The sequence below is a fragment of the Coenobita brevimanus genome, chromosome 49 (assembly GCF_032717465.1).
Source record: "Coenobita brevimanus isolate Jiangsu-jjx chromosome 49, ASM3271746v2, whole genome shotgun sequence".
Taxonomy (NCBI): domain Eukaryota; kingdom Metazoa; phylum Arthropoda; class Malacostraca; order Decapoda; family Coenobitidae; genus Coenobita; species Coenobita brevimanus.
Genome location: NC_137002.1, coordinates 8836605 through 8980783, shown reverse-complemented (window position 1 = coordinate 8980783; position 144179 = coordinate 8836605). Strand labels below are relative to the sequence as shown.

General features: G+C 41.8%; 1 protein-coding gene, 1 long non-coding RNA gene and 1 other non-coding gene across 3 annotated transcripts; 2 read left to right on the top strand and 1 right to left on the bottom strand.

Moving 5' to 3' along the window:
- Nucleotides 1-27941: 27941 nt before the first annotated feature.
- Nucleotides 27942-28756, bottom strand: LOC145399508 (uncharacterized). The gene has a single exon (XM_080272110.1). The coding sequence runs from the start codon at nt 28754-28756 to the stop codon at nt 28034-28036; it is 723 nt and encodes a 240-aa protein (XP_080128236.1). The 3' UTR covers nt 27942-28033.
- A 6936-nt stretch (nt 28757-35692) lies between these two features.
- LOC145399574 (5S ribosomal RNA) lies at nt 35693-35810 on the top strand. The gene has a single exon (XR_013897325.1). It is a non-coding gene; the product is annotated as a 5S ribosomal RNA (ribosomal RNA).
- Nucleotides 35811-55595: 19785 nt separating this feature from the next.
- On the top strand, nt 55596-126788 carry LOC145399527 (uncharacterized). Its single transcript, XR_013897311.1, has 3 exons — nt 55596-55654; nt 80188-80318; nt 126694-126788. It is a non-coding gene; the product is annotated as an uncharacterized LOC145399527 (long non-coding RNA).
- Nucleotides 126789-144179: the final 17391 nt, after the last annotated feature.

Sequence of the window (144179 nt, the reverse complement as noted above, 5' to 3'; positions counted from 1 at the left end):
GTTGGACCTGACATTTAAGATGAGAGTGACCAGCCTCACTCATCCATGAGTGCCATTACGTGAGCAATAAACCCCAACCACCCCTTGGATATAAACCTTCACCGGCTCAATCCGATTGGAGCGCCGTAATTGCCCACTAAACCACCAGGCGCCATAATTTGGTTTATGGTTACCACCCAGCGTACTAAATGGTTTCCTGGTGTACAGGAAACCATTCGGTTTGTCACTTTGTGCTGAGTCACCCACAGGCAGAAGGAAGAGGAAAGAATGAAGGACAGAAAGACAAAAATGGGAGTGAAAAGTCACCCTTAGGCAGAAGGACGTGGAAAGAATGAAGTAAAGACAGAAGAGGAAGGAAGGAATGGAGGGAGGAGAGGAAAGGGCAGACACCCGAGAGCAACACTACATCGAATGAGTGGATGGTGAGCGCCTCCACCTACCATTGGTTATAGCGCAACCTCACCACATTCACTCCACAAAGAGAGCAATATTCCAGCTGAGAGTGCATAGGACTTGTAAATCATAGTTAATTGCCCATAAGTGAAGAAATTACGGATCCTGTACAATAATGCAAGTTTGTTTGAGGCGGTTTTTGCCAGTGATGTGCCATGACAGGTCCAACTAAGGGTGTTGTTTAGTGAAACACCAAGAGTCTCAATACTTACTGGGTCAGGAATATTGGTTGTACTGAAGGCAATAGAGGAATAAGGCAATATGCGTCTATTAATAAACTGGATAGACCTGGTTTTCCTAGCAATAAATAAAACTATTATTTTGTCACTATTCAGTGATCTTGGATAAGTCTTGATTTTATTATTATTATTATTATTAATATAATAATAATAATAATAATAATAAAATCAAGACTTATCCAAGATCACTGAATAGTGACAAAATAATAGTTTTATTTATTGCTTAATAATAATAATAATAATAATAATAATAAAATCAAGACTTATCCAAGATCACTGAATAGTGACAAAATAATAGTTTTATTTATTGCTAGGAAAACCAGGTCTATCCAGTTTATTAATAGACGCATATTGCCTTATTCCTCTATTGCCTTCAGTACAACCAATATTCCTGACCCAGTAAGTATTGAGACTCTTGGTGTTTCACTAAACAGCACCCTTAGTTGGACCTGTCATGGCACATCACTGGCAAAAACCGCCTCACAGAAACTTGCATTATTGTACAGGATCCGTAACTTCTTCACTTATGGGCAATTAACTATGATTTACAAGACATATGCAGTGTCAGTTGGAATATTGCTCTTCTTTGTGGAGTGAATGTGGTGAGGTGGCACTATAACCAATGGACAAAATTCGGAACAGAGCTGTGAGAATTTGTACTAACCCAGCAATTACAAATGAACTACCTCCCCTACAATTAAGAAGGAATGTTACCTCCCTTGCATTATTTTTCGTATTCATTTACAGCAAATACTCAAACGAAGTTGCATCCATTGTTCCACCACCCCATGCCTTCCCCTGTGCTACACAGACATCTGGCAGCGCTCATGATTGGTCTATCACACTGCCATCTTGCAGAACTTCCGCCTATCAGAATTTTAGTCCCCGAATTGCTTCTTTTTGGAACTCGCTTCCCCAGATTAGTTTCCCCAAAACTTGAACCTACAGCAGCTCAAGTCTAACTGTTACAATTTTTTAATGAGTGGAGGTCACCTGTAATGTGGTGTATGCAAATTTTATATTTTTTCCCTTCTGTTCGTCTTCTCTAATAATAATAATAAAAATAATAATAATAATAATAATAATAAAAATAATAATAATAATTGTAATAATAATAATAAAATATGTGCATGGGTTGAAGAGTAAAGCCAGAGGGTTTGAACAAGTATTTCATTATGATGTGGATTTTGTATGTTTCATTTTTAAATAACCGAGTCTGGGGCCCCTACGTTCCTGGTGGGGCAACATAGTACTGTATGTAAGGTACTGTAGATCTGTATTTCATGCCACTGACACCATTTTATAAATGATTTGTTTTATCATGTTCTTGTTATGGCCAGATGATTGTGCTCCGTTCAGGATAAACTTAATGTACTGGAAGTTTAGATATGTTGCCTGATAATGCTGCGTTCACTCACTGTATTGGGCCTCTCTTAAGCTGAATGAAAATTTCTGGAGTCAACAAGAATACACTGATAAACCAAGTGTAATTAAAGCTATTACAGTTTGTCTGCGACATACCTATTTGCATTTTACTTCGGGCAACGTTCTATGATATTACTGTGCTCAGGAGGAGCACAGGACAATAATTTGTTAATAAGTTGCCTAACATTTGGATCGAAGATTTAGAACTTCGTTTCTACTGCAGCCAACGAAGGACAGCTTTATTCAGCACCTGGAAACCCAATGCAGCAATAGGGTTAAAGATATCCAGATTAGTGGTATGAAGATGTTTGTAATATAATGTCTTTGAACCTTCTCATCCCGAGGACGTATTGCATTTTTCATTCTTGGTGTTCCCAGGCGATTATGTTAAGCCTAGGAGAACCCCTGTTAGTGAAGGGGTCGATAAATGTTGTCAGACCCCTCCAATCTGAACAGGCCTTCCTGAGATTAATGAAATCTTCCTGAGACATCAAGAATGCGTCCTCGGGTTGATGGAGGTACTACTGTGTCTTTGTGAGGTCGGTGTGTGGTGGTGTAGTGGGAACGCCCCAGCCCAAGGGACAGCTGTGCTACATGCGTGGGTTACATGTTCGAGAAGTTGCTGGGGATATTTCCATCATGTAAAGCCAGTAAAGGGAACAACTCTTAACTCTTCTGCACTACGATACTTTATTCTCTTCTTACCCTAACTTGGCCTAAAATTACCATCTCTCTTATTATGAATGTTGAGTGGTAACAGTAGATTAACTCTAGAATATGATGGTGGTCACAAAGATGTGTTATGGAATGAATGTAGAGCCGTAGCATTATTTTTTCCTGCCACTCCGGTGTGTGAAACGAGCTACAAAAGTACAAAAATCTGGGCCAAGTGACCGTAAGTAGGGTGTAGTCTGCCCCTTTACAAACGTAGGAATCCCAGGCTAGGCTACAGTAATGCGAAAAATTCACAGGCAGGAGACCAACCCACGCCCCTGGTAGCATTACATAATGGTAAAACCTCAAGCCATCCTTTGGAGATTTGAATCCGTGCTAGCATGGGAAGGCCGTCACTCCGACTGATATATTCTGCTCCTTAACCTCCAAACGTCATTGTTTTTAATTGTAATAACTGTGTGACCTTGATGCAGCAATAGGTAGATAAGTGTATCCTTAGGTATTGCACTGTTGAAAACAGAAATGTTCCTTCAGTACCATGACATCTATTGTATTGTATTCTTACTGTCCCAAAACGAGCACAGTCTGTATAGGATTTTTTAAATTTACGGGTTAGAAATAGTTTTCCATAATCTCTCGTTACGAGAGGTTTTGCCTGAGCCGAATAAAATCGTCTGGCTGTGGTAAGCATAAACTCTGAAACATGTCGTCGTACTGAATGTAATTCTATAATACACTTCTGATTTCTTCCGTCCTTGGCCAGAGCGTGTTATACCTTACTGCATCTATACATGAGGTGCTTTCTTAAGCCTTGTAATTAGCACGGTATGTTCTTTATTGATGGGGTACATGAATGGCTGTTTATAACGTGAGCACATAACATTACAACTCTAGTCAGTTTTCATGAGTATTTGGCAAGGATGAGTTTCATTCCTCCGCCACCTGTCCCATTTACAGTTTCACAGTTAACTTAAAAACGAGTGAACAGATAAATGTAACTGTGGGAATTTTTCTTACATATAGAAGATGTTGGTATGTGAACATTAATTTTATATTAGGGGAAAAAATTACCTGTATATGTATAAAATTTGTGATGTTATTAATGTACCAACTGCCATATCTGTATAGTAATCCTCGAGTCTCTATTAATTGTGATTTTGACTTCTCAGATACAGTAATGCATTATGTGTGAATAAACCAAGTTGTATTGGAGCAAATGTATTTTGGTATATTTGATATTTCGTTTCTTTCCCCACACTTACTCATTGCAAGCAGAGAAGCTTAGCTCGCAGCATTATTGATTAAACATCAATCTGCTGTATTGTCTGATGCTGCATCCTGTGAGAGACGAGTTTAGCATGCGTTGCAGTAATGATCTTTCCTCAAATCATACGCTTCCTCTTATGGTCAGGACAACACTGACTTGTGCCTTAATGCCACCCAGGTATGAACGAAATGAGCGACTGAGCTTGTCACGTGCGGATGTTGTGGACGACTGGCACTTGAAATTAATGTTATTTACAAATTTTAGTAAGGAGAGATGTCAGTGAGGCAGACATGCAGGTTGTATGTGCTGACTGGGAAGTGGAAACTAAGCTTGAGCTCAAAACAACCCTTTGATGCTCACACTTTGAAAACACAGCCAGAATATCACCCATCCATCTGTACCAGAAATCTTGGGATCTTTATATATCTCTCAAGACAACCAGAGGAAAGGGAGAGGAAGCAGCCAGGAGCCAAGACGACAAGCAGAGGGAAAGTAGCCAACTCTCTACACGGGCGCAAAGGAAAACGATCATAGAAGGTTGGAGCACAGGAAAAAGTTTTAAGAGTGAATGCAAATCAAAGATTTCTCATGACACACTCGTACACCCACTTGATCAAGATAATCTCTTATTTTGCCTTTGGGTCCTCACGACTCCTTAAAAATTAATCACGACCCCGCGCCCAAGTCTTCCACCCACCCCCTCCCCATTAACAACCACTGCTTTAGATGTCTCCAGAGAGAGAGAAAAAAATATATATGGATGGATTTGATGTCACAGAAATCTACGAGTATGTCAGGCATTTACTAAATTATTTAACATTTCACTAAACTCGGATGTAGTCGTGGGTGAATGGAAGATTACAAACATTGTTCCGGTTTTAAGACGACGAACAAATCAGTTGCACAGAATTTGAGTCCGATAAGCTTAACAGTATAAAAGAAGAACTGCTGGAGTGTTACCTGTCTGTCTGCCTATCAATACCCATATGTCTTAATCCCACAAGGGTTGGCGACGGCAAAATCACCTCCACGTAGCCTTGTCCTCTGTGATCAGGCTGTCCTCTCTCCATCCAGTAATACTCTCATGTGTTTTCCACTTCGTGATCAGCCTCCTTTTCTCCTAGACTTCCACCTGTATCACTCTCTCTCTCTCTCTCTCTCTCTCTCTCTCTCTCTCTCTCTCCAGACACCATCGAGGTCAGACGTGCATTGGCGCGCTCTGATTCATCTAAAGCCCCGGACACACTTGTCCCCGAACATGTGATCGCCACGAGGAAACGAACCTCAGGGGCCATCCAACGTTCAGACTCGAATACTACAGCAGCTCAAACCCGGTGCTCCAACTCGTCGATCACATGTTTCGGGCAAGTATGGCCTCGCCCTAATACCTACGTGTATCTAGAACTGAGTCAAGCTCGGTACTAAGAAAAAATAAAGATGATTTAAAACTGTAGAGCAAGTAAAAGCGAAAAAATGAAGTCTAAAGAAAGTGTTTATCATATAATCAGAGATCTAAGGAATTCGCTGATACTGGCAGACAGACGGCGCCGGGTGGCTCGCGTCACAGAATAAGTAGCAGGAAGATGCCAGACTGATGGTTAAAATTATCTTTCTGTAAGATGCCGCACATTCGAAAAGTGATTCTAAAGTCCCGTCCACACGAGCGGGCAATGCCCGCGGGCACAAGCGAGCAGTTTGCCTGTTGACAGGCTCACCGCTTGTGCCCGCGGGCAAATGCGTAAATTGCCCGTGGCAATTTACGCATTTGCCCGCGGGTACAAGCGGTGAGCCCGTCGACAGGCAAACTGCTCGCTTGTGACCGCGGGCATTGCCCGCTCGTGTGGACGGGGCTTTAGTATGAGGAAGGGTAACAGTGGAAAACAAAATGTTTACCACACAGACCTGGTGGAACTGGATACATTTAATAAATTAGCAGAGAGAGTGAGTAAACTGGAGGAAAATTTCAAACTGGAACTGGATGAAATGAGAATGGAACTTTATCTACAGAAAGATAAAAATGAGAAATTAGTAAAAGAAACAAAAAAGACGCAACAACATGTGAGCTAACAGCTGAGGTTGACAGTCCGAGTACAAAAAAAAATAAATAAATAAATAAATAAAATTAGCAAAGTGGGAAATACAGTAGCAACCCATGAGAGAGCTTTGGAGTACAATAATGACAAAGACACAACTGGTTCACAGGTAGTCTGAATGAACATAGCAGAGACACTGATGAGAATATAACTCAAGCAAATGAATTTATGAGAAATTACACAGAGGAAGTACAAAATACATGGGCAAAAGCAGCGAAAGCAACGTGAGAGTTAGAAAGCAAGGGTGAGGCAAGAAATATGACATGCGAAGTGAAAGCATAAGAAACAACCCAAGGCTGATACAGGAAACAGCAGGAATTACCAAATCTAAAGTAGTAACTGGTAAAGATAAGGAAGATACAGGGAACAGGATCACTAGAGACAATAAGGAGATGGAAAATATAATGAACATATTGAAAGTAGTATCAGAGGGAATATGTGAGAAAGATATAGAATTTAAAAGGCTGGGGAAATACTGCATGAGAGAAATAAGCCAAGGCCCCTCAAATTAACCTTCCAAAGTGTGAGCGCTGTAGAAAATGTAATGAAAAAAGCTAAAAAAAAATCAGAAATCAGAGGAATTCAAAGATGTACCATATGGATAAAAAGATGCCTAACTCAGGAGAAATGGGGATTGCTAAAGGAAAAGAGGGAAAGAAGCAAGAAGAACGATGCAAGATCTGATGAAGTGAGAAGTAATTCTTTTTAAAAAGTTATAGGGTTACAAGTAAGAAAATGGCACATAAAGAGCAGGACTAAAAAAAAAAAAAAAAAAAAAAAAATGGGTTAGTAGGCTCAACCAATGTCAAATATGTGAACAATATGACTAAGATGATGTGCTCAAATGTGGATGGAATGGTATCCAAATTATTAGAGATAAAAGACTATGCCAAAGAGAAGAAACCCCATATGATTTGTCTAACAGAAACAAAATTAATCCCAAAGATATCCGACGACTCCTTAAATTTTAAAGAATTCAGTATTTGGAGGAGAGGCAGAAACTTAAAAAAAAAAAAAAGGAGTGATGATATCAATAAAGAGAAGACTCCATGTCAGAGATAGAACTAGACATACCCTCACAAGCAGAATTAATTGCAGTAGAGATTAGCACATATGAAGGGAAAACAACTGTGGCAAATTTGTATATGTCACCCAAGACAAACACATGGGACAGATGTGAATATGAAGACCTGGCTAAAAGTACAATACAGACTTTAACAACCCTACTAAACAGCATGGAAGAGAAATCTGAAAGAATTATGCTAACGGGAAATTTCAACACAGATATACATTGGAATATTCTAGATGTAACAAGCTATGAAGGCTGCTGGGATCAAAAGCTCCTGGATATTATACATGAGTTTTTCTCCTAACGCAACATGTAAAGGAAAACACCAGAAAAAGAGGACAAGAAGATGCCTCACTATTAGATCTCATACTTACTAAGCAAGAAAATGAAATTGCAAAAGTGACCATGTAGTATGAGATTACAATTTCAGGTTAGCATATGATATAGTCGAAGATAATGTGAATTGCAAAAAGAGGCTAAACTACAAAATAGGCAACTATAATGATCTAAAGAAGCACTTTATAGGAACAGATTGGGAAAAGGAGCTAAAAGGACAAGATATAAATATTATGTATAAAAAAAATCTGTGAATTTTAGGCAACAGCAGTGCAAAACTATATCCCACAGCACAAACAGACAGAAATAAGGATAAAGAAATGGTTTAATACTGATTGTAAAAAAGCAAACGAGATATGAGATTTGCTGTGAACCAGATAGGCTACAAGCATGTAACAACTACAAGCAGGTAAGAAATGATTATACAAGGATAAGAGAAACTCAAAGGCAATTCGAAGAAGACATTATAAATAAGAGTACTAATCAACCAAAGCTGTTATACAGCTACATACGAAGCAAAACTAAAGTCAAGAATAAAATACAGTCCATCGTGGATGAGGGGAAAATCTATACATATCAATGAAGAAGATATTTGTGAAGCACTAAACAAAGGTTTCCAATCAGTTTTTATGAAAGAAGGTAGATTTGAGAGACATGAAAATGAAAAACCACGCCAATACACATTAACAAATATACGCATATCGGAACAAGAGGTCCATGAAGAGATGAATAAATTATACAAAGGAAAAGCTAATGGTCCGGACGAGAATTCATGTTGGAAACTGCAGGAATGTGCAGAAGAGCTAAGCAGTCCAATACATGTAATATTCAGGGAATCCTCAAGACAAAGTAATTTTTTTTTTATATGTCCAACTCTAGGCATAGGCTCCACAGCCTGCTCCCAGAGCCCAGTAGTCCTCCTACATACCATACACCTCTACATGTCACCACTTCGGAAGAGAGGCGGCCTGCAGTCCTGATGGACCCAGGTTCGAATCCCGGATGGGGCAGGGAACAGTTTAAGGATTTGAATTTCATTAAAAAAAAAAAAAAAAAAAAAAAAGCAGACTTTCCTGATCTACCAGATGACCCGCCCACATGTAAAAATACCCCCGCTAATACCAATACACCAGTCCTGTATGAGACAGCCCTAGCATGTATTCAGTATGGACGGTGGGTGTTAGTGCCGAAGTGGTGACATGTGGAAGAGTAGGAGGACTACTGGGCGTTGGGATAGGGAGTGTTCAGGGAGACGTGGAAGAGTTGTGTGGATGGATGAGATGGATGGCATTGTTGGGTTAGCAGGGTGGGTGGAATTCGTGAGTGGAGAGGGTGAGTGTTTGGGGTCGGTGAGAAAGATAGGTTGTTGGGATGTGTGGACTGAGTCGCCAAGGTGGGTGGGCACCGCTGGTAGCCAGGGTGGCTGAGACGATTGCATGGTCAGGATGATATAAGTAGGTTGTTGGGTTGGGTGACTGGATGGGTTCAGGGTGGAGAAGTGAATGAGTGAATGTGTTGAGTGGCATTGTTGGGTGAGCTTCGTGTATGGCATTCATGGGTTAACATGGTGGATGACAGGGATCGGTGGGCTGGGTGGGTGGCCGGGATGAGGTTGGTGGGTTGTGTTGGATGGGTAGAGTGGGTAGGTGGATAAGTAGGTGGGTGCATACGTGGCTGTCCTGATGACAAGGCAGAAGAGGGACTTATGTGGCCATATAACTTTTAACTGTTACTTGGATTTTAGTCTATCGCTTAGAACACGTTGGATAAATATTTGGAAGCCAAACTCTATAAATTACGGTGATTGTACTGTAATCTGCTAGAACTTCGATCTGATAACTTCTCATGGAACTGAAGATGGATCTATGCACTTGATAATACACTTAATAGTAAGATAAATGAAAGTAACATTACATATGGCAAGACGTGAGTGAGCGAAGCTTCATATCTCCGATCCATCAGCCTAACAAATCAGTGTTTTGGTGGGGGTAAGGAGGGGGAGTTGGGGGGGGTAGACGTGTGCGATTAACCTGACCTCTAGTGGCAGATCACCCTGTATCACGAATTTCTGTCCGGAGGTGTACATGCCTACATTATGCACCCATGTACGTACTTACATATGCACTTATGTAAATACATACAGTATAAGCATACTTACGTACACACCTATGCACGTACTTACGGACGCACCTATGCACATACTTAAGTGTTCATGTATGTGCTTACCTATATACATACGTATGCATGTATGTACCGTGCTTACATAAGTACCTACATATGTACATACTTATGCAAGTATTCACGTATGTACGTACATATTTGAATACTTACATGTTTACGTTCCTACTCAACCTTGAGATACATTTGTCCTTATATAAGTACGTGATTACGTGTGTAAATGCATGTTTGTGGACAGAGGAAGGGATAGGCGGAGGGGGAAGAGAGGGAAAAGAGGGGAGGGTGTGGTCTGTTTAAATTCAGCCACATGATAGATCAGTGGCTGCTGATTAGTCGAGCAAATTTCCCCCACCAGGTTCCCTGCTTGCTGCAGAAGAGACTTTGGAGGATGCCAAACACAGTTCGGGAATAGCCCTTGAGGGGTGGTCATTGGCTCCTGTGCGAAGTCGTGGGGCACTGTCGCCCAGCGGCCGATAATGAATCCGGGATCTGGCTGTTTTGCAAATGAAAAGAATGGCAGGCTAACCTATTCTTGTGTTACCTGGTGCAAGCGATTCAAGATTTATATTTTCAAATTACTGGAAAATATGTGCACCTTGACAATCGTTCCTATTCATATTCATTCACTATTTTTAAGTACACTTTAATAATAACAGGTAAACGTCTTGAAAGTTTACAAAATGTGGGACCGACCATAACCTTATTGAATCATGTTTTGACAGGGACTCGACCTAACAATTAGGGATTCGTGAAAGTGATTCACGACGAACTATGTCCTAATACTGAGCACTAGCTGTGTTGCATGATAAGCATTCTTTCTCACATCCACTCACGTAAAGCAGTCATTCCCAAACTGTGGGCCACAGCACACTAGTGTGCCACCGTTATCCTTAGTGTGTTGCAAAAATTTGCTGAAGATTTAGATCTGTGCAGTGATACTATTGTAAATTGTCATTTCTCCTCATCTAGGGTGACAGTTTATGAATGACTGTCACTCTAATTAATGTGAGCAACTTCATATTGGACTGCTGGTGGATCTTCTTCACTCAACGCCAGGAAGGGCAGCTTCCTTATGAAGATATATCGGTCCATTTAAGCAGCACAGAAAGTTTGTTAATTGTAAGTACAGTCTTAGAAACTGTAAAAGAAAGATTGTCAAGTTGCTGACATAACTCCAAATTGTGGCTGTCATTTGTGGAACACATAAAGCGTAAATTATGGATGGTTTCCTTATGTGCCTGTTCAAAGTGCTCCCTGTTGTAGTATGCAGTATAATCACCTTTAATACACACAATTTTCTACAGATCCCAGTTTGAAAATAGGAGTTAGATAAACCTTGGCCCTCTTTGTTTTAACCCTTCGTGACTGAACTTTTCCAAATTACACGGGAGGCTGACGGGGTCCCACTAGACCCCAAAACTTTCAGATGGATCTCAGCCATATGCATAAAGCTACATCATTTACAGTTTGTGCATATGTTGGCCAGGACACGGCACATGGAGCCAATCCACCAGAGTCCATTTTGCTTTTTGTTTGTTTGTTTTGTTTTGTTTTATTGTTTTATTCTAAGAAAATTTACATTTATCAGATATTAACGAAAGTTTCAGTATGGATGCACTGAACCTACACTTATTTGAATGTTTGACTGTCAGTAGTCATGGGATAGGTTCATTACCTAATAACAGGCTCTGGTATAAACTATGATATAAAATCATAAAGTAATCGTTATAATGTTCAAATTATATACAATTTTTTTTAGTATCACACAAATATAAAGAAAACCTACTTTTTATCATGGGAAAACAACTAAATGATAATACCTTTCTCACAAATACAAATGTGCCTTCTACAATGTTAATACTGTATTGATAATACAGCAGAATGTTACTGTCAGATTGTTCAGTCACTTCATATTCATCAGCGTCAGATAATTCACTGCCTGGATCAGTATCTTCAACAAAATTCGGGCTGGTCATTATCTGCTGACAAATTTCTGCCATAAACATTGATTTTAGTAGTGACATTGTCTTTATAGGTCAAAAATTTGAAAGAGAAAAAAAAAGTCACATGGAAGGCGAGGTGGGGTCCCAGCAGACCCCACAAACATTTTTCACAGTCACCTCTATGTGCTGCAAGCTTTTTGGTCCAAAAATTATGTGCATATACAATAACCATTTACAATAAAAGTCAGGGACGGGCAGGTCAGAAAAATGAACAATGACTTAATTGCATCATTTTAAAGACACGCCGGGGTTCACAGGAACCCCTCTCTGTTAACGAAGGGTTAAGCGATGCATTACCCTGGTACATGTTGGATTACTGCTACGACCAGGGAAACATGCATTACCATATTTGCAGTATTGTTGCTACCGCCAGATGATAACATCACTCATACTGAAATGGCTCAAAGCAACCTCCAATAACCCCATCACCACAGTAATGTTATGTTTTCATTACAACAGAGGCGGCAGAACAGGAGGGGCAGGAGGGGCGCCAGCCCCCCCAGGTTTCAACATGGGGGGCAGAAGTATCTCTCAGCCCCCCGATACTGGGGTAGGTGGCGTGGTAAAAAGTAGGTAGCCTCAGAAATATAGGAAATGGTTTTATGTAAACTTCAGCTTGTAACTTCAGTTGTAAACACAGCTTACCGTGATTTACAGTTTCTCACAACACTGTATATATTTGACAAAGAGAAATGGTCGTTTTAAATATCGCGGGAATATGCTCGACCTGCCCTCTGGCGGTTTGGAGGTTTTCACTTGCGCTTACTTGTGTTCACCAATATGAAGGAAATGTTTTCACCTGAAGCACCTGGTCTAAGGCCACTTTGTGTAATAAGATGGAGAGTGCGCGCAGGCTCTATTGAATCTATCCTGGCGAATTATGAAGCTTTGACCAATGCTTTGGCTGAAATAAATAGTCACAGCCATGACGACTATGGTAGAAAGGCAAGGGGAATCCTGTTCCAGCTTGAGAAGTTTCAGGCTTCTGGGGGGCTTAAACTGTCTCACTTAGTGCTCTGCAACTACAGGGAAAGGATACCACAGTGGAACAAGCACTATCTGCAAATCAGTTGTAGCTAAACATACTTGCAACGACTACACTCAGATGAAAAATTCCAAGAATTCTTTGAGAAGGTAGTGAAAATCTTTGAAGTCTTCACAGAACAACCGAGTCTTCCTCGCTTCAAACGTGTTCCACGCAAATTCCAGACCCCAGATGACTCTTTTAAGAGGATCTATAATGAAGTCACTGACTTAATGGATCAGGAGCTCTCATATCGATTTGATCAGACATCACTGAAAATTCCTAAAGAAGTCGAGAGTTGCTTACTGCAGCAAACTGGGATGAAGGATCACCATACAATGAAACTGTGGAATTATGTAAGAGAAATATGGATGGGAGGAAATTGGAAAGACAGTTCAACATGTACACAGAACTTGTACAGGATGCAAAAAAAAAAAAAAAAAAAAAAAAAAAAAAAAAAAACAGCTGCAATTCTTGAAGAAGGTTACAAATGTGGATGTCATGAAAGCTTCTCCAGTCCATGTTTTCAAAAGTGGCCAAACTGATGAAACTGTTCATGACCGTACCAGTCACAACAGCAACAGCTGAAAGGTCATTTTCTTCCTTACGCAGGGTGAAGACATACCTTAGGTCAACAGTGACTCAGAAAAGATTGAATAATGTCGTGCTTCTACATTGCCATGAAGCTAGGACAGTGGTGTCTGTAACCAAAGCTTCTGTCGCTGCTAATGAGACACGTAAAAAGGTTTTTGCCAAATACATATAAATCCAGGCTTATGCAAAAGTATGAGATGTTGACTTTATTGAATGTTGCATGAGGCCTGTACGTTGATGTAGCTGCTTACGATTTACGACCTCCTACTTACGTTGTGGCTTACAGTATATCTAGCGGTATGTGCGTGCATAAGCATACCCGTTAGAAAGTTGGGTTGTACAAGCCAGGATGTCTTTTTGTGCCCTGGCAAAGTGTTTTGTTTATATGGTTTGTTTGGTTCGATATTTGCCGAAATACACTTAAATAGATAGACAAGTGTGTTTTCTTTCCCATCAATCTCGCCACTCGCTCGTTATATTTGTAATATTGTATCATATTTTTCATTTTAACCTATAGGAAAACTTGTCTGTTGGTGATTATATGCAAATTGACATACAGTCACTGAAATTTATGTTCATAGTATTCAACTTTGATATTACATTGAATATTTTTACAAAACTCTAGAAAACGCAACCTTCTGAACTTCATAATTCATTAACTTAAATGCACCTGATGCACCATACGGGGCTAATTCTTGGAAAAAGCTTGAAAAAAAAAAAAAAAAAAAAAGGAGCCCCTGCCCCCCCCACCCCTAAAATAGACTTCGCCATTCCAGGGCTCGTCCCTTTAGCCCCACCAGGTTTCATTTGCTTCCGCCGTCTCTGTAATGACACCTGCATTAACTATCAGCAGGGTACTGTTTTACTCAGTGTGTGTGTGTGTGTGTGTGTGTGTGTGTGTGTGTGTGTGTGTGTGTGTGTGTGTGTGTGTGTGTGTGTGTGTGTGTGGACAAAACTCAGTTTTAATCCAGTTTTCACCAAACTAGGTAGAAGAGTTGAGTTAGTGGATTGACCTGTTGTTTATAAGAACATCAGAGGTCAAGGTCATGAGACAAGCTCAGTTTAGTTTTTATCTGCTAGAGACCATTTTTTGGAGATGGGTTCAAGACAAGGCAAGGATGGCAAGATTTTTTTCTGAGAATCAGTCATAGGCAGTGGTCACAGGGTAAGATCAGCATTAACTGTTCTGATCTTATTTAAACCAAACTTGGTGGAAATTTTGAGGGTAAAGCCAGGACAAAGATATTTGATTTTAAGAACACTCTCAGTAGTCAAGGTCACACTGCAAGGTCAGCATAAACAACTGTGAGCCTGTTTAGATCAAACTCAGTAGAATGGTTGAGGGTACGCTCCATTTTGACAATGCTCAGTTAACAATGAAAATCAAAGGTCAAAGACACATAACTTGGTCAGCTGAAAATGTTTTTTATCTATTTTTGACAAAACTTTATGGAAAGGTTGAGAGTTTGATTTGTCTGTGTTTGAAGAAGAACAAAATAACTAAAACAGCTTTAATCTGATTTGGTACAAACACATTTGGAGTTGAGGGTCAGTTAAGAAGTTGACCTAATTTCTTAGGGAAAATAACGTCAAAAGTCAACTCAGGCACTTATGATCTAATTCGGAACAAAATTAGTGGATGGATTATGTCAGGCAAGAGTGAAGTAACTGATTCTTTAGAGCAATCACATTATGGTTAAGATCACAGGGAAAGGTCAGATGAATGCCCCTTAAACGAACGCGGTGGACTGTCCGAGTCGGTAGAGAGGTTGTCTGCTGATCCAATGGAGGCGGGTTCGAATCCCGGCTGGGTCAAGGAACATGTAAAAACACCCCGCTAACCCCAATACACCAGACGTATGTGAGATGGACCTAGCATGTATACAGTATGGAAAGTGGGTGTACGTGTCGAATTGGTGACATGGGGATGTGTAGAGTATTACTATTGGCTGAATTTTATCTTTTCTCCCAGTGAAAATGCATTCTAAGCTGCTTTATAAATTCATCTTAGGATGCATTTTTCACTGGCAGAAAAAACTATTTCTTGTTAAATGAAATCAAACATTTTTTTTTACAAAATTACAGTGCCTGCAATTCCTACGTATTTACTGTATTATATGTCAAACACCCGAGTGGCAAGTGAGGGGCGGCGGTCAGGTGTATACAGGCTACAGCTGTATGCACAACTGAGCAAGGGAGTCTTCATATTTCTACTGTACAACACTTCCTGCCAAATCATCAGTTCACCAATAAATGCTGAAGATTTACTTCTGTAGTTTATTTTTCACGTTTTATGAATAAAATAATGAATAATATTTAACAGAATGGACTTGCCAAGATAGTGTATCATACTGCAAGCTCGTGGGTGGTTATTGAGTCGGTTTATGAAGTGGAAAATCGTACCGGAACCACACATTTTCGGCCAATGAAGAGCATACCTATTTTTCAATGGATTTATTCGTTTTACTTTTCATGAAAGCTTCCTTGGGCTTGAGTTCCAGAGACTTTCTATAAAATCGTGGAATTTCCTACATTAAATTATGTTATCGGTGTTTTCACCATTTTCAAGTCCATTGCAGTTTTCCTGCTTCTGTTTCAAGGTGAGCACAATGTGCTGAAGATTAGTTTGCACTTTAGGCTTTACAGAGTGTACAAATCACTATCACGACATGACAGCACAACAGAGAGAGTGCTTGTTCACTGACTGTGCAGCTGGTGATTTGTGGAGGTATGGAGGAAAAGGAGCCAACCTCAACTGGAATTAGGCTACCCTTACTTCATATCACCCGACTTACCCAGTCTCACGTGACACATGACTATCCAGTGCAGGGATGGGCATTCAAATTGGCACACAGTGTTATATTTTTATTCATATATTTGCCAGTCCGTAATTTTCCTGGCTGCCTGAAAATCCCGGTTGTCTGGATACCAGATAACTGGAATTGTACTATATAGAGAGAGAGAGACAGACAGATAGACAAGCAGACAGAGAGACAGGCAGAGAGGAGTTGTTGGAAGAAGTTCAAGGAGCTGTTGCCTCTCCTGACAATGAGGGGGCTCTCACTCTGTGCTAAGGAATCTTTGTAAACGACGTGTTAGGAGTGTGATGCTGTATGGTAGTGAGACCTGGGCAGTAAAAGAAGAGGATATCCATAGGCTCAAGTGTGCATAAATGGCAATGATAAGGTGGATCTGGAGTGCATTCTTGTATGTGAGGCCTGGGAGGGCTAGGTTTACAATGAAGATGTGAAAAGGAAGGATGGGACTGGAGTATATTGGTGTTGTGATGAGGAGGGGTAGATTGCGATGATATGGGCATGTGGAGAGAATGGGAGATGACAGTTGGGTGCAGAAAGTGAGAAGTGTGAACGTTGGGAATAGGGATCCGAGAGACAGACCCCAAAAGACCTGGGATGAGGTCAATCTCAGGGATATGGGACTGAATAGGGAGGCTGCCAGAGATCGAACAGCATGGAGAGTCACCATTAGGTAACCAAGGCCAACGTATGCCGGCGTGTTGGAGCCTTTATAAATGGAGCAAAACAAAACGCACACACACACACACACAAGATCACAAGAGACAAAAAGGAGATGGCAAATGTAATGAGCTTACTGAAAGAAGTATCAGAGGAAATCTGTAGTAAAGACATAGAGGAACACAAAAGGTTAGGTAAATACGAGAAAAGCAAGACAAGACCTCTAAAGGTGACTTTCCAGAGTGTAAACACTGTGGAAGAGATACTAAAAAATGCAAAGAATCTTATGGAAAAAGAGTTTAAAAATGTATGGATAAAAAGATGCCTAACACAAGAGGAACTGGAATTACTGAAAGAGAAAAGGGAGGAAGCAAAAACAAAAAATGAGGGAAGATCAGAAGAAGAAATTTTTTTACAAAGTAATAGGATTGCAGGTACGAAAGTGGTACACAAACAGGATGGAAGAAAAAGGAGGAAGATAGTAGAACCATGTCATGACAAATATATAAACAAGATGATAAAGTTGATGTACTCAAATGTGGATGGAATGGTATCTAAATTACTAGAGATGAATGATTATGTCAGAGAAAATGAACCACAAATAATATGCCTAACTGAAACAAAATTAACACCAAGGATATCCAATGACATACTAAACTTAGAGGAATACAATATATGGAGAAGAGACAGAAATTTAAAAAAAGGAGGAGGAATTATAATATTAACTAAGAAAAATCTAAAAGTCAAGGAAATAAAACTAGATATACCATCACAAGTAGAACTGATTGCAGTAGAGATCGACACGTCTGAAGGTAAAGTACTTGTAGCCAATTTGTACATGCCACCCAGATCAAACACATGGGGAAGAGACGAATATGAGGACCTGGCAGAGAGTACAATTCAGAGCATAAGATCATTACTACATAAAATGGAAGAGAAATAGGAAAGAATTATACTAACTGGGGACTTCAATACAAATATAAATTGGAATACTCTAGATATAAAAAGCCAAGAAAGCTGTTGGGACCAAAAGCTCCTGGATCTTGTACAAGAGTTTTTCTTAACGCAACATGTGAGGGAAACCACCAGAAAAAGAGGACTTGATGTACCTTCACTGCTAGATCTAATACTTACTAGGCAAGAAAATGATATTGGCAGTTTAATATATCACCCTCCACTCGGCAAAAGCGATCATGCAGTACTAAATTATAACTTCAGGATAGCATATGACATAGTAAACAGCAATGACAGTTACAAAAAGAGCCTAAACTATAAAAAGGGAAATTATCAAGACCTAAAGAAGTACTTCTTAGAAGTTGATTGGGAAAAGGAGCTTAGAGGACAAGATTTAAATGCTGTATATAAAAAATTTTGTGAATTTTATGAAATAGGAGTCCAGAAGTACATCCCACAGCACAAAGAAACAGATAAGAAAATACAGAAATAGTTCAATACAGAATGTAAAAAATCAAAAGAAAGAAGAGATTTGTTGTGGAATAGATACAGAAGACACAATAGTGAAAGGGCGTATAATAATTACAAACAGGCAAGAAATGACTATACAAGAATAAGGGGGGAAGCCCAAAAACAGTTTGAGGAGGATATAATAAATAAAAGTAGTGATCAACCAAAGCTGATTTACAGCTATATCAGAAGCAAAACCAAAGTAAAAGATATAATACAATCCATTACGGACGAGGGAATCACTTCTCCACAAGAGAAAGATATTTGTGAAGCACTAAATAAGAATTTCCAATTAGTTTTTACAGAAGAAAAAAATTTTGAGAGGGACTATGTGGAACACGCATGTCCACACATACTACCAGATATACAAATAGCAGAAAAAGTAATACAGGAGGAGTTAAGTAGATTAGACAGAGGAAAAGCAAGTGGTCCTGATGAAATTTCATGTTGGGTATTACGAGAATGTGCAAAGGAGTTAAGTAAACCATTATTTTTAATTTTCAAGAGATCCTTGAGTCAAGGTAAACTACCTGATATTTGGAAAAAAGCAAATATTGTCCCCTTATTCAAGAAAGGAAATAGACAAAATCCACTCAACTACCGACCAGTATCACTGACCAGTGTTGTAAGCAAGGTATTAGAAAAATTGATAAGAAAAGCTTGGGTAAATCATCTAGAAGAACACAGTATGATAACAGAAAGACAGTTTGGTTTCAGAAAAAGGAAAATCATGTGTTACTAATCTGTTCAGCTACTATGACAGAGTAACAAACACAATACAGGAAAGGGAAGGATGGGTGGACAGTATCTATTTAGATTTCAAGAAAGCTTTTGACACAGTACCACACCAAAGACTTTTATGGAAACTGTACCATCAAGGAGGAATTCGAGGCAAACTGTTTTGTTGGATGCAAGACTTTCTCATAAAAAGAGAAATGAGGACAGTACTAAGAGGAAACTACTCATCATGGAAAGAAGTGACTAGTGGAGTACCATAGGGTTCAGTGCTGGCACCAATCATGTTTTTAGTGTATATAAATGATATAAACAGTAACACTGGAAATGAGAGCTATCTGAATATGTTTGCAGATGATGCAAAAATACAAAGGAGAATTACTAACACAGACTCTTGTAAAGAGCTACAAGAAGAATTAAATAAACTTCATGAATGGAGTAGTACATGGCAAATGGAATTCAATGTGGACAAGTGTCATGTGATCAAGTTTGGTAAAAGTGGAAAAAGACCTGATTGGGATTATAAGTTAGGAAATAAAACCCTATACACATCAGAAAGAGAGAAAGACCTAGGTGTGATTATCAATAACAGACTATCTCCGGCTGACCACATCAGCGAGAAGGTACGGAACATGTATACACTGCTTCCAAATATGAGAATAGCATTCACATACATAAATGAAGACATGCTAAGAAGGATAATAACATCATTCATTAGACCAACCCTGGAATATGCATCAGTAGTCTGGAGTCCTCATCTCAAAAAGCATATAGACAAGATTGAAAAAGTTCAAAGGGCCGCTACAAGATGGATATCAAGCTTAAGGGACCTAAGCTACGAAGAAAGACTAAATAAACTGAATCTACCAACACTACAGGAGAGAAGGAAAAGAGGTGACATGATAATGCTATATAAGTGCATATCAGGAAAGGAGAAAATAGACATAAATGATTACTTAACATATGGAGAAGCATCAGCAAGAGGACACTGCAAAAAACTGCATAAGAAGAGAGGTGATAAAGACGTAAGGAAATTCAGTTTCCCAAACAGAGCAATTGATCAATGGAATGCACTACCGAATGAAATAGTGTGTGCCAAAACAATTCACAAATTTAAGGATATGTACGATAAATATGGTTTAAGACACGGGACAGTACGAGCTTGACTCATTCCTGTAAAGATACAATTAGGTAAGGTAAGAACACACACACACACACACACACACACACACACATACACACACACACACGACTCTATACGATAGGGTTATGTCAAGTAAAAACCTAACATATAACGAATTATCGAACAGTGAGGCCTATATAGCATGGGTTAAATGGGGATAAGGTGGACACCCTTAACCACAAACCTACAAACCTAAAAATGAAAAATCACACACACAAAAACACACACACACACACACACACACACAAAACCTAAAACGAAAACAAAAAAAAATCCACCCACCTGAAGTTTGTCCTATGCCGGTACAAGGATAGATATAAATGAGCCTAGATGCCGCATGACACTACTTTCGATGCGTCTGCGCGGCGGCCATCTTGTAACGGTCAAGGCAGACGATGTCGTGTTACTGACAATGGTCAAACCTGACCACTACTTACCTAGAAATGCAGAAGCGCTGTGTTGTTTTTGGGTGTAGAAAGCGTCGGAATATATTTATGTTGTAACCGATAGCACGAGCGGCTCAACTGTCTGGTTATGCAAACGTCCCTCAGCTGTTTCCCTATCCTCGGAAAAGAGGAGGGTGAGTTGCAGAAGGGAAATTTAAGCCTGCAGTCCACCGAGTTCACGTTTCAGCTGAACCAGGAACCACAACCATTACTACCACAACAACAGCCACCACCATAACAACCTCCAGCACAACCACCACCACCACCACCACAACAACAACCACCACCACCACCACAACAACAACAACCACCACCACATCCACCACCACCACCACAACAGCAACAACAACCATCACCATCACCACAACTATTACCACATAAACCACCACCATCACAACAGTAACCATCACCACAACAACCACCATCAAAACAACAGCCACCACCACCACAACAACCACCACCACCACAGCAACAACCACAACAATAACCACAACCACAACAACCAACACAACAACCATCACAGCAACAACAGCCAACACAACAACCACCACCACCACAACAACAACAACAGCAACAACCACAACTACCACCACAACAACCACAACTACCACCACAACCACAAAAACCATCACCTCGACAACCACCACCACCACCATTACAACAGCAACAACAGCCAACACCACAACAACAACAGCAACAACAACCACAACCATCATCACAACCACCACCACAACATCCACCACCACCACAACAGCATCAATCACAACAACCACCATCATCACCACCACCACCAAAACAGCAACAACAATCAAAATCACCACAACAACAGCCTCAATAATAATATCATCACAACCACCACCACCACAACAAACACGACAACCACCGCCACCAACACAACCACCATCACCAACACAATAACCATCACCACCACAACAACAATAACCATCATCACCACCACCACCACCACAGCAACAACCACCACTACCACTACACTAACCACCATCATCACTACCGCAACAATAACCACCATCACCACCACCACAACAATAAAGACCATCACCACCTCCACCACAACAACATTCATTTTCAGTCTGAATTCACTCTAAAACAAGCACCACTATTACATGCTTGACCGCTCCAAGGTGGCGGCCGCAGAGTCGCATAGCCGCTGTACTGGAGAATGGGCGATGCGACATCTAGTCTTATTTATATCAATGGGTATAAGTGACATCACCAAGAGTCCCTCCTCCCCAAGACTAGGGGACAGTTGGAGGGCCTGGACGATCCCTCCACATAAAAAGGTATCATTTCACTCAATATCTTACATTGCACTATTTGTTAAGCACTTGCAGTGTTATCTTGCGACAGCAATGGTGTTTCAGTGACCTTTCATGCACAAAATAGAACGACAGACAATAAGAACACTGAATGCCAACACTGGACAGCCATTTTGGCTCTGACAGCACAGCTGACTACTATCAGTTTGCGTGTGTCACTATGGCCACATACTCTTGGAGGTGGCCATTGAAAATATCGTTCTAGTGAAATCGCTACCAATTGTTTTACGTTATTCCAAAAGGGGGTATTGCTTTTGAATAATCATCCTGGCAATTTATTACACAACGAATAGTCGTACAACAAGACCAGACTGTAATGTTCCATGTTTACACTGCTGTAATGGATGAATGAATACCATTAACCCTGAGAGGTAGTAGTAGTAGTTCCCTAGGCAGTCTGGCCGAACAGCCCCGAGTCCCTAAGGAAGGCCACAGCCGAGATCGGGCTTTCCCACAGAGCTCTCTAGGAGTGTAGGTTGTGCTGGTGCAGGTAATTGTGTGCAGTGCAGTCTTCCATAATGTGCTTAATAGTATGGGGTGCTGTGTTGCATCCTAGACAGGCGTCAGCAACGGAGTCATCCAGCCTCTTTTGATAACTCAAGAGGGCTGGATGATGCCCACATCTTAGCCTGGCCCTATCCTCACGAGGGAGATAGGATTCAGAAGAGTGCCCGTGCATGCAGCTGTGTGTTGTCTTTAAGTGACTGAGTGGAGCGGTTTGTTTGAGGGTATGGAGTCTATTGCTGCAATGGCAACATGTGGTTGTGTAGTGTTGCTGTTGGAGACTGTGATGCAGTTTAGTGTTTTGTAGAGTTTGCTGGTGTTTGTTTTGTGATCAAGTGTTTGGAGATAATTATTCCACTTAGTGTTTGCTGTTCTGATATTTTATTGTTTATCTGAGTGTTGAGTTCTTGTATTTGTTGTACGGTGTTTTGTGTATGGGGTGTTGGGGAGTGTCGTAGTGTGAAATGTTGACTGATATGAGGCCTTGAATTTCTGGTGTGAAGTTGGGGATGTGTCTTTTTTCTGCACTTTGAATAATTGTATTGAAAGTGTGCACAGCGGTGTTGATGTCTGTGATGGATATACTGTTTAATGTTTCACAGTGTTGTTCTGTTTAAGTTGAGAAGGCCTCCCGGTTGTGCCTGTGGCCAGCTGGGGTGATTCTGGTTTTGGTAGTGATGATGACTGGGAGGTGGTCAGAGCCAAGGCCCAAGGGTTTTGACCAGTCTCCAGGATGTTGTGGGGGCGAGGTTGGGGAGCAAAAGGTGATATCTAGGGATGATAGAAGGACGAGGGCTTAGTGTGGGATATGGGTATGTTGAGGGAGATTACTGAGTATGAAAAGATATCTGTTTGGGACAGTAGTACCAGCCCTCTATCTGTGTCAGGGTTTTTGACATCCCAGGCCAATGCCTTGGCACTGAAATCACCACCCAGGATGATGTTGGGTATGGTATTGATGTGGTGTATTTGACTGGCGATTGTTATGTGTGACTTGTTACCAGTGTGTACTTTAATTGATTGTACGTCTGTTGTGGTGTCATGGTGGGGAAGTGACTTTGTGTTTACACTGGTATCTGAAAAGTTGATGGATTGGTGTACCAGAGTGACGAGGCCACCAACTCAGCTGTCGGCCAGGATGTAGGGGTTTTTTCTGTTCTGCGTAGTTTTGTTTCTTGTAAGAAGACAATGTGTATGTTTTGTTGTTTGATGAATTGTGTGAGTTCTTGTTTTTTTGGTGTTTATGCCATCCATGTTTATTTGAAGAATGTTTACGTTGTGTGTACGATGTGTGTTGGGTGCTGCAGCACGGGGGGAAGGTGGGGGGTGCGTCGAGGGGAAAGGGTAGGAAAAGGTTGTGATGGAGATAAAGTTTGGTGAATTAGATTGGGGTGAAATGGGAATGTTGGGGGATTAGAAGGTGTGGGAAGGATCGATGGGTTAGGCTGAGATGTGGAGGAAGAAGGAGTGGGGTTGGTGGGGGGATTAGTGGGTGGAGGGAATGAGCAAGGTCAGGTGTTTGTGTAATGTTTTCTGGATGCAAGTGTTGTGCGGGTGTAATGGGTCCAGTTCTTGCAGGAACTGCACTGAACTGACCCCTTTGTCCGTCGGCTCGAAGTAATAGGTCTTGAGCATGTTGGACATGTGTATTTGTTTGTGGGTCCTGGATTGCTCTCAATGTAACCGGCTAGAAGTCTTCGAGAAATGGCCACTGGAGAGTCATTTCTCGGTTAGAAAAAACAGTGTTGTTGTATGTGTTGTACCGAAGATGTGGTACTTGCCCAAGCGACCGAAGCCACTCCCAGGTTCTCGAGCCCTGTGGGCCTGGGGGAGGGGGTTGCGGTGGTTTGGCCCCCATGCTGTCCTCCACCTCTGCTCCGACAGCCTCTGGGGGGTAGACCCACGGCAATGATGCCACCACTTCAGGTCTACCTTGAAAGGTATACTGCAGAGGTCTGTGCGTGAATAACCACACTGCAGTGCTGTGGTATCCCACATTGTGGTGCAGTTGCAGGATACTGCATAAAAATCCTTGCAGATGCAGAGCATTTGCAGCTCCATTCTCTGCAGTATGTGTGGAATTTGTATAGTTAGAATGAAAAAGTGCTCAGTCATGCAAAGAATGTGATCAGAGAAAACATATTTCATAGCCGTATTGCAATAAAATCATTTATACAAACCTTTTCTTGACTAGGTTTCTCCTTTCTATATCATACTCTTCTTAAGAAACATGTAAAATAGTGCTGTGTATACAGTGTCTGCTTGCTCCCGATTATCTAATGTCCAGCGGTCTAGTATGAGGATATATAACTGTAGTGCAAATTGTGGGATTCTATTTTGCTGGTGCAGTGTGGGTGTGGTCTGTCCTGCGGGTGTAGTGCAGGTGCTGACATTGTCTTGTGGGTGTGGGTCCAACACAGCCAAAATTCTGCAGCTGTGGTGAGGGTGCAGTTCGAATACTGCGGTTGTGGTGCATGTACAGATCCAAATACTGGAAACATGCAGAGCTCTGGTATACAGTCAGGCCTCAGTATACAAAAGTTTGTTATGCAATGTCAATAAAATTATGAACTAAAAGTCACACCCAGTTTCACAATTACAATGGTGAAATTCACTTGCATGAAAACTGCGATGGTTGCATATGACAGTCCCATGCAGACACAGTAATGCACACAAGCAGACAGTCAGATATTTGTTTACACTGGCAGAACCTCCATCTTAGGCCTCTTTATATGCAGCCTCCATGCCAACCCTTGGAAGACCCCATCTCACCCGTCCTTTCGCACACATATCCCACAGCTGTGATGATCTCATGTGTGTTCACTGCATTACATGACTTTTTCATCAGAAAAACACCAATGCTATCACCAAATAACAGTGCAAGTGCACAAGAAATACTGCTGTGTGCAATATTAAGTGGAAAGATAAATTATTGTGTGAAATACAGAAACTTGTGACTTGGAAATCATGTCTGGTGCTACCCCCAGTGGAAAGCATGGTGCTACCATCACTGCCAAGGGCAAGCCTAAAAGGGTAAGGCCTGGCCTTACCTTAATGGAAAATTGGACATTGTTAAATGCTATAAGGAGGGACAGGGACAAGCAAGGTTGCCATGGCTCTAAACCCACTGTAGGTCAGTGGCGTCCACTGACACCATTCAGTACCATTGCCATTGGCGTCAATACAGCATGCATCAGAAAAAAGTTCGAAATATTTTGGGGTGGGAACGATGGCTTCTGTCATGTTTACATGAACCCTCTCAATCATCCCAAGCACTCAGCCTGTCAGTAAACCATGCACTTGAGATATAACATGCATTCAGCATGTCAGTACCACAATATCACTCACTTCACCCACATCTGGACATATGTCCTTTTCTCTCGAAACAATCCAGAAACAGAAACACACCTCTCTATTCCCATGCATAGTATACTATCCAGACTATACAATACACCCTCAATAAAGCATAATAACTGGTACCAGACCCTTGACATTAAAGCCGAACACCATGATGTTCAGTAATTTCCCAGGCATCGTGGCTTTCACTGAACAAAGATTGTTAAACATACAGCGTCATTCAGCTGTACAGTAGTACACAATAACATACACCTAGGTCTAAATGGCCCTCTTTCTCAATAAATGCTCTACTTATGGCTCCTCTCACAATGCCTGTCACCTAGACACTGATACGGTGTTCTGCGGGATATGGAGGAGCACGTGTGTGTGTGTGTGTGTGTGTGTGTGTGTGTGTGTGTGTGTGTGTGTGTGTATAAGGATGACACACTGGTCAGTGTTTCCCAGGCATCCATTCTTTTACTGAACAAAATCTGGTAACATAATGTTCGGCCAGTTCATCGTTAAAACCGAAGTTTGTTAAAAGAGGGGTTGGTATATCGAGAATTTACTGTATTTACAACTACTGTATATGCTTCCATAAATAAAAAGCATTTGGTGCAACACAATCTTTGTGATGACTAGTACAGAACTTCCCTTGTTAAAAAAAAAATAAAAAAAAAACAATTTATTAACAGTGATTGTCACTCTGATGAAACTCTCCTACATTTAATTAATCCAGCTAACACCTTCATGTGAGAGAACCAGTGAACATTTCATTCTAATTCGGTGTCAAAATCCTAATCTGTTCCACTCACTTAATACAAAAAATAAATAAATAAATAATAATGACAAGGATTTACCATTACACTTATTAAAAATATTATTGCCTCTTTACTTCTCAGAGAATGGCAAAAAAAAGACTTGCAGTGATTTCCAATGAATCTTTGCAATCTCTTAACAGCAAACACAAGACCATCCAAACAATTATCTTAACTCAGTGATCATTCACATGTCATCATGCTATACAACTTCTGTTCTGTTGGCTGCACCAACACACAAGGGAAGAACAATGTCTCCTTGTCAGTTTTCAGCTGACCAAGAAAAGAGATAAAGGTTGGATAGAGAGATGGCTGCTCACCCACCTAATACTCTCTACTCGGTAGCACTCACTTTATCAATGGTGAACTTAGTGTACCAAAAATCTTTTGCTTCCCATCCTATTTGTATGAACAGTACATCATAAATGAGCTCAAAGTGACTGGCACAGACCATGCTCTATAGCCAGGGCAATACTGTTACATCTACAATGCTCACACTGCATGAAAGCACTGTACATCTTAGTAGTTATGGGAGACAGTTCCCCATTATGGTGATCCTCCATCAAGAACCAAATCTTTATCATCTACACTACCACAGCATTTATGTATCAATTCATATTGCAGGTATGAGAAAGCTCATGTTATCTGAGTTATAACCAGGATGATGGCTCATTTATTTCTCTAGTAAATACAGACATGACATGAAAGTATACAACACTTAATAATGCGATGCGAATTAGGCAATACACAATGTGATTTGCCATAGTACTGTACCCACTTGCAGGTCTACCTGTATTACCAGTAATATCAGAAGAATGATAGTTCTCTTTCCAAAATATCCACATGATAAGTATCCTTATGAGGATCTGTTTGTTTTGACATGAACTCATAATGACAGGGAATGGTCCCAGGACAGTGACACAACCTTCAACAAAATATTTGTAAGCCTCAGGGATCTCGTATACATTGCATTCCTTCCAGTGAAAACTTTACTTCCACTGTTTATAAAATCATAAACATCACCATATGTTAGTTCTGTATGGTACTGTACATTGTTGACTGCAATGTGAATGTACAAGACATTTGTTTTCCAAGGTCAGTACCCCTTAAATTATTATTTATGTGACGTCTGGCATAATTTCTTATATCAACAGCTGTGGTTGATATGCCTACATGCCATCAGAGAGCAGACATAAGTAGAGTGTAACATTTTCATGTGGGTGATTACTCCGATCTGCTGTTTGTCTGCTCTCCAAGCCAACCTGATGATCATCTGCAGTGTCCACTTAAAATACAGATGTTAAACAGCAACATAATGTGCAAACCCTCTATAGGCCTGGCTGTGTGCTGCTTAGTTAGAAACACCGTGCCACATTCATCACTTGAAGCTGTTACTCTTAGCCTCTGAATGAATGAGTAGATGTCTGGTGAGGTTGCTTTTGTGGTTAAACTGCTTACCACAATCATTGCAGCTGAACTCCTTCACCCCTGAATGTATTACTAATAAGTGTCTTCTGAGATCACTTTTAAAACTGAACTGTTTACCACATTCATCACACTTGAACTTCTTCAATCCTGAATGACTCAGTAAATGCTTTGTGAGGTAACCTTTAGCATGGAACAGTTTACCACATTCTTCACAACAAAACTTTTTCACTTCTGAATGAATCAATAGGTGATCGCTAAGGTGACTTTTCATTCCAAACAGTTTACCACATTCATCACAACTAAACTTTTTCACACCTGAATGACTCAGTTGATGCCGGGTGAGCGTACTTTTTTGAGCAAACCATTTACCACATTCAGTACACTCAAATTTTTTCATTCCTGAATGAATCAGTATGTGCTGAGTGAGGTTACTTTTCTTCCCAAATAGCTTCCCACACTCATCACACTCAAACTCCTTCAGTCTGGAATGAACTACTGTATGCTCATTAAGCTGGCTCTTAAAATTAAAGAGTTTACCACACTCTATACATTTCAACTTTTTTACTTCAGGTGAGAATGCATCTCTGTCTTGGACAATCCCATCACTGGTGTACATTTCTTCATTCACCTCACACTCTAGCTTCACACCTGGTTCTTGCTTAACCTCCTCCATTTTTGCTTCACTCACCTCACATTCTAACTTCATTTCTGGTACTTTCTTAACCTCCATTACATCATCCCTCCCAGCTCTCTTAATGCCTTCCAAACTCAGCCAACTCTCCACTCTGCTCGACTCTATTATTTGCATTTCTGTCTGCCATCAGTATGATCACTGACTCACATCAGTATTTTGTACAAAATTTTCTCAGTACTTTGAACAACAACTGCCAGTGCAGAGTACTGAATCATAATTGTCAACATATGCAGCATTAGTGTCAACACATAGCATATATCAATATACAGGTCATTACAACTAAACAGTAACTGTTGATGTACACACACCTGCTACTGAACCATAAATATAACTACACGTGTCACTACTACAAAGTCAAAAACTACTAACAGAGACAGAAATTGCCAGTGTTTCTCAGTTAAAGAGCTATCCTCTAGTTTCTACCCAATATTTATTAACAACAGTCATTGTAAAGAATACCTAAAGAGTTAAATGATCCAGGTTCCAATTTCACGACACCACATACTGTACTTATATATATTACACTGAAGGAGACTCTCAAAGAGTATAACCCACAAATTGTTGACCAAAGTACCTCTTGTAGGATATAGGATACTCAGACAACACCAGGTGTGACTTCATCCTGGCAACCTGAAGTATGTATTATTCAAGCAGCTCCATGGTGACCACACTGTTGTATCAGCTTCACCATCTTCATTTCCACCATGGACCTGGAACAAGAATGGCCATTAAACCAGTATCCATGTAAACTTGGTAACTCATTCACATAAGCACTTGAGGCAAATGTTGCAGGGCATCTTAGCCTCCCTTACTCTTTGATTCTATCTTTGAGATTCCCGCCTTGCAGGAATCCAGGCTGCAATTCTCCCCCCTCCAAGTATCTCAAGACAGGAATGATCGACTTGCTCCAGCCATAAGTGTTATGGCCTTCCCCTTGGTCCCCTTCACCCAGGACTGACTTTTGGACATTACCCTGTCAGCACAATCAACCTCAGGGAAGTACATCACATGTCTAGATAACTGAAGTTGGTGCCCTTGTATTATGTTGGTAATGGGCCTGAAGTGGGTCTCACAGAATGATTGCTCATTATGCAGTATCTCATGATACTGTGAAAATCATTTCAGTGTTGTATAACAGACAGTGTAAGACTGTGAACAAAACCTCTTCATGCATTAGATAAGTGGTGTGTGTGTGTGTGTGTGTGTATTTACCTATTTGTATTTACCTATTTGTAGTATACAGGAATTGAGCAATGCTCGTGTTGTCCTGTCTCCATATCCACATTTATCAAGTCTACCTTTACACACATGAATGTTTTTCTCATGCACCACCTCTTTGTCTAAGTCGTTCCAAATATTTAAGAATATACCTAATTGTGGTATACACGGAATGTACTATGCTCGTGGGTTTCCGTCGCTGTTTCTCAATAAGTCGAATTTAACTTTAAACTCGTTTATGTTTTTAGACTGGATGATCTCTTTGTCCAGGCTATTCCATAAGTCTATACTTCTGTAAGGAAAGCTATATTTCTTGATATCCTTCAAGCAGCTTGACTTTTTCAATTTCATTCCATGTCCTCTTGTTGCTCTCTTATCCCATACAAACAGATCTTCTTTGTCAATTTTATCTACTCCCACCATGGTCCTGAACACCGCAATCATGTCTCCCCTCTTTCTCCTTTCCTCTAATGAAGGCAAATCCAGTTTTTCCAGCCTCTCTCTGTATGACAGGTCTGTCAGACTGGGGACCATCTTGGTTGCTGTTCTTTGTATTCTCTCAATCAATGTGTGTGTGTGTGTGTGTGTGTGTGTGTGTGTGTGTGGGTGGGTGTGGGTGTGGGAATGAGTCAAGCTCGTACTGTCCCATGTATTAAACCATTTTTATCATACATATCCATATTTTTATGAATAGTTTTGGCACACACTATTTCATTTGGTAGTGTATTCCACTTATCAATTGCCCTGTTTGGGAAACTGAATTTTTTTTACGTCTTTATTGCCTCTCTTTTCACGTAGTTTTTTGCAGTGTCCTCTTGCTGATGCTTCCCCATTGGTTATGTACTCATTTATGTCTATTTTCTCATTCCCTGAGATGCATTTATGTAGCATAATCATGTCTCCTCTTTTCCTTCTCTCCTGTAGTGTTGGTAGATTCAGTTTTTCTAGTCTTTCTTCATAGCTTAGATCCCTAAAGCTTGGTACCTATCTTGTAACTGCCCTTTGTCCTTTTTCAATCTTATCTATGTGTTTTTTTAGATGAGAATTCCAGACTTCTGATGCATACTCCAGGGTTGGTCTGATGAATGGTGTTATTACCTTTCTCAGCATGTCTTCACTTATATATGTGAATGCCATTATCATATTAGCAAGCAAATATATACATGTTCCGTACCTTCTCACAGATGTGGTCAGCCAGAGATAGTCTGTTACTGATAATCACTCCTAGGCCCTTCTCCCTTTCTGATATGTGTAAGTTTGATCTTCCGAACTTATAATCCCAATCTGGTCTTTTCTCACTTTTACCAAACTTAATTACAGTATTTCCTTGTATTTTAATGCATTTTACATCAACACCTTGTTTTTCGCGCAAGAAAAAAGTTTCCAAGCTGTTTCACACTTTGCGAGTTTCCCTGCACTTTGACGCTCCAAGCCGGCAGACAACGTGTACCTGTGTTCATTTGTTGATGACCATCTTGCGACTGCCGATACAGTAGCCCATGTCACCTAGTAACTAGCCCATCCGCCCTCAACACACCCGCACCTGCCACTCAAGCCAGTCTTCACTTTATTTCTGGTAAGGATTTTTGGTGCTGCAGCTATTTATAACATTTTTAAAGTCTTTTCAGGTACATGTTTATTGTGTTATGCTGTCTTAGCACTAGTATACACTCTTCATTTAATTCTGGGTAGGTCCTGTTTGGTGTTACAGTACTTCCTGATAGGGTTGGTACATGTCCCACCAGAATGCTCCTCTATTTTTCCCACTGATTCTTAACTTCACACTTCGACATTTCATGTTCCATGAGGTTTTGGTGGAACATCCAACCTGCGAAAAATGAGGAAATACTGTTCACAACACTTGTCCACATTAGATTCCATTTGCCATTTATTGCTTCATTCATGAAGCTTATTTAATTCTTCTTGTAGCTCTTTGCAAGAATCTGTGTTAGTAATTTTCCTTTGTATTTTTGCATCATTCGCAAACATACTGAGACAGCTTCCATTTCCAGTGTTTCTGTCTGTGTCATTTATGTATACTAAAAACATAATTTGTGCCAGCACTGAGCCCTTTGGAACTCCGCTAGTCACTTCCCTTCATGATGAGTAATTTCCCCTTAGTACAGTTCTCATTTCCCTTTTTCTGAGAAAATCCTGCATCCAACAGTACAGATTGCCTCAGATACCCCCTTGATGGTACAGTTTCCATAAAAGTCTTTGGTGCAGTACTGTGTCAAATGCTTTCTTGGAATCTAAACAGATACTCTCCACCCATCCTTCTCTTCTCTGTAATGTTCCTGCAACTCTATCATAGAAGCTTATAGATTAGTAACACATGATTTTCCCTTTCTAAAACCAAACTGCGATCCTGTTATCATCCTGTGTTCTAGATGATTTACCCAAACTTTTCTTATCAGCTTTTCTAGTATCTTGCAACACTGGTCAGTGATACTAGTTGGTGGCTGAGTGGATTCTGTCTAGTCCCTTTCTTGAACAGGGGAACAATGTTTGCTGTCTTCCAAATGTCAGGTAGTTTACCTTGACCTAAGGATTCCTTGAATATTAAATTCAGTGGTCTGATTAACTCTTCTGCACATTCATGTAGCACCCAACCTGAAATTTTGTCAGGACCATTTGCTTTTCCTTTGTCTAATTTACTTAACTCTTCCTGTACTTCTTATTCTGATATTTGTATATCTGGTAATATGTGTGGGCATGCATGTTCCATATCATCTCTTTCAAAATTTTCTTTTGTAAAAACTGATTGGAAGTTTTTCTTGTGCTTCACAAACATCTTTTTCTTGTATACAGATAATCCACTCATCCATAATGGACTGTATTTTATCTTTAACTTTGGTTTTGCTTCGGATGTAGCTGTAAAATAGCTTAGGTCGATCACTACTTTTATTTATAATGTCTTCCTCAAACAGTCTCTAAGTCTCCCTCCTTATCTTTGTATAATCATTTCTTGTCTGTTTATGGTTGTTATATGTTCTCTCATTATTGTGTCTTCTGTATCTATTCCACAGCAAGTCTCTTTCTTTTCTCTTGATTTTTCACATTCTGTATTAAACCATTTCTTTATTTTCATTTCTATTTTTTTGGCTGTGTAATTAATAATTTATCCTCATTCAAGTGGTACATGTCACGAATCCCGGAAAGAAAGTATCAGGAAAAAAAGTAACAGTAAAAAACGTAAGGGAAAGAGCTAATCTAACCTAACCTAACCTAATCTAACCTAACCTAACCTGACCTAATCTAACCTAACCTAACCTGACCTAATCTAACCTGACCTAACCTAGGAAAAGTTGTTACTTTTTGACTGTTACTTTTTTTCCTGATACTTTCTTTCCGATTCCCTTATAACACAGGTTCAATGGGGTTATTTTTCAGTACATGGGCAACCACACACCATATGTATTTTAATCAGTTTCTAACTTACATTTTTTTTTTAGTTGTCACCAGCACCATATTTGGAACCCATGATCACTCACTTTGTAGTTACAGTATTTCACTTCACTGTACTTCATCTACTGCTACTCCAACAACATATTACTATCTAATCACTGACACTGCACAGTAATAAATATGATGGCTGGATGAAGATAAAGTGCTGCAAATGACTCAAAGCATGGTTCCGTACAAATATATTGTTGGCCATCTTGGAACTGAAAATGATTGTAAATTTGTGTTGGCATTTGTTGTGAATTTGTAGGAACTGCTGCAATGGGGGACTTTCAGAATGCTGAGTCATTCCAAACTCGGTGCTACACTAGTCTCTTGCTGGCTGCCATGCTTGTAATAGCCATGGATTATTGTACTCCATTGTCTGACTGTGAGATATAGTGATGACATATGCCATTGAAATTACTATAATATTACTCAGAAGAATCATAACCACTAAGAATGATCTTTATTTTCAGAATTTTATGATCTATGATCATAGACTTGATACCGAAGTGTCAGGCTGTCACAACTACATCTTGCATAAATTATATTTGATTTGCTGGACACTGTAACCGGTCTCTCATATATATATATATATATACTGTATATATATATATATATATATATATATATATATATGGTCTGGTTAGTACTTGGATGGGTAACCGCCTGGGAACACCAGATGCTGTTGGCATCCCTACGTGTCAAGTGGGGTTGGTGGAGGATTAGTGCCCCTCCCTGTAAAACAATTAACTCTAAGCCCTTGACCACCCTGTTTGGGATACATGGCGTCTGGCAATGGATGGATGGATGGATATATATATATATATTAAGGCCTGCCTATTACTCATTATTAACATCAACTTTCATACTGACAGTCCTCCTACTATCTGAAATTTAATAGTTTGTAAATTTAAGCATTTAACATATTGCCACGAGACTCGCGCATGTGCATTAACCCCTCCCGCCCAAGTGGCATGTATACATGATGACCTGGGGACATCCGGGTGACATGTATACATGATCTAGTGTACTGTAGTATTATTGTTATTGTATTATTATTATTATTGTGATTACTGCATCATATTACAAGAGCATATTACAGTATACTCTAATTTTTATATTATAGGTTTAGCTGAGATTTTATGGTTTAAATAATGGTGATTTTTAAGAAAAACACCAGCTGGTGGTTTGGGTTGTGAAAACAACCCCCGGACATGATGGGTTAAAGGGACAGTCCTGAATAGGAAAACAGCCCATGCTCAATGTTTACCAAAGACCAGTGCTTGTTTCATCAGTCCAGTGTTAATGTTTGAGAATGAACTATATTGAATTAAAGGGATTAAGTATGATAGCTCAAATTAAGAGGCTGCCGAATCAAACCAGGGACTACTTATCAGCCTTCATTATGATCAATATCTTATCCTAGCAACGTCAAGATTCAAAAGTCGCTCACTGTAAAGAGGGGGAGAGAGAGAGAGAGAGAGAGAGAGAGAGAGAGAGAGAGAGAGAGAGAGAGAGACTTTTTCTATCAGGTGATGTACAAAGGGAATTAATGGCTTGCACTGATGCACCAGAAAGAAAAAAAATGCCTAGTTACTTTTATTACTAGTGTTATTACTTTGCCACTAGGCTACCCTTTGATTTGTATTTATGACAAAATTACATTACATGGCTGAGTTTTAAATGTATAATACCATGCATTTAATAGACATCTCAGCAAAAAGTTACCACCTTAATGTTTATTTAAAACATGAAAACTGAAGAAACAAAATGTATGTATATTTTCATATCGACAGTCTGCATCATATAACGTACAAGAGGATATTAATGTGTAATACAGATAAAGTGGCATCAAGTGTCCAATGCCATTTAGAGTCATGTATGTTCCTTCAGTTTTTGGAAGGGATGGTAAAATAAATCATAAAACATGTACCAAATGATCAGGTAAGCCGCTGAGCCTCTCAACAAGAATGTGATGTCAGAAGCCTAACATTTTCAGTCCGCTGATATAGAGTTTTATTCTTGCTGCCAAACGATTTTACCATTTAGAATACTCATACTGAAGGGTGTTAATGAAGCTGTATCATCATCCAGTTCAGTCTCCCCTAAGCTGAACAAAGTCGTCAGAATAAAGGATAAAATGATTTACGTCGTCAGAGTAAAGGAAGTAGTTTAATCACCCTCATGTAGCAGCACACACACTAGGCTAACTTGTAACTGTCTACTTGTTTTTTCCTCGTTGTATAAATCAAGGCCATACCACGTTGAGTACACCGCTTCCCGTCCGATCAGCGAAGTTAAGCAACGTTGGGTCTGGTTAGTACTTGGATGGGTGACCGCCTGGGAACACCAGATGCTGTTGGCATAACTCCCTACGTGTTAAGTGGGGTTGGTGGAGGATTAGTGCCCCTCCCTGTAAAACAATTAACTCTAAGCCCTTGACCACCCTGTTTGGGATACATGGCGTCTGGCAATGAATGAATGAATGAATAAATCAAGGTACATCATACGAATCATGCAAATATTGGACTTAAAAACCTTGATTGACACAATGGTCTAGTAAATGAACAGCATGTACAGCCGCTTTCACCGATATCTAGCGAAAAGTGAGCTATGTTTTATCCCAGCATGAGGACGGTCGCCTATGACTTATGGAAACAGATGTCAAGTGGCAGTATCTCACAAATGTTATATATCAGAAAACTAAGGCTATGACAAAAACTTCAAGAAAGCGCTAATCTTACTCAAAAAGACAATATGAATGTAGATATGAAAGCCAATTGCTCTGAACCAATCAGTAACACAATGAAATGACTGTGTATATAGGATTGCCAGATGGAAGCCCAATGTACATGTATGAAAAATAGCCAGTCAAAAGTATTCGTTCATGGGTGTGATATTTTTTATCAACGAGTATTTTAGTGATTTTAATGGTCTATAGTGTTGCTAACTCTTGTACTGTAAGTTTATCCAGACAAATAGTGTAGTCACAATAGTTATGTTACTTTTTCGGGTCTAGGACCAAGTCTTGGCTCACCAGCTAGCTAGCAGATGACACCTGAAAGTTCCTCATTGTGTAAGCAAAAATGGCACTATATATAGAGTATATAAAAAAAAAAATCTTACCATATGGGACTGTAGTGATCATACAAGTGAAGATGGCTGCCATATATCAAACAATGGCGCTAGGATCTTAAGATTGCATAAGCGAGTGATCAATTATCAAGCAACTATATATCAAGGTTTGCTTGTATGAGCACTGCATCACAGGGATGATGCTCTCCTTGACCTACATAAATTGCATTACAAATAGCTGTGTAAACTTGTAGGGCAGTACATTTGTAGATTTTGCCATTTTTCATATAAATTACATCATAAAAAGGACAGCCAAAGCATTTGCCCACAAATGCATATCACCTGCCATCGCTAAAAAATTAGTTAATTAAAACTTCATTCCAACAGGAAATTTAGTAATACCATGACACTGTCGTCCACAACTATCCATCCATCCATCATCCAATCCTACGTTGCATCATGAGGAGCATAGGAGCCCGGGGCTAGGCAGTTGGTCCTGACATTTAAAATTAGAGTGACCAGCCTCACTCATTCCTGAGTGGCACTACATAAGTAATAAACCCCAACCACCCCTTGGATATAAACAGACATTCACTGGCTCAATCCAATTGGAGTGCAATAATTACCCATTAAACCACAAGGCGCCAAAATTTGGTTATATGGTTAATTACAGTAAATATAAATGATGGTGACTCAGCAATTCAAGCTGTTTTCTCACAGACCTATGTTCTCAAGGGAAATCATTTTAGTACCAGATGCATCTCAGGCAATTAACATTTGATTTTCAATAAAAAAAATATTGGAGAACAAACAAAATACAGCAAACTGTCAATTATCCATCATCACAACAGCCGGCCCAATGCAATATCCGGTGCTTTTTGCTCAGCTCTATTAAAGCAACATCCAGCAGAATTATGAAATATCCAGCACCAAAACAAAAAGCAACCGGCGATTAGATATGCATCTGGCAGCAGCATCTGGCTCAGGTGCGGTAGCAACTGGTGCCTGGGCAAACCCCACAATGTGCCAGCCAATCCGAATGCAATGTGGAAGCAGCCAACCCAGAATGCTGAGCCTATTGTCACTCTCTCATTCTCTCCCGTGGATCTCGTACAGTGAAGACGTATCAGTATATATGTACTCGGCTCTTGTGCCAATGCGGTGGCAAAACCCAAGTGCAATGACTTACTCTGTGGCCTCCCATGCCTCGCTTGTTGTTGTTGCAAAGTTTGTGGCCTCTCGGTGCATCGTGTCCTAGTGATCTGTTGTGATTCTGAAATTACTGTAAACATAATTACTGTCACTAGACCACACAGGACTAAGTGCACTGTACAGTACTACATGGTGTACAATTTTACCCTCCACCGATGCCAACACTAGGTGAGTACGTAGCACAGTACACTGTGTACAGTACAGTCCCAGATCTCCAATATCTAGCTAACCCGGATTATCAACCAGGATAATTTACGGACTGGCAAATATATACAGTAAATAGAAATATAAGTGTGTACCACTTAGAATGCCCACCACTGCACAACTTAGTAACACGTTACATGAGACTAGGTGAACTTGGGCGATGTGAAGTGAAGGTATTTCCAGTCAAGGTCATTTCCTAGTTACTCCTCTTCTCAACCCTCCTCCCCTTTATTTCCCCACCTCTCAATCATTCATCCTCCATACCTCCACAAATCACCAATCTACTTACTGTCACCAGTCAGTAAACAAGCACTATTGTTGTTGTATTGTGAGAGTGATTTGTACATTCCGTGATTCCTCAAGTGCAAACTAATCGCAAGTGCATGGTGTTCACATTGGAACAGCAGCACGACATATGCAAAAGACATGAAAAAGGTGAAGATAGTAAGACACTGATAACATAATTTAATGTAGGAAATTCCATGCATTAGATATCAAGTCTCAGGGACACAAGCTCAAGGAATTTTTCATGAGAAGAAAGATAAATATCTATCTATCTATCTATTGCCAGACACCTCAATCCCGTTTGGGGTGGCCACAAACAAATCGCCTCCAAGTCGCCCTGTCCCCCGCCATTTCACTGCCCTGCTCCCAACTCACACCTCCCTCTCTCATATACCTCTTCACCCCATCCCTCCATCTCATCCTCGGCCTCCCCCTCCCTCTTCCCCCCTCCACCTCACTCACATACACTTTCTTCGTCAGTCTTTCACCCTCCATCCTCTCCACATGGCCAAACCACCTCAGTGTGTTCCTCATAATGCTTCCTATCACATCCACATCCACACCACAACGCTCCTTTATATCCTCATTCGTCAGCCTGTCTCTCCACGTGACTCCACAGGCTCCTCTTAAATAACTCATTTCCACTGCTCTCACTCTTGACTTGTGTCCTTCCAACAATGTCCAAGCTTCACTTCCGTACGTTAGAGTTGGTATCACAATACTGTCATGTAGTAACTTTTTCACTTCCATGCTCACTTCCCTGTTTCTTATCACTGCTTTCAAAGAACCAGCAACCTTTCTTCCCTGCTGTACCCTTTCAAGCACTTCACCCTCCAAACCTCCATCCTTACTCATCACACTACCCAAGTACTTAAACGTACTCACATTTTCCAATTCCTCACCATCCAACCTCGCTGTACATTCACTACCTTCACCTCTCTCAAAGACCATCACTTTACTCTTCCCTACATTCACCTTTAGATTCCGTTTCTTACACACTCTCCCAAACTCATCCACCAAGCCTTGCAGCTCCCCTTCGTCTTCACTCAACAACACAGTATCATCTGCAAACAACAGTACAGGGAGTTTCCAAACACTATCCTCTCTCACCAGGGCCACTCCAACATCCACTACCCTACCTTGTACCTCTTTTATTACCCCATCCATGTACAGATTGAACAAGCATATGACAGGGTGGATAGACAAGGATTGTGGAAAGTGTTAAGAATATATGGAGTAGATGGGAAGTTGTTGAATGCTGTGAAGAGTATGTACGATGGTGCGAAGGCTGCAGTGCGTGTGGATGGTGAACTAAGTGAATTTTTCTGTTTGAAAGTTGGTTTGAAACAGGGATGTGTCATGTCTCCAAAGATAAATAAATCTACTGAAAAAAGGCATGCTCTTCATCGGTGGAAAATTGTGGCATCCGTATGGTTTTCTACGTGATGAACTGACTACCAACGAGCTTGCCATATCATACAGTATCTTGGCATGTCCATTTTGTTAAATATTATTAATAAAAACATGGAAAAAAAAACTGTCCATCTATCTATCTATTGCCAGACACTTCAATCCCGTAAGGGGTGACCACAAACAAACCGCCTCCATGTCACCCTGTCCAATGCCATTTCACTGCCTTGCTCCCAGCTAACACCCCCTCTCTCATATACCTCTCCACTCCATCCCTCCATCTCATCCTCAGCCTCCCCCTTCCTCTCCCCCCTTTCCACATCTCTCGCATTGTCTACACTCTCCTCATTAGTCTCTTGCTCTCCATCCTCTCCACATGGCCAAACCACCTCAATGTATTTCTCCTAATGCTTTCTATCTCATCCACATCCACACCACAACGCTCCTTAATTTCCTCATTCTTCAGTCTGTAACTCCACATGCTTCCCTCAATTAACTCATTTCCACTGCTCTCACTCTTGACTTATGTCCTTCCAACAAGGTCCAAACGTCACCTCCATACATTAGAGTTGGTATCACAATACTGTCATGCAGCGACTTTTTTACATCCATGCTCACTTCCCTGTTCCATATCACTGCTTTCAAAGAACCAGCAACAATTCTTCCCTGTTTTACCCTTTCAAGCACTTCACCCAGCTTTAAACTTCCATCCTTAATCATCACGCTACCCAAGTGCTTAAACACACTCACAAAAGAAATAAATCTTGGGCATTCATTGGTGAACTGATGATTTGGAAAGTACAGTAGTGTTGTACAGTAGAATTATCACAACTCCCTAGATCACAGTTGTGTATACTGCCACAGCCAGCCAATTTATTCTTCATCTGGCCACTGTCACTCCACCACTCTCTTACCACTCAGCTGGTTTGCAAATGATGCAATAAATACATAAAAATTGCAAGTGCAGTAATTTTACCCAACAAAGCAAACCTTCAGTTCTATCAGCTAGATTTTATCTTCCCTCTCAATGCAAGTGCATTCTAAGATGATATAGAAATACCATTCAGGTTAGCAAAATAGTGCTCGGAGATTAAATTAAAATGCTTCACATTCCGTCAAATCTACGATACAAGCAGTATGAAGTACAAGTTAGGTTTGCTGATGTCTGCAGTGGCGTCTTACAGAGTGCAATAGTTCAATTCGGACCCAGAACTCATTTGTCCCCAAATCATTCAGGTTAGGTTTTGGTTGAATCATGGTGGGTTTTGTCAGGCTAAGTTGTGTTAGGATGTCAGGTCATATTAGGTTGGGTTAGTTGGGATGAACAATTGTTGATAAAATGACATATGGAGCTGAACCAACCTAACAGTCTGCCATGGTTTGCATATAAAACTAGTGGCTTTATGGTTGATATCTTCAAAATGACACATTTCTGCAACTTTTTTAAGCTACCACAGTGACAAGTACAGTGGGCTCGCACAGTGCGCGAGAGATTGGGAGGTCCTGGTCCTCGTTCACTGTGAAATCGCGTACTGAGAATACATAATCTTATGGGAAAAATAACATATGGGCGGTACTGCCTCATACCTGGACATTTTTTTGCCCTTAGAGACATAATAAAGGCCAAATTTTTCAAACATTTTACTACAGATATTGCTACACTAACAAAAAAATGGGCAGTCAACTTAACAACAGTAGACAACAGGTCTGATGGACTTAAATAACAGGGGTTCTGAGGTGCGGCAACACACCTAGAGTGCCCCCACTGCCACCCCGACCGCACCACGCTTGTTTAACTGTTGCCAATGTTGTATTATTCCAGGCTTTGACAAAGAAATTTACAGCCTGTCGAATGTTACATTTCTTCCAGAATGCAGCAACAGTCATTATGGTGGGGGTTGCAGGTATGCTAGGTGAAGCAGGTGAGTCAGGTGGGGCTGTGGAGGTGGAGGGGGAGGTGGCTGCTGAGTCAGGTGGGGCAGTGGAGGAGGAGGGGACGGCAGTGGGCGAGTCAGGGGAGGTGGTGAGGGAAAGATCCTCCCTCTCCTCCTCGCTACTGCTCACATTTTCAGCAATTTCCTTCATCTCTTCTTGCTTGTTTGTTTCATTTCTCATCTTGTTATGGACGTATTGGCAGTATAACAACTTGGTATTTGCGAAATAAACGTCATTATTATAGGAACTGGGTATCTATTCTAACTTAGTGTTATTGTCAAAAAAGTTATTGTCGAAGTTGTTATTTGAGATCTTACTGTAGACTTCTCTTGAGCACCTTCTCCACGAGCCTCTAGGTCACTATTGGCGCAATGTGTGTGTTTGGGGGGGGTCGCGTACTAATGGAAAATGGCATTTTTGAGCCACTCCTTGCCTCTACCTCGCATTCTGTGAGGTAAACTCGCGCATTCAAGGTTTTTGGTTATGATTTTTGGTCACTCGCACACAATGCGATTCGTGCACTCTGAGCTCACTCAGTAGGCAAGCCCACTGTACATTACAGTTTATTGAGAACAAAATATACTAAATTTTATGCATTGGGTCTCTCCTGCAGTTTCACCCACATTTTACCTATCAGCTTATAAAGGGGAGGGGGTTGGTGACAGCCAATACCCTCTTTGGGCACACAGGTATACGTAGCGAGTGATAAGAAGGGTGGGTAGTGAACCGAATTGCAAGTGCAGTAAGGGAATATATAACTGATTATGTGTGTGTGGATGAGAGAATGAGAAGGTATGTAATGGATGCAAGGGCATACAGAGGCTGGGGGAGTGGACTTTTAGTGGTGGAGAAAGTCAAGGTACAGTACTGTCTCCAATTTTGTGAGAATTTGGTCGACAAAAACCCTCCCAAAATTGAAATTTTGCAAGGCTCGAACCACAGAATACATGTACAGTATTAAAGGCAAATTGGTCAGCACCTCCCCCGCGTAGGCACATTTCCCCAACCTTTGTCGTGACTTTATCCCTTCGTTTTACAGTGATAAAATACACACATATAAATAGATATTTTTTAATAAGAACAGTAATCATTATAAATAAAAATGCAACAAGTAAACCTGCATTTAATACCATGATTTGAAACCTGGCTGGACTTGTGGGGAGGGTGGCGGGGGGCTGAGAATTGGGTGAGGCTACTGTGGCCCTGTGGGGTCGCCATCGTCACTCTCACTGTCCCTGCTGTTGAAGGAAAGCTTCCTGATGTGCATCTGCCTCTCTCATAAATCCCTCTAAGTCACAACCCTCCTCAGAGCCATCATGATCGAAAGGGTGACTGCTTGACGGGCCAGAAATGCTGGGGTCACTGGATGCTGGGGCAGGGCTGGCAGGGTTGCTGGTCGATGGGGCAGACTCGTTTGGGGTTCTCATAAATTTAGTGATGAGAGACTGCTTCCTCCTGTTCACCCCATCTCTGTGTAGATCGGCATGGAAGCGAAGGGCCCTGTCAACAATGTGGGATGCTTCCTCAGCCCTAAAGCAGTCACATTCGTTGTTTATAATTGCTTCTTTGAGCTGGTCAGTGATGGCAAGGAGATCAGCCAGATTATGCATTGTGAGGGTCTGTGTAGGTTTTGGGTGAGATTGCTCTTGCTGCTGGCTAGCAAATTCATCTTCCTCATCGATCCTGAGCATGGTGGTCATGGCATTTTCTTGCTCCTCTTGCACAATCTCCCTCATTTCCTCAGCTGTGACTTCCTGGCATCCAGCAACTACCTGTGCTGCCACCAACACTGTCCTTTCAGCCTCTGCCACCTGCTGAACCCTGCTACCTGGCTGTTTAGGATAAAGGTGAGGTACCGGACAGCACCAGGCATGATTGATTGTAGCCTCGTTTATTTCTTCCCATGAAGCTACAACGAAACTGAAGGCTTTCTTGATGTTGAATTGATGCCAGAACCGCCTCATCGTCATCATCTCTGGGACAATGGAGCCAACTTCCAGGGCTGGGGCACGGTCAGGCAGTTCTTCCTGTGGCATGGGGTCATCTATGTCCAAATTCCCATGTTCATCCACTGCCTCGATCATCCTGAGTTACTCGTTTGTCTCTGTTTCTTCTCTGAGGTAACTGAACAGTTCGGTGTGGTAGAAATTTTCATCGTTGGCAATGATCTGATCAAGTGGCTGGACAAGAAAGGTGGTGTTGGGGGGCAAGAAAATTACTTTAACATCAGGACACACATCAGCCAGGTAGTGTGGGTGACAGGGAGCACTATCCATTATAAGGCACACTTTAAATGGAAGGTCCAGCTGGCAGCACTTGAGGCAAGCGTTGGACACAAAACGTTTAAGCAGCCAATCCTTGAGAATGCTAGAAGTCATCCACCCATTGTTTGAATGGTACCAACAGAAACTAGGGAATCTGTCCATGCACCTACCATTGCTCAAGCACCGAGGATGTCTTGCTGTGTGGACACTCACAGGCTTCATCTTACAGCTGCCTCAAAAGTTTAGGGTCAACATGACTGTAAAACATGCCTTGTCCAGCTTCCTTCCTCTTGCTTGTTTCTGGTGCTTGGCAATGTAGGTCAATCATGGCATGGATTTCCAATTCATGCCTGTCTCGTCCAAGTTGAAAATCTGGTCCTTTGTGTACTTTCATCCTCTATTATCCCCCTCAAATTGTTGGGAAAAGAATTGGCTGCTACATTGTTGGATGAATAGAAGGAGAGGACAGGAGGAAGTAGTCCATACAAATATAGAAAGGTTGCATGAGGAATGAAAAAAGACAGAATATAAGAAAGAAGTGGAGAAGCAATTGGGTAAATAAGATTTACAACAATGGGGGAAGTGGAAGGAGTGTGCAAAATATTTACAGAAGAAATTTGTGCAGCATGTGAGGTGGTGTGGAGGGTGAAGAGAATGCAAATCGGGGTGCAAAGAACAGCATGGAGGAATGGTGAGATGAGGCAAGCTTTGGCACAAAAGAAGAAAGAATATAGTGAGTGGATAGGAAGCTGAGGCATGAACGAAGCTGAGAGACAGAAGAGAGAGTTACATGTAGACAGGAAGAGAGAGGCGAAAAGATTAGTAAGAGAGAGTAAGATGAGAGTGGATGAGGAATTTGGAAGGAGTTTGAATGTAAAGTGGAGGAAATGTATTTCTTTTGGAAGGAATTAGAGTGTAAAGTGGAGGGAATGTAAGAAAATGTTCTGGAAGTAGGTGAAGAGAGTCAGACAGGGTGATGAAGAAGTTAGTCAGGAAGTGAAAGATAAAAATGGTAGACTGCTAGTGCAGTTGGGAGAGCAGATGGAGAGAACACTTTAAGGAATTTTTAAACATAATGAAAGCAATGCGAGTATAAGTGGCTGGGGAATGGCTGGGAGAAGGAGGGATGTGAGAAGGGGGGGAGAAATCAGTAGGATAGAAGTAGTAGAAGCAATGAAGAAAGTCAAATGGCAAAAGCCCAAGGAATGATGCAGTGTGTGGTGAAATGCTGATGCATGGGGGAGAGATAGCGGTAGAATGGAAATGGAAGATGTGCAGATTGGCCTGGGAGGAAGGTAGAGACCTGGAGGATTGGAAGTCAGGTATAATTATTCTCCTGTACAATGGAAAAGGGGAAAAAGAGGTGTGTGGTAGTTATAGGGACATTTGTCTTCTTATGTAACAGCAAAAGAATATGGTAGGATACTGACTGACTACTACTTCCTGTCCTTCCCTTCTTCTATTTCTCCATTTCATTTGGACTTTGATTCTAACCACCACCAGGTGGTGGTCAGAAAGTCCACTCCCCCAACCTTTATATACTCTTGCATCCATTACACACCTTCTCATCCTTTCATCTACACACACATAATTAATCACTGCCTTCCGTTCATTCAGTTCACCAACCACCCTTCTCGTCAATCGCCGCGTATACCTATAGATCCTCTTGTGCCTGAAGAGGGTACTGGCTATCACCAACCCCCTCCCGGCACAAATGTCCACTAAAGCACTGCCACTCTCATCCATCTCTGCAGGCACACCCCACTCATCAACTACTCCATCCACCTTCACATTCCCTACTTTTCCATTCATATCTCCAGTCAAAAACAATCTCTCGTTCCTTTCAAACTTTTCCATGCACACTTCCACATTTGTCCTGAACTCTTTTCTCACTATGCTTGCACGATCTTGCATTGGTGCATACACACACACAATCGCCCACATTTGTAGTCCGACTTTCAATCTTTTCCACACAATACTTGAGCCAACTGATCCATACTCCCTTATACTCTCCTTTCATCTGTTATGCACAACAATACACACTCCTTCTTGTGCCCTCTCATTCTCACCTACTCCGGTGCATATACCCCATCCATACTCCCATTCTCTCACACTCTCACCTCCCCATTTAGTTGCAATTAATCCACATACATCCACTTCCTCAAGCACCTGAACAATCTCTCTTTCTTTCACCTCATCATTTGCACCTCTTACATCCCATGTAGCTATCCGTACCATGTCCATTATTCGGTCCTTAGTCGTCACCTTTAGGTCAGTCGTGGTCCGAGGCTTCTTGTTCGTATTTTTGGTTAGATGTTTTCCGAGGAGGGGCATTAACCCTCCGCCAGCCCACTTGTTGTCACGTAGGGAACACATGTTGGTTGGTTATAAGGTTACCACCCAGCGTTGTAAATGCTTTCCTGGTTTACAGGAAATCATTTGGCTTGCCACTCAGTGTAGACCTACCCTAAAAACAGGTTGTATTGATCATATATTCATCCTTGGGTCTTTGGTGGAAAAGTTTCCAGGGAAGGGATACAAGTTGTAGGGAGAATGCATATGACAGAGTGGACAGACAAGAAATATGGAAAATATTAAGAACTATGTATATGGAGTAAAAGGGAAGCTGCATATATAAGGTGCTAAGGCTGCAGTGCTTGTGGATAGTGAACTAACCTACCGGTAATTTTTCTATCTGAATGCTGGATTGAAACAGGGATGTGTCATATTACCATGGTTGTTCAGTCTATATATGGATGGGGTTATAAAAAAGATACAAGGTAGGGCAGTGGATGTTGGAGTGGCCCTAATGAGAGAGGGCAGCATTTGGAAACTTCCTGTTCTATTGTTTGCAGATGATACTATATTAGGTGAAGATGAAGGGGAACTGCAAGGTTTGGTGAATGAGTCTGGAAGAGTGTGCAAGAAATGGAGTCTAAAGGTCAATGTAGGGAAGAGTGAAGATGTGGTCTTCGAGAGAAATGAAGTCACTGAATGCACAGTGAGGCTGGATGATGAGGAAATGGAAAATGTAAGTGCATATATGTACTATACTTGGGTAGTGTGGTGAGTAAGGATAGATGTTTGACAGGTGAAGTACTTGAAAGGGTACAACAGGGAAGAAAGGTTGCTGATTCTTTGAAAGCAGTCATAAGAAATAGAAATTGAGCATGGAAGTTTAAAAGTCTCTGCATGATAGTACACTCTATCTATCTATCTACTGCCAGACGCCTCAATCCTGTTTGGGGTGGCCACAAACAAATCGCCTCCAAGTCGCCCTGTCCCCAGCCATTTCACTGCCCTGCTCCCAACTCACACCCCCCTCTCTCATATACCTCTCCACCCCATCCCTCCATCTCATCCTCGGCCTCCCCCTCCCTCTTCCCCCCTCCACCTCACTCACATACACTCTCTTCGTCAGTCTTTCACCCTCCATCCTCTCCACATGGCCAAACTACCTCAGTGTGTTCCTCATAACGCTTCCTATCACATCCACATCCACACCACAACGCTCCTTTATATCCTCATTCGTCAGCCTGTCTCTCCACGTGACTCCACAGGCTCCTCTTAAATAACTCATTTCCACTGCTCTCACTCTTGACTTGTGTCCTTCCAACAATGTCCAAGCTTCACTTCCGTACGTTAGAGTTGGTATCACAATACTGTCATGTAGTAACTTTTTCACTTCCATGCTCACTTCCCTGTTTCTTATCACTGCTTTCAAGGAACCAGCAACCTTTCTTCCCTGCTGTACCCTTTCAAGCACTTCACCCTCCAAACCTCCATCCTTACTCATCACACTACCCAAATACTTAAACGTACTCAATCCTCGTAAATCACGGCAATTTGGGTCCGGACCACTGCCGTGATTTACGAATTCCGTGATTTATGAATAATAACTTTTGTGAAAAATTAATTTGGGTCTAGACTTTGGCCAACACGCCCCCACAACACCCCACCTACACCTATCTAGGCACCATCAAACGCAAACATACAAATTTAGAAATATTCAGTGCATGTATTAAATAGAAATAAGCCATGTTAAGGGATCTCACCTTAATCCTATGACAAAATTGCTTACGTGAATGGAGTGGGGTGATGTTGGGAAGAACTTAGAACCTCTCAGCACTTGTTCTTCCCAAACTCTTTCACCAGCTTTGAAAACTTCTCTCTCCTCTCAACACGACGAATGAGCTCCAAATGTTGACTGTACAACAAATGCGGCAGCTTCTTGATGCCATACTGCTTAGAGCGCTTCATCAGGGGGTCGGGAGGGGCCATGGCAGGTAGGAGGCGGAGGGAAATTGCACAAAAAAGGCAGGTAACTCTCGTACTCCATGGCGACGGTCTGTAGTGTGCGGACTGGTGGGACAAGAACAACAACAACATGGCGGCATTAGCATGCACACTTGCCACCAGGGATGCATGGTGATTGGTTATTGGGTTGCAATTTTCAGTTTGAATGCCGAGATTTACAGTTCTCCTCGGAAAAGGCCCACTTGGGTGCCTAGATCCACGATTTTCATGACTTAACAGTGATTTAAGGTTGCCAGCAGTCTGAAGGCCACCTAGCCGTGATTTACGAATCCGTGATTTATGAACACGCGATTTACGAGGATTGAGTGTACTGTGATACGAACTCTAATATTCGAAAGTGAAGCTTGGACCCTATTGAAAGGACACAAGTCAAGAGTAAGAGCAGTGGAAATGAGTTATCTTAAAGGAACATGTGGAGTTACAAGGAGAGACAGACTGACAAATAAGGAAGTGAAGATGCATTGTGGTGTGTATGTGGATGTGATAGAAAGCATAAGGAGAAATATACCGAAGTAGTTTGGTCACGTGGACAAGATGGAGAGCAACAGACTAACAAGGACAGCGTATGTGAGAGAGGTGGAGGGGAAAGAGGGGAGATGGAGGGGGAGGTCAAGGATGAGGTGGAGGGATGTGAGTGGAGAGATACTGTATATGAGAGAGGGGGGTGTGAGCTGGGAGGAGGGCAGTAAAATGGCAGGGGACAGGACAACATGGAGGCGATTTGTTTGTGTCCACCCCTTACAGGATTGAGGTGTCTGGCAATAAATGAATAGATAGATAGTTAAATAGAACCCATAATGGAAGAATGGACACCTGAGTCAAAATGCTGGATTCAAACTCTGGTACTAACAGGCCTGCAGCAATACTGACCACCGTGGCGGTACATATTACCGTACTGGATGATTGATTGATTGTAGAGGTAGGCTATACAGAGTACTTATACAACAAAAGGGTGGGTCTATTATTAGTTTACCCACATCATCGTCATCATCATCCGGACCTCCTTTCCCACTTTAGGGCAGAGTGGAGAGTAGCAACGTCCAGACAGTCCAAGTTTGCCCAATCCAATGGGGCATGTTTCCATTCACTCATCATTCAAGCCCCTGGAATCCTGGCTGTATCTGATAATGTCAAAAAACTTTCACCACATTCTGTAGCTTCACATAAATGTATCCAACAGAGTCAATCCGAATGCTATCATGTTAAAAAAGGAGCCAAATCCCTGATCATGCATTTCTTCTCACAACATTCATCCAACCAGCTCGATCTCTTGTCAGTCCCCTAGCCTCACCGACTTCCATGCCTCTCTTCCTCACACACTCATCCACCATATCCCTCCACCTTCTCCTTGGCCTACCTCGCCTCCTTCCTCCTTCAAATTCACTCAGTTATACCTTTTTCACCACTGTTTTTATCCATTCTCTCCACATGACCGTACCATCTCAGAACACTCTCTTTGATTCTGGTGTCCACAGACTTCCTCACTCAAGTTCTTTCACAAATCAATTTATTTCATAATCTATCCACTCTCTGTGCTCCACATAGCCTACAATCCTCAGCAGTTCCATCTCCCATCTCCACTGCCCTCACTCTTGATTTTTCATATTCATGCCACACCATAGTCTCACACCCAAATATTAAAGTTGGCACTAACACTCCTTCATGTAAGCCTCACACTGCTGCAACACTCAGGCCTCCGTTTCTCATCAAGGCCTTCACTGCACCAGCTACTTTCCTTCCTTGTGTCACTCTATTTTCCACTTCTTTTGCACATTTTCCTTTCATTTCTATCGCTGTACCCAGTTATTTGAACTCTCTCACCAATTCCAGTCTCCCTCCATTCACTGTAACAACACACTGGGGTCTGGGAGTCACCTTCTCTCTTGATTACCATCACTTTACTCTTTTCTGCATTAACTCACAAGGCACAATGCTCACATATATCGGCAAAACTCTGCACTAGTCCATCAAGTTCTTGTTCGGTATTTGCAAGTAGTACTGCATCGTCAGCATACAACAACTTTGAGATATTCCATCCATCACCATTCATTACCAACACCATCCCTCTCTCCATTACTAGTGTTTTTACTTCTCGCATCACCCCATCCATGTATAAATACTGAACAACCATGAGGACATCACACAACTTTGTCGCATGCCCAAACTGATTGTGAACCACTCACTTAGATGCCCATTTACCCTTAAACATGCCTCACTACCATCGTAAAAACTCGACAGCACCTAGCAGCTTATCATCTACACCTTATATGCGCAAAACCTTTCACAATCCTTCTCTGTCTACTTTGTTGTATGATTTTTCCAGAACCATAAATGCCATAAACACCTTATAGCCCTTCTCACAAGCTCTCTCCACTATCTGTCTCAATGCAAATATATGATCCACACATCTTCTGCCACTCATAATGCCACACTGTTCATCACTCATTAGGACTTCTGATATCTCTCTTACTTTCTCTAGCCATAATAATTCTTCCATATACCTTCCCTACCACACTCAATAAACTTCTATCTATCTATCTATCTATAGCCCGACGCCCTAATCCCGCAAAGGGTGGCCGCAGACAAAACGCCTCCAAGTCACTCTGTCACCCACCATTTGACTCCCCTCCCCCCAACTCTCCCTCCCCTCCCTCATATACCTCTCAACTCCATCCCTCCACCTCATCCTCGGTCTACCCCTCCCTCTCCCTCCCTCCACTTCACCTACATACACCCTCTTAGTCAGTCTTTCATTCTCCATTCTCTCCACATGTCCAAACCACCTCAGTGTATTTCTCCTAATCTTTTCAACCACATCCACATCTACCCCACAACGTTCCTTCACTTCTTCATTCGTCAACCTGTCCCTCCACGTCACTCCACATGCTCCTCTCAAGTAACTCATTTCCACTGCTCTCACTCTTGACTTGTTCCCCTCTTGCAAGGTCCACGCCTCGCTTCCATATGTCAGGGTAGGGATCACAATACCATCATGCAGTGACTTCTTAACTTCCATACTCACCTCCCTATTTCTCATCACTGCTTTCAGTGTACCAACAACCTTTCTTCCCTGCTGTACCCTTTCACGTACTTCATCCCCCAAAGTTCCATCCTTACTCATCACACTACCCAAGTACTTGAATGCACTCACATTCTCCATATCCTCACCATCCAACCTCACTGCACACTCTGTGACTTCATTCCTCTCAAACACCATAACTTTACTTTTGTTTACATTAACTTTCAGCTTCCTCCTCCTACACACTGTCCCAAATTCATTCACCAAACCTTGCAACTCCCATTCATCTTCACTCAACAATACTGTATCATCAGCAAACAGCAACACCGGAAGCTTCCAAATCTCACCCTCATTCATTAGGGCCACCCCCACATCCACTGCCCTACCTTGCACCTCCTTTACAACCCCATCCATATATATATTAAACAGCCATGGAGACATCACACACCCCTGTTTCAGTCCCACATTGAGATCAAAGAACTCACTCAGCTCACCATCCACTCGCACCGTAGCCCTAGCTCCCTCGTACATACTCTTCACAGCACTCAACAATTTCCCCTCCACTCCATATATTCTTAATACCTTCCACATACCTTGCCTATCTATTCTGTCATAAGCTTTCTCCAAGTCCATGAAGGCAGCATACACTTTCCTTCCCTTCTCTAGATACTTCTCCACTAAACATCTTAGAACAAATATCTGATCTACACATCCTTTTCCCTTCCTAAATCCCCCTTGTTCTTCTCCAACTAGCTCCTCTGTCATATGCCTAACCCTATCAATGAGTATTCTACCACATATTTTACCAGTCACACTAAGAAGGCAAATACCCCTATGGTTACCACATACTTCTCTCTCCCCTTTTCCTTTGTATAAAGGAACAATTATACCTGATTTCCAGTCCTCTGGAGCCCTTCCCTCTTCCCAAGCCAATCTACACAACTTCCATATCCACTCCACAACAATCTCACCCCCATACCTAAGCATTTCACCACACACTCCATCAATTCCTGGGGCCTTTCCCAGCTTAATCTTCTTCATCGCTTCCACTACTTCCGACCTACTGATCTCTTCCTCCCTCCTCTCATCTCTTCTTCTCCCAGCCATTCCCCAACCACTTATACTCACACTGCTCTCACTCTCTACATTCAACAAATCCTCAAAGTGCTCCTTCCATCTCCTCAATTTCTCTCTCTTCTCCAGCAACAATCTATTATTCCTATCTTTCACTCCCCTACTATTTCCCCTTTCACACTGCCTTACTTTCTTTACCTCCTTCCAAAACAATTTCTTACTCTCCCTCCATTTCACACTCAGATTCCTCCCAAACTCTTCATCCACTTTCTTCTTACTCTCCTTCACCAGTCTCTTAACCTCCCTTCTCCTGCTCACATATACCTCTCTCTTCTCTCTCTCATCTTCTCCCCTACCTCTACTCGCCAACCATTCACCATATGCCTTCTTCTTTTGTTCCACAGCTCGTTTCACCTCATCATTCCACCATGCTGTCCCTTGCACACCCTTGCATCTCCTCCTCACTCCACAAACTGCCTCACACGCTGCGCTTATCTCTTCCGTGAATATCTTACATACGTCTTCCACCCCTTCCATCTGCTCTAGCTCATACCTTCCCAATCTTTCTTCCACTATGCTCTTATACTCTGTCATTTTCTCACTATCTTGCAATTTCTCCACTCTTCTCACAGGAGCTGCTTCCTCCTGTCTTCCCCTTTGTCTCCTCAACCACTTTCTTTGCAGCTCTACCTTGGCCATCACTAAGTGATGGTCCGAGACTCCATTCCCCCACCCTCTCCACACCTTTGCATCCAACACTTGTCTTCTCATTCGCTCATCCACACACACGTAGTCTATCATTGCCTTTCGTTCAACAAGTTCACTATCCATCCTCCTCATTACTCTCCATGTATACCGGTGGATCATCTTATGACAAAAGTAGGTGTTGGCTATTGCCAACCCCTTACCAGCACAGATGTCCACCAAAGCACTACCATTCCCATCTGCTTCAGCTGGCACACCCCACTGACCAATCACTCCATCCACTCGTACATTCCCAACTTTGCCATTCATGTCTCCAATCAACAGCACTCTCTCGCTCCTCTCAAACTTGTCCATACATGCTTCTACTCTCGCCCAAAACTCATCTTTCACTCTTGCCACTCGATCCTCTGTTGGAGCATACACACATACAATCGCCCATGCTTGTATACCTACTTTCATCCTCACCCATACAATCCTTGCACCCACTGTTCCATACTCTCTTATATTCTCCTTCCACTTCTTGCTTATCATCAGACATACTCCCTCTCTTGCCCTCTCATTCTCACTGACTCCCGCACATATACCTACACCGTATTCCCATTCTCTCAATAAACTTATGTCACGATAATTCTTGTACTCACTTCACTTACCTTTATTTTTGTACACGGGTATATGAGGGAGGGGGGGGTGAGTTGGGGGGAGGGGAGTCAAATGGTGGGTGACAGAGTGACCTGGAGGCGTTTTGTCTGCGGCCACCCTTTGCGGGATTAGGGCGTCGGGCTATAGATAGATAAACAATCACTGCCTTTTTCCACTCTGCTGGCACAGTTTCACTTATCCATGCCTTCTTACATATCTCCAACAAGCACTTCATTCCGCACTCTTCACTACACTTAATCATCTCGGCATACGGTACATCATTTTTCAGCCGCTTCACAGCACTCTTCACCTGTGAGAGTGCCACATTTCCTGGCACTGCATTCCTTCTCTGCACACCCCTCAAACATATTTACAGCATCTCTGCTCTCTCTATTCCCATTCATTGGGCTTTCAAAATACTGTCCATCTGAACCTTATTTCATCCCCATGGGTTAATAATCTACCACTTACATCCTTCACACTTTTGCATTTTTTCCGATGTCACTTCTACATTTCCACACCTCTTTCCAAAATAACTTCCTATTTTCAGAGTAATTTGCATTCGTTTTTCTTCCTAGATCATCATTTACTGCCATCCTTTTCCTCTTCACTAGTCTCTTTATGTGCTTCTTGCTCTCAGAACCCCTGTTCTGTAACCACTCACTTCTTCCTCTTTCCTCCACTGCTCTCTTAACCTCTTCATCCCACCATGCCAAAGCTTTCTTCTTTGTTGTTACTCTTACCACACCACACACATCTTTAGCATTCCTAACTAAGCAATCCCAATATGCATTCCACAGGCAGTCCTGATCCGTTTCACTCCAATTCACTGATTCCAACTCCTCCCCTACTTTGGTCCTGTATTCATCTTCTATTTCTTTGATCCTCAGCATCTCGACTTTCAGTATTTCCCCCTGACTGTCCCTCTCTCTCCTGGTCCACTTCACCCCTCTCAGATTGATCTTGCATACCATATTCATATGATCTGACAGACCTCCACATCGTCCTCTCACGGCCCACGTACCAGCAGGCAGCAACCATTCCCAGCATCGACCTCTCTACGAGTTCGTAATACGTATCCCAACAAATGTTATACATGGGAAACTTTGACTTACGGGTTGTGATAAAATCCTGAATGATCACAGTCTAGGGGCTATCATCTTCGCAACAGCCACTAGCTGAAACAACTTGATTTTACACTACAGTCGAGGGCTTCATCAATCACCATGGCAACAGCTACAGCTGAGACGCCAAAACGCATCACCGAGGCTACTTTTCCGCCATCAACCACACCCCAGTTTTCTAAATACTTAAAGTTCCGAATGTCTAATCTGTATTTTGTATAACATAAGAAAAGCCTACAATATATTAATGTGGAGTACCTTATCTTTAGACATTAATCATTGTAATTTAAACCCATATATTTAGTATAAATAACTTGTTTTTTTTCGAAAGCAGCAAGATGTCGACTATAATGCTTCACTGTATTGGTGACTTGTCAGGCGTTATTAGTATTTGGAGAGAAATGTCACAGTCGCTGGTTCGGTAGTTTATGATGAAGTACGTACCATCTTGTTATAAAAAACTGATACCACGAATGTCCATCAGGAATTGTATGTAACTGCATTGGCTGAAGAAGGTGTGTGGCAAGACCCACCAGCCCCCACCTTCTTTTGTTGTATTAGCGCTCTGTACCTTTTACAACAATAAATATTAAGCGGACATGGCTTTCACTGATCCTTACAAGCTTGAGTGCATTTAGAACATTTCAGTAGAATACAGTTTTCGCTGATAATCAACGCTTCATATTTAGCTATATATTTAATGTTGGGTAGTGGATAATAATAAATAAAAAAAGAAAAGGAAGGCATCGACGCTTGTAAACGTTGTTATTGCCCGTCACTCGTCTGATCCTTTCCTATCGTAATGTTTACAACGTCAACTTCATTTCCAGCGACGGTGGCGTCAGTAAGGGCCACTGGGCGCGTGGTGGATGGCCTGACAGTGTTTAAGGTTCAGGATACATTAAAGTCTACGTTGTGGTACGGCATCTGTTTGGTAATCATTATGGTAAGCATACGGATTAGCTTAAGCCGCAAAAATAGGATACAGATCCACTTCCTTTTCTCCCCGATTGTTTTTCTGTATTATATAATTTTTATGACGGTAAATGACTGCTTATTGCAGTTTTTGTATTGTCAGCTTTTATCAGCGTTCGTTTCCAAAGCAGATAAACGTAATGTTTTGGTAAATGTTTACAGAACCATAACACTTGATTCTGAAGAAATTGCGTGAATCAGTTTGTTTGTCAGCTTTAATCTGTGTTGATTCTCCCGCAATAAAAAAATATGCTGTATATTGTGGGGTCTCTAGTGTGGTGTTAAGCCTTTGGAAACATTAACCCCAACCTAGCTTTTATTTGTTAATGGTGAAAATAAGCAGAAACAACTGAATTTCAAGCCATTCTAGATATTAACCTACCCATTTTAAGCATGAACCTGACATGAAGTGCCATTCGAGCCAAACCAAGACCAGTTTTCAATCTTACTCCTCATTGTCAACATGGTCAAACTTATTTCATATTTGAAAACCTGCAACAGACCTGCTTCTAGCCCTCTGATTTTCTGAATGAGAACCATAATTATCTGTTGTCATACATCATAAGTTTATAACAGATCAGTGGTTGCAGTACTCCAAGCATGTACAATCATAGGTCAGCAAAGCTAACTGAGTTGTGGATGCATTGCAACATGTACCGTACTGAGCTGTGGGCGAGACATCTTTCCTTCTTCTGTAAAAAATCCCTTGTTCGATCCCACCCAGAATATGCTTCTGTGATGTGGTGCCCAAAGCAGAAGACTCGAAGAGGGACATAGATGCCCTGGAGCAAGTCCAGTGCCATGCCACATGGTTAGGGCAAGGTCTGTCACACCTCTCATACTCTGAACTGAACACCTGGACAGTCTCCAACTACCTACCCTTGAATTCTGGTGCCAGCAAGCAGACCTCATTGAAACCATAATTACAGTATCTCATTGAGTCCATAATTTAGTAAAGGTCATTAGGTACCCAGTGAGGGTAATGAGACCCTTTACCAAGATTGTAACGTTCTTCCTCCGAAGATGAGTCACTAAGCAGATACTTGTGTGTATAGGTTTGAAACCATAGTTTTAATATGAAAATTTGTACTAGTAGGTGTCTTGCTTATACTCCATTCTTGGGCCAGTCTTGCTTTGAAGGTATTGACAGTTTCTTGGCATAATTTATTCAATGATTGAGTGACTTGCAGTATAAAATTCAGTGTGTAGTATTGGTCCCACAACGATTTTTTCATCCAACCTGGATGTTTCCAATGGTTTTTGGTGTGATTTGTTTGAATTTAACCTTTATTTCTATTGGAAATCAATAGTTTCTGAGATGTGACCCATTTTTTTTGTCATTACAGAAACTACCAGTTTCTGACAGAAATTTAAGTCAAAATCATCAATAATCACACCAAAAACCATTGGAAACACCCGTGTTGGATGTCGTTTCAATACTGAAGCTCTGGAAAGAGCGCAGGCTTTGAAGTAAAATAATCCTAATCTAACCAACCTTACCTAACCTAACCTAACCAACCTAACCTAACCTAACCTAAATCCCCCCTAACAAGTTCTAACTAATCTTACTGTGGGGATGGTGGGTCAGACTCCACTGGCGGCACACCCAGAGATGCTTTTCTTATCGCAACTGAAGTCATATGTGACAGTGAGGACACTCCACTGACTTGGAAGGACACCATCCCTATGCAGAAAATTGACGGAAGCCGCAGGTTCTCGGTAAAAATCCTTGAAAATCTCCCAAGGTTTCAGAGCACACCCAGTACACGGGAGAGACATGGCAGGACTGACTTTTGAATCTGGCAGAGTGCAGGAAAATTTGCTCATTGGCGGAATGAAATTAAATGTGATTAGTTGATGAAGAGGGAGAGAGAGCTGTGATTGGCTTTCATAAGTCATGTGATTCCAACGCTGTCAAATCAGTGTAAAACTTCATAAAATGCATATATACTGGTTCAAAATGTATATAAAAAATTGACAACAATGGAAGAGGGACTGATGCTGCTACTGTTTGGTGAACATGGCTGCACGGCAGCATGGTTTGGGCTCTTGCTGTGCTGAAGGAAAAAATCAGTACGGTAATCTTGTAAACCGTTCATTTCCGAGAGCAACAACACATCCTGGTGAGTACAGCAAAATGAGGTGCATAGGCTGATAGGTAGAATAAGTTCAAGTTTTCTGTGGGACCAGTACTATAGTTTGAGCTAAAATTCTTCTTTGGCCCAGGCTGATGTCAAACCTGCAACTTTAGGTCATGTCCTCTTGTGCTAGTGCTGCATGATGGTTGGAACATTGCATTTCCACCTAGATTACACTCCCTATTATAATTGACCTTTTCGGTACCCCTCTTGATCTTATTTGTTTGAGTGAGGTCCACTCACTGGCACCAGAATTCAAAGGTAGGTAGTTGGAGACTGTCCAGGTGCTCAGTGTGAGAGGTGTGACAGACCTTGCACTAACCTTATGGCATGGTGCTGGGCTTGCTCCAGGGCATCTTTGTCCCTCCTCTGCTTTGGGCACCAAATCATAGAAGCATACAGGCAGCCCTCCACATTCACAGATTCAACTTTCACAGGTCTCACAGATTCATTCATTGCCCCTCTGTGGAGCCAAGATTCTATTTGCGGCTGCAAAGTGTAGCAGTGCAGACGCTTGTGGGTCATTTCGAGCCAAACCAGGCCTGCACCAAACCACCGCATTCCCATGCGGTGGTTTGGTTGTAAGAAGTTGGGGTAAATATGTAGGAGATGTGCTCCGTAGTGGGAGTCTGCAGAAGTCACCAGGTACATAGTTACCCTCACTTAATACACCCATACCCAGTCAAAATTTATTTGTTATTACACCTTTTTATACAGGGTACAATTGGTCTGTAACTATTTGTGATATATTATGCTGCTTTCAGGTCCCATATATAGTTTATTAGGTACAGTATGTGTACACTTGCTCACAGGGAGTGATTTGTGGTTGTACTGTAGAGGCATTTACAGGAGGGCACACCAAACATTCACGGAATTTCCACCTTCGCGGGGGTCTGTGTCCCCTCACCCCCAAGAATGTGGGGGGCCGCCTGTATTCTAGGTGGGTTCGAACAAGGATTTTTGCAGGAGGAGGAAAGATGTGCTGTCTATTGCTGAGTATATGTGTTTCAATGCACACTGTTAGCTGACCTATGACTGTACATGCTTGGAGTACTGTGACTGGTAGTCTGTTATGACTCCCAGGTCCTTCTCCTCTGTAACCTGGAGTGTGTGTGATGTGCCATTGTCCCTAGTCATTCTGTAGAAATGGCCTGGGTTACCTGGGCCCAGATGCATGACATCACATTTTTGTGAGTGGAAGAGCATTTGCTTGTTACTTGTCCAGAACTGAAGCTGTTCATTGTCTGCTTGAAGATTGCTTTGGTTTTCATCAGGTTGTTGTAGTACTTGATATATCTTGGTGTTTTCAGCAGACATTGATACAAAGTTGTCTAAAAGCTCTTTCACATCACTGACAAACGCGGTGAAGAGTAATGGTTCCAGGACAACTCTACAAAACACCGCATCTGACATTATTCCATTCTGATAACTCAGTGTTGACCATCAGGCATTGTTTTCTACCAGCGATAAAGCTTCTAATCCAGGAGAGAGTTTTGCCCGTAATTCTGTCTATCTATCTGTCTATTGCCAGACACCTCAATCCTGTTTGGGGTGGCCACAAACAAATCGCCTCCACGTTGCCCTGTCCCCCGCCATTTCACTGCCCTGCTCCCAACTCACACCCCCCTCTCTAATATACCTCTCCACTCCATCCCTCCATCTCATCCTCGGCCTCCCCCTCCCTCTTCCCCCCGCCACCTCACTCACATACACTCTCTTCGTCAGTCTCTCACCCTTCATCCTCTCCACATGGCCAAACCACCTCAGTGTGTTCCTCATAACGCTTCCTATCACATTCACATCCATACCACAATGCTCCTTTATATCCTCAATCGTCAGCCTGTCTCTCCATGTGACTCCACAGGCTCCTCTTAAATAACTCATTTCCACTGCTCTCACTCTTGACTTGTGTCCTTCCAACAACGTCCAAGCTTCACTTCCATACGTTAGAGTTGGTATCACAATACTGTCATGTAGTAACTTTTTCACTTCCATGCTCACTTCCCTGTTTCTTATCACTGCTTTCAAAGAGCCAGCAACCTTTCTTCCCTGCTGTACCCTTTCAAGCACTTCACCCTCCAAACCTCCATCCTTACTCATCACACTACTCAAGTACTTAAACGTACTCACATTTTTCAATTTTTCACCATCCAACCTCGCTGTACAGTCACTGACTTCACCTCTCTCAAAGACCATCACTTTACTCTTCCCGTAATTCCAAGGGTTGATAATTGTGCCGAAAGTCATTTGTGGGGGACTGTGCCAAATGCCATGGCATAATCAAGAAAAATTATATCTACTGGTAGTTTGTGACTTAATGTCTCAGTCTAAGTGTCCATTTTCTTGAGAAGATTGGTGACTATCGACTTTCCAGAAGTGAATGTGTGCTTTTATTTCACAGGAGAGAGTATTGGTTCTAAGGTGTTCCATTATGTCCTCAAAGAGAAGGCATTCCTTCTCTTTGCAAATCATAATGTACCAGCAAAAACAAAAGCATACTGCCTGCGACCATAATGTGCCACCAAGGAACAAAACTCATTTTTATTGGACGAAACGTTAGCAAACCCCCAGCACTTGCACACATTAGACCCCACAATATCTTGCTTATTTTTAATTTGCCGAAGAAACATCACAAAAGAAAGTTGACTTTAAACTGTGCAATGAATTGATTCACATTAATATTCTTAGGAATCTGGTGTTTTGGTTTGTAAACATTATCCCATGTTTGACATAATGCAACAGAAGGGCCTTACCAATTCAATTGTGATTACTCAGGTTTGTCTTCTGTAGTTTTCTAACTTTTCATGGTGGTAAATGGTTGTTTTCTGTTGACTTTTTCCCCTTTTTATCATATGTTCCTTATGCTTCACCAAAGTTTGTAATGGTGGACTTACTAAACCAGTGATTATTATGACGTTGACATGATACTTCCAAATTTCCTATTGGCATGAAGTGTTCACAGAATTCTTTGTTATTCTTTATAATTTGCATACATAGTGGGTTTTTTTAATGTTTTTTAATATGTTCATAAATAGGTGGTTCCATTATTGTGCTTCAAACTGTGTAGCTATGGTATATGTTAGTTTTTATGGAATATGAAGTGACTTGATTTAATCCCCAAGTGCTATTTTGCTAACCTGTATCATATTTTAATAGATGTGTCATGTGATGTATATAAAGATTTGTTTCATGATCACACCTATCAGTACCGTTGCCATCACATGGTTGTGTGATGATTGTCAAACAACTGTGTTGTACTGAATGCTCTTAATGCGTGATACTGCCTTGGCTCAGATTCTACGTACTGCACATAGTTTGTGGTAGGTGGTGTTGACCATCATCCACTCACTTGATCTAGTGCTGCCTACTTCTTCCTTAGCCTTTATCATTCTTTTTCTGTGCCTGCCCTCCTCACTTCCTATTAACCCATCTGTCACTTCTTATTGCTTTTCTTTCCTTTACAGGTGGCTTTACATTGAGTGACAAGCCAAATGGTTTCCTGTAAGCCAAGAAACCATTTACAGTTCTGGGTGGTAACATATAACCAAACCATATGTGCTCCCTGTGTGTCAGCAAGTGGGTTGGTGGAGGGTTAGTGCCCCACTCGTTTCGTTTCGTTTCATTTTTAAACGCTCCAACATGCTTGCATGCGTCGGCCTTGGTCACCTAATGGCAGCTCTCCATGCTGCACGATCCATTGCAGCCTCCCTGCTCAGTCCCTTAACCCTGAGGTCACACTTAATGACCTCGTCCCATGTCTTTCTCGGTCTACCCTTCATAACCCCACCCCCAATATTAACACTTCTCACCTTCCTTACCCAATTATCATCCCCCATCCTCTCCACATGTCCAAACCATCTCAATCTACCTCTCCTCATCACAACACCAATACACTCCAGTCCCATCCTACCTCTCAACTCTTCCATTGTAAACCCAACCCCCCCAGACCTTGGACGCAGGGATGCACTACACATCCACCTAATCATTGTCATTTCTGTACATCTGAGCCAACAAATATCCTCCTCCTTCACTGCCCAGGTCTCACTACCATACAGCATTACACTCCTAACACATGCTGCATACAAAGACCCCTTAGCACGTAGGGAGAGTCCTCTCAATGTCAGGAGAGGCAAGAGCTCCCTGAACTTCTTCCAACTACTTCTCACCCTAGCCACAGAGCTAGCTCCAGCCCCACCTCCATCACACAACATGTCTCCCAAATAACAAAACTCTTCCACACACTCAAGAGATTCGCCAGCAAGTTCAATCCTTTCACATCTGACAATCTCCACCTGCTCTCCCCCGACACGGTGTACACATGAAATCAGCATTATCTCGCATTCTACCTCTGATACCACTACATCTCTTATTCACCCATTTATCACACACACCGCACAACATAGAATTACTTCCCATGCCCTTGTGGCAAACTGCACATGGCCACTCTCCCTCGTCTTTGACAGTACCACCACCAACCCTAGATATCATCACTTTTATTTTATCTGCATTTACCCTTAAGCCCTTGTGCCCCATACCATCTCTCCACTTCCTAAACCTTTCCTCTGCCTCCCTTCCGCTCTCTGCAGTCAACACCAAATCATCAGCATACAACAACTCCCACGGGAGTCCGTTTCTAAAGTCATGTGAAAGGGCTTCAGGTACTGTACCATGATAAACAACATGGGACTCAAAACTGACCCCTGATGCACACCAGCATTCACGGAAAACTCATCACTCAAATCTCCATTCACTCTTACCTGGGTGTGAGCACCCACATCCATAGCCATAACCACCCTAACCAGCCACTCCTCCAAGCCGAGCTTTCTCATTGCCCACTTCACCACCTCTCTAGGGACTCTGTCAAAGGCCTTTTCCAAATCAACAAAAACAAAATAAAGATCCTTCTCCTACTGATATATTTTTCCTGAAGCTGTCGAACAATGAATATGGCATCAGTGGACCCCCTACCTGGCATAAACCCAAACTGCATCTCATCAATATTCACTCTTTCTCTAATCATACCTTCCAAAACTCTCTCCATTACCTTCATTATCTGATCTACAAGCTAGAATTTCCTCTTTCCAGGGCATCATCCTTCCCTTTATACACATTTACAATTACACTCTTCAGCCAATCATCTGGGACAACACACTCATAAATAATCCTATTTATCAGGTCAGTAACTAACCTCACCCCTGTCTCACCTGAGGCCTTCATCATTTCGGCAGTCAACCCAGACACACCTGCTGCCTTCCCCACCTTCATCCTGCCTGTTGCCTCACTCACAGTAGCAGCATCAATCAAAGGCCAAGGGGCAGACACTGGATCTGCTGGCTCCAAACCTTCCCTGTCCCAGTCAAACTCCTCATTCAACGACCAGTTATAATGCTCTCTCCATGCATCTTTAATATCCTCACTGTTCACCACTACCCTTCCTTCATCATTCTTCACACACTGCTCACCTATAATATCCCGATTATCCCTCTTCACCTGACTTGCCACCCTAAATATCGTATTTTTCCTTTCCCCATGATTTAGGTTATCAAGTCTCTGTGACTCAGACTTTGCCCTGTATACCTCTTTTCTAGCCCTATGCTTGGCAGCCAAATATTCCTCTTTGCTGCTACCACGCTTCTTCCATTCCCAGAAAAGCCTTCTTTTCTCCTTACTGCAGGTTCTACACCCAGTAAAACAAATAACTCAAAGTCAAATGGTCACCCCTTATGGGATTATGGCATCTGGCAATAGATAGATAGATAGATAGATAGACATTTTAGTTTGCACGCTGTGAGATAGGTTATAATCAGGGGGGGGTCCTGGGGCCCCCCAGTTAGGGTTCAAAGCCTTCAGTTAGGCTTCTGCTACTGTTTATGGTTTTTAAATTGCGTACAATTGAGTTTGTTTAGTGTTGACATTATGTCCAATCAGCAGGATTGGCAGTAAACTTGCTGTCGGGGGTGTTCAGGCAGTTTTCTTAAATTTTGCAAAGTATAAGTAGATGTATTTTGTTTTTCACCCAATATTTTTTAGTTGAAATAAAATGTTAATCATCTGAGATATATCTAATACTGTACTATAATTATTTTCCATAAGAACGTGGCTTTGTAAGAAAACAACTGTAATCGCTGCATTGTTGTCATCGTGTTTTACTGCCAAAGCTTACTTGAATCTTGGTTAAGTTAGGTTAGGATAAACTGTTAGGGTAGGTTAGGGTAGGTTCAAATGTAAAGCTAGGAAGAGGTACTAAAAGGCAACTAGGACGTGTGTTGGAAGACTCTTCTGTTAAACTTGATGCAGTTGATACAGCTGAAGGATCATAGCTAAAAACAGTAGGGAAAGAAATTTAATGTGAAACGTTCATTTACCATCCCAAAAATAATCAGAAAAATATAAAAGGCTATCAGGAAGAACAACTAAAATGGTAAGGTGTTTTTTTTTTTTTTTTAATGGGAGGAAGAAGGAACCAAAGGCCACGAGCCCACAATAACTATTCCCTCCAAGAGAAAAACAAAATACAAGAGAGAGCCAAATTCAAGATCCGATCATTTTGAGATGCCTGGACATACTATGTTTGAAAGACTGCAGATCATAGGAAGCAGGAAATTCAGACAGAGGGAGACAGTTCCAGGGTTGACCTTTTGCATAAATGAAGGACTGGGAGTAACGGTTAACTCTTGCATTGGAGAGTTGGACAGAAAAGGGATAAAAGGGATGAGAGTTTGCGCTAGATGGATGCTGCGCGCCCATCTTAGAGGTGGAGGAATGCATGCAGACAGTTCAGAGGAGCAGTGACCATTGAAGTAGTGATAGAAAAGAGATAAAGATGCAACAGTGCGGCGAAGAGACAGAGGTTGAAGGGAGTCAGTAAGAGGAGGAGAGTTAATGAGACAAAAAGCCTTTGACTCCACCCTGTTGAGAAGAGCTGTATGTGGGGAACCTCCCCACACATGAGAGTTGTACTCCACACAGGGGCGGATAAAACCTGTGTATAGCATCAACAATTGTGCAGGGGTAAAGAAGGAATGGATTAGGCTTAGCACACCTAATCTCTTGGAAGCAGATTTTACAAGAGATGTAATATGATCTTTCCAAGTCCCGAGTAAATGAAACCCCAAGCATGTTCAAGGATGATGCAGGATTAAGCTGAATATTATTAAACATTAGTGGGTACATCTGTGGAAGGCTTTGTCTGGTTGATAGGTGTAAGAACGAAGTCTTTGATACATTAAAAACAAGAATATTATTTTTACCTCAACCAGAGATACGAGCCAAGTCAGACATTAAGTGTGCCATAGCCTCATCCCATGTTTGTTGAAGTAACTGCTGAGATGGGCATTGCAGAAACCAAATGGAAAGGTGAAGGGTGGAGTCATCAGCGTATGAGTGGTTAGGGTTAGATGTACAGCTTAGAAGGTCATTGATGAATAAAAGGAAGAGAGTTGGTAATAGGACAGAGCCCTGAGGAACACCACTGTTGATAGATCCAGGAGAAGAACGATGGCCATCTACATCATCGGCTATAGAGCGACCAGAATAGAAGCTAGAAATGAAGGCACAGAAGGATAGAAACTGTAAGAGGGCAGTTTGGAAATCCAAGATTTATGCCAGACTCTATTGAAAGCCTTTGAGATGTCAAGTGCAATGGCAAAGCTTTCGCTAAAGTCCCGAAAGGAGGATGACCAGGAGTCTGAAAGGTAGGTGAGAAGATCGCCAGTGGAGCGTCCCTGACGCAACCCATACTGACGATCAGAAAGAAGGTTGTGATAGGAAAGATACTTTAAAATTTTTCTGTTAAGAATTAACTCAAAAACTCTTGAGATGCAGGATGTTAAAGCAATTGGACGATAGTTAGAGGGTTGGGAATGGTCACCCTTCTTTGGGAATGGCTGAATGAGGCAAACTTCCAGCAAGAAGGAAAAGTTCAAGTTGATAGATGAAGGTGAAAGAGTTTGCCTATGCAGGGTGTAAGCACAGAAGCACAGTTCTTGAGAACAACAGAAGAGACTCCATCATGCCCATATGCCTTGTTAGAATTGAGGCCTGTGATGGCAGAAAATATATCAGCTGAAGAAATATTAATGTCAGCCATGAGCAAGTCAGAGGGGGGAAGTGATGGAGGAACAGCACCGGAATTGTCTAAGGTGGAATTGGAGGAGAAAGTCTGAGCGAAGAGATCTGCTTTATCCTAGAAGAAATAGCTACAGAGCCTTCAGAGTAGAAAAGAGGAGGGAAGGATGATGAGAAAGTTGTTGGAAAGGTTTTTGCCAAGGTTCCAGAAGGAGTGGGAAGAATTTGAGTTGGAGAGTTGAGAGCATTTGGCACAGATGAAATTATTTTTAGCAGAGTGAAGAACAGACTTAGCATGATTCTGGGCAGAAACGTATAAAAGATGTGATCCAGGGGCGAGTTGGCTCCGGTACCTTTTATAGGCCCTCTCCTTGTTGCGGACTGCATTAGAACAGGAGTGATTAAACCAAGGCTTTCTTGCATTAGTCAAAGGATATGAGAAAGGAATGTATGCTTCCATGCCTGAGAGAATAACCTCCGTAATGCGCAAGGCACACTCAGATGGCTCCCGGCCATGGAAGCAACAATCTTTCCAGGGAAAATCAAAGAAGTACTGCCTGAGGGCCTCCCAATCCGCAGCTCCAAAGTGCCACAGACGACGTTTCTTTGGAGGGTCCATAGGCCGTACCGGAGCAATAGGATAGGTTAAGGTGATGACGTTGTGATCGGAGGAGCCCAATGGAGAGAAAAGTTTAACAGTGTAAGCAGATGGATTAGTTGTAAGGAAGAGGTCAAGTATGTTGGAGCTCTCTCCATGGCAGTCAGGGATACGGGTAGGGTGCTGTACAAGCTGCTGTAGGTCATTAAGGATAGAAAAGGTGTAGGCTTGTTCACCAGGTGGATCAGTGAAAGGAGAGGAGAGCCAAAGGCAGTGGTGAACATTTGAAATCTCCTAGAATGGAGATTTCAGAGAAAGGAGAAATGGATAGAATGTGTTCCATCTTAGAAGTAAGACAGTCGAAGAATTTTTGATAGTCAGTAGAGTTAGTGGATAAGTAAACATCATCATCATCATCATCCAATCCTATGTTGCCCCATGAGGAGCGTAGGAGCTTGGGGCTAGGCAGTTGGTCTCGACATATAAGATGAGAGTGACCAGCCTCACTCATCCCTGAGTGGCATTCTATGAGCAATCAACCCCAACCACCCCTTGGATATAAACCTTCACTAGCTCAATCCGATTGGAGCGCAGTAATTACTCACTAAACCACCAGGCGCCAAAAGTTGGTTATATGGTTACCACCGAGCATAGTAAATGGTTTCCTGGTGTACCGGAAACCATTTGGCTTGTCACTCAGTGTAGAGTCACCCACAGGCAGAAGGAAGAGGAAAGAATGAAGGAAAGAAAGACAGAAGAGGGAGTGTAAAGTCACCCGCAGGCAGAAGGACGAGGAAAGAATGAAGGAAAGAAAGAAGAGAATGGAAGGAAAGAGGGATGAAGAGGAAAGGGCAGACACCCAAGAGCAGCACTACATCAAGTGAGTGGATGGTGAGTGCCCCTACCTACCATGGAGATAAGTAAACAGTGCAGATATATTTAGTCAGAGAATGACAGGAAAGCCAAAGCCAGTGTAGAGAATTCAGAAGAATCGAGTTCAGGAACACAAGAGCAAGATAAGTCGTTGTGTATATATACACAACAGCCACCTTTGGCTTTGAAATGAGTACTGTATAAGGCAAGTAGGAGGATACAGAAAAGGGTTTGCTGTCAGTTACAGTACCTCAGACAACTGAGTCTCAGTTAGGAAAAGAAGGTGGGGTTTAGAGGAGGAGAGGTGGTGCTCAACAGAGCGAAAGTTGAAGGAAAGGCCACGAATGTTGCAGAAATGAAGAAGTGAGTCAGACAGTGGTTTCAGGCAGCTGGAGTCATCACCGGGAGAGGGTCAGAAGGTGGGGGCATTTATGTCCCCCCCCCCCCCACCGGGGACTCCAAGGCTGTGTACAGTATTTCGAAGCCATGATTACTTTTTTGAATTTTGGAAAAGGAAATGTAGTGTGTACTGTGCATGTAGTTTGGTGTTGATAGTAAGAGAAATTTGTATTAGAGAACATGCTGGCCTACTCTCTGTGTTATTGAGACAATGAGAAAGTTCAGCAAAAGGGGATGGTCGGGAACTAGTCCGAGGGCTGATGAAACGGGAGCTCCAGCTCTCCCTGTCATCAACTTTCCATCCAGTTTGGGAGTACTGCCCTGCTCGACTTGTGCTACAGTCTACTTCTCTGCTGCTACTACTACTCTGCTGCTTAACCCCTTAACTGCGGGGCGTCACTTTCGTGACGCTTGGGAGCAAGGGATCATACCGCGGGGCGTCACTTTTGTGATTCTGTGTTATTTTGAATTCGCCCGGGCTTTCAAGTGGTGGCTTGTATCATCTGTCAGTACTGCCAATGTCCAACACTAGTCAGCACTCCTAATCTTATGTGTACTCCCATCCATTGTTGACAATTTAGCCATTTCTCCTTGTTCTTGACTTCCCTCCCTACCTCCCCTCCATTACCCTTTCCTCTCCCCTTCCCGGCCATGCTGCGCTAAGTAAATCTTCCCTGGAATTTTCCACTGATTTCATCAATTGAAATAATCCCTATGCCCTATTCTTACACCAAATAATATATACAGTACCCTCGCGTCCAACACGCGTTAGTCCAGCACGATTAGGGTCCAGCACGGAGAGCAATTAATTAGTATTATTTAATACGATTTAATTACTGTAACACGAGTGTGTTAGCACAACATGCACAGAGCTCCGAGAAGTGGGCGAAATCCGTAGAGTTCACTCTAGCACGATCACCCCCGGTCCAACACGGTCATACTGGACATTCCCATGATGATGATAGCCAATGAAAACTTCTGATCAAGTAGCCTTCCCCGCCTGCTATCGTGACGTGATCGTGATGCCGCCCAATTAAAAACGCTTCTGGTGTCACGTGATGTTTTGTTTAAATTTCTCCCGCCACAGCGCCATTCAGTCGCATACTTGCATTGGAAGGTGCTTTTTTCTTGCTGCATTTTCTGCCCTTGTTACTGCATTTTACCCTGCTCAGGATGCCTAGGAAGCCTTCTGAGAACCCCAAGAAGCGTCGGCACCTCCCTCAGGCCACCAAGCTAGAAAGCATCGAGAGGAAGAAGAAAGGGGAGAGGAAAGTTGACATTGCCAAGGCCTAACCTGGGCTCCAGTTGGGAAATTGGGAAACTAAATCCACTTTTGTGTATGATGAGTTTCTTCCATTATGCCCGAAGCAATCGTAGGTACGGCTTAAAGAACGTGATAAAAGAGAAAATCTTTCAGCAAGAGAAGGTAATTTACTACCCTCAAAATAGAAAAACACAGAAAACAAACTGGAGGAATATGAAGTGAATTGGTGAAGTCTTTAGGCTGTATGCTAAGACGAAAAGTAATGGGTTTCCTAGTTTTAGGGAACGAAATGAAACAAGAATGTCTGCTAATCAGAAAAAAAAAAAAATTACTCATCTCACGTGTTCTCGTAAGTTAGCATTCAGTTCTGCATTCTTCATTAGGTATCGCGCCTCCCAACGCATTTCAGACCGACAGAGCATTGTTATTTCTTCCTCTTACATTTACTGTTCACGCTTTTGTTCTTTCTTAAGTGTACTGTATGTATGAGAGTATTAATACAATCAGTAATGCATTCCATTAACCCTATCATAGCTGTCAGCCTCAAACAATGGTTTACTGTACCGGTGTCAGGGATGTTGGGTTAGGGAGAGCTATAAAAAACTGCGAACAATTATGGGAAGGGAACGAAGGTCACTGGTATGTTTTCATGACCCTCCTCTACCATCTCAAACAGTCAGGCGGCCTGCCACTTCATCTCAGATATTTTCACCGATATATTTATGTGCTAATGTAACATGCACCCTAATTATGAGTAAGTTTCTTCCATTATGCCGGAAACAATCGTAGGTAAGGCTTAAGGAATGTTATGATAATAAGAAAACAAACTAGAAAAATACAGAAAACAAACTAGAGAATATGAATTGAATGGGGTGCTTTGGAGCCGCCATTGAAGTTGTCGAGCCTGCCACTGACAGTGAACAGTTGCACTTTCATGAATCATTAATAATATATCTTTGTGTGGACTTATGATTCAAATTAATGTTTGTAATGTGTAGAGGAATTATTTTTTTCTCAAATAATTGAGAAGAAATGAAGGCAAACTACTTATTATTTTCATAGTAATACGTAAAAAATATTTATCCAGCTAGACTAGCATCAAATGAACTCCCAAGATCCTCATTTATTTTGCATTAGTAGTCTTTTATTGTACTGAAAGAGGTGGAGTTACATTGCTCACTATTGGCTGGAACGAAATACTTCGTAATTGCCCTCTTCAAGTCGACTACTAGCCAATATAAGTAAAAAATTTGTACGACGCTCGTAACATCCCAAATATCCAAGTGGCGCATGCGCAATGAAGGTACAGTCCCAGGGACAAGATAGACTCTGCTTTTGTTTACTAATATTGCGGCACCCAAGATTTTGTAATATTCACATTTGAGGACATCAAGATAATATCAGAAAGGCTGTCTTAGATAAATATTTTTACAGATCAGCTTCTAACTAACTGCTCTATGCTGCAAGATATTACCAAATTCTTCTGTTACTGTGCTTTCATTTCACCAAAGATTTTGTGTGCATGTGGGACAAGGGGGATGTTGTTGATAGTGAGGTGTGAGTTATGACTGTGTTCTACCATAAAAGAGGCCATTCTGAGTCTTTTTGTAGTACACCAGTCATGAAGTATGTGTGGGAGTGTTAAGTCATCTGGGTAGGAAGCAGTGTGTACTTTGTGAGTGAAAGTGAAATGCACATATTTTTATATATATACATATATTTTTCTATATATACTTATTATAGAGAATATATTCTATTCTGGATTGATTAGCCACTTTGAGAAATATATACATACTGTATATGACACTATATTATCCAAATTGTTTATTTTGTAATTTCATCATTCATAATCTGAGGAAATTGATGGCCACCCCTATTAATGCACAGGGGAACACAACAGTACGATCCTGACATCTCAGATTCTCAGCGTGCGTCCTCTCGACTTCAGTCCAGCCTTCCGACCTCTCTCAGAGCAGGCAAAAAATGACTGTTGACCGTTCCTGGATTTGGGACGGTTTGTTGAAATCGTTGACTGAAGGCGAATTTAGGCACTAATAAATTTAAGTTAGTAAATCGTCTCAGAGGAGGAAAATATGACTTTCCTCATTGAAACCATATATTAAGAGATACAAATCTACTCATTTCTAAAGAATTAACATAGAAAACATTAAATTATAAGGGATGAATGAGCTGACTAGTTGCTAGACTTGCCAGATTAGAATATTTTTACCTTTTTGTATGACTCATACAAATGAATAAGCTCTTGTTGTGTGTATTCATTGGAGAGTGTAAGTGGTTTTGTAAGTAGGAATGACATTAATCCTATCACAAGTGCACACAAACAAATGCAGCATATGATTCATGAGCATGCATGTCCTACGACGTCTGTGGCAGGCTCGACCATGACAATTGTCAGTTGTCTTCCACCCCATAAAGTACCCCATTGGTAAGGTTATTAGGGTGTATGCTTGGACGAAAATTTACGAGTTTCACAATTATAGGGGATGAAATGGAACAATTATGTTTACTAATAAAAAAAAATACTTTCATCTCAAGTGTTCTCGTAAGGTGGCATTCAGTTCCACATTCTTTGTTCGATGTCGCTTCCCAACACATTTCGGACCGACAGAGCATACAGTTATTTCTGCTCCTTACAGTTAAGTGTACATTTATTTCACATTCTTTTGTTCGTTCATGTATGTGTGAAAGAGAGAGTATTGATACAAACAATAATGTACAGTATTCCATTAACCCCTTATGGCTGCTAGCCTTGAACAATGCTTTACTGTACCGGTGTCAGTAACGTTAAGTTAGGGAGAGCCATAAAAACTGCGAACTCTACCATCCCAAACAGCTCGGCGGTCCTTTCATCCCAGATGTTTTCGCCGATATGTTTAAATGCTAAAGTAACATGCACCCTAACTTTATGTTTAAATTCTAATGTAACATGCCCCCTAATTTTCTTTCACGAATCATAGCAAATCACAAGATGGGTTTAGGGAGGAGGGGAAAAAGCCAGGTGTACCAGACGAGTCTTTTCAAATCTGTAAGAAAAAGAAACTGACTTTATAACTTTGAAAAAATGGTTTCAAGGTCTGCCACGGGAGCACACAAATTTCTGAACTCACGAACATTGAGGATTTGAGGGGGGTAAACATACGCTTTGCTGTAAGCAGTAAAAGCACCTTACCAAATCAGTTCATCCTGATAGTCTGTTATATTTTTCTGATTATTTCTGGGTTAGTAAATAAACGTTTCTTGTTAAATCTTTCCCTGCTGTTTTTAGCTGTTCTGGTGTGACGACTCTTTGATTCGTTAACATAATGGCAAAAGACACTGTTCTAATCTAAGTGTTTAAACCTGGCCTAACCTAGCTTAACTGCACCTAATAATGTAACCTAACCTAATCTTCAGTTAGGAAGTTGGGAAACGAAGTCCACATTTGAGTACAATGAGTTTCGTCCATTGTGCTGGAAACAGTCGTAGGTACAGCTTCAGAACGAGATGATACTAACAGGGAGGAAATCTTTCAGTAAGAAAACGTGATTTACCGAACTGAATATAGTCTGAAAAATACTGAAACAAGCTGGAGGAATATACATTGAACTGGAAAGGTCTTTCTGGTGGTTGGTATTTAGGGTGACTTTTCCGAGGGTTGCCGACATAATTCATTTTTCCCCTTAAGCTCTGTTGTTAGTCCAACACGTTTTTGGTCCAACACGTGACCCATGCATGACAATATTACCGTGCTGGACGCGAGGGTACTGTATAAGAAAGAAATAAGGTAAGTGATAGTGCCATACACCTGGAACTGGCTAATTATCACCTGACAACACCTCACGTGCACTCGTTCGCTAATTTTCACTGTTTATTTCCCCTTGAAATATGCCTTATAATCTATTCTCATAATAAAAATACAGTAATCACTCTAATATCCGGACGCCCAATAACCGAACATCCCCACTACTCGTACATAATCGTCCTGGGATCCAACATTCCCAAAATGGTCCGGGGGGAGAAAAAAAAAAAAAAAAGTCCGTAATTTGAACTTACCGCGTGCGGCGCGGGAGAGCATTGTTTTGGCGCGTCATTCCTCCGACGTCCGATAGAGCGCCGCTGCATCCTCCCCACTTTCCACCTGTCTCTCGCCGCGAGTGCACGCTCGTCGTAATGGCTGCCCACGTGATCGCTTTTGTGGTGGTGCCCTACCTGCTGCTCTCGGGCCTCCTCTTAGTGTGTGACGATGGCCCCGCCACCTGAGAAAAGGAAGAGAGTGGTGTTGACTCTGGAGAAGAAACGGGAGATATTGGAGAAAGTAGATGCAGGGTGGTCTTCTTCCCGCATTCTCCGCAAGTTTAACCTGGCCCGGTCTACTTTGTTCGATATCAAGAGGTCCCGAGACAAACTCATGCAGTACACGACTGACTTCTCGTCGAGAAGCAAATGCAACGTGGAAAGGAAGGTTATGTTTACCCCCAAGTTTGCAGAAATCGACCGATCCATGTTGATTTGGTATCGACAACAACGTCCTGCTGGTGTGATGGTACGTGGAACGGAGCTGAAGGCTGCTGCTGAGAAGTTCGCCAGGCTTCACGACGCCCTAGACTTCAAGGCATCCGAGGGTTGGCTCTTCGCGTTCAAGTTGCGGCATGGCCTTACCAACCGTAAAGCACATGGCGAAGCATTGGACGCTAACGAGGATGGAGTTGACGAGTTTCTGCACAATGTGAAGGGCTTGATCGACAGAGAGGGCCTAACTCTCAGTCAAGTCTACAACGCTGACGAAACTGGCCTATTCTATCGCTCGCTGCCAACGAACATTCTAGTCGAGGAGACGGAGAAGCATGTACCTGGCCGCAAGCTTTCCAAGGAACGGATATCTGCTTTGTGTTGTGCCAGTGCTAACGGCATGCACGGGCTTAAGCCCGTTGTTGTTGGCCGCGCAAAGCAGCCTCGGTGCCTTCGTGGGGTGATGGATGTCCTTCCTGTCGTCTGGTACCATTCTTTGAAGGCATGGTTCACAGCTGTGATCTTCAAAGACTGGTTTCACCATCACTTCGTCAAGGAGGTCATCCAGTACCAGACGAAGACACTGGGAATCCCGCGCAACCAGGTAAAGGCCCTCCTTCTTCTCTACAGTGCACCTGCCCACCCGTGCGACAAGGACTTGGTTGCTGAAAATGGCCGTATTAGGTGCATGTTTCTGCCACCTAATACGACTGCTCTCATCCAACCAATGGACCAAAGAGTGATCGTGGCAACAAAGCGCCTATACCGTCGGAAGTTCCTGGACGAGGTGATGGTTGTTCTCGAGGACGAGGACGACCGAAGGGAGGGATGGAACACACGAGGCAAGCGGACTTTGGAAAACCTTCGCCGCTACAACATCAAGTCTGCGCTGTACAACTGGGCTAGTGCATGGAAGGAAGTCCCTGTGAAGACTCTGGAAAATGGTTGGTCTCGTCTGCTTCTCGGAACGGATGTGGAGTACGATTTCCTAGGCTTTGACGTGGATGACTTCCATGCACGGCTACATACGCACGGCGACGATGTAGATGTGGACGATGTTCGTGAGTGGTTGGATGACAATGAGGGCGATCTTGGGTATCAGACATTGTCTGATATCGAGATCGCGTCTTCGGTTGCAGGTGTCAGTACCGAACTTGAAGATTCCGACGCTGAAGGCGACGATGATGCGGACTCCTCTCAGCAGGACACTACTCCAGCCATCCCCAAGCTGAGCACACTCCAGGAACATCTAGAGTTCGTCCTAGACTACCTGGAACACCCAGACTGCGACAGGGAGATGGGGCCCTTGGGACACGTGGAGGAAGTGCGTGCATTCAGGCAGCGCATCATCAATCGTCAGAATCGTCGGTCATTGCATCAATCAACCATTGACAGTTTTTTCAGGCCCGTGACCCCTGCTGTGCCCAGCCCTGGCTCCACTCCGTTGCCTCCCCAAGACAGGCCCTCATGCTCCAAGCCACAGCCCAGCACATCAGCCACAGTCGAGTCACTGCTCGACGTGAGTTTGCGGCTGTCTTCAGAGTCGTCTGCAGTGGGTACACCATCACCACGACCCAGCGATGCACCCCTAGGTCGCCTGCCAGTGATACTCTTGGACTCTGACAGTGAATAAACAGCAAGAACTTCTCCACTAGAACACACGGGAATTTAGAGTGTTGTGCAGTGAAAAAAACAGTGTGTTGTGTTAAGGATTTAAAGTTGTGAGAGAAAAGACTCAATAGAAACAAAATTTAACATAAATAGACTTGTTTGTTTTGGCTTTGGAAAATTATATGAATGGGAAAAGTTAAAGTGCAACACTTAGTAAGTTACAATGGAGCATTATTTAGACAAAAGTGCACACTGTGAAGAGAACGGACTTCTGTGTGTTATTGACTAAGTTCAGTGCAAGACTTCAGGAACAGTGTACTGCAAGTGCTTCAGGAAATCGTTCTTACTGTCAGAGTCCGAGAGGAGGCGGTTATTCATCGAGGTGGCCAGGGACTTGCTGTAAGTAGCCAGAATGTTTCATACTGTACTTTTTTCCATACTATACTTACCTCATTTCACTCTTTAATGTCCTTTATTGGTGTGAATAGGGTGTTAGTAGCTATGCATGTGCAGTAGGAATGTGTTTTTTTGAGTTAGGCTAGGTTAGGGTCCATAAGTACCAGAATGTTTATTAATGTATGAACATACTTCTAAACCCTCATTTTATGTTTCTTTTGCATTTATTTCAGTCATTTATGTGCCTTATTGGTGTGATTTGGGTCTTAAATAGGTGCTATGCAGGTCCAGAGGGAGTTGTATAGGTGTTTCTCTGAGTTAGGGTCCATTAGTACAAGTCCATAAGCTGGGGCCCAATATCCGGACAAAACCAATATCCGGACCTACCTATGGCTCTATTACGTCGGATATTGGAGTGATTACTGTATGTATAAGAAAGGAAGGGAGAAGCCAAAGTGATATTTACATTCACCTGGAACTACCTAATTTATTATGTATTGTCTAGATTTCCTGCCAATCATTTTATAGCGTATATATTAACAGCTGTCACCCCGCTGACATTGGCATCTCCCCTAGGCAGGTCACCACACTCTATTCAGTTTACTGTTGTCTTTCAAGGTGAGAGCACGTCGGATTTGCGCCTGCCCAATTCCGCCGTGACAATGATCTATCTGGTGAGTAAAACAGTGCAAGTGGAAATGTAAATAATGTGTAAAAAGCAAGTGAAAGCAATGAATGTAAATATAAGTGAACAGTGGAAAATAGTTTTATAAGTCACTGCAAGTGACTGCATAACACAGTGTAAATAAAATAGTAATGTAAATAATGTAAATAAAATAGAGAATGTAAATAGAAATATAAATGAGTAGTAATATAAGAATACGAGTATATATACTAGGAGTAATGAAAGTGAAAGTTTCACTCTAGCATGTATGAATACTATGAGGTATGAAAGTGAAAATGAAAGTGACAGATTCACTCTCAACGCTAGTATACAGGATGAGAAAGTGAATGCTACCTATTTTACTGAAAGAGAAATTGAATGCCTACAGTGACAATAAACTATTATTACTGAAGGAAACTTATGGATAAAGACTGTAGATATATATAAGTGTTATATAGTAATAGAAATATAAACTTTGAGTGTTTTTATGAATAATAAATGACAGAACACCAGCGGCGAACGATCGCAAGTGGGAAGGTCATACGCGCTCATAATTTTCATTGCTTTCACGGTGTGTGTAATTCACCGGGTCGGACGAGAAGCGGTGCTCTCAACGTGGTGTGGCCGTTGGTGTGTGTGTGTGTGTGTGTGTGTGTGTGTGTTTTTAAGTATGGATTCCAAACTATTTGAGAATCATAGAATAGTGTTTCTAGTGATAATATCAGGTTGTGGTAATCATATTACGGGTTGTTGGGAAGTGTAAAGTGGAGACTTTGTTACCCAACTTCAGAGGTCTCCACAAGTCCTACGGTACTCGACGAAGGCTCAACAAACATCCCAGGAGAAAGCTGAAGGTATGTGCCTTACACATATGTAATTATAACATTCTAGGACTAATAACTGATTTTTGGCAAATATTTTTAGAGAGTCTGTTGGAGCGCGAATATGCCCGCGAGACACGCAAGTCAGGCAAAAACAACCCCGCGGTTTAGGGGTTAAAGTGTATGTTTACCCTCAAGCATAATGGCAACCTTTCTCAGACCTACTCAAATCAGCCAAGATTTATCATTTACTAGTCTAACCATACATACTCATAATTTAACCTTAACAAACTAGTCTAACCATACATACTCATAATTTAACCTTAACAAACTAGTCTAACCATACATACTCATAATTTAACCTTAACAAACGAAACCATCTAATCGAACAAGATGTATCATAATCCAACCAAAAATAACCTAACAAAAGTAAGCATAACCTAACCATACCCAATCTGAATTAATCATACTTTATCATGAACAGACCCAGTCTAACCTAGCCAGACCAGTAGTAACATAACCAAACACTCCAAAGTGGAAAACCAAATGAATTTCGGTACAGTTGGGTAACTAAATATCTACCATTTTGCTCAAGAAACAGGATGCTTTGGGAAAACAAAACGTGGATAAAACAACAAAAAATAAAATCACCACCAAGCAGTTGTTGACTACCATGAAAATAAGAAGAAAAATATGGAAAATAAACTCTTAAGAATAAGAAGTGAACTGGTAAAGTCTTTCTTCTGCTTACTGATTAATAATTTAAGTGAATTTATAGTCTACTCACTTAATACATGAGAATTTGGGCCGTGGAAGACCTTGCCCCTATGAAATTTTGCACTTTACAAATATCATCCCTTATGAAGAAATTTCTAATTGGTGGGTTGGCTGCGAAAATTCTAATTGGTGGAGTGGCCGCCTCAAAAGTCACCGCATTGTCCCATAGTCTGTCATTTGGTCTGTGTATTATGGGACATAAAACACATATACATAGTAAGTATAACCCACACAGTAGCCCCTTACCTAAAAATCTATGCAGGAGTGTCTTAGTTGACTTGAAGAGATGGGGTTCCGAGGCAGGACGAGGCAGTTACGGTGCCCCGGCCCCATGCTGAGACTGGGGCATGGCAGTGATGGCAAAAAGATCTGTGGCTTTGTGTATATGAGGGGACTGTATTCACCACATGTGGTTGTCTAGGCTCAGCTGAGAGAATCTGCACGGATGCCCGTTGCGTCACACAGTGCATTGATGTTATGAGCTGCATCTGCATCACTTCTTCATGCACTCTGTAAGAGTAAGTCATGCTCTGCAGTGTGACACTGGATTCGGCTCTCTTTGCTGTCCTGATTTCTCATTTTCAAAACCAGTTCGTGTATTACCGACCACCGGTATTTAATTTTTTCACCCCCTTTTGCGCTCTAGTTATTTCGAAACGTAGAAACTCACGTATTAAGCGAATGGACTGTATCTTGTGGTGTTTGAGCCATGATCTTGAACTATAAATACAGCATTATAGTCTGGGAGGTGGTGTGACCAATACTGTATTATCATTATAGCAGGTTGAAATAAGGTTAATGTAGGTCGTACAAATTTCCTGTTCAGGTGAGCCTTTCACGGGTTGGTTAGGGTAGGTTAGATTAGGTAAGAAGTTTTGGCCTGATAGGAACTGGGGGCATCTAATGTTTGGTCCAATGGGAATCTTAGGTGGTAAAAAAGTCTATCTATCTATCTATCTATAGCCCGACGCCCTAATCCCGCAAAGGGTGGCCGCAGACAAAACGCCTCCAAGTCACTCTGTCACCCACCATTTGACTCCCCTCCCCCCAACTCACCCCCCCCTCCCTCATATACCTCTCAACTCCATCCCTCCACCTCATCCTCGGTCTACCCCTCCCTCTCCCTCCCTCCACCTCACCTACATACACCCTCTTAGTCAGTCTTTCATTCTCCATTCTCTCCACATGTCCAAAAAAGTATAGGGGGCAAACTAAAGCCTCCGAGTTGGGCTGTCAGGTTAGGTAGATGTTGTTAGTAAACAAGCTGTTATGTGCATCCAAGCAGCTTCCTTAAATACCCTAAAATAGATAAAATTAATTTCCTCCATGTATGTTTTGTCATCTAAAATCAACAAGCAGTTATTTGTGTTGCATGTTGTACTAAAATTACTTTCCATAAGAAAGTGAGAACGTAAGAAGACAAGTGGAACTGCCACGCCCGTGTGGTGAAGTCTTACCAAAGTACAGTGAACTCTCAATTATTGGGCATAAATCAGCCAACTCCTATTCCAAGTATAGTGAAATGCCAGATACTGCATAGTGCCTCCCCACCCCCCAAAGCTCAACATTCAGCATCAAGCCAGATATTGTGCTACTGTCTCAGCCCTCTATCCTAAAAACTTTCCCATGAGTAAAAGATGAAAATTAAGCTTAAAATATAGTACAGTAATGATACAGTACAGGTATACCTCAATATACGATACCCCTAGATGCGATATCCCGGCTTAACGATGGAGGTAGAAGTACAGTACTACCATGCCCCGCCTAATGATGGCCAAACTCTGGTTTAATGATGGGTTTTGATTTTTTTACCGATTTTGATGATATTTTAGACTAAAATTGTGTGTTTAGGTTAATATATAAACTGTTTTTAGACTTAGATTAATGTCTTTCAGCCATAGGTGGAGTGAACAATATCCTTTTGGGGTACAGTTTACTAAGTTTGATTTTTTCCAGACTTATATTTGATCTTTTTTCAGATTTTCCGATGGTTTTAGTGAGTTATTTACAGATGTTAGGTTTAGGTTAGCTTCTTTTACAGCTGTTAGGCAATTTAGATCGGCTTTAAACTTGCTTTTTGGCTCGTTTGGATGGGTTTTAGACTTGGTTGGAAGTGGGGGAAACCCAAGGCTGAAAAATGCATCTTATTACTTTACATGTTAAATCTACCCTGATGTCTGATACCCTGCCTAACGATGGGTTTTTACCTAACCAATTGCATTATTAAACCAGGGTATACCTGTACACAGTGTACTACTGTATGTACTCATGTTGGCATCGAAGGAGGGTAGAGTTGTACACCATGCAGTACAGTTCAGTGCACTTATTCCTGTGTGGTCTAGTGGCAAATGGCTTCCACAAAGATTAATCCAGTTCCACCACCTCAGGTTCATCTCCACCAAGGTTGCTGGAGTAGGTAGCGGAGATGGAGTGGCAGAGGATGCCATATGGGGCTCCAGTGAGGCCTCTGACTGAAACAAGACCTCAAGTGGAGATACCACTCTCGATTGGGCTGAAGGTGGTGCCATGGCCGAGATGCTTGGCTGAGATGAAGAAGTCAAAGTCAAAGTCAGATGTTTATCTAGCCTTAGAGATTACAATAGTTGACATAACACTTAGTCTACTAGTGGCTGAGCCTTTTGAGAGTCCAGGAACTCTCTTTAAAGGCACCTTGTTTTTCTTTGCACTTTTGGTAAACATCAATTGTCTAGTAAGGCTAAAACTACGATTTTACTAAATCAGCTGTATGACTTTTAAGTAATAATGGTCATCCCCGAATGACAATAGTTTAAGATTTTAATAAAGGGTATATACAAGATAGCACTACAACAAAACGGAGGTAATTTTATATTAATACCAGTAATAATAGTAACAAAAATAATAACTACCACAATAACAATAATAATAATAAATAATAATAATAATAATGAAAGTCAACTAATTTATAGAATTAGTACTTTGATAGTAAGTAGGCTTTATAAGCAGATTTGAAAGATACAGCTTCGCTTAGTTCCTGAATGGCCATTGGGATACCATTCCAAACTTTGGGTCCCTGATAAGTGATATGTGACTGGGACTGGGTTGAAGCCATGAGCGGTATTCTTAGATTACAGTTATTTCGGAGATTATACCGATCATTCATATTAAAATCAAAGCAACTGTTAAATGACAGGTTGTGCAGAGACTTGTAAACAAACAAAGCAGTGCAGTAGGACTTTATATCAGGCAATTTTAGGATACCCAATTTCTTGAATGATGGATTAGTGTGGTCATATTTGTGTAAGTTTTCCATTATACGGACCAATTTCTTTTGGGCTATAAATAAGCGGTTTAGTTGTGTCTTATAAGCACCACTCCATACATTGTTACAATAAAACAATAAAGGAAAAATCAGCGAGTAATAAATGAGCTTAAAAGACTGTGTTGTTAGTTGATTACGAATTTGGTACATGATACCACACTGTTTGCTAATCTTTGTATGGAGATACTGGATATGCAAATACCATGACAAACATTCATCAATTATAACACCAAGGAATTTTATACTGTCCACTCTTTCAATTGACTGGGCACCTATGTAGATGTTGGGTTGATTTGCAGTGCTTTGTTTCCTTCTAAATATGATGAAATGAGATTTGCTTACATTTAGCGTGAGTTTGTTGCTTGTTATCCATTTTTTAATATCTGTTAGGCTGCTATTTACAACATTTGATAGTTCATTGAGATTTTGGTGGCTTGCATAAAAGATGCTATCATCAGCAAATAGTACTGGCTTCATATGTGAGGTAGCGTACACGATGTCATTTATGTACAAAATAAACGAGTGGTCCTAAGACCGACCCCTGGGGAACTCCAGATTCTCCTGTCATACAGGTAGACTGGCACTGTTTGTATTGCACAAACTGTTTGCGATTGGCTAAGTAGGAAGCAAACCATTGATTTGAAGTGCCTCGTATAACATAGTGGTCAAGCTTCTTTAGTAATATAGAGTGATTAACCGTATCAAATGCCTTGGCCAGATCTAGAAATACACCCATAGTAAATTTATTTTCATCAAATGAAGCCAGCACATCCTTGGTGAATGACAGCAAAGCACTCTCGGTAGACAATTTTTCCCTAAAACCAAATTGTGAATCAGTGATAATGTTGTTGGTGGTGCAAAATTGAATTAACCTACCATAAACCAATTTTTCTATTATCTTACTGATTGCTGGAAGGATTGAGATAGGGCGATAATTGCTTAACAGCTTACGATCACCAGCTTTAAAAACGGGAATGACTTTGGCCACATGTCAGGAAACTTTCCAGTCTCAAAAGATAAATTAAAGAGGAAGACAAGTACAGGAACTAGATAGGCCATTATTTCCTTAATTGATGGACATGGGGATATTGTCATATCCGGGACCAACATTCTGTAGATTTTTTATAGTTTGAATAACATGTTCAGTAGTAGGTGACAAAACGAATACACTGTCTTGCCTATTGCGTAAATATGAATAGAAATTAACCTCAGACTCTCCAACAGACTCAGCAAATTCCTTACCAACACTGACAAAGTAATTATTAAAATGGTCAGCTACTTCCTTAGGTTCATATACCTCATTACTGTTTACTAAATAAAAGCAATTATTTCTTTGTTGTGAAGAAGGCTTATTAAGGATAGAGTTTATTACACACCATGTTTTTTTACTGTTACCTATATTTTCACTTATTTTATTCCTATAGTAATCTGACTTTGCCTTTCTGATTTTAGCTGTGATTTCATTGCGCAGTCTGCGATACTCTGCACCGTACGTAATGGGTTTCTTGGCACACTTTGAAGCTTGTTTCTTTCTCGGATCATCTGCCTAATATCTGCAGTAATGTAGGGCTTATCAGTATGTTTAGATTTAATTATTTTTATGTTTTAATGGGAACTTGTTATGAAATATATTAGAAAGTAGGAGATTAAAATTACAGTAATCTACGTCTGGGTCTTTAGCACATAAAACAAGGTCCCAAGTCACTTGACTAATTTTTTCTTTAAATGTATTTATACTACTTTCTTTAAAGTCTCTGTACTAGAGGACAGTTTTTTCACCTTTCGGTAAATATGATGCGGATTTGAACACCGATACAACAGGAAAATGATCTGAAATTTTATTATATATAATATTGCTTGCGAAGCAGTTTATGTAGTCATTAGTCCATATATGATCTATTAGTGTGGCGGATGTTAAAGTTACGCGTGTGGGTTTATTAATAGTGTTATAAAAATTATGAGAATAGCACATAGATAAAAGGTTACTGACATGTGGGTTTGTTCTACTTTTAACCCCTACACCGCAGGCATGTTTACCAATGTTTTGCGTGTGCCGCGGGGTTATTCGGGCTCCGACAGACTCTCAAAAAATATTTTTGCCAAAAATCAGTTATTAGTCCTAGAATATTAAAATTACATATGCTTATGGCACATACCTTCAGCTTTCTCCTGGAATGTTTGTTGAGCCTTCGTCGGTTACCGTAGGACTTGTGGAGACCTCTGAAGTTGGGTAACGAAGTCTCCACTTTACACTTCCCAACAACCCGTAATATGATTACCACAGCCAGATATTAACACTATAAACACTACTCTATGATTTTCAAGTAGTTTGGGATCCATACTCCAAAAAAAAACCCACTGTGAAAGCAATGAAAATTACGAGCGCGTCTGACCGTCGCACTTGCGCTAATTCGCTCTTGGTACTCTGTCATTTATTATTCATAAAACCCCTCACACTTTATATTTCTATTACTATATAACACTTATATATATCTACAGTCTTTATCCATAGGATTCCTTCAGTAGTATTAGTTTATTGTCACTGTAGGGATTCAATTTCTTTCAGTAAAATACGTAGCATTCACTTTCTCGTCCTGTATACTAGCATTGAGAGTGAATGTCATTTTCATCTTCACTCTCATAACTCATAATATTCAGACATGCTAGAGTGAAACTTTCACTTTCATTACTCCAAGGGTATATACTCGTATTCTTATAATACTACTCATTTACATTTCTATTTACGTTCTCTATTTTATTTACGTTATTTACATATCTATTTTATTTACACTGTGTTATGCACTGTCACTTGAAGTAACTTATAAAACTATTTTCCACTGTTCACGTATATTTACATTCATTACTTTCACTTGCTGTTTACACATTATTTACAATTCCACTTGCACTGTTTTACTCAATAGAAAGATCGTAGTCACTCTTTTATCAATTGTCAGCCCTTTACCTCTTTCCACACGAGGTTTAGTAGGGGGTAAAGGTCACAGGGCCCTTTGCATGGGGGTGAAAAGTCCCTGAAGCTAGCAAGAGTGAACTGACATACCTCCACGTTAGAAGATGAGAGTGAACTGATAAGGGTGGGCCGGGGTGGTGGCCTACCTAGGGAAATTCATTACTACCAATGTTAGCCTCTTGAAACAGCTATATATAGCAGTGAAATGATTGGCAGGAAATCTAGACAATACATTATAAATTAGATAGTTCCAGGTGAATGTAAATATCACTTAGGCTTCTCCCTTCCCTCCTTATATGTATATTTATTATGAAAATAGATTATACGGCATATTTCAAGGGGAAATAAACAGCGAAAATTAGCGAACGAGTGCACGTGAGGTGTTGTCAGGTGATAATTAGCCAATTCCAGGTGTATGGCACTCTCACTTACCTTATTTCTTTCTTGTATATATTATATGGTATAAGAATAGGGCATAGGGCTTATTTCAATGGATGAAATCAGTGAAAAATTCCAGGGAAGATTTACTTAGCGTAGCATGGCCGGGCAGGCGAGAGGATAGGGTAATGGAGGGGGGGTAGGGAGGGGAGTCAAGAACGGGGAGAAATGGCTAAATTGTCAACAATGGATGGGAGTACAGATGAGATTAGGAGTGCTGACTAAAGTTGGACATTGGCAGTACTGATAGATGATACAACCCCACTTGGAAGCTCGGGTGAATTCAAAATAACACAGAATCACAAAAGCGACGCCCCGCGGTATGATCCCTTGCTCCCAGGGAAAGTGACGCCCCGCGGTTAAGGGGTTAAACAGGTCGATATTTAAATCACCCCCGATGTAACAAGATTTACCTTCTGAGCTGGCTAACTCAATAATGTTGTGAAAGTCGTCAAAGAACCTTGCAATATTAGTGTTTGGGCGTCTGTAAATAATCCCTAAGACTATGGAATTAGTACTAAGATAAACTTCAATAAGTATGGTTTCAATATGTTCTTTCTTAAATATCAAGTCATTTCGGACGTTACATGAAAAATGTTGTTTAAACAAAGCAACTCCTCCACTGTTTCGAGAGCAGTTATTTGCGTAGACACTAGTTTGGGATACTAAAAAGATTCTCAGTATCATCCGTTAACCTTGTCTCGCAAAATCCTAAAGCGTCAAAATGAAATTGAATAGGATTTATGCACTGATCCAAAAATTCGTCAAAATGCATTGGTAGGCTTCCTATATTATAGCAAAGCAATGAAAAAATATTTGTAGACTGATTTATGTGCGTAAAAGGTGAATCAGCGAAATAGTATTCAGTTGTTGGGAGGTTCATGTTACGAAAATTTAGCATAAAATTATCCGGATCACTGACAGATGTATGATTATCATTATTGAAATTTAAGGGAGTAAAACACATAGTATCAAGGTCATCCAACGAAAAACTAGGTTCTCTAGTATCATTTACGAAAAGTGCATAATTCTGCGTCATCTAAATTATAAAACAGTAGAACATGGTTATCAATATTTAATAGTTTGTAACAACAGGGTTTTACTCATTACAAAATTTTAGGACCTGTTTATACCTAACCTGCTTCTAGTTTGTCTTGTGTTAGGTGGTGAGGCAATCCCAGGGTCAACTCCACCAACTTCCCCTTCTGCGTCGTCTGAGTACGTTTCTCTGGCCTTCCGCTTATTGACACTACTCTCCTTTGTTTCGGCGGCCGTTGTGCTGACTTTATTAGCACGACTTGGGGTGGTTGGCTGGCGAGAGTGTGTCACCTGCTTAAATGGCGATGGTAACTTAGTAGGTGAAACGGGAGTGTTCAATCGTTGAGGTAAAGTTGGAGTTCCTTCCTTCGTGGTCCATTCCTGAGGGGATGGGGTGCGGTGCCATTGCTTACGTTGGGGTGTTGTAGAGCAGCGGGGCCTGGGTGAGACTGGGGTCGGCAGGGCAAACAGAGGGGACAGCCTGAAGAGTTTGATCATACTTGCGTCGGTCCCGGACCACCAGAGTCCTGTAGTTGAAATAGACAAATTTTCCCTGCTTTCTGGCTTCGTGGTAGGCAGGCATCTGTGAACGACGAGCCTCTGGTGATCCAGGACATAGATCCTCATTTATATAAATGCTTGTCCCCTTCAGTTTCTTCCGGTTCCGTAGCACTTGCTGTCTGTCTGAATACTGGGAAAACCTTGCAACAATGTCCCTCTGTTTGTTTGAAGCTTTTCCAATTCAGTGACCTCTGTCAAATTTCGCACTGATGTTTAGATGCTCCGACAATATGAGTTCCACTTTGCGTTGACACTGCTCCCATGTTTCGCCTGGCTCTTCTGCGATCCCAGTGAAGCGAAGATTGTTTCTACGTCCTTGATCATCCAAATAGTCGAGCCGTTGCGAGACCTCACCGTGTTGTTGCTTACATTTGTTGTTATCGTTGGTCAGTTGCATTACTTGGGTAATGAGGTCTCGTTTTACAGTTGTTTCATTGTTCAGTTTAGTTTCCAGATCGAGGAGTTGATTTTGAGTATATTCCAAGCTGTGAGTTAATTCCATTAATTTTTGCTCATAGTGCTTCTGGTGGTTTTTCATATCTTGTTTAAGTCTGGCAATTTCATTATCACTTTCCTGTTTTTGTTTAGCCAAAAGTGCTAGTATCTCTTCTTTGTCCATGGTGGAAAAATCTAAGGGTTGGCACAGCTGAGAGAGCAGCACAACCTTCCTCCACCACATCCTGTGTGTGGTGCCTGGCTGGGATAAATGAGGCCAGTGCGAGGAAGTAGAGGGTTGGGGTGACAGAGACGGGTACGAGAAGGTCAAAGGCTGGGTCGACAGGACAATGCAAGGAAGTTGAGGGCTGTTTCGACGGAGTGGCAGGCATCACCTGATGGAAAAAGGACTCGATGGAGGACTGCATGGTAATCCTTCTCGACTGGAGCTTTATCACATTGTCACGGCTCTGTTGCACATACGTGGCCATGGCATCAGTAATGATGGACTGCCAATTAGGATGCTCGCAGCAGATGAGAAGGATGTCCACTGCATCACGGACCTCCTGGAGCCATGGGCTATCCACCACTTCGTTGTCATCATCTTCCTCCTCATCCTTCTCCCTCTAATCTTCAGTGCCCCCTACAGTCACGGACCCCACAATTTCGCGGTTGGACATAGTCTACTACCCAGGGTCTCCCTCATCCACATCCGGCCAGTCGTGGATGGTGTCCTCAATCAGTTGTTGTCCTGCTACTTCCATACACCAGACGAAGTCCTGAGCTTCAGTCCCAGTAAAGTCAGCTATGGGTCTCTTCATCCTTAAGGGGCTTGTTCCAGCCATGCTCAAACATGAATGCAGAGAGTTCTCTCCAAGCCTGTGCCCATTATAGATCACAGGCTTGAGGGAATAGCTACCACTTGAGGTAGGCCAAGGCTCTCTCCTCCCTGCTGTCCTTGCCTTGGGCTGCCTCCTCCTCGTCCTCAAGCACAATCATCATGTCTTTCATAAACCTCTTCTGGTACAGCCGCATCATTGCTGCAATAATACCTTGGTCCGTCGTTTCAAGATTGAGGCCGAATTAGGGGGCAAGAAAATGGCCCTAATACGACCACCATCTCCAACCAACTCCTTCTCAGAAAGATGAGCAGGAGTGTTGTCAAGGAGCAGCAGAGCCCTCACTTGGTCACAGTCAAGGCCAAGACTCTCTGTTTGATAACGGATAATCACCTCACAGCATGATTGTACAACCAGTCTCTGAAGATCTTGGCTGTAAACCAAGACTTCAGCAAGTGGAAGTAAATAATTGGGAGACTATCCATTATCCCCTAGAGACAGTGTTGCTGTTTGGCATGCACTGCTACAACAGGTTTCAGATGGTGGGAGCCCCTTGCATTGGCACAGCACAAAACAAGCAAGCTCTGTTTGCTCACGTTACGACCAGGTAATGACTTCTTCACGTCAGCAAAGGTATTAGTCGGGACAGACCTGAAGAACAGACCAGTTTCATTAGCATTATAAACCTGATCCAGACATTCCTTCTATGTCAGCCAGGCTTTTAAGCCTGATGCGAAACTCATCAGTTCCTTCCATGTCTGCATCCAACACTTCACCATAGGTAATAGCCCATGTCAAAGGTCAAACCAAAACAGCCAACCCTCAGGCATCCTGAAATCTGCAATCCCCAGTTGCTCAGTAAACTTGGTGGCTGCAGCCTTCACCTCAGCGTGATGCACAATCACGTCAATGGCACACTATTGTCAAAACCACTTTAGGCAGGCCTAGCTGAGTTTGGCAAGACATAGCTAGGCCATCATTATGCGCTCGTGCTGCCACACAGTCATGCCACGTTCACCCTGGAAGAGCATCTTGGTGGATTCTTTGTCTTCCACAGATCCTGCAACTTGGTCTGGGGCATGTTGTAGTGCTCCATCATCCTTCCGGTGGTCCAGCCTTCCTCCAACTCCTCGACTATCTCCATCTTCTTCATGAAGAAAACAATACAGTGCCTCTTAGCAGGTGGTGGAGGAGCCATGGAGACAACAACCAGGACCATACACAAGACCAGCAGGTGCAAGGCATCACCACATAAGCCACAACTAGGGTCAAGTACAGTAGTGAGCACTATGGCACGGAGCACTTTGGGGCCACAAGTGAGGCATATTGGATGAGGAGATGGCACCACATGCACTCACAATTTCAGGATCACAATAGAGCACTAGGACACAAAGCACTGAGAGGCCATAAGCTTTGCAGCAAACAACAAGCAAGGCACAAACCACAGAGTAAGTCACAGCACAAGGGTTTTGCAACCATGTGGTCACAGAAGCAGAGTGCACAGACACATCTTTACTATATGAGATCCATGGGAGGGAATGAGAACATGACAGTAAGCTCAGTGTGCCGGATGAGCCACTTCTCCGACAGATTCTGATTGGCTAGTATCATGCATGATTTTCCCAGGTGCAGGGTTGCCTGCTGCATAGGAACTGGTTGAAACCACTCGCAGCCAGATATTGCATAGAACCACCGGTTATTTCCTGAATGTTGCATAATTTCGCTATATATTGCTTTTATGGAGCCAAGCCAGAAACACCAGATATTGCAACTACAGATAATTGAGAGTTTACTGCGTGTTAGGTTTTGATGTAGAAAGCTGCTCGTAGGAACCTGGATGCATATCTGATTTTTTTCATTGTTGGTTGAAATGGAAGTTTTAGTTTGATTTTTTTCACTGTCGGTTGAAAGGGAAGTTTTAGTTTGGGCACACCGTCGGCATCCATTGGCCCTAACCATTGCATCACAATAATGGCCGTAACGTGGGAATTCTTTTGACTCTGGTATCACAGTGATGGTTATTACTGTAATTGGAGCTACATAAACTGAACCCAACACAGCCTGGTCTATCCAACTTATCTCCTTGTTTTAGTTTTGCCTTCTGGTTTTTCTGATGGTTTTCTGTCCTTTGATTGTTTTTTATGGTCATTTTTATTGCAAGTATTCCTGTTTTGTTGTTTTGTACCCCCTCCCTACCCTCCAACAGTGGCAACAACAGGCTTTCCCGACAAGTGCCCATCAAAAATTGATTGAAATGCATGAAAACCCATCAGAAAAAACAGAGACCGAGTACCTAACTGGGTGGGGGGTGAGGTTTTACCCTCCCATAACATGATCTATCCTGACCACCACAAAACCTAACCTTGAAACCCACTCAAAAACTAGGCCAGCCACCTACCTTAGGAAGCCATTACTCTTCAGCGTTCTCACCCAGTTCAGCAGGGATAGGAATGCTATCCGCAACCTTGCGTGAACATTGTTCAGACTGTGGCAGTGTTGTTGCACTGCCAGTTGTACCTGTTCTCATTGTACCAGCTTACTTTATTATGCTTTAAACACATGACCACTAGATAATGACTACAAGAAGTCCTAAGGCTTGTCACATTATTTTGATAACAGTGCTGAACTGTGTCCCACTGCACAGGAGCACGGCCTTGACACAACTCAGACATGTTTGGAAAAACACATGAAAAACATTTTCTCTTGCAGGCAAAGGGAGTCACACCCAGCATGCCCAGGGTGTGCCAAGGTCATTGCTGACTGGCTAAAGGCAAAGCATAGGCTGTCATGCTTCACCCAGCTACCTCATTGGTTCATTCAGAAAGATTGATAGAGGGTTACACAGTAGGAAAGAATGACCAAGAAAGTTGACAGCACCACAGTCAGAAATCACTGCTCTCACAAGACTCGCATCCCCACACTAGTCGTGGCAAGTAATTTTCAGGACGATCATAAAATCCCCCAAAGATGCATTTCCCAAGAAAACGTCATAGAGAAGACCCCCTATACTGTGATGAGAAAATGTAATAAAACACAGTAGAAAAACTGTCAGGCTTTGATGAACCAAAGTAAAAAAAATAAATGAATAAATAAAAAATCCCTTTCCTGTATACCTGTATTGGCCAAACATTTTGCACTCAGCCTACCCTATCCAAAAATTCAAGTCCCTACTGGTGGGGTTTTTCTGTATGTTGGTCTCTCATTAATGGGTAGGTGGGGGTGCTCACCATCCACTCAATGTAGTGCTGCTTTGGGTGTCAGCCCTTTCCTCTCGTCCTTCCTTCCTCTTCTGTCTTTTTTTCCTTTATTCTTTCCTCTTCCTTATGCTTGTGGGTGACTCTACACTGAGTGACAAGCCAAATGGTTTCCTGTACACCAGGAAGCCATTTACTACGCCGGATGGTAACCACATAACCAAATTATGGCACCTGGTGGTTTAGTGGGTAATTAAGGCGCTCCAGTCGGATTGATCCTGTGTAGGTTTATATCCAAGGGGTGGTTAGGGTTTATAGCCCTTGTAATGCCACTCAGGGATGAGTGAGACTGGTCACTCTCATCTTAAATGTCAGGACCAACTTGCCTAGCCCTGGGCTCCTACTCTCCTCATGCGGCAACATTGGATTGGATGATGGATGGATGGATGGTCTCTCATTCTTCCTGATCATCAAACCCTACCCACTTTATGGTCTACTGATACTTCCCACATTGCATCCAAAACGTTTGTGCATAACCATTCTTTGGACAGTAGTTTGTGACCAGTGTACTTCAGTATTTAATATAGAGATACAGTATCATTCTCATTTCAGCCTATACTCTACCTGATGGTGAATTTATGGTTCTTTCCCAAGTTTTTTATGATCTGCTGATTTTTACCTTAAGTTCCGTCAGAAATTACCGGGTTTTGATACATGCCTGCCACTCCCGAAGTGAGTGAATTACTAGCCGTTTTTGGCATTAACCTACCCTGACCCCACTTTATCTAAACAAGACCCCAAGCAGTTAATTCCTTATTGAAACAGATTCCATCTTTGACTTAGTTATCAGCATCATACTCCTGAGATAACAAGAGCTTGGATGGGAGAGCACCTGCTTCTTTCACAGTGGCTGTGACTAAATTGATTTGCCAGGTGGCAGCAGCTTAGTTGGTGATTGGCTAAATAGAAGCTCATGACTCCTCCTGGCACCCAACTAGCTAGATTTTAAAAATCTTATGTGTTGTTTTTTATTGCTGATGGAAGTGTCAGAAGGTGTTTGTACTGGTGAGATTTAACTACTGAACACCCATAAGATAACCAGATTGATTATGGGCTGAAGTGAGAATAGTACCAATAGAAGTCCCTATTTTTATAATCACTGTATACCAGTGCTGGGCTGGTGCGCAAACACTTGCACAAAGTGCAATTGTGCACCCTTGCGCTCCGGTGATATCGTTTGCGCATTGCGCACCGCATGAGACCATGTGCAATTTTGCGCTTGCGCACATGAAAAGGCAGGTGCGCAAGTGCAAACTTAGTTGCGCTTGCACAAGAAAATTTGCGCTTGCGCACCTGCCCTGTGGATTGCGCACTGCGCAATCCAAGGGACACATGGTCTTCCAGGGGACACGTGGTCTTGGGAGCTTCCCGCATGGCTGGACAATGGATGGGGGAGGCTGGGGCGGGTCACGAGGGTGGGTTGGTGGGGGGAGGTGGGAGGGAAGGGGGTAGTAGCATTTCTTAATATCATTCAACTGAGATAATGTATTTTTAATAGTTTTTAAGTTATTATTAGTAGTAGTAAATAATAATAAATATACATTATTTTTCAAGATTAACATATGCAATTCCTTACAAAAACCATTAAAACATATTATTTAAATCAAATATCCACAGCCTAATAATATATTAGGCTGTGGATATTTGATTTAAATAATATGTTTTCATGATTTTTTATTTTTTGTAACAAATTACATATGCTATTGTATATCTATATTGAATTATTAAATAAACTGTCTTGACAAGACAAAAGAGAGAGATAAAGAGCATTATTCTGAGAGAGAAAGAGAGAGAGAGAGAGAGAATAAATATGAGAATGGCAAAGGAGCGTCCCTTTGAGCGAGGAGATAAGGCATAAACTTCGTCCCTCTTCTCTCTCTCATTCTCCATTCCTTCCCTCCTCTCTCTCTTATTCTCCATTCCCTCCCTCCTCTGTCGGAGAGAGAGAGAGAGAGAGAGTTGATGATACAGTAATCACATGATCTTTGCCAATGCCTTGGTAAATATAGGCTGTTTTCCCAGACAATGAGCTACTGTACCTCAGTCACCGCAGGTGATGGGGAGGTTGCTAATTTAGTAATTTATTTAATTATACCAGTATATATTTTACAGTAATTCCCACAAAGATATGCAAATGATTTGCGCTAATGCTTTGCGACATTGCACAAGCTAAATATTAGATTGCGCACTTGCGCAAATTACAAATACAGTAAAACCTCACTATATCGGACTAATTGGGGCCCAAGCCTGTCCGAAAAAGCGAAAGTCCGGTAAAAGCGACATCAGGACTCCCCCCTGGACTTTCCTCTTTTTGTTATGCACAGAGGCTTGCTTGTCATTCATGCATTTATTCTCTCTCTCTCTCTCCGCACTGGGCACTTCTGATTTACTTCACATATTTTTGTCTTCATCATCACCTTCATCTTCACCTTCCCATTCATTTTTACCTTCACTTTCAGTTCACTCTGACATTCACATTCACTTTCATATTCTCTTCCATGCTCATTTCACCTTCACCTTCACACTCATTCTCAATATCACTCATTTTGAATTTCCCTTTTACTGTCATTTGCAACCTTACTTTCTCATTTTCACATTTACCTTTACAATTATTCACTCACCTTCACTTTTTCCCCTCCCTTCTTTTACCGTCACATTCACCTCCATCTTCACTCACACCTTCATCTTCATATTCACTTTCTCTTTCACCTTCACTCACTTTCACTTTCAACTTTTCTTTCACTTTCACATTCATTTTCACCTTCACTTTCACCTTCATTTTCATTCATTTTCACCTTCACTTTCATCCTCACTTTCACCATCATCACTTTTACATTCAGTTTCACCTTCATTTTCATTCACCTTCACTCACTTTCACCCTCACTTTCACTTTCGACTTCAGTTTCACCTTCACTTTCATGTTTACTTTCACCTTCACCTTCACTTTCACCCTCACTTTCACCTTCCATCTTCACCCTCAGTTTCACTTCTGACTTCACATTCACCTTCACTTTTACTTTCACCTTCATATTCACTTTCACCTTCACCTTCACCCTCACTTTCACCTTCACCTTCACTTTCACTTTTGACTTCATTTTTACCTTCACCTTCACTTTCACCTTCACTTACTTTTGCCTTCACTTTCACTTTTATTTTCACCTTCACTTTCACCTTCACCAGCCTTCATTTTTTCATTCACTTTCGCCTCTCCCGGAGACAGAAAGAAGGGGAGGATATACAGTATAGAAGGAGTGAGAGAGGAGGGACCAAGGTTATGCCTATCTCCCTCATTTGTTTATGCCAAGGGGACGCCACTTGTCATTTCTGTATTTATTCTCTCTCTAATGTGAGGTTGGTGCAGAAGCAAATGCCCACATTAAGGGAGGAACACCCGTGTATATATATATATATATATATATAAATAAAATATAAACATATATATATATATATAGGACTACATAATAGATAGATAGATAAATAGATAGATAGAGAGACAGATAGAAGCAGGAAGTCAAATGATGAGAAGGTGTTGTGTTTGCGAGAAGCGAGCAGCGCTAAACGCTTACACGGGGGAAAGCTGACGACAGCGGCCAGTAAGGAGATGATTCAGTTAGCTGTCAGCAGTCCTCTCGTGAGAAAGTTCTGTTGCCATGAGGAAGATACGTGACACACACACCCTACTACACGAGATTTTAGGAAAGAGAGTTTAGAAGGAGACAAGCGACCCTAGAGAGAGGTCGAGATGGAGATTAGCTTTAGAACAGAGAGAGAGAGAGAGAGATAGCGAGACAGGGAGGTAGCTACCCAGGACTTATACTATTATACCTGTTTAATATTTCCAAGACAAATAAAAATAGTCCCATACTATTCTTTACCTCTCCCGTCACTACATGACATCTGGTGGGGAAACTACTACAAGATATAAAAGCCGCTCGACCACAAGTCTAAAATATACTTCTCTACAATTAACTACAAAGTCTTTATGACATTTGGTGGCAGCGGTGGGATACGAACCTCGTCTACGAATCAACATTAAATTCCTACAAAATATCAAGATTGACAACAACCAACAATATCAGCTCCTGCCCCCTCCGTCTCCCAGATCATTACGCTGATGCAGAGGTCAAGAGATCACTCGACGCCTTGCAAGTAGCTTAACGACAAACCAGCAAATCTGCGGACATCGTCTCCGAATTAAAAGCAAATTTCTACAAAAGCAACCGAGACTACAAGGTTAGCTTCAGTTCTACAAAGTCTACAGCCATCTACAATCAACTACAGCCATCTACAATCAACTACAATTAACAACTCTACGTCGTCTGTATAATCTTCTACACGCACCTACAAGTAGCGGCAGTCTTCATCCCACAACGAATAAATCACTAGAGAAAAGGACAGAGAAAACTTCCACATAGAATAAAGGGAACAAACAAACGAAGAGTGAGACACGATTTACAACTCATCTTACTCACTCGTCTTCACTCAAGTTACTCATCGCTACTCATTCACTCACCACAGCTACCAGTGTGGGAAGCCGACGTCACCATGTGCTGAGATGACATCACAACGCGAGTCTGCCATGCCAAGCAACGTGTGACGGACACCAAGCACTTCTCACCCACTACTCATTACTCATTATTCACATAGCTCCTACTCATATTCACTTATTTTCACAGTTAAGTTGGAAATTCGACGTTCTATGTTGAGGTTTGCCTGGGACAGCCGTTAACCACTACAAATACCAGGCCATGGAGTTTCCTGAGTAATATCGTCCATCAACACACCACTAGAATTATCAAGAGATCTTCAATCAAACCTGTATTTTCTTCCGAGATCGACTTTTGTATCGACACACCTCTACGATCTGTATCAAGTGGGTAAAATTATACTTGCTCATTTCTTCTCAGTGCTAAAATTAGCTATATTCAACTTATTTAATCATCTAGTTTGCTAGGACATAAATAAACAAGAGGCGTATTTCATAACATCATATCTTAATGACAGGAATATTTTCGCAACCACCCACGTTAATACCAGATGACACACAAATTGCCACAACATCAGACTCACAATTAAGAGACAGCCCACCCATTGTACAACCCACACCACACGTTATAGATAAGGAAACAAATACGGGAGTTTCGGATGATGAGTGGGAAACCCCTTCAGATGTTGAGAGTATCGACTTCGCAGCTGCCTTAAATACGTATGCCAATATACTTAACAGGGTTCACCGGTCCGGTCATACATATTCTACCATTCCCTCACATAACGATAAACTCGTACAAGTTGAATTAACAGGGCAATCATTAAATATGAATCAAGAAACAAATACTGCTGATCTAAAAACCACACCTCACGTTTTTGTGTATCACGAGGATAAGACTGCCCCAAAATTCTCTGGCACAGACAAGGATCGCATTGATGTCATTTCATTAATCAGTCAGTGCGAACAAATGTTCATCAAGCGCCACATACTAGATGAACAAGAGAAAATTGCTATTTTTTCATCTTGCATAAGCCAGGAAAGATGTCCAGCAAGCAATTTATTGCGCTCCGATAAGCTACATCGTGCTAGGACATATGATGAATTTAAAACTGAATTTCTGAAGAAATTTTCTGGAGGTATGAACTTCTTGCCAGGTATAATTCCAGAATTACATAAAATTGTAGATCTTGTAAGGGAGCACACTACAAACCATGTGCTCAGTGAAATAACTGCTGATGTCTCCACAATCAAGAGAACCCTATTAGCTACTCTGGAGAATTCTAAGTGGATAACAGATGATGGAAAGATGTCCCCAGACCTCGTCGTGGACATCATTGGTTATGTAGCTGCCTTGTGTAAATTACCTGATAGAATCCTTAAGATCGCCAAAACAATCGCGTACATCCCTGGAATGTGCTTACTAGACTTAATGAACGAGGTAGAGATGCAGTGCAGTAAAGCAGGTGTGGTCGACACACATGCACATTCTGGTAGAATCAGGGTACCTGAGACAGTATCAGCTGTGAAAACATCAACACCGACCCCAAACAGAGAACAAAATCGATCGCGACCTGAAATGAGGCAGCCCAAACAAGCAAAGACGCCTAGACCTCGTTCCCACACGCCATCCTACAGGCAGTTTCATAAGTTTTCGCGCAGCCCGAGCAGGTCTCGCGCTATAAACAACACTTTTTATGGGAAATCACCTCGTAGGTCACAGTCAAGGGATAGGTCCATTCTGTGTCATTACTGTGCAAAACCAGGACACACAAGGTATGAATGCTTTATCAAGGCAAAAGAGGATAATCAAAAGACACAAGGGTTTGGTCCTTACTGTAGGCATCATAGATACCAAGGGCACTGGACTAGTGATTGCAAAACAGTAGAAAAAATTGTGTCTATGTTCAAATCGTGGGAAGACCAAGTCATGACAAAAAACGAACAAACATAAAAAAGAACAAGGTTAAACTTCACATAGGAGGCATGTTGGGAAATGAGTGTATCTTGATACCAGCTGTATGTGAGGATCAAAACGTTTCCTTATTTTTAGATACAGGCTCTCCAGTGAACTTAATAACACATGAAGAACTAAATAGAATTCTTAAAAATAAAAAGAAAGTAACTTTTCTGGATGAAGCTGATTTAGAATTAAACACAGTAGATGGTCAAGAGATTACAGTAAAAGGTATGATAAGATTAAATCTCAGTTTCACAGAAACTACAAGACCATTCTCTGCATTGTTCTATATCGTTGAAAACTTAGCAATTAAAGCTCATATGTTACTGGGCTTAAGATCCATGAGAACTGAGAACATAACTATACTCCCACAAATGAATGGAATAGACTTTGATAATGAATTCATAGAGGAAATACTTTCAGAGCCCTCACCGATTGGTAGAAGAGAGCCAAAAAGAATTGGTAATATTAAAGGCTTTAACAAACATACACAAACAGATGAGTGTATAGATCCACTTACACCAGCAACCCCATCCTCCAGAATTAGTGACCCAGCTAACAGTACTGATTTATCAATTTTTCCAGCCCATCTCACTAATGATTTGGTTATACCACCTAATTCATACATGAAGGTTACCATAAAGAGCAAATTACGGAATAGTACTGTTCTTGTCTTAGAAGAATTATGTAAAGTAAAGGGATTGTCAGTAGAAAACGCATTATGTCATACGAACGACGAAGGGCTAACTCAGATATTCATTATTAATCACATGAATGGGGAAGTTCAGTTGAAGAAGGGAACTTGCATAGTTAATATTGAAAAATGTTTAGCCCCTGTGAAGGAAATAAATATTGGTGGAGTAACAAGTGAGATAAAATCTACGGATAGAGAAAGAATAAAAGAGAATTTAATTCACTCAGGTGAATTTGACGAAGAAAATGATTTGTTAACCCTGTTGGAAACACACAGGGACACCGTAGCCTTGCCCGGAGAACAATTAGGGTGTACTAACTTGATTAATCACATGATTAATGTACACCCAGAAACACCACCAATTTTCGTACCAGCTTATCGCATACCACACTCCCAACGTACACTTGCTAATCAGTATGTCGATGAAATGTTAAAGCTTGGAATTATTGAGCCTTCAGTTTCTCCGTGGAACGCTCCCCTTTTCTTTGTGCCCAAGAGAAATGGAGAAATGCGTGCGGTAGTAGATTACCGTAAACTAAATAATCACACCATCCCAGACAGATTTCCCATGCCATTGCTAAGTGATGTTCTACAGAATATTGGTCCTGAGAATAATATATTCTCGACCATCGATCTCCTAAACGGATACTATCAGATTCCGGTATCTCAGGAGTCACGTAAATACACTGCCTTTTCAACAAACAGAGGCCATTATCAATATACAAGAATGCCAATGGGACTGAGGACAGCCCCTGGTACGTTCCAGCGTCTTATGAATTACGTATTGTCCGGAATTTTAGGACAAGGAATATTTGTTTATCTTGACGATATTATTATCGCAACGAAGAATATTAAGGATCATCTCAGGAAATTAGACTTACTCTTACAAAAGCTTAGTGATGCTGGATTAAAAATTAAACTTTCTAAATGCAAATTTTGCTTTAAGGAAATAAATTTCTTAGGCCACAAATTAAGCTCTGATGGTATTCACACCACTGATGACAAAATACAGGCAGTGAGAGATTTTCCTGAACCCACTACGACTGACGAAGTTAGACAATTTTTAGGTCTGGCTGGGTACTATAGGTCCTTCGTACCACAGTTCTCTCATATAGCCTTCCCTCTATTCCAACTACTCAAAAAGATGCTGTATTCCAATGGGAAGAAGAACAAAAAAGGGCATTTAACAATCTAAAAATTAAACTAACGAATGCACCTTGTTTAGCATATCCAGATTACACGAAATCATTTCTTATTTGTACAGACGCATCAGTTAAAGGATTAGGGGCTGTACTGATGCAGGAAGATAAAAGAGGAAAGAATCAACCAATTGCATTTGCCAGCAGACAAACAAGAGGTGCAGAAAAAATTATAGCACTACAGACTTAGAGGCACTTGCAGTGATTTTTGCATTACAAAGTTTCGAGATTTGGTATATGGTTACGAAATCCACTTATTCACCGACCATAAACCACTGGTGGGTATGTTTAAAGAAAAACTCCTTTCTGGGAGGAGAGCAAGATGGAAATGTACAGTTGAAAACTACAATGTACAAATACATTATATACAAGGTAAAATGAATATAGTAGCTGACGCATTATCTAGGAACCCGAACACAATTCAAGTCGCGGCGTTAGATCTCAAAGGAAATATCCCAAACCACGAGGATATCGCAAAGGCACAAAGACTTGACCCAGTATGGTCAAAAGTAATATACAAGTTAGAAAGTGGAGATGACATACAATTACCCAAACTGCATGTCCCACTTGAACAATTCACAATGGTCAATAATACATTATACAAAATTAACTCTAAACAACCAAAACGCCAAAGAAATACTAACCAGTTGGTAGTACCTAATGACATGATACCCCAAGTATTACGAATGATACACGACAGCCCACATGCAGGACACCCTGGAAAGGATAAGACATTCAACCAAGCCCAGCTATTATATTACTGGCCTTCATTACGAAGAGATATACACAATCATATAGACAGATGCGAATCATGTGCGAAACACAAAGGATACCCAATCACACCTGCACCGATGGGTAATTACCCAGTACCACATCAACCATGGGACGTTGTCGCTGTTGATTTACTCAAGATGCCATTATCATACAATAATAACCTATACTTATTCGTAGCAACGGATCATTTTTCCCGTTATGTCATTTTAGCTCCAATTAAAGATAAGACAGCAGAGACAGTAGCAAAGGCAATAACAGATAATGTAATATGTCGCTTTACTACCCCAAAGGTATTAATAAGTGATAATGGAGGAGAATTTAATTCTGAGATCTTACAAGAAATATGTAAACAATACAACATTAAAAAGGTTAACGTTTTGGCCTATCACCCAGCATCGAATGGGTTGGTAGAGAGACAAAATAAAAAGGTATTAGATGTGCTACGACACATTCTCATTGAAAATTATGCAAGCTGGGATGATTGGATTCCCAGAGTAGAGGCCTCCATTAATGGGTCTATAAATAAATCCATTGGTGACACACCACATTTCATTATATATGGCACAGATAAAAAATTACCATATGAGCTCCTAGAAGGTGACAGCATGCCTATATACAATTACGATGATTACTCTAAACTCCGTTTACGTGAATTCCAGGACATACACAAAAGAGTGCAAAAACAATTAACGATGTCCAAGGAAGAAATGACGGAGGCATTTAACAAAAAAGCAAAAGATTCACCTATCAGCTTAGGAGACATTGTTTACGGAGTCATTCATACGAGAGACAATAAATTATCCCCTAAATTTGAGGGCCCATACAGAGTAATTAACATAAAGGCAAACAAAGTTTTAATTAAGTCACTTTCAAGTGGCGAGGAAAAACAAGTTCATATTGACCATTTAAAACGAGTTTCAAGGGAATTATCACATAATTATTCAGCCTCGGATACAACCGAACAGGTGAACGTACCTCAAGAAACCAAGCAAGAACACAACAATGATTACAAAAAGAAATTAAGGTCATATACCAAACAATCGAACAAAGGTGCAACTATTCCAATGAATTCTACAGTACATCATTTACGAGAATTAAATATCGATTTAAACTCCTTCTATAAATGAAATAACAGCCAACCGTAACGCACATCATCACTATCATCAACCACAGCTTTATAGGAAATTAATAGATTTTTTTTTCGGTAGGTTACGATGAAGGGACTTATGCTATGGATTCTCCTATACATAGTAAGAGTATATGCGCACCTAGACCCCAAGCATATAGTACGACAAGGATGCCTCATAGCTCCAACGGCCACGACTACAATCGTCAAGGATGTCATGAGTACTGAAATAAGTCTAGATTACTTGTATGACTTACCTACTTATATAGAAAGACTTGCGACGCCGATGCGAACTCTGGACTTCAAGATAGGGAATTATGTTTCACAATCACATATCACCAAGGAAGTGGATGAAATGGTGAAGTTAGCGAAATGGAAACTAGAACAGGCGAAGTCAACTATGCTCGTCATGATCCAAGATCTCCCATCTTCTGGAACAGAGGTGCTGAGCGACAGGAACAACATCACACGTACTCGCCAAAAGCGCGGTTTGTTCGATCTGGGCGGCGCAATTCTTGGGAACATCTTTGGATTGGCTACAGAGGATGACCTTAAAGAAATAAACAAAAAATTTAATAAGATAGCTCAGGTACTAACATACCAAGATAAATTCATCACAGGACAGAACTCAGCAATGAAAACAATTGTGAAAAATCTGAAACAAGCAGAAAACGTAGCTCTCGAGAGTATAGATAAAATAAATAGCTTGGAGGGTAACGTTACCCTTTTCCAGCACTTCTCCATCATCACAGAACATATTGACACGATTCTACTACAATTAGAGAACACTAGAGATCATTTCAGGGCACTTATGCAAGGAATTTCGAATGCTGGTGATGGCAAGATCACAAATGACTTACTCCCAGTTCATGAGCTACGTCAGATAGTTAGTCAAGGCATACATACACATAAATTGAAGCCATTGTTCCGCAGTAGGGAATTTATGCAATATTACCCGTACTTGGAAGCAACACTAACACCAACATCAGTGATAGTTCATGTACCATTCATCACGGAAGACCTGTTCACAGTATACCAAATACACCCCTTCCCCTATAGAAACAACAACACTTTAGTCATCATCAACATCAACACAGACACCGAACTCATCATGGTCTCCAAGAGACGAGACACTGTCACTTTCGCAAGTGAGTCAACGATTGAGCGAAAGTGCCGCACATCCTTACATGCTGTTCATCTTTGTCCTGCGTACATTTTCACGTTTCAGCCTACTGATACGGTCCCTTGTGAAATGGCTATCATCAGCAATAACAATATTCATCATCATTGCAACTTCACTTTTGCTCCAGATAAACTTGTACACCATCAACGCATTGGACACTCGCAGTTTTTTTATTTCCCTCATAACACATCAGTTTACATAGTCTGTCCAGATATACCACCATCTCATACATCAGCCTCAGGATTATACATAGCACCAGACTACTGTGCGGTATTTACACCATCCATGTCTACTTTTTCCACCATCAATCACTACGCCATTATCAACCATACACACAAACATTTCCACCCACTGCCTGATATGGACTTAAACATGAGCACAAGTATTAAGCTGACTTCACCTAAGTTTGAAACTATGCAGCTGATCAATGAAACTATGAAGCCCTGGGAAGATTTGAGTTTGAGTATGTTCAACCCATATTATGTGTATAGCCAAGCACCTTCTGTCTTCATAATTATCTGCATTGTGGTTGCAGTATTGCTGTTGGCCATGCACAGAATGCATGCAAGAATTGCTAATTTGGAGTCATTGTTTAGTGGGGGGAGAGTTAACATCACAGTTAACCACCCTGAATGAAGTGTATATATTTTGTATATAGTATTAATTATATATATAAAAAAAAAAAAAAAATAATAATAATAATAATAATAATAACACAAAGAAGAATGACCCATATATGGCAGACCAGTACCATTATCTTTAAATGAAATATTAGTAACTCTTACAATAATCTTAATTTTAAACTATTTTTATTCTTGCATGTATGCATTTCACTATAATAACCCAAGTACATACTGTATTACAGTTAAATAATTTACTTTAATACATTTATTCCAATATGTATTCAACTTATTTAAAATGTAATATTACTGAATAATCACTATTTACTATGCATAATATATGTATACAATATTCATACAATTATGTTACTTTACAATATTATGTATTTCACTTAATTAGCTTATAAGTTCATTATAATGTGTATGTAGTATGTATTAATATATTATAACTATTAAATGTCGATGGTACGTCATTTTCGCGCGGCCGAGCAAATATAGGACTACATAATAGATAGATATATAAATAGATAGATAGAGAGACAGATAGAAGCAGGAAGTCAAATGATGAGAAGGTGTTGTGTTTGCGAGAAGCGAGCAGCGCTAAACGCTTACACGGGGGAAAGCTGACGACAGCGGCCAGTAAGGAGATGATTCAGTTAGCTGTCAGCAGTCCTCTCGTGAGAAAGTTCTGTTGCCATGAGGAAGATACGTGACACACACACCCTACTACACGAGATTTTAGGAAAGAGAGTTTAGAAGGAGACAAGCGACCCTAGAGAGAGGTCGAGACGGAGATTAGCTTTAGAACAGAGAGAGAGAGAGAGAGATAGCGAGACAGGGAGGTAGCTACCCAGGACTTATACTATTATACCTGTTTAATATTTCCAAGACAAATAAAAATAGTCCCATACTATTCTTTACCTCTCCCGTCACTACATGACATCTGGTGGGGAAACTACTACAAGATATAAAAGCCGCTCGACCACAAGTCTAAAATATACTTCTCTACAATTAACTACAAAGTCTTTATGACATATATATATATATATATATATATATATATATATATATATAATATAAATATATATATATATATTAAATATAAATGTATATATATATATATATATATATATATATATATATATATATATATATATATGTATATACACACACACACATATATATGGCGTCTGGCAATGGATTCTCTCTCTCTCTCTCTCTCTCTCTCTGTCGACTTTGACATTCCATATTCACTTGTGTGCTCTCTTTCACCCTCACTTTTACACACATTATCACAGTTATTTTCATTTTCAATTTTACCTTCTCTCTCTCTCTTCTCTCTCTCTCTCTCTCTCTCTCTCTCTCTCTCTCTCTCTCTCTCACCCGAGAGGCGAGGAAGAGGAAGAGAAGGTATGGAGGAGGACAGAGAGAGGAAGGACCGATGTTATGGTATCTCCTCCGTTTCTCTGTTTATTGGTTTATTCAAAGAGAGGACTGCTTTTGGCTTTATTGAACTTTTCCTGAAAGCTTAAGAATTTAGTCCACTTGGCTCCTCGAGTCCGATAAAAGCGAATTCCGCTATATTGAAGTCCGTTATATCAAGGGTATACTGTAGTAGAAAAAAATAATAAAAAATAAAAGTAAGTAGGTATGCTGTTTTATTTAAATATCTCAATATTTTTCAGTAAATCCCAAAAATATATGCAAATGGTTTGCGCTTGCTCTTTGCAACATTGCGCAAGTTAAATACTTGTCAGATTGCACATTTGCGCTTGTGCAAGGTAGTAAACTGTGGATTGCGCTTGCGCAAGGTCCTTCTTCATTTGCGCTGCCCACCACTGCTTTCCGCTTAACAACATTAAGATAATGGAGTGTAATCACTAAGTAAGGAAATTATTTGTTTCATTCAATATTGTATGTTCTTTGAACAAAATTAGTTTCTCTGGTATGCAATAAAATACTGTAATATCTGAAGAACTTTTAAGAATGTGCATAACATATGCGGTTACTTTTTTTTTTTTTTTTAAGGTGTCTAGATTTTCTTGGGAAATGGTAGTGGTATAGACATTTTTTTAATGCAAACATTTGAACTGCATGCCATACTTTCTTGACAGCTTTACAGTGGTGGTTGATATACTTCCCATTGTCTAGACTGACCGTAGGATACCTGTACATACGAAATACAGTATAAAGAAGCAAGCTAGTCATAGTCTTAATTAAATGAAAGATGAAAGGTGATTGAGCATACCCCCCTGGGGGTAGGGGGGTTTCAAGAGTACTCCCCCAGTATCCCTGCTTGTCGTACGAGGCGACTAAAAGGGTTGGTGGTGGGTTAGTGCCCCGCCCCGTAAAAAGAACTAACTAAAAAAGCGAACAAAGCGCCTCGGACCCGGACGGACCATATGTTGACGACTAAGGAACGGATGAAGGACATTCTTAGGGTGGGAACGTGGAATGTGAGAGGAGTGAATGATGAAGTGAAAGAGAGAGAGATTGTTCAGGTGCTTGAGGATGCAAAAGTGGATATATGTGGATTGACTGAAACTAAATGGTAGGGGTGAAAGGGTGAGAGAATGGGAATATGGTTTAGGTATATGTGCGGGAGTCAATGAAAATGAGAGGGCAAGAGAGGGAGTATGTCTGTTGATAAGCAAGAAGTGGAAGGAGAATATAAGAGAGTATGGAACAGTGGGTGCAAGGATTGTATGGGTGAGGATGAAAGTAGGTATACAAGCGTGGGCGATTGTATGTGTGTATGCTCCGACGGAGGATCGAGTGGCAAGAGTGAAAGATGAGTTTTGGGCGAGTGTAGAAGCGTGTATGGACAAGTTTGAGAGGAGCGAGAGAGTGCTGTTGATTGGAGGCATGAATGGCAAAGTTGGGAATGTACGAGTGGATGGAGTGGTTGGTCAGTGGGGTGTGCCAGCTGACGTAGATGGGAATGGAAGTGTTTTGGTGGACATCTGTGCTTGTAAGGGGTTGGCAATAGCCAACACTTACTTTCGGCATAAGATGATCCACCAGTATACATGGAGAGTAATGAGGAGGATGGATGGTGAACTTGTTGAACGAAAGGCAATGATAGACTACGTGTTTGTGGATGAGCGAATGAGAAGACAAGTGTTGGATGCAAGAGTGTGGAGAGGGTGGGGGAATGGAGTCTCGGACCATCACTTAGTGATGGCCAAGGTAAAGCTGCAAAGAAAGTGGTTGAGGAGACAAAGGGGAAGACAGGAGGAAGCAACTCCTGTGAGAAGAGTGGAGAAATTGCAAGATAGTGAGAAAATGATAGAGTATAAGAGCATAGTGGAAGAAAGACTGGGAAGGTATGAGCTAGAGCAGATGGAAGGGGTGGAAGACGTATGTAAGATATTCACGGAAGAGATAGGCGCAGTGTGTGAGGCGGTTTGTGGAGTGAGGAGGAGATGCAAGGGTGTGCAAGGGACAGCATGGTGGAATGATGAGGTGAAACGAGCTGTGGAACAAAAGAAGGCATATAGTGAATGGTTAGCGAGTAGAGGTAGGGGAGAAGATGAGAGAGAGAAGAGAGAGGTATATGTGAGCAGGAGAAGGGAGGTTAAGAGACTGGTGAAGGAGAGTAAAAAGAAAGTGGATGAGGAGTTTGGGAGGAATCTGAGTGTGAAATGGAGGGAGAGTAAAAAATTGTTTTGGAAGGAGGTAAAGAAAGTAAGGCAGTGTGAAAGGGGAAATAGTAGGGGAGTGAAAGATAGGAATAATGGATTGTTGGTGGAGAAGAGAGAGAAACTGAGGAGATGGAAGGAGCACTTTGAGGATTTGTTGAATGTGGAGAGTGAGAGCAGTGCGAGTATAAGTGATTGGGGCATGGCTGGGAGAAGAAGAGATGAGAGGAGGGAGGAAGAGATCAGTAGGGCGGAAGTAGTGGAAGCAATGAAGAATATTAAGTTAGGAAAGGCCCCAGGAATTGATGGAGTGTGTGGTGAAATGCTTAGGTATGGGGGTGAGATTGTTATGGAGTGGATATGGAAGTTGTGTAGATTGGCTTGGGAAGAGGGAAGGGTTCCAGAGGACTGGAAATCAGGTATAATTGTTCCTTTATACAAAGGAAAAGGAGAGAGAGAAGTATGTGGTAACCATAGGGGTATTTGCCTACTTAGTGTGACTGGTAAAATATATGGTAGAATACACATTGATAGGGTTAGACATATGACAGAGGAGCTAGTTGGAGAAGAACAAGGGAGATTTAGGAAGGGAAAAGGGTGTGTAGATCAGATATTTGTTCTAAGATGTTTAGTGGAGAAGTATCTAGAGAAGGGAAGGAAAGTGTATGCTGCCTTCATGGACTTGGAGAAAGCTTATGACAATAGATAGGCAAGGTATGTGGAAGGTATTAAGAATATATGGAGTGGAGGGGAAATTGTTGAGTGCTGTGAAGAGCATGTACGAGGGAGCTAGGGTTATGGTGCAAGTGGATGGTGAGCTAAGTGAGTTCTTTGATCTCAATGTGGGACTGAAACAGGGTTGTGCGATGTCTCCATGGCTGTTTAATATATACATGGATGGGGTTGTAAAGGAGGTGCAGGGTAGGGCAGTGGATGTGGGGGTGGCTCTAATGAATGAGGGTGAGATTTGGAAGCTTCCGGTGTTGCTGTTTGCTGATGATACAGTACTGTTGAGTGAAGATGAATGAGAGTTGCAAGGTTTGGTGAATGAATTTGGGACTGTGTAGGAGGAGGAATCTGAAAGTTAATGTAAACAAAAGTAAAGTTATGGTGTTTGAGAGGAATGAAGTCACAGAGTGCAGTGAGGTTGGATGGTGAGGATATGGAGAATGTGAGTGCATTCAAGTACTTAGGTAGTGTGATAAGTAAGTATGGAACTTTGGGGGATGAAGTGCGTGAAAGGGTACAGCAGGGAAGGAAGGTTGTTGGTACACTGAAAGCAGTGATGAGAAATAGGGAGGTGAGTATGGAAGTTAAGAAGTCACTGCATGATAGTATTGTGATCCCTACCCTGACGTATGGAAGCGAGGCTTGGACCTTGCAAGAGGGGAACAAGTCAAGAGTGAGAGCAGTGGAAATGAGTTACTTGAGAGGAGCATGTGGAGTGACATGGAGGGACAGGTTGACGAATGAAGAAGTGAAGGAACACTGTGGGGTGGATGTGGATGTGGTTGAGAAGATTAGGAGAAATACACTGAGGTGGTTTGGACATGTGAAGAGAATGGAGAATGAAAGACTGACTAAGAGAGTGTATGTAGGTGAGGTGGAGGGAGGGAGAGGGAGAGGTAGACCGAGGATGAGGTGGAGGAATGGAGTTGAGAGGTATATGAGGGAGGGGGGGGTGAGTTGGGGGGAGGGTAGTCAAATGGTGGGTGACAGAGCGACTTGGAGGCGTTTTGTCTGCGGCCACCCTTTGCGGGATTAGGGCGTCGGGCTATAGATAGATAGATAGATATTAATTCTCCCCTCCCCCCCATGCATGCAGACAGTGAGGCAAGAATGAGAGGGACCTGATGGGTAGGAGTGGAATGGGAATCTGTTGAGAATGTTGAAGAGATGAAATTACTGTATTTAGTGGCATCCATGACACACTTTTTTGTCTTCAATGTACAGTACCTTGAAATATCTCCCTGCACCCTTAAGAGCAGTGGTTAGCTTTGCCTGATTAAAAAAAGACTAATTCAGATAGTTATCTGACTGTCCAGCAGTCATAGGTATTATCTCAAGTAAAGAAAAGATTTCTCTCTGATGTATTAAAAATGATGTGCATAAGTATTTACTCAACAGATTTTTACCTCTAAATCACTCACAAAAGCACTTATGGATTGTTTTCAAAATGATGGATTCGTGGCAGTGCGGCTGAGAGAGCATTAGCTGAAATGGGAAATTTGTGAGAAAATTATGTAAGGAATCTGGTCAACCAACTGGGTAAAAAGCCACACTGGCCCTCATGGACCACAGATGTTCAGAAATGGAAGAATCACTTAGACTTTGGTGAAGATGTGCAAGTGAAGTACTTAACTTGAATGTACTGAGTTAGTGAATTCAGTTTTGCACAAAGCATTATGAGTTTAACCAGTTGCCAGCTATGTTCTGACATAGATAGACTGTTAGCTGAAGAGTGCTGAAAAAATCTAATGTTGAAGCAGTAGAGACTCAAGAGGATTCACATTTAGTGCAGTGGAAGGCTGTGAATTAGGTTTTGTCACTTTGTGTGGCACAAAGGTGGCATACTCGAGTTTGGAAAATTTGGCTCTTGTAAGTGACAAGTCGAGTCACTTACACACTAAGTTTGTGGGTTTAGTGCTTGTGAATTAAGCCTTCATACAAATTAGTGGGTGGTTGACTTTGTCTATAGAGTCTTAATATTAGCAAATATAATTTAGAATATAACATGGATGCAGTATGCAGGAAATAGAGTCAGCCAGTCACTATAATTTTGTATGATGAATTAATGTACATGTATAGAACCCAAATATTTAATCTAATTATAGGTTCTGTATGTGAATGAGTCAACTCATCACAACCTGAGTAGAGTACACCACCTAACGCATAGTTAGAGGCCACACAACATGACAAAGCTTCCTTCACAGCCTTCCATTGTATTAAATATGAAAACTCAAGTCTCCACTCCTCCTTCAGCATTTAAGGACCATGACATAGTCTTCTCAGTGCAGACCCCAACAGCCTACACAGCTCTGAACACACATTTTCGTTTTCATAGTCCCCCCAACCAGCTATTCGAGGCTTTCTTACATAGGTTGGATTAGAGCTGTCCCCAAGTAATATTGGAACATTCTTGGGTAGCATGGAGGCCCCCCCCAACAGTTAATAATCGTTTCGTTTTCGTTTCGTTTTTAAAGGCTCCAACATGCTTGCATGTGTTGGCCTTGGTCACCTAATGGCGGCTCTCCACGCTGCACGATCCATTGCAGCCTCCCTGTTCCGTCCCTTAACCCTAAGGTCACACTTAATGACCTCGTCCCATGTCTTTCTCAGTCTACCCCTCATAACCCCACCCCCAATATTAACACTTCTCACCTTCCTCACCCAATTATCATCCCCCATCCTCTCCACATGTCCAAACCACCTCAATCTACCTCTCCTCATCACAACACCAATACACTTCAGTCCCATCCTACCTCTCAACTCTTCCATTGTAAACCCAGCCCCTCCAGGCCTTGGACGCAGGGACGCACTGCACATCCACCTAATCATTGTCATTTCTGTACGTCTGAGCCAGCGAATGTCTTCCTCCTTCACTGCCCAGGTCTCACTGCCATACAGCATTACACTCCTAACACATGCTGCATACAAAGACCCCTTAGCACGTAGGGAGAGCCGTCTCAATGTCAGGAGAGGCAAGAGCTCCCTGAACTTCTTCCAACCACTTCTCACCCTAGCCACAGAGCTAGCTCCAGCCCCACCTCCAGCACACAACATGTCTCCCAAATAACAAAACTCTTCCACACACTCAAGAGATTCACCAGCAAGTTCAGACAATCTCCACCTGCTGACCCCGGCACGCCGTACACATAAAATCAGCATTATCTCGCAGTCTGCTTCTGATACCACTACATCTCTTATGCACCCATTTATCACACACACCGCACAAGATGGAATTACTTCCCACACCCTTGTGGCAAACTGCACATGGCCACTCTCCCTCGTCTTTGACAGTACCGCCACCAACCCTAGATATCATCACTTTTGTTTTATCTGCATTTACCCTTAAACCCTTTTGTCCCATACCATCTCTCCACTTCCTAAACCTTTCCTCCGCCTCCCTTTCATTCTCTGCAATCAACACCAAATCATCAGCATACAACAACTCCCACGGGAGTCCGTTTCTAAAGTCACGTGAAAGGGCTTCAAGTACCATGATAAACAACATGGGACTCAAGACTGACCCCTGATGCACACCAACATTCACGGAAAACTCATCACTCAAATCTCCATTCACTCTTACCTGGGTGTGAGCACCCACATACATGGCCATAACCACCCTAACCAGGCACTCCTCCAAGCCAAGCTTTCTCATTGCCCACTTCACCACCTCTCTAGGGACTCTGTCAAAGGCCTTTTCCAAATCAACAAAAACAAAATAAAGATCCCTTCTCCTACCAATATATTTTTCCTGAAGCTGTCGAACAATGAATATGGCATCAGTGGTCCCCCTACCTGGCATAAACCCAAACTGCATCTCGTCAATATTCACTCTTTCTCTAATCATACCTTCTAAAACTCTCTCCATTACCTTCATTATCTGATCTAAAAGCTTTATACCTCTATAATTTCCTCTTTCCAGGGCATCACCCTTCCCTTTATACACATTTACAATTACACTCTTCAGCCAATCATCTGGGACAACACACTCATAAATAATCCTATTTATCAGGTCAGTGACTAAACTCACCCCTATATCGCCTGAGGCCTTCAACATTTCGGCAGTCAACCCAGACACACCTGCTGCCTTCCCCACCCTCATCCTGCCTATTGCCTCACTCACAGTAGCAGTATCAATCAAAGGCCAAGGGTCAGACACTGGATCTGCTGGCTCCAAACCTTCCCTGTCCCAGTCAAACTCCTCATTCAACAACCGGTTATAATTCTCTCTCCATGCATCTTTAATATCCTCACTGTTCACCACTACCCTTCCTTCATCATTCTTCACACACACTGCTCACCTATGATATCCCGATTATCCCTCTTCACCTGACCTGCCACCCTAAATATATTTTTCCTTTCCCCATGATTTAGGTTATCAAGTAATTGTCTCTGTGACTCAGACTATGCCCTGTATACCTCTCTCCTAGCCCTACGCTTGGCAGCCAAATATTCCTCTTTGCTACCACCCTTCTTCCATTCCCGGAAAAGCCTTCTTTTCTCCTTAATTGCAGCTTCTACACCCTCATCCCACCACCAAGTTACTCTATGTCTTGGTGGTCCTCTTGTCCAGCCGCATGTTACATCAGTAACTCTCAAGAAATTGTTCTTGAGGGCTCTGTACTGTTCATTAACGCCTCTGTCTACAGCTCCCTGTTCAGCCACCACTCTCCTCAACTCGCTATAGAAGGCATCCCTTACTACTTGGTTTTTCTGCTTCCATATTTTCCTCCTAGGTACATAAGTCCTCTTTTTCATCACTTGTTCTTTAAGCACCATATCACAAATCAATAGTTTGTGCTGCTGCACACACTCCTCACTTCCTTTAACTTTAACATCCCTCACTAACCTCCTATCGGCCCTCCTAACCAGAAAATAATCTATCTGACTGCTATTTCCCCCAGACTCATACGTAATTAACCTACTGTCTCTTTTCCGAAAATATGTGTTGCACACAATCATGTCCGTTGCCTCCCCAAACTCGAGTATCCTTTCCGCTTCTGCATTCCTTAGACCATATACACATCCCCCATGCACTCCTTCATAACCTTGTGCTGCTTCACCTACATGACCATTTAAGTCCCCTCCCAAAATCACTATCTCATCATCCCGCATACCACCCACTACACGTATTAAATCATCCCAAAATCTATCTTTCTCTGATTCATCCAATCCTGCCTGTGGAGCATATGCCGATATAATCACAGCTATCTTCCCAACAGAATTTTCACCACCAATATCCTATCGCTTACTCTCAAAACATTCATACCATATTCCACCCATTTCTCCGCAACCATCACACCAACACCTCCATATCCATCTGTCCCCCCCTGCCAAAACAACTTATAGCAACAGTCCTTCCCAACAATCTTTCTGGCTGATCCACCCCTGTACCGGACTTCCTGCAAACATGCCACATCCACCCACCACCTACTGAATGCCTCAACGACTTCCCCTGCTCTTCCCCTCAAACTTCCCACATTCCATGAACCCACCCTCATCCCCATGGGTGATTTACTGTCCTCAGGCTTGCTTTGAAACCTTTTTTGTTTTGTCATCTTCAGTATTAATAAATGGGGACAGACACAGCACAGGTCCCACTCACTGCACAATCCCAGGTCCAGGCAATGGATCTGGGACCCCTAACCCACCAGCTTACCAGTGGCTGTGGTAGTGGCCTCGAGGCACCCTGCCAGGACAGCTGCAGGGACACCCTCCAAGCGCGTCTTGGCATTGCAACTATCCCGCCATTATACACCCACTGATAGGGCAGCCTCCTGGGGCGCTACTCCCAGGTTCGGGCCACTCTCTATTGGGCGGAAGCGGCAGCCTGGGAACCGTAATGCCCTGTACCCTCTAGCACAGGCCCGAGCCCCATCTCGCCCTGGACCCATGATCTATGCCGGCGGAACCCCCACCACGCCTCCCCCCAGAAGTCCGCCACTAGGTAGCGGGGGCAAAGTTTTCTGGCTGCATGCCCTTGCTGGCGCCAACCCCTGTAACGTAGTGGGATACGTTGTGTGAAATGTAAAGTGCATGTGGTGTAGTGCATAGATAGTTAGAGGAAATGTTTGGGAGAGTATGCTGGTCTACTCTATATGTTACTGTCACACTGAAAAGGTCAGCAAAGGGGGATGGTTAGATAGCTAGTGAAACAGGAGCTCCAGCTCTCCCTATCACCAGCATTCCCATTCCCCTCGGGAGTACTACCCTGTTCGGCCCGTGCTACGGCCTCCTCCTACTAATAATGTAATAAATTAAATACTTGTACTGTCATAAGAGCTTTGTCACTTTGATTTATTGAATAAAGACAACTGTAGTAACTCCCAATTGGCTGGCAGCATCAACAGACGCCATTCACTACCAGTGCCGTTGTCGTCAATGTAGCACGCATATCATTTTTTACATGTGAAATATTTTGCGAAGAGAACGGTGGTCCCTGGCATGTTTACATGAACCTTCCCAACCATCCCAAGCAGTCAGCCGGTCAGTACTGTACTTGTACAGTACCAGCCGCATCCGGACATACGTCCTTTTATATCGAAACAGCCCAGAAATAGAAACATACCCCTCTATTCCCATGCATAGTATACTATCCTTACCATATTTGCATATATACGCTTCCGTATACAAAATAAACAAAATTTCCAAAAAAAATATACTGTATTAATTCTCAAATTTGATGCAGTATAATGCACTGAATGTCATAATACATCATTCTATTTATTTACATCCATTTTAGCAGCATATAAGGTGTTTAGGTGGCAAAAATAACTATACATTGTCAGTAATTTTACCTTCATTTTGTTTATTTTACCAGCAAGAAGCAGTAATTTCATTAATTTTTTGATGAATCATAACGAACCATAAGGTGGGTTTAGGAGGCTAAAAACCTCATTGGCAGGTGTGCCAGACATTTATGTTCGATCGTTCTATCTGTCTATTGCCAGACACCTCAGTCGCGTTCGGGGTGGCCACAAACAAATCACCTCCACGTCGCCCTGTCCCCTGCCATTTCACTGCCCTGCTCCCAACTCACACCCCCCTCATATACCTCTCCATTCCATCCCTCCATCTCATCCTCGGCCTCCCCCTCCCTCTCCCCCCTTCCACCTCACTCACATACACTCGCTTCGTCAGTCTTTCACCCTCCATCCTCTCCACATGGCCAAACCACCTCAGTGTATTCCTCCTAACGCTTCCTGTCACATCCACATCCATGCCACAACACTCCATTATATCCTCATTTGTCAGCCTGCCTCTCCATGTGACTCCACAGGCTCCTCTTAACTCATTTTCACTGCTCTCACTCTTGACATGTGTCCTTCCAACAATGTCCAAGCTTCACTTCCATACGTTAGAGTTGGTATCACAATACTGTCATATAGTAACTTTTTCACTTCCATGCTCACTTCCCTGTTTCTTATCACTGCTTTCAATGAACCAGCAACCTTTCTTCCCTGCTGTACCCTTTCAAGCACTTCACCCTCCAAACCTCCATCCTTACTCATCACACTACCCAAGTACTTAAATGTACTCACATATTCCAGTTCCTCACCATCCAACCTCGCTGTACATTCACGGACTTCACCTCTCTCATAGACCATCATTTTACTCTTCCGTACATTCACCTTTAGATTCCGTTTCTTACACACTCTTTCAGACTCATCCACCAAGCCTTGCAGCTCCCCTTCGTCTTCACTCAGCAACACAGTATCATCTGCAAACAACAGCACAGGGAGTTTCCAAACACTACCCTCTCTCACCAGGGCCACTCCAACATCCACTACCCTACCTTGTACCTCTTTTATTACCCCATCCATGTACAGGTTGAACAACCATGGAGACTTGACACATCTCTGTTTCATCCCAACCTTCAAAGAGAAAAATTCACTTAGTTCACCATCCACACGCTCTGTAGCCTTAGCACCATCATACATACTCATCACAGCATTGAACAACTTCCCATCTACTCCATATATTTGTAATACTTTCCACAATCCTTGTCTATCCACCCTGTCATATGCTTTCTCCAAATCCATGAAAGCCGCATACAACTTCTTTCCCTTCTCTAGAAACTTTTCCACTAAAGATCTAAGAATGAATATCTGATCTACACGACCTCTTCCCTTCCTAAAGCCTCTCTGTTCTTCTCCAACTAATTCCTCTGTTCTTTCTCTAACTCTGCCAATAAGTATCCTACCATACACCTTTCCTATTATACTAAGAAGACAATGCCCCTATGATTATCACACACTTCTTTTTTCCCCATTTTCCTTTGTACAAGGGAATAATTATCCCTGACTTTTAATCCTCCGGGACTCTACCTTCCTCCCAGGCCAATCTACATATCTTCCACATCCATTCTACTACTATCTCTCCCCCATGCTTCAGCATTTCACCACACCTTTTCTTATCACTGCTTTCAAGGAACCAGCAACCTTTCTTCCCTGCAGTACCCTTTCTATGAACTTTATGAAATAGGAGTCCAGAAGTACATCCCAAAGCACAAAGAAGCAGAAAAGAAAGTAAAGAAATGGTTCAATACAGAATGTAAAAAATCAGAAGAAAAAAGAGATTTGTTGTGGAATAGATACAGAAGACACAATAGTGAAAGGGCATATAATAATTACAAACAGGCAGGAAACGATTATACAAGAAAGAGGAGGGAAGCCCAAAAACAGTTTGAGGAGGATATCATAAATAAAAGTAGTGATCAACTGAAGCTATTTTACAGCTACATCAGAAGCAAAACCAAAGTAAAAGATAAAATACAATCCATTACGGACGACGGAATCACCTATACACAAGAGAAGGATATTTTTGAAGCACTAAACAAGAAATTCCAATCAGTTTTTACACAGGAAAAAAATTTTGAGTGGGATTATGTGGAACATGCATGCCCACACACACTACCAGATATACAAACATCAGAAAAAGTAATACAGGAGGAGCTAAATAAATTAGACAAAGGAAAAGCAAATGGTCCTGATGAAATTTCATGTTGGGTACTATGTGAATGTGCAAAGGAGTTAAGTAAACCATTATTTTTAATTTTCAAGAAATCCTTGAGTCAAGGTAAACTACCTGAGATTTGGAAGAAAGCAAACGTTGTTCCCTTACTCAAGAAAGGGAATAGACAAAATCCACTCAACTACTGACCAGTATCACAAACCAGTGTTGTAAGCAAGGTATTAGAAAAGCTTATAAGAAAAGCTTGGGTAAATCATTTGGAAGAACACAATATGATAACAGAAAGACAGTTTGGTTTCAGAATAGGAAAATCATGTGTTACTAGTCTGTTGAGCTACTATGACAGAGTAACAGACACATTACAGGAAAGAGAAGGATGGGTGGACAGTATCTATTTAGATTTCAAGAAAGCATTTGACACAGTACCACACAAAAGACTTTTATGGAAACTGTACCATCAAGGAGGAATTAGAGGCAAACTGTATTGTTGGATGCAAGATTTTCTCATATAAGAGAAATGAGAACAGGACTAAGGGGAAATTACTCATCATGGAAAGAAGTGACTAGTGGAGTACCACAGGATTCAGTGCTGGCACCAATCATGTTTTTAGTGTATATAAATGATATAGACAATGACACTGGAAATGAAAGCTATTTAAATATGTTTGCAGATGATGCAAAAATACAAAGGAGAATTACTAACACAGACTTGTAAAGAGCTACAAGAAGAATTTAATATATAAACTTCATGAATGGAGTAATACATAGCAAATGGAATTCAGTGTGGAGAAGTGTCATATAATCAAGTTTGGTAAAAGTGGAAAAAGACCTGATTGGGATTATACGTTAGGAAATAAAACCCTACACACATCAGAAAGAGAGAAGGACCTAGGTGTGATTATCAATAACAGACTATCTCCGGCTGACCACATCAGTGAGAAGGTACGGAACATTGTATACACTGCTTGCAAATATGAGAATAGCATTCACATACATAAATGAAGACATACTAAGAAAGGTAATAACATCATTCATCAGACCAACCCTGGAGTATGCATCAGTAGTCTGGAGTCCTCATCTCAAAAAACACATAGACAAGATTGAAAAAGTTCAAAGGGCCGCTACAAGATGGGTACCAAGCTTAAGGTATCTAAGCTACGAAGAAACACTAAATAAACTGAATCTACCAACACTACAGGAGAGAAGGAAAAGAGGTGACATCTATCTATCTATCTATTGCCAGACGCCTCAATCCCGTTTGGGGTGGCCACAAACAAATCGCCTCCAAGTCGCCCTGTCCCCCGCCATTTCACTGCCCTGCTCCCAACTCACACCCCCCTCTCTCATATACCTCTCCACCCCATCCCTCCATCTCATCCTCGGTCTCCCCCTCCCTCTTCCACCCTCCACCTCACTCACATACACTCTCTTCGTCAATCTTTCACCCTCCATCCTCTCCACGTGGCCAAACCACCTCAGTGTGTTCCTCACAACGCTTCCTATCACATCCACATCCACACCACAACGCTCCTTTATATCCTCATTTGTCAGCCTGTCTCTCCACGTGACTCCACAGGCTCCTCTTAAATAACTCATTTCCACTGCTCTCACTCTTGACTTGTGTCCTTCCAACAATGTCCAAGCTTCACTTCCGTACGTTAGAGTTGGTATCACAATACTGTCATGTAGTAACTTTTTTACTTCCATGCTCACTTCCCTGTTTCTTATCACTGCTTTTAAGGAACCAGCAACCTTTCTTCCCTGCTGTACCCTTTCAAGCACTTCACCCTCCAAACCTCCATCCTTACTCATCACACTACCCAAATACTTAAACGTACTCACATTTTCCAATTCCTCACCATCCAACCTCGCTGTACATTCACTGACTTCACCTCTCTCAAAGACCATCAATTTACTCTTCCCTACATTCACCTTTAGGTTCCGTTTCTTACACACTCTCTCAAACTCATCCACCAAGCCTTGCAGCTCCCCTTCGTCTTCACTCAACAACACAGTATCATCTGCAAACAACAGTACAGGGAGTTTCCAAACACTATCCTCTCTCACCAGGGCCACTCCAACATCCACTACCCTACCTTGTACCTCTTTTATTACCCCATCCATGTACAGATTGAACAACCATGGAGACATGACACATCCCTGTTTCAAACCAACTTTCACAGAGAAAAATTCACTTAGTTCACCATCCACACGCACTGCAGCCTTCGCACCATCGTACATACTCTTCACAGCATTCAACAACTTCCCATCTACTCCATATATTCTTAACACTTTCCACAATCCTTGTCTATCCACCCTGTCATATGCTTTCTCCAAATCCATGAAAGCCACATACAACTTCTTTCCCTTCTCTAGAAACTTTTCCACTAAAGATCTAAGAATGAATATCTGATCTACACAACCTCTTCCCTTCCTAAAGCCTCCCTGTTCTTCTCCAACTAATTTCTCTGTTCTTTCTCTAACTCTGTCTATAAGTAACCTACCATACACTTTTCCTATTATACTAAGAAGACAAATGCCCCTATGATTACCACACACTTCTTTTTCCCCTTTTCCTTTGTACAAGGGAATAATTATACCTGACTTCCAATCCTCCGGGACTCTACCTTCCTCCCAGGCCAATCTGCACATCTTCCACATCCATTCTACTACTATCTCTCCCCCATGCTTCAGCATTTCACCACACACTCCATCAATTCCTGGGGCTTTCCCCGATTTAACTTTCTTCATTGCTTCCACAACTTCCATCCTACTGATTTCTTCCTGTCTTCTCACCTCCCTCCTTCTCCCAGCCATTCCCCAGCCACTTATACTCGCATTACTTCCATCCTCCACGTTCAACAATTCCTTAAAGTGTTCTCTCCATCTGCATGATTATGCTATGTAAATGCATATCAGGGAAGGAGAAAATAGACATAAATGATTACTTGACCAATGGGGAAGCATCAGCAAGAGGACACTGCAAAAAACTGCATAAGAAGAGAGGTGATAAAGTCATAAGGAAATTTAGTTTCCCAAATAGAGCAATTGATCAGTGGAATGCACTGCCAAATGAAATAGTGTGTGCCAAAACAATTCACAGTTTTAAGGATATGTACGATAAATATGGTTTAAGACACGGGACAGTACAAGCTTGACTCATTCCTGTAAAGATACAATTAGGTAAGAACTCACTCCATCAATTCCTGGGGCTTTCCCCAATTTAACTTTCTTCATTGCTTTCACAACTTCTATCCTACTGATTTCTTCCTGTCTTCCCACCTTCCTCCTTCTCCCAGCCATTCCCCAGCCAGTTATACTCACATTACTTCCATCCTCTATGTTCAACAATTCCTTAAAGTGTTCTCTCCATCTGCTCACTTTTTCTCCCTTCTGCACTAGTAATCTACCGTTTTTATCTTTCACTCCCCTGCTAAGTTCACTTCCACCCCGTCTTACTCTCTTCACCTCTTTCCAGAACATTTTCTTACAGTCCCTCCACTTTACACTCAAATTCCTTCCAAATTCCTCATCCACTCTCTTCTTACTCTCTCTTACTAATCTTTTCACCTCTCTCTTCCTTTCTACATATAAGTCTGTCTTCCACCTCTCTACTTCTTCCACGCCCCTATTTCTCACCCATTCATTGTATGCTTTCTTCTTTTGTGCCACAGCCTGTCTCACCTCTTCATTCCACCACGCTGTTCCTTTCACCCCCCTCCGTCTTCTCTTCATCCCATGCACCACATCACATGCTGTACATATTTCTTCTGTGAATATCCTGCACACACCTTCCACGTCCTCCATCTGCTCCAATTCATATTTGCCCAATCGTTCCTCCACTTCTCTCTTATATTCTGCCTTTTTCTCATCCTCTTGTATCCTTTCCACTCTCCTTGCAAATACTCCTTCTTCCTGTCCTTCCCTTCTTCTGTTTCTCCATCTTTTATTTGGATCTTGATTCTGGCCACCACCAAGTAGTGGTCAGAAAGTCCACTCCCCCAACCTCTATATGCTCTTGCATCCATTACACATCTTCGCATCCTTTCATCCACACACACATAATCAATCATTGCCTTCCTTTCATTCAGTTCACCACCCACCCTTCTCATCACTCGTCATGTATACCTGTGGATCATTTTATGCCTGAGGAGGGTATTGGCTATCACCAAAAAAGTTGATTTTTCAAAATTCAAAAATTGGCCCCAGGGCCAGCTTGGGGGGGGGGGGACATACTGTATATTATCTCTCGGCAATTAACCCGTCGCGTGTCAGTGTTGTTTTAAAACAATCTGACATAATTCTGCGGCCAATGCCAGTGCCCTTTTAAAACGGTTTAAAATAAAAAAACTCCACTGTGACTGCATTTTTCAAGATTCACAGATAAAAATTGGCAGGCATGTTAGGTAACTGTTCCTCTACCATCCCCCAGGCTGTCAAGGCCATACACCCACTCGCTTCCCCCCTCACGCTTTCTCTGCCTCACTCTGTCTGTGTGCCTCACCCAGTGCTGTACATAGTGAAGGCATTTTGTAAATATTTTCATGTAAGTTGTAAATACCTTCTTGTAAGTGTCAGGACTGTATGTAATGAAGTCAGGTTGTACCTGTCTTCAAGTAAGTGTAAGATAATGCATTCACAGTGAGAAAGACACACAAATTGTGATAGATGCTGAAGTAATAAGTAATCAGAAAAGTGTACTGAACATTGCTATACCTTCCCAGCATAAATACCTGAGTATACCTTACATAGAAAACGGCTTTCTCACGTACATGGTAAGCTTGAGAGAGCGGCTATACCTGTACACGAGTATGAGGGACTCAACAAAACTCATTTCTGAGCCTCGGTGAGCATTTTATTGGCGAAATTCGTTGTTTCTACATCAAAATCTATCATTTTAGCCAAAAAAAAAAGGTCGAAAAATGGCCGGCACTTGGGTGACCCATAGGGCCAAAAATAGCCGACACGCTGTGGGTTAAAGGGTTGACTGATGTTCTGTCAGTGACATATCAGTTTCCTTGTTAACTTATGAATAGAATCAGACAGATGGAAGCATGGTACCAGTACTTTTAGAATAAAATGCTATAGACTTGCATTGCACTTGATTTTTTAGTGGTTTGTAATTCTGTGTTATCAGTGAAGGATGTACACCCTCCCACACTTCCGTGTGTTTTAAACCCCGTGTTGGTTGACTCACGTTTAGAACCGCAGTGGTGAGGGAGAAAGGACAGTCCAGGGAATTTCAAGACAATACATTCAGTGGTAGGTAGGGAGGATGACAGGGTTTGGTGCTTGAGGAGTGTAAGCAGACTAGCTGAATCGGAAAAACAAAGGATTTGCCTGCACCAAAATACTTAAAACACCCAGGAAAACTTAAGAAAATGCATATGGTATAAAATTTATTTTACCAGTTATTAACAGAGCAGGTTAATCCAGCACAAAATAAACTATGCATACACACACACACACACACACACACACACACACACACACACACACGGAAAATAATCACATCTTTTATTTGCCATGCACATGGAAGTAATAAGTTTCTTGACCATTGTTTTCAAGACTTTGATGATATTTATGCCATTTTTGGAAAAACTACATTAAATTGATGTTACAAAATGCAAGATGGCAATAGCGTGGTGAGGTGACATGATGTTGGAATTTCAGCTTGTGTACATTTAGGTGGTATCAAGTGACGTTACTTCAAACAGTACCAGCCCCTATACACTGCTGACATAAGGATAACTTGTAGAGAGCCAACACCTCAGTTTGTCAAGTGTTACCAGTTTGTAAGTTACTAATCTCACAAAGAATAATGTATAAGCAGACAGAAACAACTTATAATTAAAGTACAGTATAACATAATATGCATTATTTTTACCCTTGCATTTTTTTCCTGGCCAAAGAAACACAATGGAAAGATAACTTGTTGCATGTGGAGTACTAAAATGCCGCTCAAGGGAGGACAAGTTTCTGACACAGTTATTGCTCCAGCAAAGATTTACCTTGTAAAATATACAAAGAAAATAAACTGCAGATTATTCAAACTGCTTTTTATTTATTTGTTTTGTAACAAATCAACATTTATACATAAAAACATGAAAAACATACATTGCCCACAGGAAGTGGTTTGGTATCAATGGCACCCCACCTGATTCGGATAGCAACCAGTGACAACTGGTCTGTATACAGCCATTCATCTACTGTAGTAAAGTATAATATAAAGTTTTAATATTCAAGGCATTGATTAGCTTAATTGAAATTATCTACAAGCCCACACACACACACACACACACACACACACACAGTCATTTGACAATCATGCTGATAACGATAAACATCAAAGTATAATGACGGGGATCTGCTTTAGGAAAGATTGAGGTGGCTGAAACTAGTAATAAAAAGTGATTGTGCTTAAAACATAGCTGAGGTGCAAGAATAAAAGTTAAGCATCATACTTGGGAAATTATAATACCCATTTCTGAAGAATGACCATTATGTAAGATTCAACCAAAGAATAACAGACATTAATAATGTTCACAGCTGATAATGTTTCAGTGTTAGAAATGAGATAACGCTTAATAGATCTGGTCAAGTAGTTCAGTCAACCGCAGGCAAGCTGTTGCCCGTGCAGCGCAGACCTCTACAGTGAGCTGATGTTCCCTTATGGTGGTCAGCGCATTGCAGTGGCAAAGAGCTGGGAAAAGTGTGGAGGCCTGGTTATTGGGTGGATGCTGCATTTGCATCTCTTCACTTAGTTAACAGTGGCAGCATAGTAGTCTTCACATCATCCCATTATAGTATTTGATTATATGAGGCGTCTAGCGGCAGAGTGACTTATGGTCCAAAAATGGCCGAGTGAGTTATTCCCACCAATATGTAGGTGGAACCTTCTAGGTCCTCCATGTATAAAGCTACATACAAAAAGGACCCTTATGGCTGACTGGCAGATGGGCAAGCATCGCGTGTTTTAAGTCCTGAAAACCCATAGATGAAGTCTGCTCCCACATGGCGGAAGGATGTATGCACCATGAGTGGCTAGCCATTGGGAGGCCGCATCTCAGTACTGGCCCCCAGCCTCAGCCAGTCTCCCATCAGTGTCTCCCTAAACCTCGCTTGTGGTTGATGGGCTGCACTCTTGCAATAATTTTTTTTTTTTTTACCAAGTAAACCTGGGTTTTTTGTTTTTCATTTTTTTTGTTAAATTATATTTACTGTTATTCCTTTTTATTCCAGCAGTTTTACCTCTGTGTACTCTCAAACCTCGATTTAAGGAACTAAATGGGGAATCAACATGTCCCTTACTTGAAAATGTCCATTGTTTTACCACATATAAAGACAATCTTATTATGAAATGCAATGACTGTTTCACTTATCTTACTTATTTGTATGATTATGAATATTATTTTACAGGTACTGTATAAAGAAACATTATGTGTATAACCTAGACATTATGTATCATTTTTGAATGGTCTTGTCCATTTGTTAGGTAAAATATGGAGTCTCTTAAAACCGAAATCCCTTAAATGGAGGTCCCTTAAATCGAGGTTTGAGTGTAAATCTGTTTGTCATGCAATTACTCATAGATATACGGTAATATAACGAAGGATTGAGCAAGCTTTTATTATATTTTGCATACATAAAAAAGTGGAAATACAGTACATGATTCAGAAAGCAAGCTTTCATCAGCCAGCTACACTTGTTTCACATGCTTTCTATTTTCAGTTCATCTTATTGTTTTTATTCTTAGTATTAGGAATACATCTATCTGTCTATCTATCTATAGCCAGACGCCATAATCCCATAAGGGGTGGCCATTTGACTATGAGTTATTTGTTTTACAGGGAGGGGCACTAACCCTCCACCAACCCACTTGCTGACACGTAAGGAGCACTTATGGTTTGGTTATATGGTTACCACCCAGCATTGTAAATGGTTTCTTGGCTTACAGGAAACCATTTGGCTTGTCACTCAATGTTAAGCCACCTGTAATGGAAAGAAAAGCAATAAGAAGTGACAGGAAAGATGGGAGAAATAGGAAGAGAGGAGGGCAGGCACAGAAAAAAAAAAGATAAATGGCAAGGTAGAAGTAGGCAGCACTACATCAAGTGAGTGGATGATGGTCGTCACCACCTACCACTATTAGGAATACAACTGTACATAATTAAAAACCACAAGTAATTGATAAAAAAATAACAAAGAATGTAAACAAACCAAGAAGAAATTCAGTGGTTAAAAAAAAAAAAAAATGTTTTCTTGCATGGTCTAAATTTGGTTTAAACCATTGGATTAAAGTAGCCAACCCTGTATGTGTGTGTTCACAGGCATGTGAGTGTGTATTGTATTCATGTCTGTGCATGTGTGTGTAGGTGTATTTGTTTATGTGTTTGAGTATGCACACATGCATGTGTATGTGTGCTTATGTCAGTATGTGCATATGCATTCATAGATTTGTGTGTGTGTGTGTGTGTGTGTGTGTGTGTGTAATTCACCGGGTCGGTCAGGATCACTTGATGGTCGTGATGGTCAGCTTTTACCCTCCCGGAAGGGAGCTGAGAGCTCATATAGTCCGATCTAAGGGCAAGGCTGTGACCTTCACACACACACACACACACACACACACACACACACACACACACGTCCCCTTGCTCAAGGGGGACAGTAACCACCCACTTCGTCAGTGAAACTTTTCGCAACCTGAGCGAGGCGCGAACTCCCGTCCACCAGTTGGCAAGCGGGAACGTTACCACTGCACCAGCGAGTGGTGTGTGTGTGTGTGTGTGTGTGTGTGTGTGTGTGTGTGTGTGTGTGTGTGTGTGTGTGTGTGGAGTTTATGTTTTGCCGCAGTAACATGTTTTGTTGTAAATTACTAAAATAAAGTGTAAGTATGTTATGCTGTACATTATAGATTTCTCTTAACTGTTCCATGGTGTTCTAGGTATTTTGGTGTAAGCAGGTTCTTCATTTTACCAAATTGACTAGGCTATTTACACTCCTAAGCACCAAACCCCATTATCCTCCCTACCTCCTACGACCTGCATCGTCCTGAATTCCTCTGACTGCCCTTTCTCCCTCACCACAACTGGCTTGAAACATGAGTCGACCAACTCAGGGTTAGTACCCACAAATAGATGGAATTTACAGTTCTGCATGTACCAGGTGAAACAAGCAATTGATTTGAGGATAAAGGGATTTATGGACCTATATTTTTTCTTTAACAAATGACATCGGATTTATTTTGGTACATTGGTGCAGTTTAAAATTGATTTAGAAAATATAGATATTTATACACCAGTGTATGTTAACATTACTTTGTTGGTGGTGTCATCAGTTTCCATATCAATTCCAACAAAGGAAATCACAGAGGATGTAAACAGTGCTGAGATGGCAGGAAGGGACTTCTTGTAAAGAAATAAGGGTTGTATTGTACGAGTTTCTCTAGTATTATACGCTTTTCTTTAAAAATACGCATCAGTGACTGATGAACAGTACTGAATAAAGATTTTAAAACTTGAGTGTATCTTTAAATGTAAATGACTCATATCAAGGAAATCTTCCTGTGTTGGTAGTTAAGTGATAAGAACTTTTTCCTCATAATCTATCATTTGCCAGATGCCTCAGTCTCATAAGGGGTGGCCACAAACAAATCACCTCCATGTTGCCTTGTCCCCCTCCATTTTACTACCCTCCCCCCAGCTCACACCTCCCTCTCTCATATACTTCTCTGTTCCTTCCCTCCATCTCATCCTCGGCCTCCCCCTCTTTCTACCTCCCTCAACTTCACTCACACTCTCCTCATTAGTCTCTCGCTTTCCATCCTCTCCACATGGCCAAACCACCTCAGTGTATTTTTCCTAACACTTTCTATCACATCCACATCATATTTACCATTCCAGAATGATGGTGTGTCCATCACAGTCCATTGTCCAACATCTTAGAAGCTGCTAAATATGCTACTATACTGCAAGAGCCCTTTTGGGATAAATTTAGTTAATAGAATAGAAAATATTCATGAATCAGAAGATATTGCTGATTCAAGAACAAAAAGAGATGGTTAGTAGTGTTAATTCAACAATAAGGAGTAAGATGAGAGAAAATGGTTCTCTAAATGCACAAATAAATTGGCAGTAATCACCATAAAGAGCACTAAAACCTGCAGTGAAATGGATTATAATTTTTTTTCCTCACTTGGGCAATTCAGACCATAGATATGTAAGAAATCTCATTGGGGTGTATGAAATAGCCGCAGATATGCAACCATGTACTGTTTATGAGTTTTGTGTTTGAAAAACTTGTGTTGGAGGAGGTTTAACTAATTATCAAGACAAGGCAGGGAAAGTTAAGAACAAACACAGGTATGTTTTCATAATAGTTATTATCTTAACCACCACTCCCCATCAGTTTTAGTTGGTTTCATCTACTAGAACTGGACCATTCTCACAATTCAGCTGCAGTATTAGGTCATGATGGCATGAATATGATGAACCACAGTTATGTAGTAAGAATATCATTTTAGTTGCTAGTCAAATTTATCTTCTAGTCTGACTGCACTTGCCCATGAGATAAGCTGTAAAGGGGCTACAGATTTTTGTTAGGTGTTAACAAACCAGTTATGGTGCAATAGTATTTGTCCACTGGGCAAAATATAGAGTTAACTGTGTTGGGTTTCAGGTGAATGGTGAGGTTGCACCTGAAGAGTTGATGGCTAATGTACAAGGCAGCCAGCATTTGGTGCATCAGAGGAGCTGATGTTGACTCTGCTGACATTAGCTGTAAGGTAATGGTTGTGGCATGACACAAATCTTCATAGTGTCCCTACTGGCTGTGTGTGCATGAAATGCAGTTAAGTGTTATTAGGTTCACAGAGATACTAGTCTAATGGTAGCTCTTGTTCCAGGTCCGCAAGTGAAATCAGATCATTGAAGATGACAGCTCAAGTATTACGTACTTCATGTAGCCAGGAATGAGGTCACACCGTGTGTTGTCTGACCACATCCTACATGAAGCACCAAGATCAACAGTTTGTTGGTTATACTGTCATGGAGCTTCCTGAGTAGTAAATGCTAGGGTTAGCCAAGAATGAGGTCACATTTTGTGTAGTCTTAAGCAGATCCTTCAAGAAATACCTAGATCAGCAGTTTGTGGGCTATGCTCGTATGTTTTTGCTCTCAGTGTTAAAAAAAAAAAAAAAAAAAAATGGATAATTTGATGTGTGGCAAGTGAAACCCAGATCATGTAACTTACATTATCCTTTGTACCTAGGCTTCTACAAGTGTTGTGTGTAGAAACTAAGGGCAGCTATTATAATGAGAAACAATGGTATTAAGTCATTATATTGACAGTATGATTCCATAGTAATGACCTGTGTAGTCAAATTAATGGCTCTGTAATAGTTATCTATACATTAACAGTTACTGTTCAGTTGTAATGACCTGTGTGTTGGCAGTTTTGTTGTTAGGAATGTTATATGCTATATGCTGATAATTATTGTTTAGTAGTAATGATACATAAGGTGACATTTATGGTTCAGTACTGCAGTGTGTTAGCAATTACTCTTCAGTAGTAATGGGAACTTTTATTTTACATAGCTAACATAGGTGTTCATCACATGGTAAGGCATGTCATGATGTGGAGCAGAATTGAGCTGACTAAGTTTGGAAAGCATTTAGAGAGCCAAGAGAGACAGTGTAATGGAGGTGATCAAGGAAGAACCAGATGTAAAGGTAGAGTGTCAGGTGAATGAAGAAAACATGGAGGAGGTAAAGGAAGAGCCAGACATTACGGTAGAGTGTGAGGCAAATGAGAAAGTGTTCTTCAGTGATCGGTTTGTCCAAGACACAAACACCTTCTCAACTGAAGCTGAGAAGCTCAGAAATTTAGAAAGTAATAAATTGCTTAGTTTTACCAACCAACTTAATGAACACCCAGTAGTTAATTCAGGAGTGAAGAAGTTTGAGTGTAATGAGTGTGGTAAATTGTTTGGTACAAAAAGTAATCTCACCAAGCACCGAGTAATTCATTCAGCAGTGAAGACATTTGAGTGTAATGTATGTGGTAAACTGTTTAGGAGAAGACCTAACTTAGCACAACACATGCAAAGTCATTCACAAGTGAAGAAGTTCAAATGTGACGAATGTGGTAAGCTATTTACTTTCAAAGGTTCTCTTAACAAGCACCTGCTAATTCATTCTGGAGTGAAGAACTTCAACTGTGATGAATGTGGTAAACGATTTGCCTCAAAAGGCTGTCTTGAAAATCACCTGCTAATTCATTCAGGAGTGAAAAAGTTCAGGTGTAATGAATGTGGTAAATTATTTAGTCAGAAGTATAAACTTGCTCGGCACTTACTCATTCATTCAGGCATTAAGGAGTTCAGATGTGATCAGTGTGGTAAACTATTCAGTTTGAAAGGGAACCTAACCCAGCACCTACTTGTTCATTCCGATCTGAAAAGGTTCAAGTGTGATAAATGTGGCAGACTGTTTAAATCCAAGAAGGGTATAACCAAGCATGTTGCCAAACACTAACAAGTCAAGAAGCATTCATGTTTTGATTGTGGTATGGTGTTGTCATGGCATTGCAGGAAATGCTTTGTCATCATATCATTCAGAGAACAAAACTCTGCTAAAAAAGAAATAACAGAACTACTGAGAACTCTCACGGAGCTGATGTGGTTAGTCTCATCCTCTAATTGGAGCCCCTACAAACTGGAAAAAGATGCCACCACTCACCAGATAATGTAAAATGCAAAAGTGGGGTCAACTTAAATTACCCTCTGTTATACAATTTTTGTGTTACTTTACTGAAATAGGATATTTATTGATTTATCTACATTTACTACTGGAGAAAAAAATTGCTTCTTTATCAAAATCTAATAGAAATGGAAGATTGTCAGTTGCGTCTATCTCAGTTTAGGGACAGTCTGCATGTGATTATTAATATGTTGCCTGAGTATTGATCACTGTCATGTTTTTAGGTGTTGGATGTGCATGCATGCATGTACATCTGGAAGGAAAAATGGTAAATGGGTATAACAAAATTGTATCTTACATAAAAAATGAAGGAAATATGGTACAGTATGAACCCACTGAGCTCATATGGAGGCACTTTCTCATGGGTAGCTTGGCGTAGTTTGTGTGCCTGCCACTAGGGACCTAGGGCAACACTGATACACCACACCTGACACTCGCACCTTTTGAAATCAGCCGATGAATCCGGAAAATATAGTGCCATGGTCCACTGCACAGCTAAAATGTATGTGGAAAAACAGACTGTAGCAGAACTGAGACGTTTCCTCAAAGCAAGAGAAATACCATGCCTTTAAAAATTCGGGTCGCTGATCTCGGCTCTGAAAGATTTCGGCCGTACAATTCTTACGTTTACTGAGTGTATAATGGAACGAATCATGTCAGGATTTGCCAAATGAAAGATTACTCTCTTTGGAAATTGTATGATAAATTTTTCCAACAACTGAGATCATAACACTTGGTAGAAATGTGCTGAATGCAACACATACAATTAGTTTTCATGGCGTTTAGTAAACTCTGTGGAGAACTTTTCAATGTAAATCTCTTTTAGAGCATCAGTAAAATATTTAAGATGAATATAATACTAGTATAATGCTTTATGTATGAGTAATAATCCTGACAGGAATTTTTTTAAAGTAAGGTACACCAACTCTGAGCAGGTAGTGACCCCACACTATATAGTGATCCTGCGAACATTGGCAACTTTCAGGAGCTTGTGGGGGCTCTAATTTTCAGAGTGGATTTATACTATATGTAGGCTAATGTCTGAAATTTAAAAAGTATTTTACAACAGCATCGTTGATGTAGTTGCAGATACAGGAATCCCCATTTTATCATTATTCAGTCAAGGTCCTGTCGGATTATGCATTTTTTCTGATAATGCCAAATAACCCTCCCCCCCAACTCCTCAATAGGGGGTATAATTGCTGTAAAACTGTATGCAGGTCTCCCTGTCAGTACACAAAACCCCGTCTCGCTACCAATTTTCTGAATGCTACCATTAGATATTTCTTATATAATACTGTACTTACACAGCCACCCAGATGTCATCATCATCATCCAGACCTCCTTTCCCACCCTAGGGAAGGGTGAGGAGTGGCAACGTCCGGACAGCCCAAATTTCCCCAACTCAATGGGCCACACTTTCATTCGCTCACCATTCAAGCCCTGGGAATCCTGGCTGTATCTGATACACCAAAAACATTCACCACGTTCTGTAGATTCACATAAACATATCTGATAGAGTCAGTCCAGACCCTGTTATGTTAAAAAAGTTGCCAAATCCCTGCTCATGGGCTTCTCCTCACAATATTCATCCAGCCAGCTCGATCTCTTGTTAGTCTCCTAGCGTCACCGACTTCCAAACCTCTTTTCCTCACACACTCATCCACCATATCCCTCCACCTTCTCCTTGGCCTACCTCACCTCCTCCGTCCTTCAGATTCGCTCAGATATACCTTTTTCACTGCTCTATTGTTATCCATTCTCTCCACATGACCATACCATATCAGTACACTCTCTTCAATTCTGGTGTCTACAGACTTCCTCACTCCACATCTTCACGGATCACATTATGTTGTCTCTTATCCACTCTCTGTATTCCACACACATTCCTCAGGAGTCCCATCTCCACTGCTGTCACTCTTGACTTTTCATTTTCATGCCACACCATGGTCTCACATCCATTTGTTAAAGTTGGCATTAACACTCCTTCATGCAGTTGCAACACTCAAACCTCTGTCTCTTATCAAGGTCTTCATTACACCAGCTACTTTCCTTCCATGTGTCACTCTACTTTCCACTTCTTTTGCACATTTTCCTCTTTTCTATCACTGTAACCAGGTATTTGAACTTTCTCACCAATTCCAGTCTTTCTCCATTCACTGTAACATCACATGGGGAGTCACCTTCTCTCTCAGTAATCATCACTTTACTCATTTCTACATTTACTTTCAAGGCATGACACTCACAGACATCAGCAAAACTCTGCACAAGTCAACCAAGTTCTTGTCCAGTATTTGCAAGTAGTGCTGCATGATCAGCATACAACAAATTTGAGATATTCCATTCATCTCCTTTCATTACTAACACCATCCTCCATTCCATTACTCGTGTTTTTACTTCTCTCATCACCCCATCCATATATATATATACAGTATATATATTGAACAACCATGGAGACATCTCACAACCTTGTTGCATGCCCACACTGATCATGAACCATTCACATAGATGCCCATTAACCCTTACACATGCTTCACCGCCATCATAAAAACTCTTGACAGCACCCAGCAGCCCACCATCTACACCGTACATGCACAGAACCTTCCACAATCCATCTCTGTCTACTTTGTTGTATGCCTTTTCCAGATCCTTGAATGCCATAAACACCTTACAGTCCTTCTCACAAGCCTTCTTCACTATCTGTCTTGCCGCATATATTTGATCCACACATCCTCTTCCACTCCTAAAGTCACCCTATTCATCACTCACTAGGACTTCTGATATCTCTCTTAATTTCTCTGTAGTAATTCTTCCATATACTTTCCTTACCACACTCAATAAACTTATGCCACGATAATTCTTGCACTCACGTCAGTCACCTTTTTTTCTTGTACAGGTGTACAGTCACAGCCTGTTTTCACTCTGCTGGCATAGGTTCACTCATCCATGCCTTCCTACCTATCTCCAACAAGCACTTCATTCCACTATTTCCACTACACTCAATCATCTCTGCATACACCTCTTCAGCTCCAGCTGCTTTTCCGTATTTCAGCTGCTTCACAGCACTCTTCACCTGTGCGAGTGTCACATTTCCTGGCACTGCATTCCTTGTCTGACACCCCCAAAACCAATTTGTTTACAGGGGCTCTGCTTTCTCTATTCCCATTCATCAGGCTTTCAAAATATTCTTTCCATCTGGTCCTTACTTCTTCCCCATGGGCTAATAATCTACCACCTACATCCTTCACACCACATTTCTTTCCACTGTCAGCTCTACATTCTGCACCTCTTTCCAGAATAACTTCCCATTTTCAGTGTAGTTTGCATTCATTTTTCTTCCTGGATCATCATTTTCCTCCTCCTTTTTCCTCTTCATTAGTCACTTAATGTGCTTCTTGCTCTCAGTATATTCAGTTCTTATTTCAACTGAACCACTGTCTTGTAACCATTCTAGCCACTGCTAATTTGATTTTAATAAAAATGGATAATCCTTTATGCATACTCCACCATGCCTGTCTCATTTGCCCTGAATGCTTGTTCAGTTATCGTAAATAAGAATACAGTATTGTTATTTATTTAAAGTGAAAGTGAGATGCTTAGATGGATATGAGTAGAACCAAAAGCAGACAACTAGCTGCCTATATTACTTAAAACAATGGAGACAGGCCGGCGCTAAAGGCTTGCATATTTATATACCTAACTATTTTATTATTTCCCACAGAAGAAGCTACAGGCACTAAGAATGTTTTGATAAATTGTAAAAGTGAGAGTGAGATGCATAGACGGATATGGGTAGAAACCTGTGTAAGAAACATCAAATGGATACGTATTTTTGTATGCATTTTATTATGTTCCAAAGAAGGATCTACAGCATGTGCACAGCACAGAGGCATGCAGCATAACTCCTACAACAGCTTTATTACAGCAACAAAGACCACGAACTCCATGACAGACTTAAGCACCAACACAGGACAGCTGACTGTGTGACTGAGGTGGAGTGGACAGTGGCTTTTGTTTTTGTGGGTATTATTGTTGGTGCAAGAATGTTGCCGGGGAGTGGCAGGCAGTTTGAAACTTTGGTCTCCATGTGCACTCTCAGTTAATGCAGTGAAAAATGGTAATGTTGCTTTTATTCAGCCGGATTTTTTGCATGTTGGACAGTGACAGATATCGGGTAATACAGTGTCCGATAAGTTCTTGGTTACTGTATGTTGTCTCAGATTTAACAGTTATTGTAACCTTCAAAACACCATATGCAATGCTCTTACCATGCAGTCCTCCCTCACTGCACAGTGTCGGTATGTAATGATCATGGATGGATTTAGGGATGTTGCCCCTGTTTCCTAGGTAAAATCCCATTTCCCCCCTCCCCCCCCACTCAATTGATGTAGTGCTGCCCTCAGGTGCCTGTCCTTTCCTCTCTTCCTTCTTTCCACTCTTCCTCTTCTGTCTTTCTTTCCTTCATTCTTTCCACTTCCTTCAGTCTACAGGTGACTCTACACTGAGTGACAAGCCAAATGGTTTTTTGTACACCAGGAAATCATTTAGTACACTGGATGGTAACTACATAACCACATTATGATGCCTGGTGGTTTTGTGGGCAATTAAGGCACTCCAGATGGATTGAGCCTGTGCAGGTTTATATCCAAGGGATGGTTGGGGTTTCTTGCACATGTAATGCCACTCAGGTTAATTTAGGTTGGTCACTCTGATCTTATATGTCAGGATCAACTTGCTTAGCCACGGGCTTCTATGCTCTTCATGGGGCAACACTGGATTATGATGAATGAATGAATGAAAGTTATTATTTTTATAATATAATATAGAATAGACGGAACCTTAACCTGGTTTTCTATGTTCATTTTGAACATATAATTATGTAATGCAGGCATTCTGGGAATGACAGATAATTTTATGGCCAATTTTACAGTTTCTCATTGGTGGTAGCTATAGTATCAAATGTTTTATAATCGACCTACAAAAGGGGAATGCCGAGCACTCATTACTGTTGATAGTGTTTTGGGCAGCAACATCTCAGGAAGGTTCATATATCTACCTCATATAAATATATTATGTAATTTGAAAATTCTCATCCTTCCCAAGTTGTCCCTCCCTTTCAGATTACAAGTGGTTAAAGAGTACAGGTATTAAGGTGATGCAGTTTATTTTTCCTCAGAATACCTGATGGAAACACTTTTGAACATTTATGCCTGTGTGAAGACATAAGCACCTTGAAGTGCTGAAGTGCTCCATGCAGTTTTTCAAAACACACTGATGACATTAACCCATTCTGTGCCAGAGTCTCTGTTGGCTCTTTGGCCCCAAGTGCCGAGGGTTTGGGAGGCTGTGTAACCCACAGTGCCGGCCATTTTCATTTTTTTTTTTCCCACAAATAGACTCGAGGATTGATCAAAATAAGCCTAGTGATAGTAAAAGTGCTCACTTTGACTGTTTTCCACCAGAAGACAGGTGTTTTGGTCCAGCATGCCCAGATTTGTGTCAGATGGCTATTTGAGATACCGCCAGTGACTGATGTGGATAGATTGTCCAGTTTGGTGTGGAGTGGGTGGATGCATGTAGTACTTGTATGAAAATGCAACTTGGTTTATGTAATGCAGCCACAGTCAAAACTACGATGAGGGGAAGTTGAGGTTCCATGTTAATTTTGGATTTTTTCACATTCCTTTGTTTTATTATTATATTGATATATGGCACTGCCCGCCCCCACAGGAAACCCAGGGATGGGTGTTGCAACATCCACCTCAGGAAGGACCCACGGCCCCACACCCACCCCAGGAGGAGACCATGGGGAGGTGCACAGAGAGCGTAAGGCCCATGTGAGATGGACCTAGGTGCCCCACAACCCTGCACCCCACTTCCGCTCAAAATAGCCACCAGCAGGAAGGCAGTCTCGGCCAACTACATCGCAGTTGGGCCAGCCCTCGCCAGGATCGGGGTGGGACTCGTCTTAGCACAGTCCCAAGCAGCACCGCGGTGACGGCCACTGTACCCACTGAGGAAGGGACGGCCACTGTACGTCCTTCAGCTGTTACCCCCTGCAGCCCTGCGGTGACGGCCACTGTACACACCAGGCAGGAAGTGATGGCCACTGTACACACTTCGGCTGCAGCCACCCCTGGAACCAGCCCCGCAGTGACAGCCACTGTACACACTTTGGCTGGTAAACCAGGAAGAGGCAGACCTGCAGTGACGGCCTCTATGCACCGGGAAGGAAGGGATGGCCACTGTACACCCTTCATCTGGGGGAGGCGGTAGCTCAGTCAGTAGAGGGGTGGCCTGCAGTCCTACCGGACCCAGGTTCAAATCCCAGCTGGGACAGGGAACAGTTTAAGGATTTGAATTTAATAAAAGCAGACTTTACTGATCTACCAGAAGACCCGCCGACATGTTGTAAAATTACCCCCACTAATACCAATACACCAGTCTTGTATGAGACAGCCCTAGCATGTATTCAATATGGACGGTGAGTGTTAGTGCCGAAGTGGTGACATGTAGAGGTGTATGGTGTGTAGGAGGACTACTGGGCCTTGGGAGCAGGCTGTGAAGCCTATGCCCAGAGTTGGACACACACACACACACACACACACACACACACACACACACACACACACACACAAAACTTGGGGAGTAGCCCCGCGGTGACTGCCAATGTACGCACCGGCCAGGAAGTGACAGCCACTGTACACACTTCGGCTGTTGTCTCTAGGGCCTGTGGACCCGCGGTGACAGCCACTGTATGCACCGGGCAGGAAGGGACGGCTACTGTACACCCTTTTTCCACGGCCCATGAGACTACCCCTTTGGCGGATGGCCCTGGCTTGGCCCACCACCCATCCAGAGGCCAAGTAAGATCTCTCTCTGTCCTCACAGGTACAGTCCCCAGAGGAGTTACAGCTAGAGGAGTTGTGGCGAGGGCCCATCACGAGCCCGGGGATCCATGCCCTGCAGCCCGCCCCTGGACGACTCCCTCTGCTGACAGATGCCACAAGGAAGGGACACCGCAGGCAGCTCTTGATGGCGGTCTGATCCTGTGGAGACCGCAGCCCCCAGACACCCAGGGGCACCCCTAGGACTCCAGGGCGTGACCCCCCCAGCCCCACCCGCAGACGGACCTCCTCCAGGAGCAGGCAGAGGCAAGCACGCCTGCTGGCCCTGTTCAGCCCCAGTCCAGAGGGCCACCTTCCCGGTTGAGGCCCCGCCAGGAAAGGGCCTCCCTCCATGCCGACCAGCAGCCCCACCCAGACGTCATCGTCCCTGGCAATAGTCCCGTGCCTCCTACTGGAAAGCACACCTGATGAGCTACTTCCCCCACCCGGGTGCCACCTATATGTAGCCCAGCCCCACAGCAGCCCGGGCCAAGGTCTGTTAGCCTGACAGTTTCCTCCATAACGTGTATATATGTACCATTGTTATTGTACTGTAAAGATTGCTGATGTCTGTGAGCGTTGTGCCTTGAGAGTAAATGTAGAGAAAAGTGATGGTTGTTGAGATAGAAGGTGACTCCCAGTTTGATGTCACAGTGAGTGGAGAGAAACTGGAATTGGTGAGAGAGTTCAAATACTTGGGTACAGTGATAGAAAAGAGAGGAAAATATGCAAAAGAAGTTGAAAGTAGAGTGACACAAGGAAGAAAAGTGGCTGGTGCAACGAAGGCCTTGATAAGAAACAGAGGCTTGAGTGTTGCAGCTGCATGAGGCTTACATGAGGGAGTGTTAGTGCCAACTTTCACATATGGGTGTGAGACTATGGTGTGGCATGAAAATGAAGTCAGGAGTAAGAGCAGTGGAGATGAGACTGTTGAGGAATGTATGTGGAGTACAGAGGGTGGATAGGATACGAAATAATGTGATTCGTGAAAGGTATGGAGTGAGGAAGTCGGTGGACACCTGTCACGGGGTTTTTATAATATCACGGTAATTTTGAAATAAATGCTTAAATGTTATTTAAATTGATATTAATATTCAATAATATTGAAGAGCAGGGACAATGATTGTCTTGCTAAATCAAACAACGATTACTTTACGCTGGCCTGCTTCGCACGATTCTCTCAGAACGAGAATTTACAAACTTTCTCAACAGTACACAGCAGAGACTAATTACTCACAATTGCTGAATTAGTACTGTTAGCCTCTGGAGAAAGTTACTTCACCCCTGACAATAAATAACTAATACTAATAATAATATCAGGTCCTTGCTGATGCATTAACTCCTAGGTGGCACAACGGATTTTAAGTTAATACAAGACTGGTCTAAGTACCAGTTATGAATAGTAAAACGTCTATGCAAGCTAGGAGCTATGTGGGAAATAAGCTTAATTACGGAGAAATGAAACAAGAGTTTACTTTACATTAAGCTCAAGGAAAAGAACTGTTAAATTTATTAATTACAAAAATAAATTTAACGTTACATTTCAAATCAAATCAATGAGACGCACTCACTCACACAAAAGCTAAATACTTACGCCTAGGAAAAACACCTTAACTAAACTCTTAAAACTAGGATTATACAAAAAGGAAATACCAGTCGATGAATGCTATGTATCACCCGAGGGGTGGGAGGACTGGATTAACTGTCTCAGTGGAGCTTGGGTGCTAGCGACCTCTCACACTTCTTGGAGCACAGGACCTTCCTCCGTCACAACAAACACTAGACTGAGTAAGTCGTGGGAACAAAAGCGGAGCACTCAGCCGCATTTTTTAACGGTCGAATGAGCAGGGGCGAACAATAAAAAACAATAGTATCGCTCAGTACAGCACTTAGTGACGTGCATTAAATCGGTCACTTTTGAAAACGGTGACGAATGTTTTGAAAAGTATACTCCGAAATGGAGGGAGAAACGGTTAGCTGAGCGATACGCAGTGAGTTTTCCACTAATAGTTCGTGGCTTCTCACAAAAGGGAAATGTCGCGAATTGATTCGTGACAACACCAGAATCAAAGAGTATGTACTGAGATGGTAGGGTCATGTGGAGAGAATGGATAACAATAGAGTGGTGGAAAAGGTATACCTGAGGTAATTTGAAGGAGGGAGGAGGCGAGGTAGGCCAAGGAGAAGGTGGAGAGATTTGGTGGATAAGTGTTTGAGGAAGAGAGGTTTGGACGTCGGTGAGACTAGGGAACTGACGAGGTCGAGCTGACTGGATGAATGTTATGAGGAGAAGTGCATGATCAGGGATTATGGCACCCCTTGTGAGCATGGCAGCATCTGGATTGACTCAATCAGATACGTTTGTGTGAAGCTGCAGGATGTGGTGAATCTTTTTGGCGTATCCATTAGAGCCAGGATTCCGGGGGCTTGAATGATGAGTGAATGGAAGTGTGGCCTATTTGGATTGGGCAAGTTTGTGCTGTCTGGACATTGCTACTCCTCACCCTGCCCATGGGTGGGAAAGGAGGTCCAAATGATGATGATGATTGTAATTAATGCAAATGCATGTGTAAGGTTGGTCAGCCTAGTTTTTATGCCCTGCTCCTCCTCTTGTGTATTCTGGTTCCAGTCTCGAAAGAGAACCCCGGCTCAGTAGCTAGTGTTCTAAGGACGAGAAGTCGGCTTGAGAACACCTAGCATAACACTGGTGGCCAGCGGTGGTTCCTGACCCAATCAGAAAACAGGAGCAAAACGGGGAAATCTAGCACAATGATGGCCAAACCTCACGTTCAGTTGCCAAAATTCGATTCTGAGCAGTATGACATCAGTGTGTACCTGTCCATGGTTAAGCCACTACTGGACATAGGCCTTGAAAATGACAGGGAAAAGATAGCTGTCACCCTGCCACACCTGAGGAAGACAATATCAAGTATCGCCTCCAAGATCATCCAGGAATTAAAATGGGAGCAGTTTACACAAATCGTGACACAGGCAGTCACGCCATCTTTGGGTAGAGTCGTAGCTCTGTCACAGCTCGACGCCCTTACCTACAGCGGAAACCTAGACGACAAACTCATCCAGGTCAAGCGACTCATCACCGCTGGCTACCCAGAGACCAACGCAGCCACCCGTGTTGTGGATCCTCCCCAGCACCATAAGGGAGCCCTTTACTATATACGACCCTTCAGGAGACCTCAACAAGGACGTGCAGCTCATGCGGCCCTTCCTAGCTGCCTGCTCCACCCCCCCAACACATCAGTGCAGTAATCAAGTTCCCCACCCAGAGGACAGCACAACACCAGAAGCAAGGGACGCCCTCCACTCACCTGAGCCCTTCATCAACACCTTCCGTACCCAGGGTGCATAATCCCAAGAGATGCCCCAATCCCAAGGAAAACCCGAACCTAATATCCATCAACCCATTGGAATTCACCACCTGCAGCTGCAGGTGCCCCCTCCACGACATACGTGAATAGTTGAAGGCTTCCTAGCGCAGGATGACCACCCAGTGGCGCCGCAAGGTCTCATCATTAGACAACGAAGGCATCGAGGATGATGCTTCACCCACCAACTATGCCGATCCCGGGGAAGTGGAGCCTGAGGAGGAAGACGTCCCACAACAGCTGGATTTTTAGGACCACCCCCACATATCCCCATGGTGGTGGGGGCCATCTCGCAGAAATACCGCCCCCCAATCTACGACAAGATGAGTCTGAACGAGATAAAAGCGAGGCTGCTGGTTGACATGGGAGCAGCCAGATCTTGCATCTACACACACTTCTACTCCCGCCACACTTCGGCCTTCGGCCTGCTTTTCCCACCCTCAGCTCACCTCGTAGATGCGGGGGATGGCCCCCTACCAATACGTGGGGAGACCCGGACCCTACGAGCCGACACTCACCAGCAAGTTTCCACCAAACACAAGTTCATTGTCTTCGACTCAAACTTCCATGCCTATGATGGCTACCTGGGACTGGACCTTCTACAGAAACTACACACTGACATCAACTGCCACAAATGGTGCCTCCAGTTTCAAAAACCTTTAGACCCCCCTGCTCAGCCACTCTGCACGTGCACACCACCCCCCTCACCCTGCCATCCCCCCACAATGCCCTCCACCCTACCCACCAACACCCCTGCCCACCCCGCTCCTCCTCACCCCACCTTCCCCACAACTATCACTTCCGCCCTGACCATCCTCCCCCCCAGCACGAGGCCTGGCTACACCTGAACAGACCTACTGGCACCTCCAGCTTGTTCTCCTCCAGCCTACCACCTGGGGCCTTCTGCCTACTGTCACCCACCTTCCTTCCCCCACACCTCATAGCAGTATGCATCGCCAATCTCTCCACCACTTCCCTCACCCTCCCCAGAGGTTTAGTGGCGGGAGAGATGGAGGCCAAGCCTTGTAAACCCCCCCCCCCCTTCCTCTGCCACCGTACCCCCCTACCTGAACACCTTTCGCCTCACCAAGCTAACAGCCTCCGACAACTCCTCGTGGATTTTCAAGACCTTTTTTCATCAGGACATCGGCCACATCACGTACCTAAACCATATGAAATCCACACCACAGGACCACCTATTCTCCAACCATCACGGCGAAAGAACCCCAAACAACAGGCTGAGGAAGACCGGCAGGTCCAGGACATGCTCAATGCTGGCATCATCTCTTCCTCCACCAGCCCATGGTCCTCACCCATCGTCCTAGTCAAAAAGAAAGATGGCACCATGCTCTTCTGTGTGGATTACAGAAGACTCAATGAAGTGACCACAAAGGACGCCACTCCCCTACCCAGAATAGATGACTCCCTCAACTCCTTATACTGGTCGTCATGGTTCTCCACCTTACAGTAGATCTGCAGTTGGGATATTGGCAAGTCCCCATCCACCCTGAGGACCAAGGAAAAACAGCTTTTTCCACCAGTAATGGTAAACATTACGAATTTAATGTCCTCCCACTCGGACTCTGCAACGCCACACCATGTTCTTCTGACTGATGGAGTTGGTTTTCGGTGGCCTCACCTGGAAAATCTGCCTGGCGTACCTGGACGATGTGATTATTTTCAGCCAGACATGGGCTGACCACCTCCAGTGCCTCAAGCAAGTCTTCCTGCGCATACGTCAAGCGGGACTCAAACCATCTACATGTGTCCTGGCAGAAGGGTCCGTCTCCTTCCTGGGCCACATCATCTCATCAGAAGGCATCTCTCCCGACCCCGACAAACTGCGGGCCATTGCAGACCTCCCACTACCAAAAGATGTCCACGATGTGCGCACCTTTCTTGGGCTCACCTCCTACTATCGGTGTAGTGCCACAAATTTAATATTCATGTATGTGTTTAGAGGTACTGTATTTTTTAAGTTAGATAGGGTGTAACCTGAATATTAGTCTATAAATTCCTATCCTAAGTAGTAATTCATATGTTAATGATTAATGTAGGGTTAACTTTATTTTTATACGTATGTATCTATGCATTGGGTGATGTAATTGTGGATGTTGAGCTACGGGAATTCCTCTGTCTGGTCGAGTAATGAATAACAGATGCGCGCAGCTTTTCCCCTTCTTTGTGCGTCGATTGTGGGGCGGCGAGTTTAAACCTTAAACAGAATAATGATGAATATACAATTCTTTCCGTATCCTAGTTGTGAAATGTTTACTAATGAAGCTGCTAGAACCCAAATATGTGAGATTAACAGTCAAAAAAGCCTAAATAATGTCATTTGTGAGGATTTAATGGTCCTGTTTACCTTAGCCGTCACTAGATGGCATAAGCTGCCCCAAAATTCAAGGCGGGATAGTGATAAAATCAGTATCTAAATTAAGTAAGGATTAAATCCCAAATTTTCCCCAATTCAATCAAAAGTCCTGGCATCATGGGTACACTGCTAAATAAATTGTGAAGAGAATTGAAACCCACCATATTTCAAAAACACCACCTCATTTGACTTAGCAGTGGCGTCTCTAGCAGCGCTCTCACTTTTAGGGATTTTGTCCCTAGATTGGAACTTTTAAGTACATTTAGTGACAAATTTAGGGATTTTGTATTTTTAGGGATTTTTTGGTGATTTTTGGTCATATTTAGTGATTATTTGGGGATTTTTGCTTATTATGTGTTATAATTGACATAGAATGCCCTCAGTAATGGGTGAAAAGGGTAAATAGCTTGTAAATATTGCCAAAATAGTATTTTCTTTGTGGTCAGCTGTTTGTGAACATTACTCTATTTTGGAAGTTTTAATTGGTCAGACGTATTACAGTTTCAACCAATCACGAGCTAGCATTTCAAGTTTGTTTATAGGCCACCATGTTGCAAGCTTTTTGACACACGCTGAGTAAGTAGTGAAAAATTATTTGAGTTTTTAGCCATAACATTAAATGTTACTTCTTAGCAGACCCCCATACATATAAATAAGGGTTGTATATGAAGTTTATGACAACAGAATGTCATGACATAACGTGGAAAACGTGTAATACGGTGAGTGATGTAACTTTTTGTTGGCGAATGCTAAGAGCCCTCATCGCTTTCACGTAGCCTATTTTGATGATTTTGGGCCATATTCAGAAATCACTAGGGATACATTGAGTACACTGAGTTATTGAAAGCGTACATATATAATACCTGAGTGGTGATCAACTTGATCAAGGTAAAGACGGAAGGAGAAAGACATACAGAGGACGATCAAGGCAGAGAGGGCCTGGCAAAATCAGTGATACGGTCAGGCTTGCTGCTTGCAGTTGTATAATATTGTATAAATGAAGCATGTCCTTAGTCCTGTTTATTTTACTTTTTGTTAAGCAGTGTATTATTAGCTAAATCTAGTAATCATTTATCTACTTTTCAATTATGTTTCCATACTGAAAGTTATAAGAGGAAACATGGTCTTAAGTAACTTGTAGAATAGGCCTAGTTACCCCTTTCTGTATGAAAGAAAATGGACTCAATGTTTTGGCCCATTTTTGTTTAATTATAGGCCTAGACCATATCAAACCAATGTCACAGACTTTCAAAAAATCAGTATGCAATTTAAGCAGATCTAGGCTATATAACTGCAAGAGATGGCACCTATATATCAAAACTATGATATAATTTTATAATCAATGTTAAAATGTGGTAGTTTTATCTTCAGTTATCACTCAGTATAAAAAGTTTTGTGATAGCTGATTGAAATGGAGTTTAGACAAGGCAAACTATATTAGAACCTTACCCAATATATCTCGTTTTCCATATTCTTTGGTGTCTATGAATGTATGGTATAGGGCTTTACCTCAATCTACTATAGCTAACATGTACTCCTTCTGCTTCTACTCCACCATAACTCATCTCAAATTCTTGGAGCCTTCTAATGCTATTAACTGTCACCCTGCCTCTTTGTCAGAAGTATATGAATCTTTCTCCTTTTTGCATGATGTAGCACCACTGAATTTGGTGGACATGGAGTGGTGGAAACAGGCAATAGAAGAAACTGATAAACTAAAAAACAATCAATCGGATCTTCAGTTCTGGAGAGAACGGCTTAGCCAGAAAACCTTAAGTGGTGAGCTGAAATATGGAAATCTCTCCAGAGTTATTGGATGTATGATGTCACTACCATGTGCAAATGCCCCAGTGGAGAGACTCTTCAGTACATTAAAACTCATAAAGACAGACAATAGAAATTCTTTGAAAAGAGAAACTGTTGTGGGACTTCTGCACGGAAAAGAAGGAATGGCTTCAATGGGGATGTCTGCATGTGAACTATGTTTGGAAGACCATCCACGATTGTTGAAACATATTAGAAATGTAAAATCCAATGCAACAGACAGTGAAGCTCATGAGATAATTGCAAATACACTTAATCAATAATTAGTTTCTTGAAGAACAGAGTAAACGTAATTTATTTTGATATATGGAATAGTTTACTTATGCTGAAAACACATTTGTTTCTTTCTACATATCTATACCTGACACCTATTCTTGAGAAGTCCTTGTGAAGAAGGATGGCTACAACAAAGCAACTCAGCAGTTACAAAGTTCACATCCTCCTAAGGCTCTTTAGCATTTACACCCACTCTATTAACCTAGCACATTTTATTTCGTATGGAATATATCATGTTACTCAGGTATCTAGGCCTAGATTTATCCAGCCTCCTCCCTCAAAATAAGAAAATGTGGAATAATGGAAAACCATTATTTATGTTCTAAGTACTGTATATTGATGATGTGTAAATGAAAGATATTTTCTTTAACACCTTTGCTATAGGCCTATACATTATTTATATGGATTACATATATTTTTATACATATACAGAATATCATATACAATATATTGCTGAAAATTAGTGCCAGTAGCATATTACATGTTACAGTATTATTTTTGTTAAACTGATGCTTTAATTTGGATTAAATCAACCAGTTCCTGGGTTGTACCTGATTTATCTGAGAAACTGTGATTCTTTTAGTCATATGGAGTGAAAGTAAACCAGCCTTTTTCAACTTGTTCTCCATAACTGATTCCCTTCCTTCAATCATTCCTCTCT

Bases quoted from the DNA above. Each gene is read 5' to 3' on its own strand.
- LOC145399508 (XM_080272110.1), bottom strand. From the start codon at position 28,756: ATGGAGGAGGTTAAGCAAGAACCAGGTGTGAAGCTAGAGTGTGAGGTG.